Source organism: Chiloscyllium plagiosum, unplaced genomic scaffold (genome assembly GCF_037043375.1).
Source record: "Chiloscyllium plagiosum isolate Xiang-an unplaced genomic scaffold, Cpla_swu_hap1 HiC_scaffold_31, whole genome shotgun sequence".
Lineage (NCBI taxonomy): Eukaryota > Metazoa > Chordata > Chondrichthyes > Orectolobiformes > Hemiscylliidae > Chiloscyllium > Chiloscyllium plagiosum.
The window spans coordinates 53,190,080-53,314,698 of record NW_028270169.1 but is presented as its reverse complement, the minus strand read 5'-3'; the positions used below and the strand labels follow the sequence as shown (position 1 = coordinate 53,314,698).

The window sequence follows — 124,619 nt, the reverse complement described above, 5'->3', positions numbered from 1 at the left end:
CCCATTCAGACTGCTTCTATTGTTCCAACTTTAAAAACAAAACAAGGCCTCTCAAGCTGTTTACTTTCTGGGCTTTGGAGCAGACTACTCAGTACCTCTTAAAGCCATAATATTGTCACACTATCTTAAAAAAATGTCCATTCATCCAGCCTCCAGTGCATTTTTCCTTGGACTCACCTTGCCTCGGAATGCCTTGGAATCACAACCCTCTGAGAAAAAAAATAAAGTTCTCCTCATCTCCATCTTACACATGTGAGTTTTTTATTTTTAAACTATATCCCCTAGTTCTAGACTACCCCATAAGGGGAAACATCCCCTCAGCCCCACTCTGTCAAGTCCCTTCAGGATCCTGTATGTCTCCTTAAGGTCACCTCTCATTCTTCTGCATTCCAATGGATGCACCAGGCAGGAGGTAGCCAACTTGGATGGGTGTGAGTTAATCCATTTGGTTAGAAGAATAAAAAGACAATCTATTATGTAAATGGAGAGAGTCTTTAAAATTCTTTAGAGCAGAGGGATCTGAGTGTTCTTGTGCATGAGTCACAGAAAGCGAGTATTCATGTTTAATAGATAATAAGGAGGGCAAACGGAATATTGGTATTTACTGTTAAAGGAATGGAGTATAGTAGGGAAGTGTGATTATAGAGTCATAGAGATGTACAGCATGGAAACAGGCCCTTCGGTCCAACTCGTCCATGCCGACCAGATATCCCAACCCAATCTAGTCCCACCTGCCAGCACCCGGCCCATATCCCTCCAAACCCTTCCTATTCATCTACCCATCCAAATGCCTTTTAAATGTTGCAATTGTACCAGCCTCCACCACTTTCTCTGGCAGCTCATTCCATACCCGTACCACCCTCTGTGTGAAAAAGTTGCCTCTTAGGTCTCTTTTATATTCTTTCTCCTCTCACCCTAAACCTATGCCCTCTCATTCTGGACTCCCTGACCCCAGGGAAGAGACTTTGTCTATTTATCTTATCTATGCCCCTCATAATTTTGTAAACCCCTATAAGGCCACCCCTCAGCCTTCGACGCTCCAGGGAAAACAGTCCAAACCTGCTCAGCCTCTCCCTGTAGCTCAGATCCTCCAACCCTGGCAACATCCTTGTAAATCTTTTCTGAACCCTTTCAAGTTTCACAACATCTTTCCGATAGGAAGGAGACCAGAATTGCATGCAATATTCCAGCAGTTGTTGAAATTGTACAAGGCATTAGTGAGACTACATGTGGAGTACTGTGTACAGTTTTGGTCCATTTGCTTGAGGAGTGATGTGGTTGTATTGGAGGCAGTTCAGAGAAGTTTCACTTGATTAATTCGAGAGATGAGGGCTTTATCTTTATGAAGAGAGATTGAGCAGTTGAGGCCCATACTGTCTGGAGTTTAGAAGAACGAGAGATGATCTAATTGAGGAACGTAAGATGCTAAAGAGGTTGACAAAGTAGACATAGAGAGGATGTTTCCTCTTGTAGGACAATTAGGAATGAGAGGTCATAGTTTGAGTATAAGGGGTAACAGTTTTTAAAACAGAGATGAAGAGAAATTAAAAACCGATAGAGCTGCGGCTGCTGAAAGTCAGACACAAAATAAAAATTGCTGGAAAAGCTCAGCAGATCTGGCAGCATCTGTGGAGAGAACTCGGAGTTAACATTTCGGGTCCAGTGATCCTTCCTCAGAACAAAGGAGAAATTACTTGTTTCAAATGGTCATGAACTCAAAACCCCAGTGGTTGCTGAGACACTGAGTGAATTTAAAGAGGAGATAGACAGATTTTTAAATAGGAATGGATTAAAGTGTTATGGAGAGAAGGCAGGAAAGTGGAGTTGAGGCTGAGGTGAGATCTTATTAAATGGCAGAGCAGGCTCACAGGATTGAATGGCCTATTCCTAATTTGCTTTCTTATGTGCTTTATTCTCATCAAAATGTTGAGAGTTCGCAACTGTCTATTGTGAGACCATTGAGCTTAAAAATGTAGAAATGCAGTTCTCTTGTTGGTGCAACCATAAAATAGACATGGGTTTGTATCCCATTTGCCAGAAAGTCTTGGTCGAAATTTCTCCCTGACATGGAGGTGTGTCATAACATGTCGGAGTAACTGGTTAAAACACTTTTAACTGGAGAGGAACAAATGGCACTTGTCTAGCTTCCTTCAGCTCCTGCCCACCATTAGGGAGGTTGCCAGTAATTACAGACTCTCTTCAGTTCCATTTGACTTTGAGGAATGGCAGGCACTCACTTTCCTTGCATCCTACCCCTCCTCCCACTTCCCTGCGTCAAAACCGTAATTACAGCTGCCTTCTGACAGATGGGTCGAAACACCCATGACTGTATGCCTCAAATAGAGACGGGAGACGTGAGGGCAGCACGTTGTTGCTACAGATGCTGCAGTGATTGGAGAAAAGGCGACATGATTCCAGACAGTAACTCACATTTGTAACTTACATGTGAAAAACTCTTTTTGCAAAACATGGAACTGAGGGTCGGAAACTACTTTGAATCAAACCAGGAGGGAAAACTCACAAAGCGATTAATCTGCATAAATGATTTAAAAAGTTGGTTATGGATGGATTTCCTGCCACACAGACTTCTTAACTTGCGCCATGAGCTGGCAGCTATTGTATTCACAGAAATCACAGGACTGTTACAGCAGAGGAGGCCATTCTGCCCATTGTGTCTGTGCCAGAGCTGCAAATGAGCATTATGACTTGATACCATTCACCAGCCATTTACCTGCACTCATACTCATTGTTCCTCTGTAAATAACCATCCAATATCCTATTGAATGCCTCCATTTGAATGTGCCTCCATCCCACTTCCAGTTAGTGCCTTCTACACTCCAACCAATCATTGTGTGAAAAAGATTTTTCACACGTCAAATTTGCTACTTTTTCAAATCTCTTTATATCTATCCCTCCCCATTCACAATCCTTGTATGACCATAGGATGTTGAATTAGACCATTCGGCCCATTGAGTGTTTTCTGCCATTCAATGAGTTCGAGGATGATCAGATAATCCTCAACTTCACTTTCCTACCTTTTCCCACATAATCCTGGTTCCTTTACTGATTAAAAGGTCTGTTTATCTCAGCCTTGAATATGCTTAATGACCCAGCCCCAACAGCACACTGAAGTAAAGAATTTCGCAAACTCACTGCCCTTTGAGAGAAGAAATTCTTCCTTATTTTGAGTCTAACCAGGCAATCTCTTACTCTGGTCCAAGACTCCTACAAGGAGAAATAACCATTTCGTATCCACTTTCTCAAGTCCCCTAAGAATCAACATTGTCTCTCATTCTTCAACATTCTAACCTACTCAATCTCTCCTCATAAAAGTCACTCCATACTTGGGATCAGTCAAGTGAATCTTCTCTGGACTTCCCCCAATATAAGTAACTCTTTCCCTAGATAAAGGAACCAAATCTGTTCACAATATTTCAGTTGTGTTTCAACGAGTGTCTTGTCTAATTTTAGCAACTCTTCTCTGTTTTTGTAGTCCATTTATCTTCCCTATTGCCCACTGAACATGGATGGTAGTTTTCTGTAACTTGTGTTTGTGAACGTCCAGATCTCTCTATTGTGTAGCTTTCTGCATTCTTTATCCATTTAATTTATATTTATTTCTTCTATTCTTCCTGTCAAAATACATAACTTTCCATTTTCTTCATTATATTCCATCCACCAAGTCTTTCCCCACTTGCTTAACTTGTCTCTATCCCTCTGTATACTTTTTGTGTCATCTTTGCCACTTGCTTTCCCATCTATTTCTGTGCTATCTCAAACTTGGCAATAGATATACACTTGCCTCTTCTAAGTCATTGATAATATATTGTAAACAATTGTGGGCTCAATATTGATTGCTGTGACACTCCACTAGTTACAGGTTGGGTTGCCATCGGGAAAATGTCCCCTTATCCCAACTCTCTGCCTTCCAAGGAGAGCAGTTCTAATTTCTTTGATCCATCCTCATAACTGAGGTTTCTCATCCCTGGAACCACTCCTGTAAATCTCCTATTCATGAACTTATCCAAATGTCTTTTAAATATTGTAACTGTATCTGCATTCCCCACTTCTGCTGGTAGGTAGGTCATTCAACACACAAATCACTCTTTGGATAAAAAAGTTGCCCCTCATCTACTTTTTAAACTTTTCTCCTCTCACCTTAATAATATGCCCCCGGTTTTGAACACCCACACCCTATGGAGAAGACTATTTCTATTTACCTTCTTTATGCCCCTAATGATTTTATAAACCTCAATAAGATCACCCTCAGCCACTTATGCTCCAGTGAAAAATGTCCCAGCCTATCCATCTTATTTTCATACTTCCAACCTTCCATTCCTGATAACATCTTGGTAAATTGTTTTTGAACTCTCATCCTGTTTAATAACATCCTTCCTATAACAGAGTGACCAAAACCGCACAAAGTACTCCAAAGAGTCCTGTACAACCTCAACATGATGTCCCAACTTCTATACACAAAGGTCTGAGCAATGAAGGCAAGTGTGCTAAACAATTCCTGAAACCGGAATGGGACTATTTGGCGCCACCCTTTTGGCGCCGATCATTTGGCCCTGTTGTTTTGGCGCTCATTACTTTGGCGCTGAAGTGTTTTGGCGCCAATTCAGAATAAAAAAAGTCGACGTTCGCCACCTTTTCCTACAGAAATGTGTAATCTGTACAGTCGAACCATAGCTGGTGAGGACTGAACAAACAATCATGCTGAAGCTGCACATAGAAAAATATATGCAGAACTAGGAATTAACCATCCTGTTATATGGAAATTCATCGATGGTATGAGGAGAATTCAAAAAGGGCGTGATGCGTATTATGAACAGTTGATTGCCGGGAATACTCCAAATCGAAAATGTCTGAAATACATTAGGGCTGATGAACGCATTTTGAATATCGTGCGACAGTTTGATTCACGGGAACCGCTGGAATATTTGCGTGGCTTAGCCGACAACTATGAAATGCATTAAATTATTTATAAGTCATTTTATTTGTTGAATTATTTTAGAAGCATTGTAAGAAATTTGTTTTTATTGCATTGTAAGAAGTAAATCTAATTCTTTTTTATTCATTATTTTTAACCTATTCATTACAATCTTATCAATTTATTCAAGATATGACAAAAGCGTCAAAACAACTTGGCGCCAAAGTAATGAGCACCAAAACAATTTAGAGGCAAAATAGGCGGTGTCAAATACTCACGCACAAAGGACGGCGCCAAAACATACCCGACCCCCTTAAACACCCTGACTCAAATTTCAAAGAATTATGTATCTGAATCCCTGGGTCTCTCTGTTCTATAACACGACACAGGGACCTACCATTAATTCTATAAATCCTGCCCTTTTCTGTTTTACCAAAATGAAATACCTCACAGTTATCCAAATTAAACTCCATCTGCCATTCCTCAATCCATTGATACAATTGATCAAGACTTCTTTGTAATCCTAGACAATCTATCCACTACACCACCAGTTTTGATATCATCTGCAACCATGCCTCCCATATCCTCATTCAAATCATTTATATTAAAAAAAAAGTAGACTCAGTATCAGTCCTTGTGGAACACAGCTGGTCATAGGCCACCAGATGGATAAATAACCCTCCCCACCACACTCTCTCTCCTAACAAACCCAATTCAGGCAAAACATCTTCTATCCTGTAAGCCTTTTCTCTGGTTTAACAGTGCTTAAGCACCAGGAACAACCATTGGGATGAACTGACAAGAGTGACCATGATGTGAAAAAGGATTGTTTGTGGACTCATTATTCAGTTAAGGCTTTTTATAGAACAGGGGGGTGCGGTGGCTGGATAATGTGGACAGCAAGCCCTGAAGTGTTCGAAGTATAATTATAATTAACCTGCAGGATGGAAAAAATTCCTCTGTGAACAACATATGTGAACAATGTATGAACCTGTTTGTAAAGAATCAGGTTTTATGATTTAATTCTGGAGAGTCTTCAGAGAAACTATCCCCTTGGAGAGCGAGAGAAAGAACAAAATTACATGCAATTAGTAGAGACTTAATGGTCCCCTCATAAACACCTTCTCACAATAAACAGAAACTTGTTAATTATTCATCAATATGGATCAGGTTCATGGATAATTCTGCAACTCTTATCGTTCATCTTTGTCGGACTGCCTGAAAAACCAAAGTCCAAAACAAAAGCTGAAGTGTAAATCTCCCATCACTGCACTCACCCCAGAATTAGTCTGAAATCCTTAACCCAGTCTCAGCCATCTCAGATACTTCCTGATCACCAACTCTCACCCACACCCACACAAAGTAACCCCACAATACATCCTCAGCCACATCTTCCCTTGTAGCACTGCCTCCCTTGCTTTGGATGGATATCCTGACTGTCATTTACTCACCATCCCCACCACGTTCTATGGCATACCCCTCTCCCTATCAACGTGATCTCTCTCTCTCTCCTCTAATTCTCTAGACCAATGTTTTCTTATTCATTGCTCATATGATGTAAAAACTAAAATAGGCCATTTGGCCCATCACGTCTGCTCTGCCATTCAATGAGATCATGGCTGATCTAATAAATGTCAACTCCTCTTTCCTGCCTTTTCTCCATAACCCTTGGTTCACTTATCAATTGAAAGTTTATCTCAGCCTTTGATTATACTTTATGATGCAGCCTCACTAGTTCCCTGTGGTAAAGAATTTAATAGATTCACTACCATCTGAGGAACAAATTCTTCCTCATCTTTGTCTTAAATTGCTAACCCCTTCCTCTAAGATTATGCCCTCTAGTCTCACAAGAGGAAAAAGGCATTCCACATCTATTATGTCAAGTCCCCAAAGAATCTTGTATGTGACAGTAAGATCTCATCTCCTTCTTCTACAGTTCAATAAGTACATGACAAACCTACTCAAACTCTCCTCATAAGGCGGAACAGAGATCAACATAAAGAACCATCTCTAGGCTGTCTCCAATGCTTGAATACCTTTCCTTAGACAAGGGACCAAACTATTTACTGTATTCTCACTGTGGTCTGACTCATGCCTTGTGTATTTTTAGCAGAGATGACTGACCTCCAATAACCATCAAATATGGAGTTCAACTAGTAGAGTCCTAACTTCCACTACTCTTCAATCACAGCCCAACAACTAGCACTACTCCTCACCCTACTCCCCTACCCATCCCAGAGCTTCTTGATGCCTTGGTAAAATAAATAATCTCAGTGTTATGAGCAGTCACTCTCACTCGCGCCTCACCTTCCAAGCTCACAGACCTGCAGTTTGACAGAATGTTGTAAACTGAGGTAAATTGCAATTTCAAGTTTTGAGAAAAGACTGATTTATGGTCACAAGTTCAATGCCATGGTTCCATTTTGAACTCTCAAGAAACAAGCTGGCATCAATAATGCAAGAACTTAATGCATGACCATCTACTGCCAACATTAATAGGGAGCAGTGATGGCTTTGCAAAGCTATTACCCTGATCACGCTGCCTCCGTTTTCTCAGATGTTTCATAGTGTCTTATCAAAGCATCATCAATCCACAAACCTCTTGGTTTTCCCAGGTGACGTTCCCATTCTTTGCATGCATTTCAGATGCTTCAGAGCTGACAGTGATGTATTGGATTCCTGCTCAGAAATGGGGTCCATTGGGAATTGTGCTGACAACTCTTTTCTGTACTTACAACTCATTTCTCACTATTTGGACAGTATGAATTGTGTGGTACAATGGATTCAAGTAAAGCAACTGTTCACATCATCCTGACGTCAGGAAGAGAGAAGACCCCAGGTTAGAATGGGCATAAGAATACAGAGTTCTCATACACTACACGAGAGAGCTGCATTTGAGAATCTAAAATGAACAGACATCAGTATTGCAGAATATAAAGATTAGAACAGCTTTCCTTAGGAATATAGAGCAAGCAGCCTCAAGGACAGTGCACACTGTGAATGAAATCCATTTCCTGTATATCCTATTGTACTAGGAAAGCCAGAATTCTCTATAAAACATAGTATTCAGAACACAGTTTACTCCAAAGGTTGCTCAATGGATAATTCAGGACAATTCCAGGAGCTCAAAGGAGACGGCCAGAGAATGTCTATTCAGAGTTTGTTTCAAAAGTGAAGAATTGTAATCCCTTATGAAGATTAGTGGAATTCGATGACTCATGTGTGATTAATCGTTGGGGTCAGTGCATTGAGTATAAAAGTTGGAATGTTATGTTGTGGCTGTACAGGACTTTGGTTAGGCCACTTTTTGAATACTGCTTTCAATCTTGCTGTCCCTGCTATAGGAAATAGTTTTTTGAACTTGAAAGGGTTCAGAAAAGATTTACATGGATGCTGCTGAGGCTGGAGGGTCTGATTTACAGTGACAGGTTGAATAGGCTGGGGCTGTTTTCACTGGAGCATAGGAGGTTGACAGGTGACCTTATAAAATCATGTGGGACATAGATAGGATGAAGAGCCAAGGTCTTTTCTCCAAGATAGGGGAGTCCAAAACTAGAGGGCATAGGTTAAGGGGAAGATTTAAAAAGGGTCTAAGGTGCAACTTTTCACGTAGAGGATGGTGCGTGTATGGAACGAGGTGCCAGCGGAGGTGGGGAAGGCTGGTACAATTGCAACATTTAAAAGGCATCTGGATGGATATTGAATAGGAAGGGTTTAGAGGGCTGTGTGCCAAGTTCTGACAAATGGGACAAGATTAATTCAAGTTATCTGGTCAGCATGGACGAGTTGGACAGAAGGGTCTGCTTCTGTGCTGTACAAACTCTATGACTCTATATGACCCAGACATGATAATAAGTTGTATGTGTAATGTAGATTATATAACTGATCTAACCTGTATGGTATCATAGTTTGTTTAAAACAGTGAAATCTCAAGTCATATTCTCCTGTAAATTTCCTGAATCACAATTTTGGTCTACTTTAAAAGGTTACTGGAACCAAACTGGATCATAACATAAGTTGGTGATCTTGACCAGCATCCTAAAGAAGTTGGCAGGGTGGTCTCAGATCACAGCACTGGGCTGAATCTCATAGTTTCTTGTCTGGGTTGTGTTCGAGGTATTTGGAGGGACTTTTCACCATGAGGCTAAGGGAGTTTACTCGCCCTATCTTACAAACCTCGCTTCATTTATCAGCTAACTCGAGTCTCTCATGTTCTTATAACGGATTGCGGATATCTGCCAAAACGTTAACATTGTCCCTTTTACTGAGACTCGGTCACAGAGTTATAAAGTTTTACAGCATGGAGACAGGCCCTTTGTCCCAGACTGGTCCATGCTGACCAAAATGTCCACCCACACTAACCCCATTTCCCTGCACTTGGCCCATACCCTTCTCAACCTTTCCTATCTGTGCATTTGTTCAAATGCCTTTTAAATGTTGTTAATGTGCCCGCCTCAACCACTTCTGCTGGCGGCTCATTCCATATGCATATTACCTTCTATGTAAAAAATTGTCCCTCAGGTTCTTTCCCCTCCGACCTTAAACTGATCCCTCTAGTCCTCGATTCCCCAACCCGAGGAAAAAGACTGAATGCATTCATGTCTTTCATGATCTAATACACTTCTGTAAGATCCCCTCTCAGTCTCTTGCACTGTAAAGAAAAAGGTCCTAGCTTGTCCAGCCTCTTCCCATAACTCAGACCATTGAGTCCTGGCGACATCCCTGAATACAACATTCCAAGTGCAGCCTCACCAACATCCTGTACAACTGCAACATAACTTCCCAACTTTATACTCAATGCCCTGACTGATGAAGACCAGTATGTTAAAAGCCTTCTTCACTGCCCTGTCTATCTGTGACTCCACTTTCAGAGAACTGTACACCTGAGCTCCAAGGTCCCTCTGTTCCACTACACTCCTTAAGGCCCTACCATTCACCATGAAACTCCTACTTTAATTTGACTTTCCAAAATGCAAGACCTCACACTAATCTATATTAAACTCCATTTGCCATTTCTCGGCCCACTTCCCCAGCTGCAATCTCTGATAACCTTCCTCACTGTCCACAATATCTCCTATTTTAGTGTCATCAGCAAACTTATTCATCATGCCTTGTACATTCTCACGCAAATCATTGATATAGATAACAAGCAGCAATGGGCTCAGCATTGATCTGGAGGCACTCCACTAGTCACAGGCCTCCAGCTTAACAAGCATCCTTCCCACTATTACCCTCTGCTTCCTACCATCAAGCCAACTGTGTATCCAATTTGACAGCTCTCCATGGATTCCATGCAATCTCACCTTCCAGAGCAGCCTACCATGTGGAATCTTATCAAAGGCTTTACTAAAATCCATTTGTACGACGTCTACCACCCTGCCCTTGTCAGGGCAGTTCTGTGGCCTCATTCTCTCCCCTATCCTACCTCACCCTTCCACCTTGGTTCCTGTGGACAGGTGCTCAACCCCTTGAGTGATGTGACCATGCAGCCCGGGGCAAGGCTGATAGCATTCCATTTCCCTGACTGTATTAGCCCTATGCCCTGGAGTTGCCATTAGAGCCAACACTGACTCACTGGACAGGGAAAGGCATGGGCCCCCTGACTGCAAACTCCCAGAGAGGACATCTGAATGTGGCCAATCCCACAGACTGGTATGAGAGGTTACCCTGGACCTACTGTGCCAGGACCCCCTGACTGATGGGTACCTCGATGGACTCCACCAAGACTTTGAGAAATGGATTTCTGTTTTCTACACATCCTGTGTGTCTGCCACATAAATTGCTGGCAAATAGAGCACGGTGTGAGATTGATGCAGCACACTACCACGTAGCAAGCTGTAGACCCCTTAGACTGAGGTTTGCTGGCCAGAAAGGCATGGAGCCTGTTTCTCTGAATAAGCGAGGTAAGGCAGGGATGCTGTGAACATGCAGTAGGTGCTAAGTGAGTGAGAACTAACAGTGCAAGTGAGCAATCCGAGAGATGGTATCTGGTCTAGTCTGCACACTGGGTGTCTATCCCTGCACAGCGTCTCCCTGTTGTAACCTTTCGATGCTAGTTGCTGGTGCACCTTGCAATGTAAGTCTGTGCTTCCAGAGGGCACTGCCAGTACCTTGGAGAAATGCCAACCTGGTCATGCAGTTATAGAGATGTGCAGCATGGAAACAGACCCTTCGGTTCAACTCATCCATGCCGATCAGATATCCTAACCTAATCTAGTCCCATTTGCCAGCATGTGGCCCATATCCCTCTGAACCCTTCCTATTCATATACCCATCCAGATGCCTGTTAACTGCAGTAATTGTACCAGCCTCCACCACTTCCTCTGGCAGCTCATTCCATACACATACCACCCTATGTATGAAAACGTTGCCGCTTAGGTTCCTTTTAAATCGTTCCCCTCTCACTCTAAACCTATGCCCTCTAGTTCTGAACGTTCCCACCCCAGGGAAAAGACCTTGTCTATTTACCCTATCCATGCCCCTCATGATTTTATAAACCTTCTATAAGGTCTCCCCTCAGCCTCCGACACTCCAGGGAGAACAGCCCCAGTCTATTCAGCCTCTCCCTGTAGCTCAAATCCGCCAACCTTGGCAACATCCTAATAAATCTTTTCTGAACCTTTTCAAGTTTCACAACATCCTTCCGATAGGAAGGAGACCAGAATGGAACACAATATTCCAAAAATGGCCTCACCAATGTCCAGTACAGCCACAACATGACCTCCAACTCCTGTACTCAATACTCTGACCAATAAAGGAAAGCATACCAAACGCCTTCTTCACTATCCTATCTACCTCTGACTCTTTTCAAGGAGCTATGGGTATGTGCGGCTGGTACCATGGATCATGCCCTGGGCTATGGTTTGGCTGCAGGCAATGTAGAGGTCATTTAGAGCAAGCGGGTGAGCTGAATCCACCAGGCACCCAAACTGGTTTATTAATGGAGATTTAGCTTCTTTAATGAGTTTAGTAAGATAGGCGCCTGAACATTAATGAGGTGAGTTGTGGCATGGTGCTTTAACAAGCATTAAGTGTCCCTGCCCCCTACCCTCCCATCAATTGTCCACTTTACTGGTGCGAGTGAGAATCTCACCACGGTACTGTGAAAAGCATAAAAGGTGGGCCTCACTGGACCTTCCATCTAATTCTATCATGCTCTCAGCATAGTCTACAGTCCCCTAAAACGTTCCACCCAGTGTATAGATACTCTCAATCCAAGATACACCAGGCTAGTATCTCAATGTGTCAGAGGCAGCATTAGCTTAAATCAAATTAGATACTGAATGATTATTTGGATTGAAATAGTGTACAAGGCCAAAGAACAGTACAGTACAGGAACAGGCCCTATGGCCCACCAAGTCTGCACTGACACTTGATGACTTTCTAAACTAAAAATCTTTTGCCTGCACCGTCCATATCCCTCTATTCCTTGCCTATTCACATGTCCGTCAAGATGCCTCCTAAACAATCATATCTACCGTCACCACTTCCTCTGGTAGCAGTGCATTCCAGGCACTTACCACCCAAACCTTGCCTCTCACATCTCCTTTAAACTTATCTCCTTTTACCTTAAACCTTCCTCTGGAAGTCCATTCCACGTATGAACCAATCTTTGTGTAAAAGTGTTGCCCCTCACCTTGAAAATATGCTTCCTAGTCTTGAAATCCTTCAGCCGAGGAAAAGACACCTATCATTCACCTTATCTATAACCCACATTACTTTATAAACCTCTATAAGATCACCTCTCAACCTACTATTCTGCAAAGAAGATAGTCCCAGCCAATCCAGCATCTCCTTATAACTCAAATTCTCTATTCCTGGGAACATCCTGGTAAATCTCTTCTGAATCCTCTCCAGCGTAATCATATTCTCCCTATAATAGGGTGACCAGAACTGGACACCGTATTGCAACAATCCCGTGATTCTATATTTAATGTATGAGTCCCGTCAGGTAGACGTTACCCTTCATTTCTACTGAACAATGAGAATGTAAGACATTGTGCATCTCTTTCTCTGGGGCACCAGATCACCTATTCCTCGCCCCTTTCCAGGCAGAACACAAGGATTTTTTCGTCTCAACCATCAGGAAGTCTTGGTCAGGGTGTATGTCATGTAAGCCGCTCAATGAATCTGGAACAAGTGACACTTAAATTGATGGAATTCTCTTCACATCCTGATATGTGGAGCATCAGAAAGTTCATTAGGAAAGGCGAGTGTCTCACAATTTGATGAGGATAGAGGGTTGTTAAGAAGATCATTAAAGTATTGAGTGAATGAGAGTGCACTTTTCTTTCTAGAACTTGAGGTAGCTAAGATAAAGAAACTAAGGGATTAAAAAGAAAGAAGCCTTTCATTTTTTAAATTACATTTTGTGACTTCAGTACTGAAGCACTTTAAAGCTGATGGAGGACATCTGAAGTGTTCTGACTTTTATATTGTAGGGAAAACAGCTGCAATGTTATGCCCACAAACATTTATGTGATAATGATCAGTTACCCTATTTTGTGATGTTGTTTGAGCAAGGAACCTAAGGCGCAATCTTTTCACACAGAGGGTGGTGCGTGTATAAAATGAGCTGCCAGAGGAGGTGGTGGAGATGGGTACAATTACATTTAAAAGGCGTCTGGATAGGTACATAACTGGGAAAGGTTTAGAGGGATATGGGCCAAGTGCTTGTAAATGGGGCCCTAGATTAATATAGGTGATCTGGTCGGTGCAGCCCTGTTGGACTGAAGCATCTGTTTCTGTGCTGTGTGACTCTATGACTCAATGACTCTATTGGCCAGGACACTGAAGGAATGTTCCTTCTCCTGCTCATCTTCCAAACAATTTTAAGGAAACATTTTGCCCATCTGCAAGGGACAGCTGCTTTGACGCACCCCCCCCCCCTAAACCTGCATTAAAATATGAACCCGGATTGTGTGCTTAGTCTCTAGAATGGAAATAGATCACACGACTTTCTGACTTAAAGTGGCCACAGGTAACATCTTACAAAAGCTGAAACAGACACAGAAATGCAGCAGGTCTGACAGCATCTGTGGAGAGAGTTAATGTTTTGAGTTTAATGTAATTCTTCTTCAAAACAGAAGACAAGTATTGACACTTCAGTTCTGAAGAGGAGTCATACTGGACTTGGAACGTTAACTCTGTTTCTCTCTCCAAAGATGCTGCCAGACTTGCCGAGTTTATCCCGCACTTTCTCGGTTTATTTCAGATTCCCAGCATCCGTAGAGTTTTGCTATTATCTTACAAAGGATATATATGTTGGCTGACGACCACTCACACAACAAGGTAGGTGCTTTGCAGAGTCTGAATGAACATGCAAGTAAACAGTAATATCGAAAGAGTTTACTCTGAATATTTATTTATTCAGCTTCCTCCAAGATTCACTGGATTTCTGAACCAGCTCTCAGCTGTTGGTACTAAATGATTGTATGAACGATGGATGGTTAAATCTGTCACTTTGGCAGATGAATCCTGGGTAAACAATATAATGATGAATTTTTAACTCCCAACATCAGTGAAAGGATTGGATCTGCTGCCTATCAGGGATCACAGGCTGATAGAAATTCAGGAACTGGTGCAAATTGCTAAAAGAGGTAATCACTCATGGTGTTGCCTTGATGTTTTCCTGCCCTTCACCGTGATGGTAATCAGAAAATAGCCTAGCACAGATATTCTCACAAACGCAAAACATAAAAATAAATATTTCATATTTATTTCATACATCTTTTTCTCCCACAGTCCAAAGATGTGCAGGTCAGGTGAATTGGCCATGCCAAATTGCCCATAATGTTAGGTGCATTAGTCAGTGGGAAATGGGTCTGGGTGGGTTATCCTTCAGAGGGTCAGTGTGGACTTGTTGGTCTGAAAGGTCTGTTTCCACACTGTAGGGAATCTAATCTAAAATATCACTAGGATCAGCAAAGACTACACTTTCTATAGCTCTTCAAAAGTTGGACTGGTAGTTAGATTTGATTTGATTTGATTTATTATTGTCACATGTACCTAAGTACAGTGAAAAGTTTGGTTTTTTGTGCAGTACAGGCAGATCATACCATCCAAAGCCTATTAGGATAATGGAGCAGAACGAGGAATACAATGGTATGTCTGCAGCAAAGGTGCACAGAGAGTGAGATCAACATCAAATTTAAAATCTGACAGGTCCATTCAGAATTCTGATAACAGCGGAGAAAACGCTGTTCTTGAATCTATTCATAGGTGTGTACAAACTTATATATCCTCTGCCTAATGGAAAAGGGTGGAAGAGAGTATAACTGGGGTGGGAGTGGTCTTTGATTATGATAAGATCTGCTGTAGACAGTTCACAAAATGTTTCCACAGTCCGGCGCCATCTTGAACTTGAAGGTAAATGGGTTCATTTGTTTTAACTTCCCTGGGTCAAACTAAAGTGGCCTACTCCATGTTCATAAGGATACAAGACATGGGGGATCCAAGATGGCGGCGACCCAGCAAGACTGAGTCTTTAGTGCTCCTCCCAAGACTTGGGTACAGTGGGTCACCCACCCCGTACCATGCTCACCAAATCATTTATAATAGTTGTATAATTTAATTAGTTGTGTAATATTACATTTAAACAATTTAATCCTAAGTAAAAATGACTAAAGGGAAGGGAGCCCGCAGCTCTCAGCAGGCAGGAACCCCTCCCCCACCCTCTCCAGCTGCAGCAGAAGCGTCCACAGCCGCCCCGGGGGACTTACCAACAGTAACAAGCCTTGCAGAAATGATTTCCAAGCTGGATTCGAAAATCGATGCCTTTATTGCAGAATCCAGAAATTGTTGGGACTCGCTCTCGGCCGCGCTGCAGAAGCACAACCGAGAAATCCAGGAAATTGAACGCCGAGTCGGAGGGGCGGAGTTAAAGGCCGCGACCTCCGAAAATACCGCTCAATCGGCCGTGGATCAGGTCCGGACTCTCGAGCAGCGAGTCCGGACCTTGGAAAATCATATTGACGACCTCGATAATCGAGGTCGTCGAAAAAATATTCGTTTGCTGGGCCTTCCCGAACGGGAAGAGGAAGGCCAGGTTACAGCATTCCTGGAGCAGTGGCTGCCACAGCTTTTAAATCTGCAATCTGGATCAGGCCAGGTAAGGGTGGAATGGGCCTACCGGGTCGCAATATGCGGGCCCGGCTCGAACCAGCGCCCGCACCCGGTCCTGTTCCGGCTGCAGAGCTATAGGGAGAGGCAGATACTCCGAGAAGCGTCTAGATTAGATTAGATTAGATTAGATTAGATTAGATTACTTACAGTGTGGAAACAGGCCCTTCGGCCCAACAAGTCCACACCGACCCGCCGAAGCGTAACCCACCCATACCCCTACATTTACCCCTTTTAACTTAACACTACGGGCAATGTAGCATGGCCAATTCACCTGACCCGCACATCTTTGTGACTGTGGGAGGAAACCGGAGCACCCGGAGGAAACCCACGCAGACACGGGGAGAATGTGCAAACTCCACACAGTCAGTCGCCTGAGTCGGGAATTGAACCCGGGTTTCTGGCACTGTGAGGCAGCAGTGCTAACCACTGTGCCACCGTGCCGCCCACAAGTCTAGAAATCTCGGAAAAGACCCCCAAGCTATGATCTATAAAGGATCCAAGATCATGCTATTTCAGGACTTTTCCCCGGCTCTGGTTTGAAAAAGGAAGGCATTCGACGAGGCGAAGAAGCGTTTAAGGGACTTAAATATTCAGTACTCCTTACACTACCCAGCGACGTTATGCTTTAACCATGAAAGATCCGTATATAACTTTGGATCACCAGAAAAGGCTAAGGAATTCTTGGACTCTCTTAGATAAACTGTAAGACATAATGGATGTTGGTCTGCCTTTCCCCCCCGCTTTGGTTTATATCTCCCCCTTGTTTTTTTTCTCTTACCTTACTGTTTAATATTATCATGGAGGGTGGGGAGAGGGGTTTGATTTTCTCCCCCCCCGAGATCGTTTTCTGTTATTATTTTATGTATATATGAGGGATGCATGTATATATATATATATATAAAAGCTGGGGGGTTTGGTTAATGTTGGTGGGGGGAGGTGGTTACCTTATTCAATCTTACCTCTGTCTCTAGGAGCGGGGTTGTTTTCCCTTGTTATTTTGTATTACTATATTTAATTATTATTTGTTGAGGTGGTAATTTTATAGTTATATGTTTATATATGGTATTAACATTACCAAATATATCCAGGTGTTGGTATGGGTGGGGGTAGGGTGCTCACTGTTATATCTAGTTTTGTATTATATTTGAATTCTCCTCATTTTATTGAGGAGTGCCTGGGTCAAGGGTGGGGCATTGGTTGGGAGAGGATATGATGGACTTTTGGAGAGGAAGTGACACCCCCTGGGAACAAGGGGGAAAGTCTCCACTTAGATACGTTTTATATTTTTTTTATTTAGAAATAGTTTTTTATTGTATTGTTGTGGGTGTATTAAAGAAGTTTTATTTTTGTAAATTTTATATTTTCTACGCTCGGGATGTTCTGGATAGGGTTCCCCCTCCTGAGGGGTCTCGGATTGACCCAGAGGATTATGGTTGATCAGTCGGTTAAGTGGTGCACCTGGAATGTCAAGGGGAGTAATTCGCCAGTTAAAAGGAAGAAAATATTATCAAATCTTAAGAAGGAAAGAGTTGATATAGCTCTCCTACAGGAGACACACCTGTCGGATAAAGAACACTTGAAATTACGACAGGGCGGATTTGATCAGGCCTTTTTTTCTTCTTTTAGCTCAAAAAGCAGGGGAGTTGTTATTCTTGTTCGGAAGAATTTCCCTTTCAAAATCCTAAAGCAGATAAAAGACGAATCTGGACGATATATCTTGATTAAAGCCCTCATAAATGGAGAGGAATATGGGATTTTAAATTTGTACTGCCCCCCGGCACACCCCTTTAAATTTATAACGGAAGCCTTTTCAAAATTAATGGCTTTTGATGCCCATCATATAATTATAGGGGGAGACTTTAATTGTATTATGGATCGGGAAATAGATAGGATTTCCAAGAGTACTGCAGGAGTACCTCCCAGATCTAGACAATTGATGGATCTGAACAAAGAATTAGGATTAGTAGATGTATGGAGATGTCTTCATCCACAGGGCAGAGATTTTTCTTTCTACTCTAATCCACATAAATGTCATACCAGAAGTGATATGTTTTTTGCCCCTCGATTTTTTTAAATTCCATATCATCCTGTAAAATAGGTAGTATAGCAATTTCCGACCACGCTGCTGTATATATGGAAACTAAGGCGAGGAACAATGGGACATCCCCTCGGCATTGGCGTATGGACCCCTTCCTAATGAAAGATAGTAAATTTGTAAAGTACTTCTCTCAAGAATTTAAAACTTTTTTAGAAATTAATTCAGGTACAGTTAGCAACCCATCAATGATGTGGGAGACCATCAAAGCTTACACGCGAGGCTTGATCATCTCCTACTCAGCGACCCAGAAGAAATTAAAGAGAGAACAACAGCGTCTGCTTGAAGCTCGCTTAAAAGCGGCTGAAACAACATACACTGATCGACCTTCTATTATTAAATTGCAAAGGATTACTGCTCTTAGGACAGCTCTAAACACTACGCTTACTCAAACGGCTAAGAGGGAAATATTATTTGCAAAGCAAAGGTTATATGAATATGGCGACAAACCAGGTAGATACTTAGCATTTCTTTCAAAGAAAAAAAGGCCCCTCAGACTATTACATCTATCAAGGAAAGTACGGGTATTTTGACTCATGATCACAAAAAGATTAATGCGATCTTTAGAGAATTTTATTCTGAGTTATATAAATCACAGGATTGTGAAGATAGGATGAAGAGGATGCAGTCATTTTTTAAAAAATTGACTTTTCCAGGCCTAACTCCGGAACATGTATCGGTCCTAAATGCTCCTCTTACACTCCAAGAAATACTTGATGCAATTAGGCAACTTCAGAATGGTAAGGCACAGGGCCCAGATGGTTTTCAAGCTGAATTCTATAAAGAATTCACAGAAATACTGGCTGGTCCACTTATGGACATGTATAACTATGCATATAGTCAGGGCTGTCTCCCGCCTTCGCTGAATGAGGCAAATATCTCTCTTATCCTTAAAAAAGGAAAGGACCCAGAAGATTGTACATCATACAGACCAATATCCTTGCTAAATGTAGATTTTAAAATCCTCTCTAAAACTGAGACTAGAAAGGATACTGCCACATATTATAAAGGAGGATCAGACGGGTTTATTAAGGGCCGTAGATCATCCAATAATGTTAGAAGGGCTCTGAATATGATTCAAGCCTGTCATCAGGGAAAGATACCAGGAGTAGTGGTTTTATTAGACGCCGAAAAGGCATTTGATAGGGTCGAATGGTCATATTTGTTTTACACATTGGAGAGGTTTGGCGTTGGACAGGTATTTACCAAATGGGTCTCAACATTGTATAGTGATCCCAAAGCAGTTGTGGTTACCAATGGATTAGGTTCGGATAGCTTCAGTGTGGGTAGGGGTTGCCATCAGGGATGTCCCCTCTCGCCATTGTTATTTACGCTAATAATTGAACCATTAGCAGAAGCTATACGGGCTGATCCTAATATAACGGCTCCAAGGATTGGTACAGGTAAACATAAAATTACCCTTTATGCAGATGATGTTCTTCTATTCCTCAGTAACCCTCTGATGTCCATACCTTGCCTAATCCTAGTTATCAATACATTTAGCGCATTCTCAGGCTATAAAATAAATTTTTCAAAATCGGAGGCTATGCCAATGGGTGGCCTTGCTATGATACCCCGCTTAGCAGACGGATCCCTTTTTCCCTTTCGCTGGTCCCTGGAGGGCTTCTTATATTTAGGCATTTTTATTACTCCAGTATTTGGTCAGTTGTATAAGGCTAATTTTGTGTATTTATTGGAAAGGATAAGGCAGGACCTCCAGCGATGGGGAGACCTTCCAATTTCCTGGTTGGGTAGAATAGCATTAATCAAAATGAATGTCCTGTCCCGTCTCCTATATCCTATGAGAATGCTTCCGGTGATGCTGCCGAGGACGACTTTATGTAAATTATATGGCTGGCTGGGTTCCTTTATCTGGAATCATAGGTGGTCCCTTATTAAGCTGAAGAAGCTACAGCTTCCACAGGGAAGGGGTGGATTGGACTTCCCAGATTTTAGGAAATATCAGTTAAGTTCCCTATTAAGTTACATAGCTGATTGGGTCTTGTCTGATCCACAATCAATCTGGTTGGACATCGAGGCCTCTCAAGTAAAATACCCACTTATTAACCTTTTATTCTCAGTCAAGAGGAAAATCATTACAGATCACTGTAAAAACCCCATAATACTAAATACAATCAAGGCTTGGAATATAATGCGGCAAAATGAGGGCAATTCTCATAAAACATCCCCCTATGCACCGATAGTGGGAGCATGGGGATTCCAACCGGGGTTAACAGATGCCACTTTTTAACTCTGGAGATCCAGGGGTATCTCATGTCTAGGGGACCTATTTAAAGACGGGGTCCTGATGTCTTTTGAACAGCTGCGTCAGAAATTCGGATTACCCAATGGAGACCTCTTTCGATACTTCCAAATTCGAGTTTATATACAGAAGAAGACTACGTTATTAGATAGTCTTTATAAATCCGATAGAGAATGTAGTGTCCTACGACCAGTGGGGGTATCTTCCGTCAGTACTATTTATCATTTACTACATGATGAAGTATCGGGAGATATGGATAATCTGCTTAAAACATGGGAATCAGGATTTAGGACTAGAAATCTCTACAGAAACGTGGAATGATATTTGGGAAAATGTTAGAAGAATTACTATTTGTAACAGAACCCAGGCTATCCAGCTGAAAATACTTCATAGGGCCCATATAGCGCCGGTTCGATTGGCAAAATTTAAGGCAGGAGCATCTCCAATGTGTCCTAAATGCAAAATAGAGGTGGGCACTCTTGTACATTGCTTATGGACCTGTCATAAGATCCGTAGATATTGGACTAAAGTAGCAAGTACCCTGATAGAAATTTTAGGAACGGAAATTAAAGTGGACCCTGAATCTCTCCTCTTGGGCTTTTCGAACTTTCCCTCCCTGGACACGTACGGGAAGAGACTATTTTCTATTCTTTCTTTCTGTGCAAGGAAAAATACTTTGGTGAACTGGGCGACTGAGGGCCCCCCTGGAATTTCAAATTGGCACAGACTAATTAAGGGAATATATTCCCCTTGACTTCCTTACAAATATGGTGCACCGAAAGACCGAATTATTTTATAAAATATGGCAGCCCTTCTTGAATTACATAAATACAGATATTTTGGTTATCCTAACAAGGGCTTTTATTTAATTGAGATTACAAACCTGGCTGGTCCGGGGCCCCTCGGGGGAGGAATCCCGCACGAATACGGGTTTTATTACATCTGATGCTTACACATTCCGAGCATGTAAGAGACTTAAATATACACTCTGGTTAGTTGTAGGTTAGATTAGTAGATAGTTGAGTTTTGTTTGTTTTTTTTCTTTTTTTCGGTTTTTTTTTTGTTTTGTTTTTTTTTGTTAAATTTTGGCTATTGTATATTTGAGCTAATTGTATACCAATGTTTATATCTGAGAGTTTTGTTTATTTTTGTAAACTTGTAAAAATGTTAAATTTCTAATAAAAATATCTATTAAAAAAAGGATACAAGTCATGCAACTTTAGTTTGACTAGAGGATTAAAACCTCGCAAATTAAACTCCATCTGTCATGCTTCAGCCCATTGACCCAATTGCTCAAGATCAATTTGTAATTAGATAACCTTCCCCACTGTCCACGATACCACCAATTTAGTGTCGTCTTTAAATTAGATATTAGCGTTAGTTCCAGGAAGAAGGATTTAAGGAGTATCTCAGAGGAGGCAAGTGGAAAAGTGGCAGAACTTTAGCAGCAAGTTTAAGCCTACAAGTTGGGAGGTTTTGTTAAAACTATACAATGCACTCGTAAGACCACAACTGGAATACTGGGAACAGTTTTGGACCCCTTATCAATGGAAACATACACTGGCTCTGGAGGCAATCCAGAGAAGGTTAGTATCAGTTACAGAGGGACTGTCTTGCAAGGAGAAGTTGAGTGTTTTGGGTCTGTACTCATTGGAGCTTAGAAGAATGAGAGGTGACTTTATTGAAGCATATAAAATCCTTAGGGCTCTTGATGGAGTAGAGTCAGAAAGGTATTTTTGCCTTGTAGGAGAGTCTAGGACCAGAGGGCATAATCTCAGAATGAGGCCTCACACATTTAGCACAGAGTTGAGGAGGAATTTCTTCTCTGAGTGGGTGGTGAATCTCAGACATTCCAGAAAGCCAGAATTGAGGGAATGTGAATAGTTCCAAGGGTTGTAAGGTTGAAGAGGTTGAGGAGTTAGGGAAGAATGGGTTCAGAAAAGAATTTGAAAGCAAGTATGAGAATTTTAAAAATTTGACATTATGTCACAGGGAGTCAGTGTAGGTCAGTGAGCTCAGGGATGCTGAGTGTAGGGATGAAAGCAGAGGTGGATAACCACAAGCTTATATAGTATGTACAAGGGGAGGGAATATTTGAGTCTATTGTGAACAAAGGAATGGAAAGAGGATTTCAGCAATAGGTGGACTGAACTGGGGGCAAAGGTGAGTGACATTATGGAACAGGAAGACGGTGCATTTGGTGATGGCTTGGGAATGAGGTTGGAATGTCATATAAGGTGCTGCCAATTAGATTCAATTTCAGACAATGGCCAAGGAGAGGGATGGAGTCAAGGTAAATCTTCCCAATAGTCAACTGGAGGGAACCTCCACTCGTCCATGAGTGGATGTCAGACATGCAGTGTGACGAATCAGGAGGAGAAATCCAGAGAGCTGGCAATAAGGTGGAGCTGGGTGCATCAAATGTACATGAGGAACCCGGCAGGTGTTTTGAGGATGTCAGTGAGGGGTGAAGAGAAATGAGGGGGTACTGAGGATAGATCCTTGGGCAATCTGGAGAACAGGATGTAGGAGCAGGAAGGAAAACCATTTCAAGTGATTCTCTGGCATTGGGTGGTTAGATAAGATTGGAGCATATGGAGGGGTACCCACCAGCTGGACAGCTCTTAGAGGAGGCTGATGTTGTCAAAGAATAAGGAATAACTTAACTTTTATTCAAGCCTCAATCCTGCCATTTTTCATACTTAACTTCAGGTTTTATGTTTTGCCTTTGGTGCCAGTAATCAGTCAGCATTTCAATGTCATTTAAATAGAGCTTGTTTTCTGAAGGACGATTTCATAATTTGAAGGGTACTGGTTTATTTATGTAAGTCTTTCTGAATACATGTAGAAAGCTGCACTGTTACAGGGAGTTTCAGCAAATCTGCACAATTAAATGTTATTTTAATCTCTCCCCTTGGAGAGAGTCAGATGGAGGGAATCCAACCCAATGCATCTGCTAAAATAATTCTCTTAGATAATGACTGGTATGCACCTTAATACATTTCACTCGTCTTGTGAGCCACTTCAACAAAGTATCTATGATAAGGACACACTGTTCATTGGGCTAACTAAGTAAGTAAAGGATAGTAGCATTTTTTTTAAAAAAAGCATATAATACCACAATGTTTAATGACAGGTTGAAGATAGGACAGATTTTAGAAACCAGCAAAGTTGCTCAAGAAATTAAAGAGTGAATGAGCATAAGAGAGAAAGCTAGCTAGAAATATAAAAACAGCCAGTAAGAGTTTCTATAAATATTTAAAAATAGTGTGAATATTGGCCTCTTTGAGGCCTGGAAAAGTAATGATGGGAAACAAACAAATGCATCAGAAATAGCATTCTAAGGATACCACTTTCATATTCATGTATCAATACAAATAAAAATAATTTATGTTTATCCATCAAAGAATAATAATTGTTCTAAAGCCACTAAAAGTTTTCCTGTATATCCACGAAGTGCAAAAAATCATAAATAGAGCTAGCAAGAGGATTGCATTTCCACTACAAACAATAGTTCTGCAATAATATCAACTATATCATCTTAATTTAAACAGGAGAACTTAAAGCTTTGCCTTGTACTTCCTACCTTACTGCTCACTTTTCTTCATTTCAATATTTTCATTTAGTTTAGCTTCATATACTATGTACCCTAAATAATGCTCAACTATTTTGTGGTCTTTTAATTGAAAGGCTTATGCTCTAACATCCATTTTCAGTAAACAGTTCAAGACCATGCATTTAAGGCATGGTCCCTGAAACAGATTGAAACCAAGGAAATACTTACAAAGTGTATCTGCTACAGGAGGTTAGTCTCAGAGTAGCTGATGAAATAGTGAATGGCCATGATTTAGGCAGATTCAAGCCTATTGTAGCCTCTTTTAAGGATAGAAGGTACACAATGGATTCAATTATTAGTTGATCAAGCCGGAAGGGGTTCACATGTTTCATTTCCTGTCCCCCCATCCCAAAAGTGCTTGAAATTATGCATTTATGATGAATGGTTAAACATAAGAATATAACAACCGGGAAGAGGAGTAGGCCATCTGGCCCTTGGAGCCCGCTCTGCCATTCACTAAGATCATGGCTGATCTTTTTATGGACTCAGCTCCACTTACCCGCCCACTCACCGTAAACCCTTAATTCCTTTATTGTTCAAAGATCTAGCTTTGCCTTGAAAACATTAAATAATTTAGCTCCTACTGCTTCCCTGGGCAGGAAATCCCACAGATTCACATCCCTTAAAGTGAAGAAGTTCTTCCTCAGCTCAGTCCTGAACCGGCTCCCCCTTATTTTGAGGCTATGCTCCTTAGTTCTGGTTTCACCCCCCAGTGGAGACAAGTTGAAATTTTTTAAAAAATGCTTTATACATGATTTCACTGAGTTTTCCCAATTATCAGGTTTTTTATTCATGTAAAACCTTGTTAAAATAAGTATATCGACGGGCTTAAAATTAGTTAGTCGCATTATTCAGGGTGAAGGGGTTCCGATTCACATCCTGCTCCCATTATGGCAATGCCTGTTATTTACAGGGATCCGAGTAGCGTTTTATTGAAATTCTGTTCTTAAAGGCACTCAGTCCATCTTCAAGGGAAGTTGTACCAAATGACAGGAGGTTGCTGTGGGATACAACTGTTGAATTTTAGATGTGGATAAGTGAATCCTGGGGCTAAGAGAGGGCTCCAGGGTCATAGGTGTAAGAGGTTGGAGTAACATCATGGCTCACACTCTTAAGGGCTCGGGAGCAGGTGACCAGGGAAGTCAATTCCTGACATCTTGACCCAAGCACCTCGCAGCAGTGCCATGTGAAATCTATTGACGTCGCACGGGTGGTCAAGATTGGCGATTGCATTTCCATACAACATCATGTGCCTATTGCTTAAGTAGTCTTTCCCACAGTGTTTAAATGTATCACACTCCCCTCACTCAGCCATTAGCAGCTTCTGATGCCTTGCGTCTGTGGAGAAGGGCATGTAAGATATAGAATGTGGGGAAATGGATGGTGATATCTTGAAATATGTTCATATTACAGAGCATGAGGTGCTGGATGTCTTAAAATGCATAAAAGGTAGATAAGTCACCAGGTCCTGATCAAGTGTACCCTAGAACTCTGTGGGAAGCTAGGGAAGTGATTTTTGCGCCCCTTGTTGAGATATTTGGATCATCGATAGTCACAGGTGAGGTGCTGGAAGTCTGGAGGTTGGCCAACGTGGTGCCACTATTTAAGAAAGGTGGTAAAGACAAGCCAGGGAATTATAGATGAGTGAGCCTGACATCGGTGGTGAGCAAATTATTTGAGGGAATCCTGAGCAACAGTATTTGCCTGTACTTGGAAAGGCAAAGACTAATTAGGCACAGTCAGCATAGCTTTGTGTGTGGGTAATCATGTCTCACAAAATTGATTGAGTTTTTCGAAGAAGTAACAAAGAGGATTGATGAAGGCAGAGCGATGGATGTGATCTGTATAGACTTCAGAAAGGCGTTCTACATGGTCAGCAAGATTAGATCTCATGGAATACAGGGAGAATTAGCCATTTGGATACAGAACTGGCTCAAAGGTAGAAGGCAAAAGATGGTGGTGGAGGCCGGTGACCAGTGGTGTGCCACAAGGATCAGTGCAGGGTCCACTGCTTTTCATCGTTTATATAAATGATTTGGATGTGAACATAGGAGGTATAGTTAGTAAGTTTGCAGATGACACCAAAATTGGAAGTGTAGTGGACTACTTCAGAGTACAATGGGATCTTGATCAGATGGGCCAATGAGTCGAGGAGTGGCAGATGGAGTTTAATTTAGATAAATGTGGGATGCTGCATTTTGGAAAGGCAAATCAGGGCAGCACTTGATGGTAAGGTCCTAGGGAATGTTGCTGTACAAAGCAACCTTGGAGTGTAGGTTCATAATTCCTTGAAAGTGGAGTTGCAGGTAGATAGGATAGTGAAGAAGGCGTTTGGTATGCTTTCCTTTACTGGTCAGAGTATTGAGTACAGGAGTTGGGAGGTCATGTTGTGGTTGTACAGGACATTGGTTAGGCCACTATTGGAATATTGCGTGCAATTCTGATCTCCCTGCTATAGGAAAGATGTTGTAAAGCTTGAAAGGGTTCAGAAAAGATTTACAAGGATGTTGTCAGGGTTGGACGGTTTGAGTTATAGGGAGAGGTTGAATAGGCTGGGGCTGTTTTCCTTGGAGCATCGGAGGCTGAGGGGTGACCTTATAGAGGTTTATAAAATCATGAGGGGCATGGATAAGGTAAATAGGTAATGTCTTTTCCCCGGGGTGGGGGTGTCTAGAACTAGAGGCATAGGTTTAGGGTGAGAGGGGAAATATTTAAAAGGGACTTCAGGGGCAACTTTTTCATGCAAAGGGTGGTCTGTGTATGGAACGAGCTGCCAGAGGAAGTGGTGGAGGCTGGTACAATTACAACATTTAAAACTCAGCTGGATGGGTATATGAATAGGAAGGGTTTAGAGGGAAATGGGCCGGGTGCTGGTAAATGGGACTAGATTAATTTAGGATATATGATTAGTATGGACATTTTGGACTGAAGGGTCTGGTTTTGTGCTCTACATTTCAACTAATGCCTCCAAATTCACACTGTCTCCACATGACTCCATCTATAAGGGAGGTCTTGTAGTGAACCTACTTCTGTGTCAGAAGCTCTGCATTCAAATCCCACCTCAGGGACTTGATGGCCATGAATATGCCAAGCAATTATACTTTTTGATGTTTTTTCAGATTGATTATTGACCCTGTAACCAGGGATACCTCTTTTATCCTTCTTAAATATAACATATTGAGATCTTTTTTATTCAACCCAGTCGGCAAACAGTGCCTATTTTGAACACCTCACTCAAAAGAATACACCTGTGTCAGTGTGGCACTCACTCAGTATGACACTGGTGTGTCAACCTTGATTTTTGTGCTTGGGTCCGAGAAGAGGAATTAAATCCACAAGCTCTGATTGAGAACAGAACTGCTACTAACTCAACCACAATTGATACACATCCCACTAAGCAATGTATTCAGCCATACATTGTTTGAATATAACTGCGAGTCACTTACCTGTATCACTGTCTGCTTCCACCCATCTCTCAATGCTCAGTTGAATAACAACTTCATTCTGCCCATCATATCTCTCATTAACTTTTCTTTCAATGCTCAACTCTAACTAACAATCTTCATCTCTTAACTTGGATTCTTGATTATCAATCAATCATTATCACTCAAGCTTGCTTTAATTTTAGTGCCAAGTATTTGTTTCTTTGGAGAAATTGAGGACTGCAGATGCTGGAGATCAGAGTCGAAGAATGTGGTGCTGGAAAAACACAGCAGGTCAGGCAGCATCTGAGGAGCAGGAGAATCGATGTTTCGGGCATAAACCCTTCATCAAGAATGAGGCTTGTGGGCAGGGCCTGAGAGGGGTAGGGCTGGGGGTAAGGTAGCTGGGAAAGTGACAGGTAGATGAAGGTGGGGCTGAAAGTGATAGGTCAGAGAGGATTGTGGAGCAGATAGATGGGCGGGAAGATGGACAGTTAGGACCGTTCAAGAGGACAGTGCCGAGTTGGAAGGTTAGGACTGGGATAAAATGTGAGGAGGGGAAATGGGGAAACTGTTGAAATCCACATTGATCCTGTATGGTTGGAGGGTCCCAAGGTGGAAGATGAGGCGTTCTTCCTCCAGGCGTCAGGTAGTTAAGGTTTGGTGATGGAGGAAGCCCAGGACCTGCATGTCCTTAGCGGAGTGGGAGAGGGAGTTAAAGTGTTCAGCTATGGGATGGTGGGGTTGATTAGTGTGTGTGTCCCAGAGATGTTCTCTGAAACGATCCACAAGTTGGCATTCTTTGACCAGCATGTCCTCTCAAGTCTAATATAGTCTCTCAGTATTTCTTTTACTTCCTTCTGCATCCAGACCTGGCTAGATGCTGAAATAACTTCACAGATAGCAGTATCCAGTCACCCTTTACTTACATGTGCATAGTAAATGGCACTGACCCAGCCAGCCTAGAGCCAGTTCCTGGAGTGAACAGAATGCCTGACCCTCCTGTTTATATCTGTCAGCCAGGGCTCCCTGATTGGACCAGATTAACAACCTCACATTCTATGAGGTCCACCTGGCTGACCTTGCTTTTCACAATCTTAACAACACTGAAACAATTGATTCCATACTTCTGTTAAAGAGTTATTGGACTTGAAATATTAACTCTGTCTCTCTACTGGATCTGCTGAGTTTCTCCAGAATGTTCAGTTTTTTATTTCTGATTTTCAACATCCGCAGTTCTTTGCTTTAGTCTTTATAATTGATCAGACAAAATGAGTTCTGGAAAGTGGGATTAGAATGGGTGGTATATTCAGAAGCACAGATACGATGGGCTGTATGGCTTCCTACGTGTAACTTCTCAGTGGTTCTACAGTTGGCTCACAATCTGGAAATAAACAGTAAATATCTACCAATTTAAAAAAATTCTTTGATGGGCTTTGACCATAACTGGCAAGATAATTATTTTTGCCTATCCCTAACTGCACTTCACCTGAGTGGTCTGCTGGGTGACAGTGATGGTTAACAGACAAACACATTGCTGTGGGTCTGGAGTCACATGGAGGATTTCCTTGCCTGAAGGGCATGAAGGGAACAGATTTGTTTTTAATCAGCAGTCAGTGATATTCCTCATTTTATTAATGGAAATGAAATCTCATTTTACTTAGGGAATGTAAGTTCCATTAGCTGCCACTGTGTGTTTTGAATCCTTGTGCCCAGACCATTCACCTGGATCTCTAGATTGCTAGGCCAGGGATATTACTGCTATGTCACCTCCTCCCTCTGTGAAAAGCAGTCTTCACTGAGAATTTGCAGATACAAAATAAAATCAAGGCTAATGTTAAACAAGAAACTAAATTAAGTCTAATAGGAGTTTGGTAAGTTCAATGAACGTATTGAAGATGACAACAAGTCATATATCGACAAGTATATTTCACAATCTAGAGTGACTTTGTCCTCTTCCTTACAGGAGCTGGTTTCTCCTGAACAAAGCTTGAGGAGTTGTCTCTCAGTCGATATCAATTAGCATTAACCGTCAGGCAATAAACATTGTAGCATTAGCTGATTAAGTGATTTGTCTAGGTTTGCCACTTCGCTTCTGACTACGTTGGTGAGATTGCCTACAGGATGAACGTGTTTTGAACTGGAGCGGGGAAAGAGATGAGTAGAGAAGACAAATCCATATGAGTGAGCCTCAAGAGTTAACATTGGGTCTAATGGGACAGAAGGCTCTGTGCCTATGTATGTCAAAGAAATGCTTTTCAAAGCAAGTTTGAGGGTCAGGATAGACTCAATGTTTCAAATCTCCGATAAAACCCTTTGGAATCCTACCATTGATCTACCATCATTGGTGAAAGGACCACAGGAGAGATGGGGTGAAACGCTCAGAATAATCTGAAAAATCTAGAAGCAAATTCATTCAGAACTTCGAAAGGGGAATTAGATAAAAGTTAGCAAAGGTAAAAAAATGCAGGGCTGGGGAAGAACAGCAGGAAATGGGGCTAATTGCAAAGTCCCTTCAGACATCTTAGAATTAGGATTAGCTTTTTTGTGACATGCACTCACATGAGTACATTGAAAAGTTTACAAGCTGTTTCTTATGCTGCCAGATCAGATACCAAGTTACCTAGGCACTGCTTCTTAAGCACACATTCTTAGGGAAAAGAGAATTAGGAAGATTACAAAATAAAAAGTCCAGCAATAAATTCAAAAAATAGAGAAATAAAAGTTCAGAAAAACAGTTCTTTCAACCCAGACCACACTGGGCTTCATCTCAAGGCTGGGAATGCCAGGAGTTCGAATCCATGCTGAGGCTGGGAGCTCGGGTCCATACTGAGGCCGGGAATTTGAGTCCACGCTGAGGCCAGGAGCTCATGTTCACATTGAGGCCAAGATTCTGAGTCTGCGTTGGTTTTCACCCCAGACATCGCTGATGCTCCCTGAGAACGGGACGTAAAATGAAAAAGAGAAAACAAAAATGCCGAAAGGGAGAGAGAAAAAAGAAAAGGAACAGGTGGAGCAATCAAGATCCGGCTCAAGAGTCCCACTTTGCCACCATCTTGGAGGCAAAACAAAATGTTGGCCCAGTTGCTGCCTTCTATAGGATTCTATGATAATCTAACATCTAACTCAACGTTAACTACTTTTGGTAGATTTCCAAATGTTGATGAAGTTTGCGCATCCCACATTTTATTGCTTCTCTGTGACCCGATTTCAATGCTTGCAAAATGCTGCAACTGCAGAGGGACAGCGGGCAGGGAGTGGGGGGTGGGGGAAGCAGAGAGAGCTCTAGAGAGGTGAGTGAGGGTGGTTAAGTGGGACGTCGGGAGAGGGTTGTAGTTGAGCAGGTTGAGGGTGGAGTTGTTGAAAATGGAAGGGGAGAGTGGAGAAGAGTTGCTGAGGGAGCTGGGGGTAGAGATGTTGAGCATGGAAGCCAATGGTTTTGTCCAAAACCTGTTGAAGATTCTGAAGAGGCCTCAGGATAATGAATTGTTGACAGGGAGCTGGAACCTGGGTGTCAATCCCAGAATTGCCACTCACCATGGCACATGTTTCAAAGAGCCTTCTCCTTTACATTCAAGAGAACCTTTATATTCCCAGTTACCCAATCAAAAGCACTGAATCAAAATGGCCAACCAAGGCACTGAGAGAATAGCCAATCCGAGCAGCAAAATGTTATCTCATTGACAAACTGTTTGGGAAAGAAGTTGAGTCCAGGCTAGAGGTTACATTTAACAGTCACCACTGCTGCCCACACATCCCCAAATGATTGTCCTAGGTCTCCAATGGGACATGTAGCCCATGATGTGGGGACTCCTGTTGCAAGGAATAGTTTTTATAACAACATCAGTCTAATTCTAACATTGTACTGCGTTAGCATGGTCGTGTCTGAAGTACATGGTTCTGAGTATGTCACACTGCAGATTCTTCACCACAAGATCCAGGCTGATACTGCCGAATGGTATCAGGTGAGTGCTGCATTATTAGAGGTGGCAGAATTCACGAAGGAGGTAAACTGAACTCTTGTGTGCCCTCTTAAGTGGGCATAAATGGCAATAAGACTTAGAGAAATATATCCATTCTAAAAGTCGATTAATAACTGTTGGGGCCTTTTTAAAATCTCCAAAAGGATTGTCCAAGTCAAGAACAAATGGGAAGAGACGTGAAATGTTTTCTGCACAAGTGGCAGATCAGGCCTGCACCTGATCCCTGCTTGCCGTTGGGAAAGTTAATCCACTTCTGTACGAAGCGAGGGCGAGAAGGGTTGTTCCCATTTCACACATCAGGGTATCTCTGTCTCGCAGAGAAAGGCAGGCCAACTAAACTGTCAGCTATTCACAGCCAGGGTCAGCTCAGTCAACAAGGCCTGGCTACTGACACAGTGGGAAGCTGACATTCAGCCAATGTTGGCATTTGCCCAAGATCTGAACAGTAATAAAAGACTGAAAGTGCTGCAGGAATGCAACAGGTCTGGCAGCATCTGTGCAGAGAGTTAACGTTCCAAGTCCAATTTGACTTTTCTTCAGAACTGAAGGGGGCAAGTGATGGGGAGAAGGGGGTGAAACTGGCAATTGGAACAGATTGTGCAACATCAGAGCAAATGGCTAATAGAGGCTAACAGTAATAAAGAAGAAATATAGATGAAGAGGAGATGTTAATAGTAAGTGTTAGTAGCAGAAAAAAGGAGGAATCTTAGAAGGTCAGGAGCAAAGGCAGTATTAGTCCCTGCTTGGCCACACCGCCCCCCCCCCCCCCCACCTTCCTATCTCTGGAACTGTACTGAGCCCTGCAGCTCCATTCCTTCAGCAATGTATAATAAACCTGAATGCCAATGGGTAGCCCTGTATATTAACAATCTACATCTTACCGGGGGAACTGCTTCTGTAGTAGATGGAAAGGTCAAGTTAGGAAATTCATTGCTCCCCCTTAAGAATTTGAGTAACCTGACACCTAATCCCCTGGCCTGTTGTCCACTCTTTCCTTATTTACAGAAGTTTATAAAGTTATGAGGGGCGTAGATAAGGTGAATAGCAAATATCTTTTTCCTCGGGTTGGGGAGTTCAAAAACCAGGGGGAAATAATTTTAAGTTAAGAGGAAATAGATTTAAAAGGGAGCTGAGGGACAACCTTTTCACCCAGAGGGTGGTCCCTATGTGGAATGAACCGCCAGTGGAAGTGGTAGATGCAGGTACAATTACAACATTTAAAAGATATTTTGAAAGGGACATGATTAGGAAAGATTTAGAGGGATATGGGCCAAATGGAGGCAAAGGGGACTAATTCAGTTTGGGAAACTTGTTCAGCATGGACGAGTAGGCCTGAAGGGTCTGTTTCCATGCTGTATGGCTCTATGACTGTATGACTGTCCTGTCCCAGAGCTAAGATCAGAATCCAGGCACATAGTTAAAGAGAAGCATCTGAGCAACTGGCTTGGAGGTGCTGGTGTTGGACTGGGGTGGACAAAGTTAAAAATCACACAACAGCAGGTTGTAGTCCAACAGGTTTATTTGGAAGCACTAGCTTTCTGAGCGCTGCTCCTTCATCAGGTGGTTGTGGAGAATAACCATCTGATGAAGAAGCAGTGCTCCAAAAGCTAGTGCTTCCAAATAAACCTGTTGGACTATAACCTGCGGTTGTGTGATTTTTAACTCCATCTGAGCAAAGTAATGAAAGAGGAGGAAGTGACAATAGGGGCAGGTGGATGGGGAGGATTTGACTTAAACTAAAATCAAACTGAACTCATAGTGAGGTAAATATGAGCTGGTTACAAGCCAATATTGTGGCTCATTGTGCCTCATGTCCATTGCTGGATCTGAAAGTCTAACCTAATCTAGGCTACAATAGGCACAAATTCTCCAAATGAATTCCCCTGTAAATGATATAACATAGTTACTCTGTGATCACACCACCACTAGCTTTAATCAATGTTATTTCAATGCCAGCTTCAGTGTTGTCTCTGTGGAAATCAGGATAGAAATGATGAAAGGACACTATGAACTGTAATTCAATCTCTAGTTTTGTTCTTTGTGTTTATAATGTCATTTTGCATTGTGTTAAATCTGTTCAGTCACATACATTTACAACGGTAATAATACTCACCCACGTCAGCTGTCTTTCCAATGAGGAAATAGAGGGAATGGTGCTGAAATGCATGAGACATTAACTGTCCATCTTCTAGTGGAGGCCACACCTTTTTTTCAAGCATCCATTCAATACTCCATAAAGGCAAAGTCTGCCTAAGGTTTGATGCTGTCCAATTCCTTGGGGGTGGAAGGGGAATGGATGGTGGGAGTGGTTTTGTCTAGTTCCTCTTTAAAGAAGTTAGACAACTCTGACCAGAATTTTATGAATGAATTTGCCCAAGTGTTCCACAATACCGAAGCGGTCAAATCACCACGAATATAAGCCAGTACCAATGCAAAATAGTCCCAACTTTATTAGGAAACAAGTTACAATAATCTTTAATACAAAGCATACTGTCTCAAACCTGACTTGGCCCCTTAAGCTCATTCTTTGGATGGTCTGCTAGTCTCTGCCTCTTGCCATGCTGCTCTCCTTGGAAGTCTTCTGGAAGATTCAAGAAAGAGGTCCGTAGGTGAACCCAGCTTTTATAACTTTTTAGATGGTTTTCTGGAATTTTCTATAGTTCTGGTGAAGCAATTAATAGTTTGAAACAATTTTAATCATTTGAATGGCTTGCTACAGTTTGTTTCATTGTGTAACAGGACCTGGCGCCTTTCTGTCTGGGCCCTCCTTTGTTTGGTGGATAAATTGTTGGGGTTACCTTTGTCCAGGATAACTGCTGCTTTTTATGTTATGCTAATGTCATTAGCACTTGGCTCCTGTGTTTGCACTGTGTCTGGTGTCGAGGTTTTGTCACTTCAGAGTTTTACTTGGACAATGTACCCAGCATCCCTTGCTGTTTGGCCCAGTTAGTGATCTATCCGTGTTTAGCAGCCAAGAGGCTGCTACAGTGGAGATCCCTTCCAGCATCAACCTAACACTCTCCATCAAGATACAAAAAAAATTGGAGTAGGAATTGATGTGCAATGCAGTTACTTTTTACACATAACATCAGCACAAACCAGACTGACTTAGCAGTGGGACAACTTGTAGACAACTTGTAGACAAACCTGGTGTAACAAATGGAGGGGGCCTTAAATCTCTCCTTGAAGGGGCTAGTGCCTCAATAAGGATAAAACCAGTTGTCATCAAAAAGGCAGGATTCTAAGGGATCAAAGGTAAAAATGAGCATTTATTTTCTTTAAATCGAGAATCTGTGCAGTCAGCAAGAACTGGAGCGCTCCCCGGTGGTTAACCCTGATATTAATTGTTCTGAAAAGCTGAACTACCTCTAAGGTTCGACTGGTCCCTGGAGTGGACAATCTGCAACATGTTCTCAAGTGTTGGACAAATCCCTCGTAAGAAATCACAGCCTTAATCTTTGCAGACCTTTTGGATCTGTCCGTTTCAGGAGCATGTTTGTGCTGGGTTTATTTGGTGATGGGTACAATCTTTGCCTAAATATTATCACAAAATCTTAAAGTATTTAATGAACCAACCTACAGGTGCAAAACAACAACAATCTAGGCCAATATAGAACACACCACAGAGTGGGAGTGAGGGAGCAGGAAATGGCATAGATGAAGAGGGGCAAGATGTGAGAGTTTTGCAATGGTCGGACAGGGAAGTGGCTATAGAGGCATGGGGTGGGAAGAACATTGAAATAAAAGGAGGAATTGGATGAAGAGGACATAGATTCGTAGAGATGTACAGCACATAAGCAGACTCTTCTGTCCAACTCATCCATGCCGACCAGATATCCTAAACTAATCTAGCCCCAGTTGCCAGCACTTGGCCCACATCACTATTCCTTCCTATTCATATACCCATCCGGATGCCTTTTAAATGTTGTAATTGTCCCAGCCTCCACCGCTTCCTTTGGCACCTCATTTCATACACATATCACCTTCTGCGTGTAAATTCCGGCCCTTAGGTCCCTTTTAAATCATTCCCCTCTCACCATAAACCCTCTAGTTTTGGACTCCCCCACCCCAAGGAAAAGACCTCGTCTATTTACCCTATTTACCCTATTTACCCTTACAATTTTATAACCCTTTACAAGGTCACCCCTCAACCTCCGACACTCCAGGGAAAACAGCCTTAGCCTATTCAGCCTCTCCCTATAGCTCAAACCCTCCAAACCTGGCAACCCTTTTGTAAATATTTTATGAACTCTTTCAGGTTACACAATTTCCCTCTGATAGGAGAGAGACCAGAATTGCACACAATACTATAAAAGTGGCCTGATCAATGTCCTGCAGCATGACCTCTCAACTCTGATCCTCAATGTTCTAACCAATAAAGGAAAGCATACAAAACACGTTCTTCATTATCCTATACACCTGTGACTCCACTTTCAAAGAATAATGAACGTGCACTCCAAGGTTTCTTTGTTCAGCAACACACCCAGGACCTTACCATTAAATGTATAAGTTCTGCCCTGATTTGCCCTTCCAAAATACAGTGCCTCACATTTATCTAAATTAAACTCCATCTGCCACTCCTCGGCCCATTGGCCCATCTGATCAAGATCCCGTTGTACTCTGAGGTAACCTTCTTCGTTGTGCATTACACCTCCAATTTTGGTGTCATTTGCAAGCTTACTAGCTCTCCCTCCTATGTTCACATCCAAACCATTTAGATAAGTGACATAGGATGAAAGGGACGACATAGGAAGAAGAGGAGGAATGGGATCAGAACTAAATTGAAGGGAAAGAATGAAAGGAATAGCAGGTATGGAATGGGATATGATTGAAAAGGTCCTCTTTGAAATCTGCTGGAGATAAATAATTTGTACCAATGCCTTTCATCTTACATGCACCAGGACTCAGCAAACATGTCAGATCTCAAACACGCACCACAACTTATCCTTTACAACCCAAGGAATGTGTTTAATCCTTGCCCCTTTTTATTGCATTACTCAGCAACTTGGGAGACCACAGTAACCTGTTGCTTTCTCCACGGTAACGTCTGAACCGCTCAGAGCCATGTTGCCAACCAATCAGCACCTTTCTTTTCGCCTGAGTGATTCTGGGATGAGAAGAGTTGTCTTGTTGGGAAAAGGGATGGACTTGTATCCATTGAAGCCTAGATAAATGAGAGGCGATTAAGACGTAACAGTTCATTATGGGCTTGATACGGTGGATACTTGCGAGGATATTTCTTTTTTTGGGAGGGGCTAGAATAAAAGGGACACAATTTAAAGGTAAGGGATTGCCTTTTAAAACAGGGATAAGGAGAGAATTTTAGCTGAGGGGTGTGAGACTCTGGAATTCTCTTATTGAGGGAGCAGTGGAGGCTGAATCATTTGAATATTGTTAAGACGACAGTACAGAAATGGTTGACTAACAAAGGGTCAAATGTTATCTGGGCAGGGTCGGAATGTGGAATCAGATCAGCTCCTGACCTTATTGAAGAGCCTACCTTATTTGGGGCAGGCACACGCTTGAGGTGAAGAATGGCCTTCACATGCTCCTAATGTGTATTTATATGATTTTCTCTTGTAGAATAAATTGCTGTGGTGGTTTGAACTTTGGCATTTTTGTGTTTGCCCTGATGAATGTAAGGTGAAAAACTTTGGCAGAATGCCTCTGTTTTCAGCTAGATTCCAGACATACTGTTGCCATTAAGATACTAATTGCACTGCAAGAACATCAGACGGGGAGCAGGAGGAGGCCATTCAGCCCCTCCAAACTTCTGCGGCATTCAAAAGACTCATAGCTGATCTCATCTGGTCTTATCTCCACCTTCCTGCCGTTCTCCATAAGCCTATATTAATCACTAATTAAAAATCTGTCTATCTCCTCCTTAAATTTATTCAGTGTCTCAGCATCCATTGCAGTCTGGGGTAGTGAATTCACAGATTGACTACCCTTGAGAGAAATAATCCCTCCTTCTCTCTGGTTCAAATCTATGCCCGACATCCCCCCTCCCCTTTTTAAACCTATGATCTCTTGTGCTGATGTTTGGCCCGTTCACCTAATCTATCCATATCCATTTGTAAATTTCTTATTTCTTCATTACAACGTACCTTCCCGCCTATTTGAGTGTCATCTGAAAATTGCCTATAGTGCTTTTTATCACTGCATCCAAATCATAAACGTAGATTGTAAACAGTTGGGGCCTGAGGACTGAATCCTGTGGCACCCCATTAGTTTCGGCTTGCCAATCAGAAGTTATCCTAACTCTCCAAGCTAATATTGTTTGATCTTACCTTGTGTATTAACCATTTGTGTGGCACTGCCTTCTAGAAGTCCAGATATGCTGCACCTTCGAAGAACACTAGCAAATTAGTCAAACATGGTTTACCCTATATAAAACCATGCTGACTCTGATGGAATGCATTTTGACTTCTAAGTGTCCTGTTACTGCTTCCTCAATAATGGATTGCAACAATTTTCCAACTACAGATATTAAATTTATTGGTCTATTGTTTGTTACTCTCTGTCTCCTTTCCTTTTAGAATAAAGGCATTACATTAGCATTTTTCTGATCTGCTGGAATGTTTCCTGAATCCTGGGAATTTTGTAATATTATAACCAAAATATAGATTATTTTGCTGTCACTTCCATTAAGAGCCTAGGATATCGGTCATCCCAACAGATTTACTCAGTACTTTATCCCTAGTGATAATGATTGTTTTAAATTCCTCCCTTTCTATAACTTTGCAGTACCTGTTACTGTTGGGTTGGTTTCAGTGAGCTCTATCGTAAACACCGAGGCAAAATATTGATTTAGTGTCTCTTCCATTTTTATGTCCCTTACTATTAACTCTCCAGTATTATCGTCTAAGGGACCAACTTTCATTTTAGCTACTCTCTTCCTTTTGTTATACTTATAGAAGTTTTTGCTATCCGTTTTTTACATTTTGCACTATTCTTCTCTCATAATCAATTCTTGATCTTTCTGTTACTTTTTTTAGTAAGCCTTTGTTGGTCTTTAGAAGTTTCCCAATCATCCAGCCTGCCACTGACCTTTGCTTTATGGGGCTATGCTAGTACAGTATTAATTCAGAAAATAGATTTGGATATCATATCAGGGCAGCAAATGGCTCAGTGTTTAGATTCATGATGAAGGGCTTTTTCCTGAAACGTCGATTTTCCTGCTCCTTGGATGCTGGCTGACTTGCTGTGCTTTTCCAGCACCACTCTAATCTTGACTCTAATCTCCAGCATTGCTTCCGCTTAATGGTTAGCACTGCTGCCTCCCAGTACCAAGGACGTGGGTTCAATTCCACCCTGGGTTGACTGTCTTTGTGAAGTTTGCACATGCTCCACATGTCTACATGGGTTTCCTCCAGGTGCTCCGGTTTCCTCCTCCAGTCCAAAGATATACAGGTTAGGTGGATTGGCCATGCTAAATTGCCCTGTAGTGTCCAGAGACATGCAGATTAGGTGCGTTAGTTGTGAGAAATGCAGGGCTGGGGTTGGTCTGGGTGGGATGCTGTTTGGAGGGTCGATGTGGTCTTGATGGGTGGAATGGCCTGCTTCCACACTGTAGGGATTCTATGATATAGGCAACGTATTTGTGAGGACCAGGTGACTTTGGACTCATATTCCACTTTGATATTCTTCATGTCATGTCTGGTCCTGGTATGTAATTGAATGCCATAAGTAGTTAACAACTCCATTCACATTTTAATATGTGGCCAGACCAATGATAGAAAACGTGTCAGATAATCTGCGGTCTTTCATTGTCTCCATATTCCCATGAGTTGTCAATTATTTAATCTAATGTTCAATGTCCTTCTGAATCAGGAGACTGTCTGAGCCGCTGTGAATAGTGTGGTGGGAACGCCACTTGGGAATAGCACGAATTTCTTTTTTCTCTTCCTCACTCGCTATTTCTTCTGAATTTCTCTGTCTGGATGTGTTTGTTTCATGTTCAAGCAGGGGAATCAAGAAATCCAGTTGGATACATGGAAAAGGACAAGGAATAGTGCTGGCTGAGCCCAAGAAGGCATATTGATATCTTGTTAAGCCCTATGTACCATTGCGTGACAAGGAGATGTTCACTCAGTCACATGTGGTGCATTGTTCAAATGAAGCAATCTAACTACTGGAGCATGTGCTCATGTTAATGAATTATTTTGGATTCTGCAGCTGCCTTTTGCATCCTTTCAAACCTGAAGGGATTGGCGATACTGAGCCTGAAAATTAACAACGTGGTGCAAGTCTGCATGAGATATCATTAAAGGCCTTTGATTATACGTCTGAAGATTTTCTTTCTTTAGCATGGAGCTTGGCTCCAAAGCTGTCTGTAGTTAACTTGATGATTAAATATTTGTAACTGTACATCATCCTTCATGACTGATCACAACCCAAAACGCAGCTGAGCCAACTGAGTACTTTGCAAAAATACAATCTGTTATGATCCCAGTCCAGACCATCAATTCTATGTTACTCTCCCAGATGAGATCATCAAATTATATCACAATCTGTTGAAAGAGCAATAACTCTTATTTCAGTGTAGATAAAGTATGAAATCCAGGGACCTACGAAGCGAATAAAGCCACAAGATGCCGCAGTTTAGGAAAAAAAAATCATTTCTATATTGGAAGTGGAATATAATCAACAACGTATTTTCAATAACCAAAATTTACACTGGTAACATCAACACTTCACAATGCATGTCAAATGATAAACATGATCAAGATTGATCCCAGATTTCTGAGCAATTACACACACCCCTCCAAATATCAATAACACCACATGTTGGAAAATCATATAAAACTTCACAAAGGAATACAGTTCTTCAGTTTTGCCAAACCAGCCTTGAAAATGCCTCACAAAAGCCTCTCTGTCATGGACTGCCTCAGTGACAGCTCTTGTTCTGATCAATCACATCCTCTCCTGGGTCTACACTTCCCTGGGCTCAATCCTGGGTTTATACTTCCCAAGAGTGATGATTACCAACAATCTCCCCTGGTCCACCCACGTTGATGCGACAGTCAAGAAAGCACAACAATGCCTCTACTTCTTCAGGAAGTTAAGGAAATTTATAGATGCTCCATAGAAAACATTCTATCCGGATGCATCATGACTTGGTACACCAACTGCTCTGTCCAGGGCCAGAGAAAACTACAGAGAGTTGTGAACACAGCCCAGACCATCACGTTAGCCAATCTTCCATTTACTGATTCCATTTACACATCTCGCTGCCTAGGGAAGGCAGCCAACATCATCAAAAACCCTTCCTATCCTGGTTCTAATCTCTTGCAACCTCTTCCATCGGATAGAAGATACAAAAGCTTAAACACACAAACCAACAGATTCAAGATCAGCTTCATCCCCGTTGTTATTAGACTTCATAGAATCCCTACAGTGTGGAAGTAGGCCATTTGGCCCAACAAATTCACTCCGACCCTTTGAAGAGTAACCCACCCAGACCCATTCCTCTACATTTCCCAACTAATGTGCCTAACCTACACATCCCTAAATATTATCGGCAATTTAACATGACCAATTCACCAAACCTGCATAGACATGGGGAGAATGTGCAAACTCCACACAGACAGTTGCCCGAGGCTGGAATTGAACCCGGGACCCTGGCGGTGTGAGGCAGCAGTACTAGCCACTGTGCCACTCTTCTGGACAAACTTTTGAAATTTTAAATTTAACATTGACCTCGCTCTTTGCATACCTTCTCTGCACCCATTACATTGTATTCCTCACTCTGTTCTCTTAGCTTGATGCACTTCTTATGGCATGATCTGCCTGTACTGCACGCAAAACAAACCTTTTACTATACTTAGGTACATGTGACTATAATAAATCAAACCTGTACTCCGGTTCTCATTCACAATTATAACTCCAGCTCTTCAACAATAGCTGGCTTCAGCAAGTCAGTCCTACCCCTGGGTTTTTCCCTGGACACCAATTTGGCACAACTGTATCAAGTAAATGTAGGGTGTGAGATTTTCAACCTTTGCTACCTCAGCACTAATGCTCACATTCTGCTTCCAAGTCTCATCCTGTTTCCTCAGGCACAGAGCCAGCAGCCTTCACATTTTCTCAGACAGAGAGATCAGCTTTTTAGCTCTCCAGGGCATCTCCTGAAGCTGGACTCAAATTCTTAGTTGTTTATCAACTCCTTGAACTCCTGATTTTAGATTAGCTTCCCTACGGTGTGGAAACAGGCCCTTCGGCCCCGCAAGTCCACACCAACCCTCCGAAGAGTAACCAACCCGACTCATTTCCCTGCATTTCCCCCTGACTAATGCACCTAACACTACGGGCAATTTAGCGTGGCCAATTCACTTAACCTGCACATCTTTGGATTGTGGGAGGAAACTCAAGCAGACACAGGGAGAAGGTGTAAACTCCACACAGGCAGTCATCCGAGGCGGGAATCGAACCCGGGTTCCTGGCGCTGTGAGGCAGCAGTGCTGACCAATGAGCCACCATGCCGCCCTATTTTGCTTCAACAGCACAGAGCGATCCAACAGGTAATGGCTCCTCACTGCATCCCCTTCAAAAACTCTTTGTAGCTCACCTGCCTTTGCAGTACATAATAACTGCCAATCTCCTAAAAATGGAATCTACATCTGTCTCCTTCTCATATTAATAACCTGCAGTCCCTGTCTGTCTTGTTTAAACTTGTTTAGTGCCACTTGAACTATTCTGAATGGCTTATTAACATTTTTTCAGTAAGCTCTACCTCTATCACAGGGCAGAATTGAATGTTACCACTTAACAACTCCTGAAGTTAGAACATCAAAGATCTGGAAGTGGGCACTGTTGGTCTGATCAGCAAGTTTGCAGATGACACGAAGATTGGTGGAGTAGCAGAAAGCATTGGGGACTGTCAAGGAATACAGGAGACTGGAGAGTTGGGAAAGAAGTGGCAGATGGAGTTCAATCCAGACAAATGTGAGGTGATGCACTTTGGGAAGTCTAATTGGGAAGAGCGAACTGTACTGTAAACTGAAGAGCCTTGGGAAAGGTTGATGAGCAGAGAGATCTGGGAGTTCAGGTCCATCGTACCCTGAAGGTTGCTGGTATGCTTGTCTTCATCAGACGGGGTATTGAGTATAAGAGCAGGTCATGTTAAAATTGTACAAGATTTTGGTTCTGCCGCATTTAGAATACTGTGTACAGTTCTAGTCACCACATTACCAAAAGGATGTGGTTACTTTGGAGAGGATGCCGAAATGATTTACGAGGATGTTGCCTGGTATGGAAGTGTTAGCTATGAAGAAAGATTGAGTAGGTTAAGATTGTTTTTATTAGGAAACAGGAGATTGAGAGGGGACCTGATTGAGGTCTACAAATTCATGAAGGGTATAAGACAAGGTAGATAGAGATAAGCTTTTTCCAGGGTGAGGGATTCAATAATGAGGGGTCACACATTCAAGGTGGGAGGTGAAAAGTGTAAGGGGGAATATACGCGGCAAGTACTTTACACAGAGGGTAGTAGGTGCCTGGAATGCATTGCCAGCAGAGGTAGTAGAGGCAGGCATGGTAGATTCATTTAGGGTGTGTCAGGATGGATGCATGAGTAGGTGGGGAGAAGAGGGATACAGATGCTTAGGAATTGGGAGATAGGTTTAGACAGTGGATTTGGATTCGCTCAGGCTTGGAGGGCTGAAGGGCCTGTTCCTGAGCTGTAAAGTTTCTTAGTTCTTTGTTCTGAGGTTTAAGATGAGAGGGAAAAGCTTTAAAAGGGACCTAAGGGACAACTTTTTCATGCAGAGGGTGGTGCGAGTAAGGAATGAGCTGCCAGAAGAAGTGGTGGAGGAGGGCAAAATTACAACGTTTAAAAGGTTCTGGATGAATACATGAATAGGAAGAGTTTAAAGGGATATAAGCCAAATGCTGACAAATGGGAGAATATTAATTTAGGATATTTAGTTGGCATGGACTAGTTGGACCAAAGGATCTGTTTCTGTGCTGTACAACCCTATGACTAAGTGACCTTGCAGTGAATGTTATATTTCATAGAGATTGCTGTTTTCCTATACACAGGAAGATTTCAGAACAAGGTACAGTTGCAATGTGGGCACAGTAACATCCGAAAATCCGCAATGAAAGAAATTATCAGGTGATTTATCTTATAATTGTTGAGAGTGAACTATAAATCAGGAGACTGAGAAAACACCCTAACCATTCTTCAGTAATGTTGTGTGATTTTTGTTTTACTCAGAAGCTTGGAGTCATAGGTAACACTTTTTCATTCTACACCAGAAAGCTGGTTGATGAAGCTACAGGAGCCAAACTCTACGCACTGTTACATTTATTTACAGAGTAAAGCATTGGGAGCATATATATCTGAACACAACTACTCCACAGTTAGAGTAAATGCAAAATATGCAAATGCTGGAAATATTCAACAGATCTTTGGAGAGAAAAACAGCATTAATGCATCAGTTTGAACTAATTCTCCCTAAAAAATTTTACATTTGCCTGAAAATTAACTCTGCTTCTCTCCATAGATTCTGCCAGTCCTGAATGTTTACCTTCACTTTGTTTTTGATTCATTTGGAGGATGTGGGCATCATTAGCCGAGTCAGAATTTATTGCCCATTTCTAATTGCCTTTGAGAAAGTGATGGTGAGCAACCTTCTTGAACCACTGTAGTCCATATGCTGTAGGTTAACTCATAATAATCACAGCATCAATATCTGTTTAAAAGGTCATTTTTAATCATTCCATTCGGACATATTGGGTGTGTAGTGATTGTAACAAGGTCAGCACCACACTCTCGACTCTGATCTCCAGCATCTGCAATCCTCCCTTTCTGCTTGTAACAAGGTCAGCCAGGTGGACCTCATAGATTATCTGTTAATCTGTTTGATTCAGGGAGCCCTGGCTCACAGAAGGCAACAGGAATATCAGAATGTTCACTCTGAGACCTGGATCTGAGGAAGCTGGAATAGTGTCAAGAACTCTGTAAATAAAGGGTTCCTTGCTGATGGATTACCGGCCTCTGTGGAGCTATCCAGTGTCAATAAGAGTAAAGCACACTCCTGAAGAAATTCACTCGCAACAGTTATCTTTGAGTTGGGATAAGCATTTCTGGCATCGTGCCATTATTTGGGAAACTTGACTCAATTGATCCTGCCATCAAAGACTGGACCCAAGTATGTAGAAAGAATGCGTTATTTTTTTCTGGAGGCCAGATGGAAAGCAATGAGTAATTCTCCTGACAGTTTGTGGGCCCACAGCTTTTTTGATTATTAGGAGCTTAACTTTCCCTGAGTCACCAGAATGCTTTCACCGATTAGCAGATTTAGTTAAGGAATATTATGACCCCAAGCCCGCTCAGATTCTGAGATGCTATCGGTTTAGTTTGGAACTTCAAGAACTCGGGAAATCTATATTGGGATTTCTGACTAGGTTAAGATGACTGGCAGAGCTATGTGACTTTGGTTGAACCCTTCATGAGATGCTGAGAAGCTGGTTATATGGGATTAATGATGTAAGTGTGCAAAAATGCCTACTAGCAGAAAGCCAACTGGACTTCAAACAGGCACTACAATTGGCTCTATCATTGCAAAATTTGGAGCATTGGAGTTACACTGATGGAAGTGGACACTCTCGCCAGGCTGACTGAGCTTGGAGAACACAACTTGATGCACACAATTGCATAGCTTGACTCAGTTCATATCCTGAACAGAGGGACCAGGTCAGGCCACCACAAAACCCCAAATCAAAGCCAAGTCTCAGCCAAGTGGCTAAAATGTTCTTCAGGATCTGAGCCGGCAATCCACTGTAGCTTTTGCCGGTATGCCGGCTTGAGACAGCAAAAGACCTAAATTGAGTAAGAGAACTCAGAGGTCGGTGCCAAGAGGCTGCACACACTGGAAGGTCCACACACAGCTGTTTTCTGAAGAGTTAAATTGCTTAGCAACCTCCAAATCAGAACTGACCAAAATAAACATCTGGTTAAACAGTTCTAACAGATGTCGATACTGGCACGGCCATTTCAGTGATCATAGAACCGAGTTTTAACAAGATTCCCTCTGGACTCCAACCCTTAAGTTTGTGTAAGATCTCAGCTAGACTGAGAACCTATATTGGGGAGCCATTACTGATTAAAGGTACAACTTCAGTTCTGGTGTCATATGAGAAACAACTGGTTCAGTTCCCACTGATTGTAGTAAAAAGGCTCAGGCCCAAGCTTGATGGGGTGAACTTGGTTGAGAAAGAGTCACCTAGATTGGCTCAACATTTTTCGATTAGAAAATGAATGACTGAGTGAAGTTCTAATTAAATCCCCTGAGGTTCTTCAGGAAACTCTAGGGACTACCAAAGGAGCTAAGGCCACATTGCATGTTGACCAGGAAGCAATTCCATGATTCTGCAAGGCTTGCCCAGTGCCTCATGGGCAAAAGTAGAGGCAGAAATCAGAAGGCCGGAAAGCAAAGGAATCATCAAACCAGTCCAGTTTGTCGAATAGACAGCACCAGTCGTACTGACTGTGAAGCCCAACAGGTTGACTCACCTTTGTGGGGATTTCAAACAAAAGGTAAACCATTTCACACAACTGGATAAATACCAATCCCTCTCATCGAAGATTTATACATAAAACTGGGGGTGCTGTCCCTCACAAAGCTGGACATGAGCCATGCGTACCTGCAAATGCAGTTAGATGAAGATTTCCAGAGACTACCATTTGGGGTATCATTAGCCTGTGCACTTTTTCAATGGATGATCAAGAACATTTTACAAGGTCTCCCCAGGTCACCATTTATCTAGATTACATTCTAATAAAAAGGAAGACCAATAAGGGGCACTTAGAGAAACTGGACAGTCTTTAGATGTTTCTCCCAGGCGGATGTATGTCCCCAAAGGGAAAAGTATGTGTTCCAGGCCCCACAAGTGACTTACTGGAGCTACCGAGTTGGCAAGACCAGGTTACACCCATTGGAAGATAAAGTGACAGCAATGAAAGGTGCCTTGGTTCCTATGTCTGTACCAGAACTTAGGCCTTTCCTTGAGCTGGTGAATTATTACGGAAGGTTCATACATAACCTGGCCTCCATCCTCGCACCTTTGCATCAACTCTTAAAAAAAGGATCAGCCTTGGAAATCGTCACGTAGACAAGCAATAGCTTTCAGGGAAGTGATGAAACAGCTATCAACTTCTCAGCTATTGCGCACAAGGAGATGTGATATTGACATGCAATGCCTCCCTCTAAGTCATCAGGGTAGTGTTAGCTCACAGATGGCCAAATAGCATATGCATCTAAGACTTTAGCTAAGGTAGAGTGTAAATACGCTCAGCTACAGAATGAAGGTTTGATGGTAATATTTGGAGTCAGGAAGTTTCACCAATACCTTTATGGACCTAAATTTGTAATAATAATGAACCACAGACCTCTGTGAGGACTACTTAAAGTGCTGCCCACAGCTTCGAGCTAAATTCAATGATGGCATGTAATTCTAAGTAACCAATGTGGATGCATTGAGCTGTCTTCCACTCACAGATACATCACTGGTGGTAATGCCACTGGAAGTATCCATAATGGTTTGAAATTTTCTGGAAACACTCTCAGTCTCAGCTGACAATATCAGACTTTGGACGCAGAAAGATCCAGTCCTGTCAAAACTGAAACAGCTGGTGGTGATGCAGGAAACCAAAGGACTGTTACAACCAGAATTGAAACCTTTTTAGACCCGGGAAGACCAGATCATTGTAGAAGACGGCGTATTATTATGGGGAGTAAGGGAGATTGTCCTGAGTAAAGATCGCTGCCAGATACTGGCTGAACTCTACCAGGGTCATCCAGGGGTTTCCAAAATGAAGATATTGGTGAGAAGTTATGTCTAGTGACTAGGATTGGATGTTGACATAAATGCATTGGTGGGGCAATGCCCAGATCGACAATAAAGACAGAAATGACAATCAGCAGCTCCCCCACATTCATGGGAATGGCTGGGTAAATCCTGGATTTGTCTGTACGTTGTTCTTAGTCATTGTAGATGCCCAATCAAAGTAGTTGGATCATTGAGTTCATTCGTGAAAACATTGGATGCCAATGTCCAGCGATGTGGGTTGGGTGCGGCTAGGGCGGCACAGTGGTTAGCACTGCCTGAGACCCGGGTTCAATTCCCGCCTCAGGCGACTGACTGTGTGGAGTTTGCACGTTCTCCCCGTGTCTGCGTGGGTTTCCTCCGGGTGCTCCGGCTTCCTCCCACAGTCCAAAGATGTGCAGGTCAGGTGAATTGGCCATGCTAAATTGCCCGTAGTGTTAGGTAAGGGGTAAATGTAGGGGTATGGGTGGGTTGCGCTTCGGCGGGGCAGTGTGGACTTGTTGGGCCGAAGGGCCTGTTTCCACACTGTAATGTAATCTAATCTAATGTAATGTAATCTAATCTAAATAGAAAAAATGTACACATCTTTTGCAGTACATGGACGCCCAGAAGTTTTGGTCACAGGTAATGGGCGTTTGAGAATTTCCTAAAGTTGAATGGTATTTGTCATATAAGGACAGCTCCATACCATCCATCATCCAATGGTCTGGCAGAAAGAGCAGTCCAAACTTTGAAGGCAGACTTGAAGAGCTAGCCTGCTGTCCTGGTTTCTGTTTGATTATTGGACTACCCCACATGATTGGACTACCCCACATGCACCTACTGGGATAGCCCCAGCAGAGTTGCTAATGGTGGGAAGACTCCACATGGGATTAAATCTGACCTTCCTGGACTTGGGGGTGAGGGTGAAACAGCATCAGGAACATCAATGCTGGACACAGATTCTGCTAAGTGAAAGAGAGAGTTTACTTCAAGGGATGATGTTTGGCGTAGGAACCATGGGAATCCTGAAGAAGGGCTAATGCCCGAAACGTCGATTCTCCTGTTCCCTAGATGCTGCCTGACCTGCTGCGCTTTTCCAGCGAACCATGGGAATGGCCCTGCATGGGGAAGAGGCATGGCTGACGTGAAGTCAGGTCCAGTGATGTATAAAGTTTGGGGAGCTGTGACAGTCCTGAACAAACCCGTGGACTGTTTAAAGCTGCAAACTCCTAAATGATGTGGAAGAAAAATGTGGCCAGCTCCTCGAAAGCCTTTCCATCTGTTCTGGAACCCATGGGTTCTCCCGCTTTATGAAGCATTGAAGATATCTCGGAATCTGAGGTGGACGCAGCGGATGTTGCCGCATCGATGCCTTTGCCGCCTGAAGAAGAGAATGAATTTCTTCCGAGATGCTCCGAGCGCAAGAGGTGAGCTACTGTGTGTTACACACTACCCGTATCAGAGGCAGTGGTGGGGGGAACCTGACCAGGTGATAAAATGCCCCAGGAGGAGCTACAATAAAAAGAAGTGGCCTATATCCTCGGACTCAGACAGGAAGGGATGTAGTGAATGAAAAGAGTTTAGGCAGATGGACCACTTAGAATATGAGTTCCCTAACTGGGGCTGTTAATGTGTCCCAATCAGGGAGCCCTGGCTGACATATATAAACAGAAGTGTCAAGCATCCTGTTCACTCTGGCTCTGAGGGAGATGGAAGAGTGTCATGGATTCTCCACGTTGAAATAAAGGGTGACTTGTTGGGTGGGATATAGCTTTCTGGAGTTATTTCAGACAATGCCTACCAAAACCATACGGCTTGTTCCATGTGCACTAGCCGCACCCAACCCACATCGCTGGACATTGGCATCCAATATATGTTAGTCTTTATGAATCCTACTGGCACATACCTGATTCACTTGCAGGACACTTCTGCACTTTGGGTAGCATTGATAATTCTCATTGTAATGCTGCAGAAAGGGTGGTACAATGGTTAGCACTGCTGCCTCACAGAGCCAGGGATCCAGGTTCAGTTCCCACGGCTGTCTTTGATTTGATTTATTTATGGTCACATACACCTAAGTACAGTGAAAAGCTTTGGTGATGAGCAATACAGACAGAGCACAATAAGCAAGGATGTACAGATCATAGGGTGAAAAGAAAAGCTTAGAAAGAGGCACACAGGTTACGTTGCACAGGGGGTGTCTAGGCAGAATTAACAATAACAAGATCAGCATCATTTGAGGTTAGGAAGTCCATTCATCAGTCTAATAACAGCTGGGAAGAAGCTGTTCCTGAACCTGCTGGTGTGTGAGTTCAAGCTTCTGTACTTTTTGCCTGATGGAAGAGGTTGTATGTAACCATTACCTGGGTGTGATGGGTCTTTGATGATGCTAGCAGCCTTTCTGCGCTGATGGGCTGGAGTCCATGGATGGAAGGTTGGCTTCCGTGATGGTCTGGGCTGTGTACGCCACCCTCTGTAGTTTCTTACGACCCTGGACAGAGCAGTTACTGTACCAGGCCGTTATGCACCTGGCCAGTATGTGTCAATGGTACATCTGGAGAAGCTGATGAGGGTCCTTATGGACATGTCAAATTTCCTGAGCAGCCTGAGGGAGGGGATGAGGCATTGTTGTGCCTCTGTGTGGACTTTGCACTTTTTCCTTCCGTCTGTGTGTGTTTTCTCTCAGTACACTGGTTTCCTCCCACAGTCCAAAGATGTCCAATTTAGGTGGGTTAGTCATGGTAAAAGCTCCATGGGGATGGGGGGTGGGGGCTGGGGTGGGGGGTTATGGGAATGGGGTGGAGGGGGCCTGTCTGGTTGGGATAATCGGGAGGGTCAGTGCAGACTTGATGGGCCAAATGGCCTCTTTTTGCAGTGTAGGGATTCAATGCCACTTTATGCTCAGGAACACACACCCAGCTCATGGATTGGATGAGGGTATATTTCCAGGTGTTTGCTCGCTCCGATTATAGGGAAGGGATAATACCTGAGAGATCATGTGCAATAAACATCAGTCATTGTGATGAGGACTTGGTGAGAGTGCAAAGTAGGATCTCAAGGGAGTTAGGCTAGGGCTAAGCCCTCCCACCTGTCTTTATAGTAATGCAGAGTCTGTTCTTCTAACCTGCAAGCAGCTGCAGAGTTACAACAAACTGCATTGTGTTTAGAACATAGAACATAGAACAGTACAGCACAGAACAGGCCCTTCAGCCCACGATGTTGTGCCGACCACTGATCCTCATGTATGCACCCTCAAATTTCTGTGACCATATGCATGTCCAGGAGTCTCTTAAATGTCCCCAATGACCCTGCCTCCACAATTGCTGCTGGCAACACATTCCATGCTCTCACGACTCTCTGTGTAAAGAACTCGCCTCTGACATCCCCTCTATACTTTCCTCCAACCAGCTTAAAACTATGACCCCTCGTGTTAGTCATTTCTGCCCTGGGAAATAGTCTCTGGCTATCGACTCTATCTATGCCTCTCATTATCTTGTATACCTCAATTAGGTCCCCCTTCTCCTCCTTTTCTCCAACGAAAAAAGTCCGAGCTCCGTCAACCTCTCCTCATAAGATAAGCCCTCCAGTCCAGGCAGCATCCTGGTAAACCTCCTCTGAACCCTCTCCAAAGCATCCACATCTTTCTTATAATAGGGTGACCAGAACTGGACGCAGTATTCCAAGTGCGGTCTAACCAAAGTTTTATAGAGCTGCAACAAGATCTCACGACTCTTAAACTCAATCCCCCTGTTAATGAAAGCCAAAACTCCATATGCTTCCTTAACAACCCTGCCCATTTGGGTGGCCATTTTAAGGGATCTATGTTCCTGTACCCCAAGATCCTCTGTTCCTCCATACTGCCAAGAATCCTATCCTTAATCCTGTACTCAGCTTTCAAATTCGACCTTCCAAAATGCATCACCTCGCATTTATCCAGGTTGAACTCAATCTGCCACCTCTCAGCCCATCTCTGCATCCTGTCAATGTCCCACTGCAGTCTACAACAGCCTTCTATACTGTCAACGATACCTCCAATCTTGACAAGACACTTCTCATCAGAGCACGGGATAGCTACCCTCACATCAACTGGACTGTGTAAGTCCCTGAAGAATGAATAGACTTAGAACATTTGGCTGGCAGCTCATGCAATCATTGAGAAGGTAGATTTAATGGATTTTTCTATTTTTGGTTGTGATGAGATGAAATGAATATTTAAAACTGCACAGAAAGGAAATTTTCCCTGGAGTGTTAGAGGCTGATAGCTGACCTTTCAGAGGTTTATAAAGTCATGAGGGGCATGGATAGTGCGAATGGTCAAGATCTTTTTCCCAGTGTGGAGGAAGCCAAAACTGGAGAGTATAAGTTTAAGGTGAGAGGGAAAACATTTAAAAGGGACCAAAAGGGCAATGTTTTCACGCACAGGTTGGTGCATGTATGGAATGAGCTGCTAGAGGAGGTGGTATAATTGCAACATTTAAAAGACATCTGGATGAGTACATGAATAGGAAGGGTTTAGAGGGATTTGGGCCAAAAGATGGCAAGATTAATTTAGGATGTCTGGTCGGCATGGACAAGATGGATCGAAGGGTCTGTTTCCATGCTGTATGACTTTCTGACTCTATAAGACTGGGATATTTATTTTACAATACTGTGTCTTTTAGGAGGATGTTTTTGCATTTAAGAACCTGGTTTGTCCTGTTACAAGACCTCTCTCGGTCAGCATCTCTATGTATTTCCTTCAACCTGATCCAGCCTGTCTTGTCTCTCATGGATGCTTTCATTCTTTACAATAACACAGCAGATTAAAATGTATTAATATGTTACCACAAAAATTTGTTCTGGGACATGTATTCAAAATATTTGGGGAAAGTCCTGGAAAAAGCTCAGTAATCTCTTTTGTTCCAAAGAAGGGTCATATCAGACTCAAAACATTCATTCTGTTTCTCTCTCCACAGATGCTGCTAGACCTGCTGAGTTTCTCCAGCAATTTCTGTGTAGTTTTCAGAACTCTAGCAGCTGAATTATTTTGCTTTTAGTTGCGTTAGGAGGGAAATCCGTCTCATTCCATAGTTTGGCAACAGGGAAGTTTTTCATAAGACTAACACAGAAAGTATTGGAGAAGCTCAGCAGGTCCAGCAGCATCTTTAGAGATGGCTGGGTGGTTAGGTTGGTAGCTCAGTGGTTAGCACTGCAACCTCACTGCACCAGGGTCCCTGATTTGATTCCATCTTCGGCTGACTGTCTGTGTGGAGTTTGTACATTCTTCCCATGTCTTTGTGGGTTTGCTGTGGTTTCATCCCACAGTCCAAAGATGTACAAGTTAGGTGAATCGGCCATGCTAAATTGCATATAGTATCCAGGGATATGCAGGTTGGGTGGGCGAGCCATGGGAAATGCAGAATTACAGCGATGGGGTGGGACTGGATGGGATGCTGTTTGGATTGTTGGAGTGGAATGAATGAGCCAAATGGTCAGCTTCCACACTGTAGGATATGAAGAAACAGAGTTAACATTTTAAGTCTGGTATGATCCTTCTTCAGAACTTTCTAACAAAACTGAGTGTAAAAATTGGGTCTGTCAGATACTCTCAAGCCAAGTGTAAGGACTATTGACTAATTGGTTGCACTGTTCGGGCAGTATTGCCTCAACCACCTTCCATTTGGAATCTCCTCTGGACTGGAGATTTTCCAAAAGATAACGTCTAGATTCCTTGGAGGGTAAGGAAACATTTACTCTATGGATGATATCCGAGTGTATGATAAAGCAAAAAAGGGTCATGACCAATGATCAGGGGCCTGTTAAAGGCACCACAGAACATAAGCTTTACATTAAATGGGAACAGCCAGTTCTTGAAAGTTCTCTGAAACACAATCCAAGAATAAGCCATCATGGTGGATCCAAGGAAGGAAAGAGCAATCAGTGAATTTCTGACACTGAAATGCATAGATGATACATAATGCATCTTGGGCCCAGTGAATAAAGTGGGAAACTTTATCGTCTACTCAGCCAGCCTTACTCAATTCCACAGGGAGCTTTTGAAGAAAGGCCAATATTATTGGAGTCAGGAATAGACTGTAGCTTTTTAAAAGATGAAAGAGAAGTTACTTTCTACTGATGTTCTGGCACATTTTATTCCAGCTTTATTCACTATTGTAACCACAGCTGCCTTGCCCACAGGATTAGGAACAGTCCCTTATTCAAATGCAAACTGACAGAGCATGAAAACCGATCAATTTTGCATTGAGAACTTTGACGGAGCTTCAGCACACTAAATCACTGTAGAGAGGGAGGCATAGCAATCTGGAAGTTTCACAGACTGGGACTGAAATTCCAGGTCAAGGTGGACAACAACTGGCCATTACTGGGTTCAGAAGAAATCTGAAAAATGCCTCAAGGCAGCCAAAGATTCAGGCTGAGACTGACAAGATAATTCAATGGAATACAGTCGGTTCTGATATAATGTGATATTTCTGTTTTCGTGCGATCTCGTGTTATAAGAAAATCGCACAATAGCTGCGCCAATCAAACAAACAGAGCCGGAATCGCGTTATAGCCGATACAGGTAAGGAATGTTCACAATCAACAAATAATGGTCTAAATTCTTCAATCGTGTTAAAGCCCATTCACATTGAGGAAACATGCATAATAGCAGAACCGACTGTAATTTATGTTTCAGGCAAGGCACACGTAATAGTAGATACACTCTTGAGTGCAGCAAACAAAAGCCTAACATTTGTTCTTAGAATCCCAACAGTGTGGAAGCAGGCCATTCAGCCCATCAAATCTACACCGACCCACTGAAGAGCATCCTACCCAGACACACACCTCTACCCTGTCCCTGCATTTCCCATGGCTAATCCACCATATCTACACATTCCTGGACTCTATTGACAATTTAGCATGGCCATTCCTCCTAACTTGCACATCTTTGGACTGTGGGGTAAAGCCGTAGCATCCAGAGGAAACCCACGCAGACACGAGGAGAATGTGCAAACTCCACACAGACATGCCTGAGAGGGGAGTTGAACCTGGTTCCCTGGCACTGGGAGGAAGCAATGCAAACCACTGAACAACCATGCCACCCTAGTTGTAGCCAAAGAAAGGAATGCACAATGCTACAGCCATAGTCAAAACAGTACCTGCAACTGAGGGCAAACACTGACAAATCCATGCAATCCAAAAGGGAGTACACTGATCTGATCTGCCCTCATAATCTGTCATAGGTGCAGTGCATTTGTATCTGATGAGGTACTGATTATATTAGCTCCTGTAACATAAAACTGGACATGGGTAAGGATGGAATTCTGGATGCCAGTTGCATGAGAATTCTGGATGTTTGGGATCCAGATTACAGGCCACTACTGTACTTGAAAGGATAGACAGTGTAAATGCAGGTAAGATGTTTCCCGACAACTATTGTGACGAAGGTGCTCCTTTAACAAGGTTATCCTATCCCTGGCTCTTTTTTCAGCGTGGTCGTAAACGACACAGACTCCAAACATTCTGGGGTTGAAAGGTTTTAAAGCCAATCCGGATACTGCCTCACCTGTACAATGAATGGGTAGTGGCCAATTCTCCCAGCTCAGTTTTCCTCTGGCTTGGTTTGGTTTTTAGCAGTACTGGGGAGAAAGCTGCTGGACCTAATGAAGCAGGTCCAGGCTTGAGGGATATTGCACTCTGTCTCTCAGCTAGTATGTAATATCATTTAGGAGATATGTTTATGATGTCATCACTGTAATATGGCATGTAACCTGAGTGTATAAAGATCTCTGTCTCCATCTTACTGTGGCCACTTGTAGCATGGCACTTGGAGGGAAGCATACAACAACTTTCAACTAAATTACTCAATATTAGCCCAGATATGGTGGTACCTCTGATTGTAACCATTTCTATCACTATTCAGATAGGGAAAATAGGCATGGCTAGCTAGGCCAGCATTTATTATCTGTCCATAGTTGCCCTTGAGAAGGTGGTGGTGAGTGGCCTTCTTGAACCGCAACAGTCAATGTGCTGTAGGTAGACCCACAATGTCCTTAGGATGAGAATTCCAGGAAGTTGGCTGAGCAATACCGAAGGAATGATACAATATTTTCAAGTCAGGATGGTGAGTGGTTTGGAGAGAAACTTCCAGGTGGCGGTGTTCACCTGTATCTGCTGCCCTTGTCCTTCTAGATTAACGTGGTTGTGGGTTTGGAAGGTGCTGTCTCAGGATCTTTGGTGAATTTCTGCAGTGCAGCTTATAGATAATACACACTGCTGCTACTGAGCTTCGGTGATAGAGGGAGTGGATGTTTGTGGATGTGGTGTCAATCAAGTGGGGGCAGCTTTTGGTGTCAAGCTTTCTTGAGTGTTGCTGCAGCTGTACTCATCCAGACCAGTGGGGAGTATTCCATCACATTCCGGATCTGTGCCTTGTAGACTTTGGGGAGTTAGGAAGTGAGTTATTTCATACAGGATTTCTAGCCTCTGACCTGCTCATGTATGTATGTATATGGTTCCTGGCCATTGGTAACCTCCAGAATGTTGATAGTGGGAGATTCAGTGAAGGTAGTGCCATTGACTGTCAATGGGCTGTGGTTAGATTGCACCTTGCTGGACAAGGTTATTTTAACAATTTAAATTTAAAGTTAAATAATCATCAAACACCTTGTTGAATGCTTCAATTGAACTTCCCTCCTTTATTTTCAGGCAATGCATCCCACTCGCCTAATTACTCATGAGAAAAAAAAGCTTTTTCTCACACTGCTTTTGTTTCTTTTGTAAGTTGCCTTTTTTGCATGCCTTAATCCCTTTATGAGAGAAAACATTTTCTGCCTATCTGGACTTCTTATGATTTTAGAAACTTCTATCAATTCTCTTGTCTTAGCCTTTGCTTCTCCAAGGACAACAGTCCCACCTGTTTTCCAATCTATCTCCAGTACTTGAACAAAGAAACCTTGGAGTGCAGGTTCATAGCTCCTTGAAAGTGGAGTCGCAGGTAGATAGGATAGTGAAGAAGGCGTTTGGTATGCTTTCCTTTATTGGTCAGAGTATTGAGTACAGGAGTTGGGAGGTCATGTTGCGGCTGTACAGGACTTTGGTTAGGCCGCTTTTGGAATATTGTGTGCAATTCTGGTCTCCTTCCCATAAGAAGGATGTTGTGAAACTTGAAAGGGTTCAGAAAAGATTTACAAGGATCTTGCCAGGGTTGGAGTGTTTTCCCTGGAGCGTCAGAGGCTGAGGGGTGATTTTATAGAGGTTTATAAAATCATGAGGGGCACGGATATGGTTATTAGACAAGGTCTTTTCCTTGGGGTCAGGGAGTCCAGAAGTAGAGGGCATAGGTTTAGGGTGAGAGGGGAAAGATTTAAAAGGGACCAAAGGGGCAACATTTTCATGCAGAGGGTGGTGCGTGTATGGAATGAGCTGCCAGAGGAAATGGTGGAGGCTGGTACAATTACAACATTTAAAAAGTATCAGGATGGATATATGAATAGGAAAGGTTTAGAGGGATAGGGGCCAAGTGTTGGCAAATGGGATTAGATTAGATGAGGATATCTAGTTGCCATGGATGAGCTGGGTTGAAGGGTCTGTTTTCGTGCTGTATGACTCTATGACCTTTATCATCTCAGTTGAACTGATCCGTATTCTGTCACGTGGTTTCTGTGCCTGAGATTCTGCCATTCACTCTCCCTCTCCCTTTCTCATCCACCTCATTGGAAATTGTGTCTCCCGTGGAGACCTACTGTTCCCATTTTCCATTAAGCACACTGGTTACAGTGCAGAATGGGCAGCACCAATACAGCGGTGTTTGTAGCTTTTAGGATTTCCAACCCTCACAGGTTTAAACCTATACAAGTACCAAACATTCAAGGAAAACTACTCACAACCTACCAGCAGCTAAACTGCTGAGGTCTACCACTGGCTACAGTTCCTATATTTCAAAGCACTCTGGAAAACAAACTCTTCAAAATCAAGTTAGCTTCCTGGTCTTTATCCCAAACACAAGATACATTAATGAATGCAAAAGTTTTATTCTCGACTGTTTGGCTGTTAAAAGAACGTAATAGAGGCTATGAATGTGGTGGATAAGTTTCTGATTCCAAGAGCTGTCTGCTTAGTGTGTTGTAGTGTTCTGGAGTGATGGTATTAGGGATAGATTCAACATCATTGTATTGGGAAACAGGCCCATTTTGGAATGGTAACCTTCTGCCTGTGAATTTCAAGGATTAAATTATAATGAATTTAAACAGCCGAGAGTAAAATGTTTGGAATTTAGAAGATTTAGAGGTGACTTGATTGATGTTTATCATGTTGACAGACACAGATTTTAATAACGTCAAAAGGAAAGTTTACAATCTGATGGAACAAAGGTGGTGGATATATTAACAGAGAGGTTTGAATTGGTTGTATAAATATAGAGAGCTACTAATCAATGGAATTGGGTTTTATGAAGTGTCACATACTGAAATAAAACTCTTACATAGAAGTGTGGACTTGAATTCTGTTTAAAAAATGTTGTAACTCTATGTGCATCCAACACTTCCTCTGGCAGTTCATTCCACACACGAACCACTCTCTGTATAAAAAAGTTGTCCCTTGATGTCCCTTTTTAAAGTTTCTCCTCTCACCTTTAAAGCTTTGAATTCCTCCACTTGCTATTCACCTTATCTATTCCCCTTATGATTTTCAAAACTTTTATGTTTGGTGCGCATTGTACAAATTTGTGTCCTGGAGCTGTGTGATCTAAATTTGAAAACTTGGCATCGTGTGAGCCAATTGTCCTTGAGGTTCCTCTGTAGTCATGAACTGGGGATCTAGGTTCAAATCCCACCACGACAGATGGTGGAACTTGATTTGGCATTAAGAGTCTTATGATGACCTTGAATCCATTGTTGATTGTCAGGAAAACCCCATTTGGTTCACTAATGTCCTTCAGGGAAAGAAACTGTCATCTTTACCTGGGCAATAAATGCTGGCCCAACCAGCGATGCCCTCACCTGAATTAAAAAAAAAAGATTTTCCAGGACCATTACATTTGCCATTAAAACTTTATTTGCTCCTCAAGTATACCAGAATGCAGAATTGTATTGTTTAGGCTATAGTTAAGCATTATGCACAGTTCTCAAATCCACATGATAGGAGGGTGGAGAGGGTGCAGAAGAGATTTACCAGGATGTTGCCTGAGCTGGAGAGTTTCAGTTATAAGACATAGAACACAGAACAGAACAGTATAGGAACAGGCCCTTCAGCCCACAATGTTGTCCCAAACATGACGCCAATTTAAACTAATCCCTTATGCCTGCCCTTGGTCCATATCCTTGCATTCCTTGCATATTCATGTGTTTATCTAAAAATCCCTTAAACACCCCTATTGTTTTTGCCTCCAGCACCACCCTTGACAGCGTGTTCCAGACACCTGCCACTCTCTGTGTAAAAAACTTGCCCCTTACATCTCCTTTGAACTTTTCACTCTCACCTTAAATTCATGCCTCCCAGTGTTAGACATTTCAATTCTGGGAAAATGATTCTGACCGTCAACTCTATCTATGCATTTTATCATTTTATAGACTTCTATCAAGCTTCCACCCAGTCTCCACCACTCCAAAGAAAACAACCCGAGTTTTTCTAGCCTGTCCTTATAACTCATACCCTCAGCGTCCTGGTAAACCTCTTCTGCACCCTCTCCAGAACCTCCACATCCTTCCTCTAACATGGCGACCAGCATTAGATGCAATACTCTAAGTGTGGCCTAACCAAAGTCTCATAAAGCTGCAACATGACATCCTGACTCTTGTACTCAATTCCCCAACCAATAAAGGCAAGCATGCCATACATCTTCTTTACCACCCTCTACTTGCGTGGCCACTTTCAGGGAGCTATGCATGTATACCTCAAGATCCTTCTGTACATCAATGCTGTTCAGAGTCCTGCCATTAACTATGTACTTTTCCATAAAATTTGAACTCCCAAAGTTCTTCGCGTCACACTTACCCGGGTTAAACACTATCTGCCATTTCTCTGCTCACATCTGCAACTGATCTATATCATGCTGTATCCTTTGACAACTTTCTACACTATCCACAACTCCTAACCCACGCATCTACATTTTCATCCAAGTCATTTTTTCTTTTATATATATAATATCACATGAACAGAGATCAGACACACTGGTTTGTTTTCCTTAGAGCAGAGGAGATTGAGAGGGGACATGATTGAGATGTATAGAATTATGAGGGGCATGGATAGGGTAGGCAGGAAGGAACTTATCCCCTTGATGGAGAGATCAGTGACCAAGGGGCATGGATTTAAGGAAAGTGGCAGGTGCTTTTGAGAGGATATGAGGAAACATATTTTCACAAAGTAGGTGAGTGGGTGGTAGAGATAGAAATGTTTAAGAGGTATTTAAATGTACAGTTGTGGTGCTAAGGCATATAAGGCTATGGACCAAATGCTGGAAAATGGGATGAGAACAGGTAGATGGTTGTTTAAGACCAGCACAGACGTGATGGGCTGAAAGATTTTGCTCTGTGCTGTCAACTTCTAAGGTGCTATGACTCTATCTGCTCGTTCAGATGTTTTTCCCATGGGATTAGTTAATAGGTATCCCGGGTTCACACATTACTGTAATTACACTACCCTGGCCATCAACAATAAATTTTATGGACGATCGGGATATCTGTGACAGAGCTTCAGGATAATCAAGTTTAACTCCATATGAGTGGACATCATTCATTAAGATCCCAGGCATCTCCCAGCTCTCACTACACAGTTATCAGATTGTACTTTGAACATGTTTTGCAATGAAAACATGAATTGAAAGCCATAGGAAAATATTTGAAAGATAGTGCACACTATTCCCAGCAGGTTGACTCCATTAAAGTTTTGACTTGTCTCTCAGTGGCCAAGGGGCTATTTTTTGTTTTATTCATTTACGGGATGAGGGTATCGCTGGCTGGGCCAGTATTTGTATTGAATTGAATTGAATTTATTGTCACGTGTACCGAGGCACAGTGAAAAGCTTTGTCTTGCGATCAATACAGGCAGATCACAGAGTTAAGTAGCCTAGATAAGTAAATAATAGGTAAACAGCAGCAAAAGCAAAAACATAGGTACAGGCGAATGTTAAGAGTTTGTGAGTCCATTCAGTATTCTAACAACAGTCGGGTAGAAACTGTTACAAAACCGGCTGGTCTGTGTGTTCAGGCTTCTGTACCTTCTCCCCGATGGTAGAGGTGGTAGAAAAACATTGCCAGGGTGGATGGATCTTTGAGAATGCTGGCAGTCTTTCCTTGACAGCGAGCCTGGTAAATGGATTCTATAGATGGGAGGTTGGCCTTTGTGATTGTCTGGGCCAAGTCCACCACTCTCTGTAACTGTCTCCGATCTTGAATGGTACAGTTGCCATACCAGGTAGTGATACATCCAGACAGAATGCTCTCAATGATTCATCTATAAATGTTGGCAAGGGTATTCGCCGTCATGCCAAATTTGCTCAGCTGCCTGAGGAAGAAGAGACATTATTTGTAACCAGTCCGTCCACATGAAGGGTCCAAGAAAGCTTGTTGTGGATGACCACTCCCAGGAGCTTGATAGTCTCCACTCATTCCCATCTCGTTCCCATTTATTTCCCATCCCTAATTTCCTAGAGGGTAGTTAAGAATTAACCACATTTCTGTGAGAAGAAAGTGAGGACTGCAGATGCTGGAGATCAGAGCTGAAAAATGTGTTGCTGGAAAACACATGAATGCAGATTTCTCCAGCTTCCTCATTTCTCCTCCCCCACATTATCTCAGTCCCAACCCTCGGACTCAGCACCGCCTTCTTGACCTGCAATCTTCTTCCCGACCTCTCTGCCCCCACCCCCTCTCCGGCCTATCACCCTCACCTTAACCTCCTTCCACCTATCGCATTCCCAACACCCCTCCCCCCAAGTCCCTCCTCCCTACCTTTTATCTTAGCCTGCTTGGCACACCTTCCTCATTCCTGAAGAAGGGCTTATGGCCGAAACGTCGATTCTCCTGCTCCTTGGATGCTGCCTGACCTGCTGCGCTTTTCCAGCAACACATTTTTCAGCACATTTCTGTGAGTCTGGAGTTACATGTAGGCCAATCGTGAACCAGATGGGTTTTTCCAACAATTGACAATGGATTCATGGTCATCTTTAGACTCTTCACTCCAGAGTTTTTATTGAATTTAAGTCCCACTGCATGCTGTGATGGCATTTGAAGCTGGGTCCCCTGAACATTAAGAACCAAAAGAATTGCGGATGCTGAGGAAGGGTCACTTGATATAAAAAGTTAAATCTGCTTTCTCTCAAGAGATGTTGCCAAACCTGCTGAGCCTTTCCAGCAATTTTCTTTGGGATCCCCAGAACATTACCTAGATCACTGGATTAACACTCTTGCAACAGTACCATAGGCCATCACCTTCACCAACTCTGCCTCCCATCTGTGATGTGGATAGAAACTAATAGTCCAGGCACTGCCCTGTGGAGCTTTATGTCTAAGCAAGGGCCTAATTCAGAAGAAAGCTGGGGATCCAGGTGATGAAATGCAAGCACAGACAGAAATGTCTCCATCCCTCTCTCATTTCCTTCATGGATTTTGCTGATCCCTGTTGTACAAAGCCTGGGTTTGGTCGCCTCTCCCAAACTCAGGGGCTAGAAAAGCTTAATCAAATTTGGACTGCAGTGTGAGGGGGAGTGGCTGGGCGATTTGGATGGAAGGGATGTGGAATTGATGGTGTAGTTGTGGAGGGATTTGTGCATGTGGTTGCAGTCATTACCAAGTGTGAGGAAAAAGTGGCTATGATCATTCGAGAACATCAGCTCAGTGCTTCCCCGCTGGAGATCACCTCACACCCAGGCAGTGCTGCCATCTTGTAGGCCATGAATCGAAACAGCAATGACCTCTGATAAGGCAACAAGAGCTCCTGACCTGGGGAATTGCCAACACAGTCAACTCAAGTCAAACACAGAAGGGAACGTTACTGGTGTCTACCAATGAAACGGAAAATCACTGGAAGGAATGTTGATTGCAGAAAAGACAATGACTTTTAAATTATGATCCTGCAGTTGAGAAAGATCTGCATTGCAACCCCTTGAAGGAAAGAACCAGTTCAAGTATCTGATCAATTGGAGCTGACCACTTCAACATTGTTGTACAACCTATGCACTTAAGGTTCTTGTGGTACACTGGTAGTGTCCCTCTTTCTGGTCCGGGAATCCAGGCTACATACGGTGGCACAGTGGTTAGCACTGCTGCCGGGATCAATTCCCGCCTCAGGCGACTGACTGTGTGGAGTTTGCACATTCTCCCGTGTCTGCGTGGGTTTCCTCCCACAGTCCAAAGATGTGCAGGTCAGGTGAATTGGCCATGCTAAATTGCCCGTAGTGTTAGGTAAGGGGTAAATGTAAGGGGTGGGTTGTGCTTCGGCGGGTCGGTGTGGACTTGTTGGGCCAAAGGGCCTGTTTCCACACTGTAAGTAATCTAATCTAATCTAGTTGCTCCAGAGGTATAGAGTGATAGAGAAGTACAGCATGTGTGTAACAATATCCCTGAATGAGTTAATTTGAAACAATCAGTAACCTGCCTGCTGGATGGTATACTACACAGATAATTTCTGTCAAGTAATACTCCTCTCCAGTAGCTGCCCCTACCCTGTTTGACTTGAATCAGCTGTGTTGGCAATTGTCCAGGTCAGGAGCTTGTGTTGTCTTATTAGAAGTCTTTGATGTTCAGGTTTATTGCCTACAAGATGGTGGCACGGCCCGGGTGCAGTGATCTCCGGTGGTGGGAGGAGAGCTGAGCTGATGTCCTCAATTGCAGCAATCTTTAAATGAATTAACATAGTCTTGTACTTCCCTGTGAGAAAGGTAAGATGTATTATTTTGTCTGGGCTCTGTTACATTACAACAGGCGATTGGGAAACACAGTACTGCCTATCAGCAGAATTTGACAATGGATCCACAAGACAGACAGTCGAACTTCTCCTGTCCAACTGCCCCACACTCACACCTTCCCAATCTCACACTCTGCCAGTATAAATGAACATCATTGGCCTCTGGTCTTCAGGCATTGATTGGCTTCCTGCACCATATTACAGAAGTCCCATGGGGTTCTGTCTGGACAAGGCTATGGATTTTTACTTAACGGAGATGAAATACAAGAGAATGACTTTCTGAACCATCATCAGATCTTATTTTAAAAAGGTGCAGGCTAAGGGCTGCTCAGTTTCCAGTCTGCCACCACAATCAAATATACTGGCAGCAGTTTGTTGCTTGCATTCATTCTGGACTCTGAATCGGGCCTGGAGGAACAGGATGGAAATCTCTGATGGCCTTGAATTGCTGGGGTCTATAATAGGTCTTGAAGGGGGCATTAAGTTGGCTACTCTGTTTCTAAAAGGAAGAATTTGTGTTCGTATAGCACCGCTCACATCATCAGGATCCTTTGACTGAAGTATTTTGGAGGTTTAGTCACTGTCACAGTGGTTGGAAACACAACCATCAATTTCCACATCAGGCTCCCACAGTCACTAATATTCTTATCAATCCAGTTCCCTGATGTTCAAATGCAACAAGGTCTGGACACTATCCAGGCTTGGGCTGGTAAGTGGCAAATAACATTCAAGCCACACAAATGTTAGGAAATGACCATATCCAGTCAGATACAATCTGACATTCAATGGTGTTACTAACATCCTGGCCAATACCATTTACCAGAAACTCAATTGGACTTGCCATCTAAACACAGTGGCTACAAGAGCAGGACAGAGGCTAGGAATACTGCAGCGAGTAACTCACCTCCTGACTCCCCGAGGACTGTCCACCATCTACAAGGTGCAAGTCAGGAATGTAATGGAATACTCCCCACTTGCCTGGATGGGACAGTTCCATTAACACTCAAGAAGTTTGACACCATCCAGAGAAAAGCAGACCCCCTCATTGGCACGACATCCCCAAGCATCACAAGCCCTCTATCACAAGCACTCAATAACAGCAGTGTGTACTATCTACTGCAGAAATTCACCAAAGATACTTAGACAGCACCTTCAAAACCCAGGACCACTTCCATCTAGAAGGTCAAGGTCAGCAGATACATGGGAATACCACCCCTGCAAGTTTCCCTCCAAGCCACTCGCCATCCTGACTTGAAAGTATATTGCCATTCCTTCACTGTCGCTGGGTCAAAATCCTGGAATTCCCTCCCTAATGGCATTGTGGGTCAACCCACAGCAGATGGACTGCAGCGGTTCAAGAAGGCAGCTCACCATCATGTTCTCAAGGGCAACTAGGGATAGGCAATAAATGCTGGCCCAGCCAGTAATGACCAAGTCACAGACATTGTGAAATTAAGAAACTTCACGCAAAAGGTAGCTCATCTGCCATCTACCTCTGTATACAGTATTCAGCCTTGATCTATTTCTTACTTCTGACTAACCAAAGTCCATCAAAATTGACAGTTGATCGAGCATCAATTGTCATTTGCAGAAACAAGTTCCAAACACCCACCACCTTTTGTGTGAAGTAATATTTCTTTATTGCATTTCTGAAATGTAACTTTGTTTGTTCTAATTTTTAAATTAATGTCTCCTCATCCCTATCAGAATTAATAATTTCTCTGTCGCTATACACTACAAAATAGAATCATAGAGTCATACAGTGTGGAAACAGACCCTTCAGTCCAACCAGTCCATACCAACCATGTTCCCAAACTAAACTAGTTTCACTTGTCTGCATTTGGTCCCTATTCCTCCAAAACTTCTTTGTCATAGGTGTACAAATCTTTATTCAGTTTCCACCACCAGGAAGAAAGGAAACACCCGAGTGGCCAGTGACAACCAATGCCCTTCTCATCAAAGGGCAATACTGTCTGATCAAAAAAGTGAAGGGGAGGGCAAGGATTAAATCAAAATAGAGTTGGAGGGGGAAATAAGACACTCTACTCCCTGCGGTGCCCATCCAAACCTTTTCTATTCATGTACTTAGAAAATGTCTTTTAAATGTTGTAATTATTAAATTAGAGAAGGTTCAGAAGGGATTTACTAGTATGTTGTCATGAATGGAGGGTTTGAGTTATAAAAATAGGCTGGATAAGCTGGCACTTTTTCACTGGAGTGTACAACGTTGTTGGGCAAGATAGGATCTCAACGTGCCTTAATTAAAAGGTACATTGCACAGTTTGCAAAGGAGTAGCTTTCGTGTAACTTTTGCTGAAGTAAAGTTGATTGAAGACTGGGTCCAGTGCGTAGAAGTAATTATTTTGTTGTTGCTGTGGTTTTAGGATACAGCATTCAAGACAGAGTGGACTACCTAACCCAGCACCTCCTAGTCTGCAACATACCAGCAAGTAGAAAGGAGGGCACTGAGAAGTATTGTTCTATGAGAGGGAAGGAAGAGACTGAGGGGGAAGGTAATACTGCGTATCAAAGACATACATCAATGGATGTTTGTGAGGCTCCATTTCCACTTTGATAACTTTTCTTTTAAATTAATGCACAGGATGTGGGCTGCTCTGGCTATGCCAGCATTTATTGTCAAGCCCTAATTGCCCAGAGGGCAGCTAAGAGACAACCACATTGCTGTGGGTCTGGAATCACATGTAGGCCAGACTGCATAAAGATGACAGATTTCCTTTCTGAAAGGTCATTAGTGAACCAGATGAGTTTTTCCAACAATTGACAATGGATTTGTAGTCATCGTGAGACAATCAATTCCAGATTTTTATTGAATTCAAATTGCAGTGACAACATTCAAACCCAAGTCCCCAGAACATTGCCTAAGTAACTGGAATAACAGTCTAGGAATAATACTGTTAAGCCTTCACCTTCCCATTACTGACCATTACAGCACTGAGCCACAGTCTATCGGTATTATTATTAGGGTGGCTCAATGGTTAGCACTGCTGCCTCACAGCTCCAGAGACCTGGATTTAAATCCAACCTCGGGTGACTGTCTGTGTGGAGTTTGCACATTCTCTCCCGTGTTTGTGTGTGGGTTTCCTCCGGGTGCTCTGGTTTCTTCCCACAGTCCAAAGATGTGCAGGTTAGGTGGATTGGCCATGCTAAATTGCTCAGTAGTGTTCAGAGACATACAGACTAGGTGGATTAGTTGTGGTAAATGTGGCATTGTAGAGATAAGGAGATAACGATCTTTGGAGGATCAGAGTAGATCTTTGTGCATTGTAGGGATTCAATGATTCTTCTATATATGGAACATGCATTTTGCACAGCCTGTGACAAGGTCAAGTTGGCCAATATTTAACAATGGAAACTGGCAGCAAAGATCTTTTTCCCACAATAATGTTGAATTATACAAGTATTATATTAACTGTACACACTTGTGCTTTCCTTAGTGCCTGTCTTGTAGGGGCCTTTGTCTGTCTGCAGTACAACTACAGCATGGCTGTTGACATTTTGTTCATTCATTCAGGGGATGCGGGCTTTGCTGCTGGGTCTAATTTCTAATTCCTCAAAAGAGGTTTCATACAACTGAGTGGCTTGCTAGGCTACTTCAGGAAGCAGTTAAGTGTCAATTACATTGCTGCGAGTCTGGAGTCACATGTAGGTCAGATCATGTCAGATTTCCTTCTTAAATGACACCAATAAACCAGATGGATTTTTAAAGAAGGTTTCGTGGCCATCATAAGTCTATTGTTTAGTTCTCGATTTTGAAAAATTCACATGCCACCATGGGAGAGGGATTTGAATCCATTGCCCTTGTGTACCAACCCAGTGACAATACCACTACACCATCATCACTGCCCCTTCCAAGTTGCAGCAGTAAACTGTAATTGATCTTACAGCTCAACCTGGACTTGCTCAATGTCTCGGAGGTCTGGACTGAATGGGTGGCAGCGGTCTGGGTTGCCTGGTTGACTGGCATGAGCAAATGTACTGGTGGAGTGGCAGAGTGTGAAGACAGCAGTTTTGCGTTCTACAATGCCACCCCCACAAGGCAAAGCCTCAGTTATTCACGAAACCTGTTGGAGGTTTGCTGTGAGGCCCGCTGTGAACTGCGAAATGGACCCATGACGACAGCAGTCTGAGCCTTCATGTCAATAAGCTGGAACCTCAAGACTCCAAGTGATTGATGGCAATGTGTGCCCAGCAGTTTCTAACAGCATGAATCTTCTCTGCTCAGTAACTCGCTAATACATCAAGAAGATGGTTATATATTAAATCTCAGAACCTGAGTGGATTGTGATGCACCTACTGACGTCATCTTTAATCTCTTAAATCAGCTCAAGCTAACAAAATCTCAGTGTCATTTCAGCTAAGCGTTGATTAGAATTAAGGTAGGGACCTTCACAGAGATATAATGGCTGACATGGACTGGACATGTCATCAACAGCCTCAAGAATCATCATCATTATTTGGAGCTGCTTAGAGAATGAAACACTCTTCTTGTGCAGTTAACACACATTTCTTTAGTCATGCGCAGATTTGTTTTCTGATGCAGTGAGGTGACATTGCCTCCATTGCCTGAGTAACTTGTAAAATGGATTTTCAAAAATGTCTGATAAAAGAGTTGGGACTGTTGGGATTAATTGGATAGCTCCATCAGAGGGCCAGCATAAATATGATAGGCCAAATGGCCTCCTTGATTGATCCCATGAAGCCTTGCTTAGTCCAACAAATATTTCAGCTTGTGAGAGAGAGAGCTGGGAGATTCCTTCATGAGGATATCAATTCAGATCTTGCGCAAGGTGGGGAAGATCAATGAACTAATTCATTATATTGAATTAACATTTTCATTGGAGCTCACTTATTCCCGCTCAACTACTCCTCCAACACAATGGAGAAAATTGGCCGTTATATAAAATAATTTGAAACTGAATGAAATCAAGACCAAAACAACACTTCAAACAATCCAGGCCAATGGTGGTAAAGTTATAAACTGTAAAATAATATGAAATAGGAGCAGGAGTAGGCCATTCAGCCCATTGAGGCAGAGGTGGGTTCTGCTAGGGATTAGAGCGATGCTGGAAAAGCACAGCAGGTCAGGCAGCATCTGAGAAGCAGGAAAATCAACGTTTCGGGCAAAACCTGATGAAGGGCTTTTGCCCGAAACGTCGATTTTCCTGTTCCTCGGATGCTGCCTGACCTGCTGTGCTTTTCTAGCACCATTCTAATCTTGACTCATTCGGCCCATTGAGCCTGGTCTGCCATTCAATAGGATTGTGGCTGATCTGACATTCCACACGTCCACTTTCCTGTGCTTTCTCTGTAACCCTTGATTCCCCAACTGATCAAGAATATCTATCTCAACCTTAAGTATACAGTAGGACTCTGCCTCAAAGCTTTCTGTGGTAAGAAGTTCCAAAGACTCTTGACATTCAGAGACAAGAAATTCCTCCTTATCTCAGTCTTAAATTGGCATCCTCTTATTCTGAGACCATACCCTCTGGTCGTAAACTCTCCCATGAGGTGGAACATCCTCACAGCACTTACCTTGTCAAACTCCTTAAGAATGCGATATGTTTCAATGAGATCACCTCCCATTCTTAGGTGCAATGAGGATAGTCCCAACCTGTTTAGCCTTTACCCATAAAACAATCCCTCCATACCAGGCAAAAAAACCCAAAAGAACTGCAGATGCTGGAAATCTGAAACAAAAACAGAAATTGCTGGAAACTATCAGCAAGACCAGCACTATCTGTGGAAAGACAATGTTTCGCATCCACACCCTACCCATTGTCAGATACTAATAGTCCCTATGAGCAGTTATTTAATTCCCTAGACTGACCTTTAGTTTGTACTGTTCATGCTGATTGCATTTCCTGTATTATGGTTAACATCTCTGAGCATATGAAACAGTAAGTGTTCTTCATTTTAAACTGGCCTTTATTTTAAACTGACCCGTTCAATCTGCTATTACCTGTTGATTGGTTTCGCTGAAGGACATTGATTCGCATCCATCTGGAATGTTTATGAGACCAGGATGTGTTTCTGATCCATTTTCCAGTCCTTCGTCCAGTTTTAAAATGTAAAGTTCAATGTAGGCCATGGGCATGACATCATGACAACGATAAAGTTGTGAATTATGTCCAATTTATGATGGTATGTGTTTATTTTTCTTTAATTCATTATTGCCCATCCCTAATTGCCCAGAGAGCAGTTAAAAGTCAACAACATTGTTGTGGATTGCGCTGCATTTTGCCAGAGAGTGTTTTTATGGGATGCTGCCTTTATTGGAACAGTGGATGATCAGTGGTTAAATAATACATTGTCTTGTTAGGTAATAGAGATTAAGTTCTGCCAATCCTTTTTCGTATTTTAACTATGTTGGAAGAAAAAGAATAAAGTGTGAAAAAATAATAAAGTGTGTTTTGATTAAAGTTTAATGGTGAGCCAATTGAATCACATCTGGAACAGAGTACTTGTCATTAATTAAACATAATAGTTAGTGTCTAGGCTATCTCCTTACAGTACTTTTGGTGGAAGGGTCTAGTCTGGTCCATAGCATTTCCCAACAATCACTCTGCATTTTCTCTCTCTCTCTCTGTCTCTGCACCGACCAGTCCAACTGAGCACTTCCAGAATGTATCTGTACCCAGCATTTCTGTGGTTTGCTTTTCTGCCCATATCATTTTTAATCACCATCTATTTTTAAATATCTGCAGTTAATAATTTATCGTCAAGCCCTGCTTTGAATGGCAGCGATTAATGCTGGAAACTGCTGAGCGTTATGTGCTGACTGGAGCTCTCTTTGTTGCTATGAAGGTGATACTGCTAACTCTCCTGCTGTTGCTTCTGTGTTCCACGCCCCATCATATGTCAGAATGTTTTCTATTGTTTTTGTAGAAACAGAATTAATCTGACTTGCAGCCTCTTCGAGATCACAAAGGGCACATTTGTTTTCTTTTCATTTCTGATAACATGTTCTGAGAAGTAAATTTTTAAAACATTCTGCTAAGGTCATATTTAATACTCATCTGTTTAGTTGCCGCAGAGTGGAGTTGATCCTCCTCTTTTACACTGCAGTGATATTCAAGGCATTGGTGATAATGAGAAATGAGATATTGCATTGATATAGCGGCTTTCATGAGTGTAAGCACTTTATAGCCAATGAAGTACTTATTTGAAGTGGAGTTGCTGTTCTAATGTAGGAAATGCCATAAACCAATTTGCACCGTGCAAGCTCTCCTTAAAACCAATGCCGTTGTGATGAGATAATTTGTCTTGTTGAGATTGATTGAGGAAAGAATATTGGCTGTGGTTAACTCCCCTCCCCTTCCTCAAAGTAATCCTTTTGATTTAGCAATTTGAAATAACTCCACAAAGGCCGGCACCCTGTCATCATGACACACTTTATGTTTCGAATCCCCACGGTCTGAAAGCCGACCATTCAACCATCAAGTCCATACCAAACCTCCGAAGAGCATCCCACACATCCGTAACCCTCTAAACCTGCATTTCCCATGGCTAATCCACAAAGCCTGCACATTTCTGGACACTATGGGGCAATTTAGCTTGGCCACTCCACCTACCCTGCATATCTTTGGACTGTGAGGGGAAACTGGAGCACCCAGAGGAAACCACTCTGGCACAGGGAAAATGTGCAAACTCCATGCAGATAGTTTCCCACATTGAACCTGGGTCTCTGGCGTTGTGAGGCAGCAGTGCTAAACACTGAGGCATCATGTATTTACATGACACTGACCCAACTGGCTCAGAACTGGCTCCTAGAGTGGGCAGAACCCCTGACACTCTGGTTTATTTTATTTTTTTAAATTTTATTTTTCAGGTGTGATACACAGTGAAAGACACAAAGTGCACGAACCTTTATTCAAATTCCACCACAAGGAAGATAGGAAAACACCCGGGTGGCCAGCGACAAACACTGCCCTTCACTTCAAAGGACAGTGCTGTGTGATCGAAACAGTGAAGGGGAGGGTAGGGACTAAATCAAAATAGAGTTGGAGGGAGAATTGATGCACTCCACTCCCTGCGGCACCCACCTCTCCCTGAACAACTCCAGGGTGTTGGTCGACACCGCGTGCTCCTTCTCCAAGGGCACCCGGGCTCTAACGTAACCGCGGAAGAGGGGCAGGCAGTCGGCCCTAACGACCCCCTCCACGGCCCACAGCCTCGACCTGTTGATGGCCAGTTTGGCCAGGCCCAGGAGCAGACCCACAAGGAGGTCTTCAGACCTGCCCTCCTTCCTCTGTACCGGGTGCCCGAAGATCAGGATCGTGGGACTGAAGTGCAACCAAAAACAGAGGAGGAGGTTTTTAAGAAAATCAAAGAGGGAGTGCAAACGCCCACACCCAAGTCCACGGACTCCAGAGCGCCACAGAACAAGCAGTTGGGCATGGAGTCTGTGAACTACCGCAATCTGCGGTTGCAGGGGACTGCTGCGTGCAGCACCCTCCACCCCAGATCCCCGAGAGAAAGGGGGAGGACTCCCGCGTAGAGAGCCCTCCACTGGGGATCCCCACCGCCCGGTGGCAAATGGGCATGCCAAGGCGTGTCCGGACGGTGGATGAGGGAGAAGAGGTGGACGGTGTGCAGCAGCAGTCTATACAAGGCCCGCCTTTTTACATCTTTGAAAGAGACAAAATTACAATTTCGGAGGCGGCTCAGGTTGTGGGGCACAGGCTCCCGCGGGAAATACGGGACCTTGGGGCCAATGTGAAATTCCATCCGGGCTGGGGTGAGCGCGGACGGGATCCCACCGCACACCTGAGCGTCCTCCAACTGGTGCACTACGTCGGGTCCGAGCACCGCCGTTTTAAGGCGTCGGATGGCGCTGGCCACGTACTGGACGTCTACCGCTGTCCTGCTTGCTATGTCCTGCGGCAGCGTCCAGCCCAGGCCAACGGCACCCAGCACGTCCCCGACACTGGTCACCCTCGCCGCCACGGCCCTCCCCTCCGACAGCCACTTGAACCCGTGAGTACGGAGGTGCGGATTCCTGAGCAACGGCTCCCTGATGACAGCCGCTACTCCAGCCGGAGGGTAGGCACGGCACGAGTCGACCCATGTTCCAGACAGTGATCAGGTCCTGGTAAAAGACAGGCAGCGTCTTGAGGGCGACCTCCAAACCGTCACGGTCGACGAACAGGAGCTGCGTGTCGTAGTTGAGGTTACGCACCTGGCGGAAAAAATACGTCGCCAGGGCGCACCACCTAGGAGGAGGCTCGACGTAAAGGTATCGCCGCAAGGTCTGAAGACGGAACGTCGCGACCTGGGTGCGGACGCACACCAGCGACTGACCGCCCTCCTCAATACGGAAACACTCTGGTTTATTTTTTTTTTTTTCGTTTTGTGATCCCTTGTTTATTAATTTTTTTTCCTTAACCCCCACACTACTGCCTAACTGTGGTAGTGCTTATTTTATCCCCAGCCCCTATGGTGTGTGTGTGCAGGTTTGAGACACAGTGAAAGACACAAAGTGCACGAATCTTTACTCAATTTCCACCACCAGGAAGATAGGAAAACCCCGGTGGCCAGTGACAAACACTGCCCTTCACATCAAAGGGCAGTGCTGTGTGATCAAAAACAGTGAAGGGGAGGGTAGGGACTAAATCAAAATAGAGTTGGAGGGAGAAATGATGCACTCCACTCCCTGCGGCGCACACCTCTCCCTGAACAACTCCAGGGTGTTGGTCGACACCGCATGCTCCTTCTCCAAGGACACCCGGGCCCTAACACTCTGGTTTTTTTTTACAAAGTGGGAATCTCCTGTTTATTTTTTTTTCCTCTTTATTCTTTTCTTTTTTTTTAGTGAGACACAGTGAAAGTCACAAAGTGCACTAATCTTTATTCAAATTCCACTACCAGGAAGACAGGATAACACCCGGGTGGGCAGTGACAAACACTGCCCTTCACATCAAAGGACAGTGCTGTGTGATCAAAACAGTGAGGGGGAGGGTAGGGACTAAATCAAAATAGAGTTGGAGGGAGAAATGATGCACTCCACTCCCTGTGGCGCCCACCTCTCCCTGAACAACGCCAGGGTGTTGGTCGACACCGCGTGCTCCTTCTCCAAGGACACCCGGGCTCTAACACTCTGGTTTATTTCTTTCTTTTTTCTTTTTTTTTTCATTTTTTTTCTCTTTCTTCTTTTTTTACAGTGAAGGGGAGGGAATTCCTTGTTAATTTTTTTTTAAATTTTTTTTATCCCCTTTAACCCCCACACTACCACCTAAGTGCGGTAGTGCTTATTTTTTCCCCAGCACCCATGGTGTGTGTGTGCAGGTGTGAGACACAGTGAAAGACACAAAGTGCATGAATCTTTATTCAATTTCCACCACCAGGAAGATAGGAAAACACCCGGGTGGCCAGTGACAAACACTGCCCTTCACATCAAAGGGCAGTGCTGTGTGATCAAAACAGTGAAGGGGAGGGTAGGGACTAAATCAAAATAGAATTGGAGGGAGAAATGATGCACTCCACTCCCTCGGCGCCCACCTCTCCCTGAACAACTCCAGGGTGTTGGTCGACACCGCGTGCTCCTTCTCCAAGGACACCCGGGCCCTAACGTAGCCGCGGAAGAGGGGCAGGCAGTCGGCCCTAACGACCCCCTCCACGGCCCGCTGCCTGGACCTGTTGATGGCCAGTTTGGACAGGCCCAGGAGCAGACCCATGAGGAGGTCTTCAGATCTGCCCTCCTTCCTCTGTACCGGGTGCCTTAAGTTCAGGAGCGTGGGACTGAAGTGCAGCCAAAAACAGAGGAGAAGGTATTTCAGGAAATCAAAAAGGGAGTGCAAACCCCCACACCCAATATATATGTGGTCCACGGACTCCACAGCGCCACAGAACAAGCAGTTGGGCTGGGAGTCCGTGAACCACCGCGATCTGCGGTTGCAGGGGACTGCTGCATGCAGCACCCTCCACCCCAGATCCCCGAGAGAAAGGGGGAGGACTCCCGCGTAGAGAGCCCTCCACTGGGGATCCCCACCGCCCGGTGGCAAATGGGCACGCCAAGGCGTGTCCGGACGGTGGATGAGGGAGAAGAGGTGGACGGTGTGCAGCAGCAGTCTGTACAGGGTTCTTCTTTTCATATCCCTAAACAAAACAAAGTTAAAATTTCGGAGGCGGCTCAGGTTGTGGGGCACAGGCTCCCGCGGGAAGTACGAGACCTTGGGGCCAATGTGAAATTCCGTCCGGGCTGGGGTGAGCGCGGACGGGATCCCACCGCACACCTGAGCGTCCTCCAACTGGTGCACTACGTCGGGTCCGAGCACATCCGTTTTAAGGCGTCGGATGGCGGTGGCCACGTACTGGACGTCTACCGCTGCCCTGCTTGCTATGTCCTGTGGCAGCGTCCAGCCCAGGCCAACGGCACCCAGCACGTCCCCGACCCTGGTTACCCTCGCCGCCACGGCCCTCCCCTCCGACAGCCACTCGAACCCGCGAGTACGGAGGTGCGGATTCCTGAGCAATGGCTCCCTGATGACAGCCGCTACTCCAGCCGGAGGGTAGGCACGGCATGAGTCGACCCATGTTCCAGACAGTGATCAGGTCCTGGTAAAAGACAGGCAGCGTCTTGAGGGCGACCTCCAAACCGTCACGGTCGACGAACAGGAGCTGCGTGTCGTAGTTGAGGTTACGCACCTGGCGGAAAAAATACGTCGCCAGGGCGCACCACCTAGGAGGAGGCTCGACGTAAAGGTATCGCCGCAAGGTCTGAAGACGGAACGTTGCGACATGGGTGCGGACGCACACCAGCGACTGACCGCCCTCCTCAATACGGAAACACTCTGGTTTATTTTTTTTTTCGCTTTGTGATCCCTTGTTTATTAATTTTTTTTCCTTAACCCCCACACTACTGCCTAACTGTGGTAGTGCTTATTTTATCCCCAGTCCCTATGGTGTGTGTGTGCAGGTGTGAGACACAGTGAAAGACACAAAGTGCACCAATCTTTATTCAATTTCCACCACCAGGAAGATAGGAAAACACCCGGGTGGCCAGTGACAAACAGTGCCCTTCACATCAAAGGACAGTGCTGTGTGATCAAAACAGTGAAGGGGAGGGTAGGGACTAAATCAAAATAGAGTTGGAGGGAGAAATGGTGCACTCCACTCCCTGCGGCGCCCACCTCTCCCTGAACAACTCCAGGGTGTTGGTGGACTCCTTCTCCAAGGACACCCGGGCTCTAACACTCTGGTTTATATCTGTCAGCCTGGACTCGCTGACTGGACCAGATTAACAGCCCCAATCAGGGAACTCCTATTCTATTAGGTCCCCATGGGTAGCCTCATTACAATCACTACAGAAGTCAGCCCTTTTTCTTTGCAGAAACAGGATTATTGAATTCCTTTTTATAAATGATTAGGTTGACTTTAGAAAGGATGGAGAGATCAGAGTATAATTCGGATTGACCAGGATAATAGCAGTTTAAATGGGTAAACGACTAGGACATGCTGCATTGATTTGATTTGGGTCCTCTTGAGTCTGGGGTTGATGAATGACCTAATCACACAATTGAAAATAGCGAATAAATCCGATCGATACAGTGAAATAGAGGGCAAGGGCAAAACATTCAGGAGTGGAATTAAGAAGAACATTTTCACATAAAATGTAGTAAAAATCTGGAGTTCTTCTTACCAAGAGGCTGTGTATGGTAGTGGACATTTGAAGTATTCAGCAATGAATTCAATAGTTATTTATTAGGTAAGGTTCTTAAAAGAGCTAGAACAAAGGTGGGTAAATGAAGGATGCAATATTCAGATCAGCTGTAAACAAATTGAATAATGTGACACACGTTGAGTGCTGAGTGACCAACCAATGTTCCCTTGAACCAGGTTAGTGAGAAACAATGGAATTCTTGTTGCACAGAGTGATTTCTGATGGGTGAGTTTATAATCTTGATTGTGCTGGAGCCAAGGGAGATCATTGTTTTCTGCATAGGAATTAGTGGAAAATTAACAGGACAGGCAACAATTGCCCTAGGACTAGTTCAGTTGAGAACATGGTTGAGGTGGAAGAGTGTGGTGCTGGAAAAGCACAGCCGGTCAGACAGCATCCGAGAAGCAGGAGAATCGACGTTTCGGGGATAAGCCCTTCATTATGTTCGAAATGTCGATTTTCCAGCACAACACTCATCTGCAGTCCTCACTTTCTCCACGTGTTTGGGTGGACTGATTGGACTGAAGGATCTGTTTCTGTGCTGTTCAACTCTATGGCTATGACTCTATTGCTCCTGCTGACAAATCTTTGAGGCGTTTCCCTTGGTTTTAATGTTGTGAGTTAGCTGCTGCTCCATTCACTCTGTCCTGGTCCTCTGCAATGTGTCATTTGCAAGTCCTGTCGAAGTTTCTGTTTAACATCTTCAGGGTTAGGCTAAGCGTTCACTGCTGTTTTGTTAGGAAGCACCAGTGTAATGTGACCTTATTGAACTGGTAAAATATTTGATACTGCAGCAACCAGTCTGCAGTCTATGCTCACTCCATTTCAGTTTGGGCTGAGAATAGTGAAGTGGCTGTTTTTGGTCAGCACAGATGTATCAGGCCAAAGGGCCTTTTTCTGTATGGTAGACCCATATGGCCTGTGATTCTCTCCCTGTAGTCAGAAAGTTAAAGCTTCAAATCCCATTCGGAAGTTTTGAGCACTTAGGAAAAATGTCAAGTGGGAATGCTGTAGTGTTTGAAGTGCTTAGGTTTTGGTGAGACATTAAACAGTACCCCCAACACCACCACCTCCCCTGCTCTCTGTTGGATGTAAAAGAATGGCATTAATTCAATTAAGAGCATGGCGTGTCTCCTCAGTGTTTTTGCCAACATTTAACCTTCACTCAACGTTGCTAGAGCCAGATTATCTGATCAATATTCCACTGCTGTGTATGGAGTATAGGTAAATCCAAATTAGAATCATAGAATCCCTACAGTGTGGAAGCAGGCCATTTGGCCCATGCTGTCCATACTGACCCTCCAATGAGCATCTCACACAGACCCAGCCCCCCACCCTATCCCTGTAAACCCACATTTCCCATGGCCAATCCACCTAACCTGCATGACTTTGGACTGTGGGAAGGAACCGGAGAAAACACACACACAAATGGGGAAAACGTGCAAACTCCACACACACCTGAGGATGGAATCAAACCCAAGCCCCTGGCACTGTGAGGCAGCAGTGCTAACCATTGAGCCACTCCAATATGGTTCTACATTTCCTCAATTACAACTGGGGACACATTTCAATAGTATTTTATCAGTTGTGAAACACTTTGAGGTATGCTAAAATTGTGAAATGAGCTACATGTTGTGATACGTTGTGCCTCTAGCTTTTAAAGAATCTTAAACTGCTGCCAATGATTATATACCTCAACAGAGTGGTAATGTATTAGTCCCATGACTAATGTATAACATGTAGCCTCCCAATGAACAATTGTAGTCTTATCTCCTAGTAAAGGAAGTTAATTATTATTTCACCAATCCTTGTGTGTGATTGGCAGATTCACACCTAAAAGAAGAACATAACACAAAAGAAGTGCATTTTTTTTCTTTTTACTCGGTACAATTTTACAATTGCAAGTAGCTGGGTTTAGTTTTAGATTTGATTTAGATTTAGATTTTAATTTAGATTTTATTGTCACATGTACTCAAGTACAAGAGTATAGTGGAAAGTGTCTAACGTAGTCACACATGGTGCCATCTTAAGTGTAAAGGTACCTAGGTACAAAAACTCAGGTACATTGTAGTAACAGAAACAAGGGTAAAAAGCTCAGCATTACAAACCTTCATAGAATAAGTTGAAAAATAAAGAAATAAGGTGCCGGTTAACATTAAAGTCCTTCATATAAATTAGAAAAATAACAGAATAAAATTAAAAGTTCAACAGTCTTAAAATGCCACAAGTATCTTTACTGGCGATCCCAGAGATTAAAGGTGTTCTTAAATAGAGTCCAGGTATCTACTTTCCCAGTCAGTTTTATTCCAGATCATGCATTACAAACTACAATTACACAGTTTGCTTGTTTCCTACACCAATCCAGTGTTCACTCAGTTATTCCTCGATTAATATGCAACCGTAGGGAAAAGGCAGGAATATGGAGTTGAAAATTATCAAATTGGCAAAGATCTCATCAAATGGCAGAGCAGACTCGATGGGCTGAATGGTCTACTTCTGCATTCATGTCTAATGGTCATCTGCTCCCAAGTGCTACTTGGCCACAGGCATCCATATCCTACCAGACCCTTTCAGTAATAACTTTAGGTGCCAAGGTGCCAACTTGAGGTCCTTAACTGACAGTTTAAAGATTATGTTGTGCCTGTCCCAATATTTCATGAGTAGTGGGCTGAGGCCAGTGATGGTTGGAAACCTGACAGATAACACCGCCTGGCCTCTGAACAGGAAGGGGACATGGGCAGGGGTTGCTGTGTTCGTTATGATCCCATGATTCAATCACGGGTAAGACCTCCCACATTTCCACTCTGCACCACACACCTGCTCCCTAGCCAAAGCACCCCTGCAGGATCTACTCTCATCTGTGGTCACCATTCCCTATGTAGGGCTAGGGCTACAAGTGCTACTTAGAGGTAATGAATGCCCCAATGGAGGGCAGATCGTTGCACAGTCAAGAACAAAGGATACAGCCACTTTTTTTTAACCGAACAAAGAAGCATCAAAAACCAGAACAGAACTAGGCCATTGGGCTCTTAAAGCCTATTCTGCCATTCTATATGATTATGGCTCAATACAAGCAAGCATTATTTGATTATCCACTGGAAAATGTTCTCTTAGAAGTATGTAATGTTCCAAAATAAACAAATTCACATTCCCCTGTTGAGCAGTTTGAAACACATCCAAACTTTCATATTAACATTCCACTGCACAACTGTGAAAACAAACCCTCTTGGATAAAATGGTTTGAGGTTAGCCAAAATCTCATCAATCTTCTAAAGCTTTGCAAAATCATTCACTCATTCATTCAGTCTCAGGCCCATTGCAGGATACAGTGGGACTCACTTCGGATCATTTTGACTCTGTGAGATTAAAATCTGCCAGCTAGGGGGGTGGCATGGTGGCTCAGTGCCAGGGACCTGGGTTCAATTAGCTTCTTGGGTGATTGTGCAAACTCCACACAGACATTCTCCCCGTGTCTGTGTGGGTTCCCTCTGGCTATTCCTGTTTCCTTCCACAGTCCAAAGATGTGCAGGTTTGGCCATGGGTAATGCAGTGATAAAGGGCGTACGAGTGGGATGCTTCTTGGCTGGTCAGTATGGACTCGATGGGCCAAATGGCCCACTTCCACACTTGAGGGATTCTAGTAATTCAGATAATAAGAAATTCAGGAAATCTCCACACTTTGAATTCTCACCTCAAACATGCAAATTTTGCCCAATCTCTCTTCAGAAATGATACTAAGACTGCCTCACTGCAATCTGTCTGTGTTCAGGTCCATAATGGGCCTTGAGATGCAGGCTTTAGATAAATATCAAGGATTAATCTGTGATTGACATCACTGCAGTATGCACTGCTCTTAAGTAAAGAAGTCACCTACTACTGTGATCTTTTGCTGAATAAATAATCGGTCAAGTTCAAACACTGAAATCAGTTTTTATAATAAAGAACACTCTGTGTTTGCAGTGCTCCACTGTAATGACATATGAATAAAGAAAGTCATGGTTTGATGTTTAAATAAATAATTAATAATCACATCTCATTCCTTGACCCTCCATCTTCAAACTCTAAAAGTGAAACACTGCTCATGAGCAAAGCCCTGAGAGATTTCTAGAGCGATGCATTAATATTAGATGACTGAAGAAAAACATTGCTGAGTCTCAGAAGGCCATAAAGCCTCCAGAAAGTTTCTTTGTACAAACCTCTGCTGTTCTCTCCTAGATGTGGTGACTCAGTGGTTAGCACTGCTGCCTCACAGAACCAGGGACCCGGGTTCGATTCCCAACTTTGAGCAGCTGTCTGTGTGGAGATTGTTCATTCTCCCCATGACTGTGTGGGTTTCCTCCCACAGTCCAAAGATATGCGGGTTAGGGGGATTGGCCATGGGAAATATGGCGATAGGGTAGAGGGGTAGATCTGGGTGGGATGCTCTTTGGAAGGTGGTCCGTGTGGATCCAATGGGCTGAATGGCCTGTTTCCATACTATAGAGATTCTAGGATCTGGAGATTGGGTTATGTAATGTGTCTGAGTTTGTATTAACTGGATGGATGAAGTCATGTATCTCTAGAATATACCAGCCTCACTCTGGACCTTATTATGTTAGTGTACAGATTCCAGAGTATACCCGTGTTATGCTGCATGCCACACCGATTGGTGATGAGTTCAAGAGTTTACCAGTGTTACATTTGATGTCATACTGGTGGCATACTGATCCTAGCGTATTCCTGTATATTACATGAGTCAGGAATGGGCCCAGAGTACACTAGTTCTGGTTATGAGTCCAGTGCTGCACTGCATGTCATCTTCTTCATTGATGGGAAAAGCCAGGCTGATAATTTGGTTGTAGCAGCATAATCTGCAAAAGAAGTCTTTCAATTATAAATTTGGCAAAGATTTAGTTTAATTGATTGAGCAAACATTAATTTCTTCCTGCCCTTTAATTAGCAATTAAATGAAATTGAAAGGGAAGTGAATTTGGACACTCCATTGTCTGTTGGAGAGATGAAGGCACGATGAAAAGATTCTGATTCAAAGCCTCAATTCTTTAATCGAGTTCACCCAGTGCTGTGAATGCTGCCTGGATAAATAAAGGAAATGTCAGTGAAGATTGACTGGACTGTAAATGACCACATACCAGGCATTAGCGCTTGGATAATGGGAAGGCTTGAAGTCTGTCTCCATCTGCAAGTTCAGCCTGAACTATGTCAAGAACAATTTTGCAGATGGAGTTAGAATTCCTTTGCTGAAGGTCTGAGAGTGACACTGCATGAGATTGTCCTGTTCAGCCTCTGGATCTTATGCCCCTTTTATTCATGTTCTCAGAAAATTGGTGACTTTTCAGACGGTGAAGAAGCAGTGCTGAAATCTGGGGACATGTTTACGGTGGTAGCTAGTTAGCAGATTAGCAACTGTGTATTTCTGGTAGGTAGCAGGTTACAGCCTGAGCCCCAAGATTGAAATATGAGGACAAATAGAGTCTGTGCAAATGCTGATTCATTTCCGAAGTGCCAGTAGCTTCAGTCTAACTCCTGAAAGCGTTGGTATAATTTGTTGTAAACTTGAGGCCCAAATTCTGGGACCAGAGATGTGACTGTCCATTAGTGCTCCAGTTGTTAAGTATTGTGACCACACATTAAGGCAAGAGTTTAATTGTTTGTCATCATTTGTGAATGCTACTGCTGGCTTATAAGTAACTAATGTGACACCACTTCGTCTGCCTCTCTCTCTTTTCGTTTTGCTATGAGGAGGCTGTCTCTATCTCTGATTCTATCCTTGACTCTGTCTCTGTCTCTTTCTCCATCTCTGTTTCTGCCTCTGTTTTTGATTCTATCTCTGTCTCTACACTGGCTGGCCCTGCACATTTATTTTAATCTTTCCCTTTGTCTTTTTGCTGTTTGTTTCACTCTCACACCACCTATATCTGCTTCCTTTTGCATTCCATTCTTTTTATTACTTTAATACTTTTGCCGCACATCCATTGCCTCCCTCTCTGGTTTTCTGACTTCCTTGTCTCTATCTGGTTTGCTTTATTTCTGTCATTTTCATTCTCTGTTTCCATCTGCCGTCCTCTCTTCCTTTGTCCAAACCCCTTGGCCAGTTTTTCCCTCATTTTCGCTTTCCCGGTCCCTCTTGTCAGAATTCTAATTTCAGAGAGGAGAGTATACAGGGATTTAATAAACCCAAAATGTGGTATTGGGTCAGAGATCCAACAGATTCCTACTTTCCTCCTTCTGGGTTAATGTTTGGAGGGTTTGTAGGTGAGTGTGAACCCCCTATGATGGTCATCAATTTAGGGTGAATGGCAGAAGAACCAAAGGTGACATGACAAAGTTTGTTCCTGCAAAGAAAGTATTTAGGATTTGGAATGCTTTGCCTGGGAGTGCATTTAGGGTAGATTCAACTTGCAAAAGGGAATTGGATAATTACCTGAAGAGAAAAGACATTCAGAGATGTTGAGATTGTACAGGGAATTGGTGAGGCTTCTTTTGGAGTACTGAGTCCAGTTCTGGTTGTCTTGTTATAGGAAGGATATTATTAAACTGCAGAGGGTTTACAAGAGCTTTACCATGACGTTGTTAGAAATGGAAGGTTTGAGTTATAAAGAGGGGCTGTGGAGGCTGGGACTTTTATCAGTGGAACACAAAGGTTGAGAGGTGACCTTATAAAGATTTAGGAAATAATGAGGGGCATAGATAAGGTGAACAAGCATTTGTCTTTTCCCCAGGATTGGGGATTTCAAGATTTGGGGTATGTTTTTAAGGTGAGAGGAGAAAGGTTTACAAAAAGACACAGGGGGCAATGTTTTTACAGAGAGAGTCGTTCGTATGTGGAATGAACTTTCAGAGAAAGTGGTGGATACAGGGATAGTAACAATGTTTAAAAGACATTTAGATAAGTACATGAATAAGAAATGTTTGGAGGAATATGGGACAAGCACAGGCAGATGGGAATAGTCTAGTTTGGGTTTCTGTCATTGTTGCTGTCAGCTGAAAGGTCTTTCTCATTAATAACTGGTCACTAATCCACAGACCATTCAGCTACTTGGTGCTGGCTGAATCTTCATTTGAACACAACCCTTGCCAACCCATGTGCAAATCACCTACAGTTTGAAGCAGCAGCTGTGTAAATAGCACTTGCAATGAGGTAACTTTCTTGTAAAAAAAAATCCCTCAACTACCCTTGGTTTTTAAAATAATCATTTTCCTATTTCAGTTCACAATTGAAAATAAAAAAGATATGACCTTTCATAAAATTGGTGGATTGGGCAGAAATGTGAGGTGATACGCTTTGGTACAAAGGACATGGGAAAATTGTACAAAGAGTGCAGTGATTGGAACAAGGTCAGCAAGGTAGATGTCATTGAGTATTCTCTAATTGGGGGTGTATTTTTTTAATAGATATTTTTATTAGAAATTTAAAATTTTTACAAGTTTACAAAAATAAACAAAACTCTCAAATATAAACATTGATATACAATTAAATCAAATATACAATAGCCAAAATTTAACAAAAGAAAAAAAAATACCGAAAAAAAACAAAACTCAACTATCTACTAATCTAACCTACAACTAACCAGAGTGTATATTTAAGTCTCTTACATGCTCGGGATGTGTTAGCATCAGATATAATAAAACCCGTATTCGTGCGGGATTCCTCCCCCGAGGGGCCCCGGACCAGCCAGGTTTGTAATCTCAATTAAATAAAAGCCCTTGTTAGGATAGCCGAAATATCTGTATTTATGTAATTCAAGAAGGGCTGCCATATTTTATAAATTAATTCGGTCTTTCGGTGCACCATATTTGTAAGGAAGTCAAGGGGAATACATTCCATAATCAATCTGTGCCAATTTGAAAGTCCAGGGGGGCCCTCAGCCACCCAGTTCATCAAAACATTTTTCCTTGCACAGAAAGAAAGAATAGAAAATAGTCTCTTCCCGTACATGTCCAGGGAGGGAAAGTTCGAAAAGCCCAAAAGAGAGATACAGGGTCCACTTTAATTTCCGTTCCTAAAATTTCTGTCAGGGTACTTGCTACTTTAGTCCAATATCTACGGATCTTATGACAGGTCCATAGGCAACGTACAAGAGTGCTCACCTCTATTTTGTATTTGGGACACATTGGAGATGCTCCTGCCTTAAATTTTGCCAGTTGAACCGGCGCTATATGGGCCCTATGAAGTATCTTCAGCTGGATAGCCTGGGTTCTGTTACAGATAGTAATTCTTCTAGCGTTTTCCCAAATATAATTCCACATTTCTATAGAGATTTCTAGTCCCAAATCCTGATCCCATGTTTTAAGCAGATTATCCATATCTCCCGATACTTCATCATGTAGTAAATGATAAATAGTACTGACGGAAGATACCCCCACTGGTCGTAGGACACTACATTCTCTATCGGATTTATAAAGACTATCTAATAACGTAGTCTTCTTCTGTATATAATCTCGAATTTGGAAGTATCGAAAGAGGTCTCCATTGGGTAATCCGAATTTCTGACGCAGCTGTTCAAAAGACATCAGGACCCCATCCTTAAATAGGTCCCCTAAACATGAGATACCCCTGGATCTCCAGAGTTTAAAAGTGGCATCTGTAAACCCCGGTTGGAATCCCCATGCTCCCACTATCAGTGCATAGGGGGATGTTTATGTGAGTTGCCCTCATTTTGCCGCATTATATTCCAAGCCTTAATTGTGTTTAGTATTATAGGGTTTTTACAGTGATCTGTAATGATTTTCCTCTTGTCTGAAAATAAAAGGTTAATAAGTGGGTATTTTACTTGAGAGGCCTCGATGTCCAACCAGATTGATTGTGGATCAGACAAGACCCAATCAGCTATGTAACTTAATAGGGAACTTAACTGATATTTCCTAAAATCTGGGAAGTCCAATCCTCCCCTTGTCTGTGGAAGCTGTAGCTTCTTCAGCTTAATGAGGGGCCGTCTATGATTCCAGATAAAGGAACCCAGCCAGCCATATAATTTATGTAGAGCCGTCCTCGGCAGCATCACCGGAAGCATTCTCATAGGATATAGGAGACGGGGCAGGACATTCATTTTGATTAGCACTATTCTACCCAACCAGGAAATTGGAAGGTCTCCCCATCGCTGGAGGTCCTGCCTTATCCTTTCCAGTAAATGCACAAAATTAGCCTTATACAACTGACCAAATACTGGGGTAATAAAAATGCCTAAATATAAGAAGCCCTCCAGGGACCAGTGAAAGGGAAAAAGGGATCTGTCCACTAAGTGAGGTGTCATAGCAAGGCCACCCATTGGCATAGCCTCCGATTTTGAAAAATTAATTTTATAGCCTGAGAATGCACTAAATGTATTAATAACTTGGATTAGGCGAGGTACGGACATCAGAGGATTACTGAGGAATAGAAGAACATCATCTGCATAAAGGGTAATTTTATGTTTACCTGTACCAATCCTCGGGGCCGTTATATTAGGATCAGCTCGTATAGCTTCTGCTAGTGGTTCAATTATTAGCGTAAATAACAATGGCGAGAGAGGACATCCCTGATGGCAGCCCCTACCCACACTGAAGCTATCCGAACCTAATCCATTGGTAACCACAACTGCTTTGGGATCATTATACAATGTTGAGACCCATTTGGTAAACAGCTTTCCAACACCAAACCTTTCCAATGTGTAAAACTAATATGACCATTCAACCCTATCAAATGCCTTTTCCGCGTCTAATGAAACTACTACTCCTGGTATCTTTCCCTGATGACAGGCTTGAATCATATTCAAAACCCTTCTAATATTATTGGATGATCTACGGCCCTTAATAAACCCCGTCTGATCCTCCTTTATGATATGTGGCAATACCCTTTCTAGTCTCAGTGCTAACGTTTTCGAAAGGATTTTAAAATCTGCATTTAGCAAGGATATTGGTCTATATGACGCACAATCTTCTGGGTCCTTTCCTTTTTTAAGGATAAGAGAGATATTTGCCTCTTTCAGCGAAGGCGGGAGACAGCCCTGACTATATGCATAGTTATACATGTCCATAAGTGGACCAGCCAATATTTCTGTAAATTCTTTATTGAATTCAGCTTGAAAATCATCTGGGTCCGGTGCCTTACCGCTCTGAAGTTGCCTGATTGCATCAAGTATTTCTTGGACTGTTAGAGGAGTATTTAGGACGGATACCTGTTCCGGAGTTAGGCCTGGAAAGGTCAAATTTTTAAAAAATGACTGCATCCTCCTCGTCCTATCTTCACAATCCTGCGATTTATTAGATTAGATTAGATTACTTAGTGTGGAAACAGGCCCTTCAGCCCAACAAGTCCACACCGACCCGCCGAAGCGCAACCCACCCATACCCCTACATTTACCCCTTACCTAACACTACGGGCAATTTAGCATGGCCAATTCACCTGACCTGCACATCTTTGGACTGTGGGAGGAAACCGGAGCACCCGGACGAAACCCACACAGACACGGGGAGAATGTGCAAACTCCACACAGACAGTTGCCTGAGGCGGGAATTGAACCTGGGTCTCTGGCGCTGTGAGGCAGCAGTGCTAACCACTGTGCCACCATGCCGTTATATAACTCAGAATAAAATTCTCTAAAGATCGCATTAATCTTTTTATGATCATAAGTCAAAATACCCGTACTTTCCTTGATAGACGTAATAGTCTGAGGGGCCTTTTTTTTTCTTTGTAAGAAATGCTAAGTATCTACCCGGTTTGTCGCCATATTCATATAACCTTTGTTTTGCAAATAATATTTCCCTCTTAGCCGTTTGAGTAAGCGTAGTGTTTAGAGCTGTCCTAAGAGCAGTAATCCTTTGCAATTTAATAATAGAAGGTCTATCAGTGTATGTTGTTTCAGCCGCTTTTAAGCGAGCTTCAAGCAGACGCTGTTGTTCTCTCTTCAATTTCTTCTGGGTCGCTGAGTAGGAGATGATCAAACCTCGCATGTAAGCTTTGATGGTCTCCCACATCATTGATGGGTTGCTAACTGTACCTGAATTAATTTCTAAAAAAGTTTTAAATTCTTGAGAGAAGTACTTTACAAATTTACTATCTTTCATTAGGAAGGGGTCCATACGCCAAAACCGAGGGGATGTCCCATTGTTCCTCTCCTTGGTTTCCATATATACAGCAGCGTGGTCGGAAATTGCTATACTACCTATTTTACAGGATGATATGGAATTTAAAAAAAATCGAGGGGGCAAAAAACATATCAATTCTGGTATGACATTTATGTGGATTGGAGTAGAAAGAAAACTCTCTGCCCTGTGGATGAAGACATCTCCATACATCTACTAATCCTAATTCTTTGTTCACATCCACCAGTTGTCTAGATCTGGGAGATACTCCTGCAGTACTCTTGGGAATCCTATCTATTTCCGGATCCATAATACAATTAAAGTCTCCCCCTATAATTGTATGACGGGCACCAAAAGCCATCGATTTTGAAAAGGCTTCTGTTATAAATTTAAAGGGGTGTGTCGGGGGGCAGTACAAATTTAAAATTCCATATTCCTCTCCATTTATGAGGGCTTTAATCAAGATATATCGTCCAGATTCGTCTTTTATCTGATTTAGGATTTTGAAAGGGAAATTCTTCCGAACAAGAATAACAACTCCCCTGCTTTTTGAGCTAAAAGAAGAAAAAAAGGCCTGATCAAATCCACCCTGTCGTAATTTCAAGACCCTCCCCAACAGGCCTGCCCCCCACTGCTGCAACCAAGGACTTGCCTAGGACTTGCCAGAGGCCTGCCTCCACTGCTGCTGTTGTCTGAGACCTGCCTCCACCACTGCTGCCTGGGACTCGCCTTGGGGCCCCTCCCCACAACCTCCACCACTACTGCTGCCTGGGACTCAATTTTGGGGCTGCTTGGGACTTGCCTTGGGGACCCTCCCCAACAGGTCTGCCCCCCACCGCTGTGACCGAGGGCCTGCCTAGGACTTGCCTGAGGCCTGCCTCCACCGCCGCTGCCTGGGACTCGCCTTGTCCCCTCCCCAAGACGTCCACCACTGCCACTGCTGGAGGCCAACCTCCACTGCTGCTGCTGCCTGGGACTCAATGTTGAGGCTGCCTGGGACTTGCCTTGGGGACCCTCCCCACAGGTCTGCCCCCACTGCTGCGACCGAGGGCCTACCTGGGACTCGCCCAAGGCCTGCCTCCACTGCTGCTGTTGCCTGAGGCCTGCCTCCACCACCACTGCCTGGGACTCGCCCTGGGGCCCTCCCCACAACTCCCACCACCACTGCTGCCTGGGACTTGCCTTGGGGCCCCTCCCCACAACCTCCACCACTATTGCTGCCTGGGACTTGCCTTGGGGACCCTCCCCAACAGGTCTGCCCCCACCGCTGTGACCAAGGGCCTACCTGGGACTCGCCCGAGGCCTGCTTCCACTGCTGCTGTTGCCTGAGGCCGGTCTCCACCATCGCTGCCTGGGACTCGCCTTGGGCCCCTCCCCACAACCACCACCACTGCTGCTGCCAGAGGCCCACCTCCACCGCTGCTGCCTGGGGCCTGCCAATATCCAGCAGCAGAGTATGGTGAGCCCGAAGGTCGCGGGGCCCAGCCGCACCTACGCCGGGGTAGCCGCTACCTTAGGCTCGGCTGTCCCAACCCCGGCCGCAACCGCAACCCCCTTCAGGCACCTGACTAAATGCCTGGGGGTAGAGGCCTATCCCCACCCCAACATTTCCATCGAGGCCGGCAGCAAGGCCATGGCTAGTGTGGTCGGCCCACTGGCCATCGTCGCTGCGGCCCGGATGTACGGGAAGGCAGTCTTCTTCCTTAAGACCGAGCAGGCGGTCCACCTGGCCGTGGAGAGGGGGATCACTGTGGGCGGGACACATCTGCCCGTCGACCCTCTGGAGGTTACGGCCCAGAGGGTCCTGATCTCCAACGTCCCGCCCTTCATTGCCAGCGAGCTCCTTCTCCCCCACCTCAACACCTTGGGGGAGATCCGGTCAGGGGTCCAACCGCTCCTGCTCAGTCTTAAGGACCCCGCCCTCCGACACATCTATTCCTTCCGACGCCAGGTGTTCATTTGCCTGGCCTGGGAGGAGGTCACCGAGGGCTCATTCACGTCCTCCACGAGGGAGCGGCCTACCGCGCTTTCTGGATGGCAGACGGCATGTGGTGCCACCTGTGCCACAAGGTGGGGCAAATTAGAAAAACTGCCCCACCCAGAAAGCCACCCAGTCCATGCCAACGGCTGATGGTGGTGCCTCCGCATCCACTCCCCCTCCCCCGAAGTCAACACCACAAGCCCCGGCACCGGAGGCTAAGCTGGAGGCTTCCGATGCTCCAGCCTCTGGCAGGGAGGGGGGTGAGCGTCCGGCCGGCCAGAAGGCGCAGAAGAAGACGCGACGCGTCAGGCCCGCCCACGGGGAGACCACCCTATCCCCTTCCCCGACATCTAGCCCACGACCTGCCCCGCCCCAGCACGACAATGCCCCTGCGGCCGTGCCAGCATCACCCCGGCGCGGGAACCCTGACCCCCAAACCCGTACCTGATCCTGGTCCCACTGACCCCACATCCACACCCCACCCCGATAGAGAAACCCCTAGAGCTTCAACACCTGGCCCGGGGGCCCCTGAGCTCGAGCCCTGCCCCACCCAGCCACACCCTGGCACTAACCTGGGGGGAACCACTGCTGCCCCACTTCCTGCAGCAACCGTGTCTCTGGGCTCCGGAGAGGGAACCGGGCCCTTGCCCTGCCTGCCCTCCCTCACCTGATAAACCAGGGGTGGGGCAGGAAGTGACACAGCTGACCCTCCCCACTCTGGCCACACCCCCTGTCTTCCCCTAGCCAATCGTATTTCGGGAAAGGCTGGGGGGACCTCAGGCCGCATGACCACCAAGGCGGGCGGGGAGGGGAGGAGAGGGGAAGGCCCATAAATTCCCCCCTGTCCACCTGGGAAAGAGGCACTGGCCCTTGGAGGAGAGAGACACTCCAGTAGCGCACCGGTGGCGCTGCCCTGCTCCAGGGGATGAGCCAACGGTGCCTCATGACTGTCCCGCACCGCGGCCGGACCTACCCAAACCCCCAGGGGCTACAGCAGGGCCTTCTGCTGCCTCAACTCCTCTGGCCCCTGTGGAGGTCTTTAACAACCACACGGGCCTAGGTGTGGGTGATGACGGAGGACCCTTTGCTGGGTCGTCGAGCGGTGGAGGGGAGGAAGGTATTATCCTCACTCCTCCCTCCCAGACTTTTTCCGGGGGCCTTGGCCCTGGTGGATGTCCTTTTCCTGGGGTTTGACCTTTTCCCCGAGGAGCCAGGCGTCCCGGTGTCGGGAGAGGAGCGGGGCCCCAAGCCTCTGCTGCCCAACGACCTGAACTCGGAGGGGTTCCGGGAAGGGGTGCGCTGAGGAAGGTACCGCCGGTGACTTTGGGGGTGGGGTCGCTGGGGGTTTGAGGCCGGTTGGTGGCGCCGGACCAGCCCCCATCCCCTCAGTGGGGGAGGGGTCGGTGACCGAGGGCGACCTCTCGGAGGAGGGTTCGGGATCGGTGGCGGACACCGGGTACGACGTGGACTCCGTCTGCAGTGACTTTTGAGTCCCAGGTGCCCCCCACCGATCTCCCCCTCCTCCCCCTCTGGGAACTCCGGGAATTTGTCAAGGAAACTCGGAGTCGCCGGGGTAGAGCCCAACTGGAGCTCCTTCGAAAAAGTTTACTGGTCAGCTCACGCTGCTTGCCACGTGCCTGGGCTCGACATTAATGAGCGAAAGCGAGTCAGGAACTTCCTGGGGGCACTCCTGGTGAGGGACTTCAGTGCCCCTCCCTCGTCCTCCCTGTAAATATGTAGATAGGTTTGTTATCTGTACTGGTGGTGGTTGCACAACGCTTCTGACATGGAGACAACTATAGCCAGCCTCAACATCAACGGCAGCAGGGAGTCACAGCGCAGATTCCAGACCCTCTCGGTCCTTCGGGACGGGAGGTATGCGGTGTGCTTCCTGCAAGAAACCCACACTATCCCGGGAGACGAAGCCACCTGGCTCCTGGAGTGGCGAGGGGGGGGGTCTACATGAGTCACCTCGCCCACAGATCTGGCGGGGTGGCTATCTTGTTGGCCCTGCATTTTCAGCTGGAGATCTTGGGGGTCAGGGAGCCAGTGCCAGGCCGTTTGCTTCACCTGACGGTTCGGCTGGGGGGTGCGGTGCTTCATTTGGTGAACGTCTACGCTCCCCTGGCCGGGCCGAGGCAAGCGAGCTTCTTCGAAGAAGTGTCCGCTCATCTCGCTTCCATCGACGAGAACCAGTGCGTCGTCCTCGGGGGAAATTTTAACTGCGTCCTCGAGGGCAGGGACCATGGCGGTGCCCGCACTGGCTGGGCGTCGGGGAAGAGGTTGGGGGACTTGGTCAAGTCCTTCGACCTGGTGGACGTCTGGCGAAATCATCATCCCGACTCCATCGCCTTCACCTTCGTGAGGCCTGGGGTCGGAGCGTCCAGAATCGACCGCCTGTACGTTTCGCGGGCGTACGCCTCCTGTTTTCCGAAGGCCTCCACGCGGCAGATGTCGTGCACGGACCATCACCTGGTGTGGGCGGAACTCCTTCCGTTCGGCGCCAGGCTCGGCTCCGCGTACTGGCACTTTAACAACCTGCTGCTGGAGGACGAGCGGTTCCGGGACTCGTTTCGTCGTTTCTGGGCCGGCTGGAGAAGGAAGCGGGGAAGCTTCCCCTCCCTGAGGCTATGGTGGGATGTGGGCAAGGCTCACGTCTGCGTCTTCTGTCAGGAGTACGTGAAGGGGTCGACGAAGAGGCGGAAATCCAGGATCGGGGAGTTGGAGAGGGAGTTGCTCGACCTGGAGTCACGCCTCGGTCAGCCCGACGTGGACCCGGCCCTGCGCGGGGCGTACGAAGAGAAGAAGGCCGCGCTCCGGGACCTGCAGCTCGTCGGGGCTCAGGGCGCGTACGTGAGGTCGCGGATCCAGCTCCTCCAGGACCTGGACCGCGGCTCCCCCTTCTTCTACTCGCTGGAAAAAAGGCATGGCACCCGTCAGCAGCTCCTTGTGCTGCTGGCCGACGACGGGTCCCTCGTCTCGGATCCGGAGGGCATCAGGGCCCACGTCCGGAACTATTACACGGCTCTGTTCTCTCCCGATCCGTCCAGCGAGGATGCTCGCAGAGGTCTGTGGGAGGACCTGCCACAGCTCAGCCCGGAGGACGCCGGAAGGCTCGACGCTCCCATCACTTTAGAGGAGCTGACCGGGGCCCTCGACCGGCTCTCGAGGGGCAAAACCCCGGGGCTGGATGGGCTGACTGTGGAGTTCTTCAGGGCGTTCTGGGACGTCCTGGGGAGCAACTACGCACAGGTCCTGGGGGAGTGTGTAAATGCCGGACAGCTGCCCCTTTCTTGGCGCAGGGCGGTCATCGTCCTGCTGCCAAAGAAGGGGGACCTTCGTTCCCTAAAGAACTGGCGTCCGGTCTCCCTCCTCAGCACGGATTACAAAATCTTCGCCAGGGTGTTGTCTTCTCGCCTGGCCTCCGTGCTGGCCCACGTGATTCACCCGGACCAGTCCTACACGGTCCCGGGCCGGAGGATACACAATAACGTCCACCTGGTCCGGGACCTGATCCATTTCTGTCGATGGGCTGGTCTGCCGAGCGCCTTCCTGTCTCTCGACCACGAGAAGGCGTTCGACAGGGTCGATCACCAGTACCTGCTCGGGACTCTGCGGGCATTCGGGTTCGGGACGCAGTTCGTCGCCTGGATCCGACTTTTGTACGCCGCCGCAGAGTGTCTGGTTAAAGTTAACGGGTCCCTGACGGCGCCCCTTCGCTTCGGGAGAGGAGTGAGTCAAGGCTGCCCCCTGTCCGGCCAGCTGTATTCCCTGTGCCTGGAGCCTTTCCTGCGCCTCTTGCGGAGGAGGTTGTCGGGGCTGGTTCTGCGCAGCACGGGCACGGGGATGGTCCTCTCGGCCTACGCCGATGACGTGCTCCTCACTTTCACCGACCCGGCTGACCTGGGAAGGATGTGCGAGTGCCAGGCCGTGTACTCGGCGGCGTCTTCCGCCAGGATCAACTGGGCCAAATGTTCCGGACTACTGGTCGGCCCGTGGCTGGTGGACTCTCTGCCGGAGGAGTTACCGGGGTTCAGCTGGAGTACCACCCATCTCCTCTACCTGGAGGTCTACCTCAGCCCGGCTGAGGAATCCTGGCCGGCCAACTGGCAGGATCTGGAGGCCAAAGTCTTGGCTCGTCTCGGCCGCTGGACAGGACTGCTCCGAGTGCTATCTTACAGGAGTCGAGTGCTGGTCATAATCCAGCTGGTGGCCGCCATGATGTGGTACCGGCTAGTCACTTTGGTCCCTCCTCCTGGCTTTGTCGCTGACATCCAGAGAACGTTGGTCGATTTCTTCTGGGACAAAAAGATCCCTGGGTTGCCGCGCAGGTTCTGAGTCTCCCTATTGAGGGCGGTCAGTCGCTGGTGTGCGTCCGCACCCAGGTCGCGACGTTCCGTCTTCAGACCTTGCGGCGATACCTTTACGTCGCGCCTCCTCCTAGGTGGTGCGCCCTGGTGACGTATTTTTTCCGCCAGGTGCGTAACCTCAACTATGACACGCAGCTCCTGTTCGTCGACCGTGACGGGTTTGGAGGTCGCCCTCAAGACGCTGCCAGTCTTTTACCAGGACCTGATCACTGTCTGGAACATGGTCGAATCGCGCCGCACCTACCCTCCGGCTGGAGTAGCGGCTGTCGTCAGGGAGCCGTTGCTCAGGAATCCGCACCTCCCTACTCGCGGGTTCGAGTGGCTGTCGGAGGGGAGGGCCGTGGCGGCGAGGGTGACCAGGGTCGGGGACGTGCTGGGTGCCGGGGGCCTGGGCTGGACGCTGCCGCAGGACATAGCGAGCCGGGCAGCGGTAGACGTCTGGTACGTGGCCACCGCCATCCGACGCCTTAAAACAGCGGTGCTCGGACCCGACGTAGTGCACCAGTTGGAGGACGCTCAGGTGTGCGGTGGGATCCCGTCCGCGCTCACCCCAGTCCGGACGGAATTTCACATTGGCCCCAAGGTCCCGTACTTCCCGCAGGAGCCTGTGCCCCACAACCTGAGCCGCCTCCGGAATTTTAATTTTGTCTCATTTAGGGACGTGAAAAGAAGGGCCCTGTACAGACTGCTGCTGCACACCATCCACCTCTTCTCCCTCATCCACCGTCCAGACACGCCTTGGCGTGCCCATTTGCCACCGGGCGGTGGGGATCCCCAGTGGAGGGCTCTCTACGTGGGAGTCCTCCCCCTTTCTCTCGGGGATCTGGGGTGGAGGGTGCTGCATGCAGCAGTCCCCTGCAACCGCAGATTGCGGTGGTTCACGGACTCCCAGCCCAACTGCTTGTTCTGTGGCGCTGTGGAGTCCGTGGACCATGTATATATTGGGTGTGGGCATTTGCACTCCCTTTTTGATTTTCTGAAATCCTCCTCCTCTGCTTTTGGTTGCACTTCAGTCCAACGCTCCTGATCTTCGGGCATCCGGTACGGAGGAGGGAGGGCAGGTCTGATGACCTCCTCGTGGGTCTGATCCTGGGCCTGGCCAAACTGGCCATCAACAGGACGAGGCAGTGGGCCGTGGAGGGGGTTGTTAGGGCCGACTGCCTGCCCCTCTTCCGCGGTTACGTTAGGGCCCGGGTGTCCTTGGAGAAGGAGCACGCGGTGTCCACCAACATCCTGGAATTGTTCGGAGATAGGTGGGCGCCGCAGGGAGTGGAGTGCATTATTTCTCCCTCCAACTCTATTTTGATTTAGTCCCTACCCTCCCCTTCACTGTTTTGATCACACAGCACTGCTCTTTGATGTGAAGGGCAGTGTTTGTCACTGGCCACCCGGGTGTTTTTCTATCTTCCTGGTGGTGGAAACTGAAGAATTCGTGCACCTTGTGTCTTTCACTGCGTCTCACACCTGCACACACACACCATGGGTGCTGGGGGAAAAAAAATAAGCACTACCACAGTTAGGTGGTAGTGTAGGGGGGGAAAAAAACAAGAGGGAAAAAAGTAGGCGTGTCAGACATCCTGTTCACTCTGACAGCTGGATCTGAGGGAGCTGGACCAGTGTGCGTGTACTGCAAGGACTCTCCTCCTAGAAAGGGGACTGTCCCTGGACCAGCTGCCCCACATCCAGTGAGCTCTGAGAGGACGGAAGGGAAAAAAAAATAAACAGGAGTCTCTGCTGTCTCACAGCGCCAGGGACCCGGGTTCAATTCCCGCCACGGGCAGCTGTCTGTGTGGAGTTTGCACATTCTCCCCGTGTCTGCGTGGGTTTCCTCCAGGTGCTCCGGTTTCCTCCCACAATCCAAAGATGTGCAGGTCTGGTGAATTGACCATGCTAAATTGCCCGTAGTGTTAGGTGCTGTGGTAAATGTAAGGGAATGGGTCTGGGTGGGTGTTCTTCGGTCTGGACTTGGGCTGAAGCGCTTGTTTCCACACTGTAGGGAATCTAAGTATGTTAAACAGGAGTCTCTTATATTGAAATCCTCTATGTTTTGTATTGTTATGCTGTATTTTAAAACGTGTATCCTTAGAGGAAGCTATTTTGTGTTGGTTATAAAGGCTGAATTTGGAAAATGGTCCCAAAACCAAACGTTTTAAAAGTGTAAAAACAAGAACTGTAAATAAAACTTGTACAGTTAGAAAAAAATAAACAGGAGTCTCGGGGATTCTCCTCCGCCTAGGGACTGGCTTTGAGCTAACTGCTCAGAGTCCATGCACTGTGCACATGTAAATGAAGGGTGACTTGGTTATTCCAAAGAGCACTAAGCTAAAGAGTTTTGTCGAGGTACAGCGACTTGGGTGTACATGTAGATAATTTTCTACAAGTGACAAGACAGGTAAAGAGAGCTGTTAATAATAAGCATGCAGTATTCCAACTTTCATTATTAAGGGCAGACCGTACAAGATCGGAAAGATTATAATAAACTGGAATGAGATGTTTCAGTTATGAAGAAAGATTGGAGAAGTTTGGATTAATTTCCTTGCAGAGCAGATTTGATGGAAGTTTTCAAAATCATGAAGGATTTGGATGGATGGGTTAAAGGAAATTGTCCCCACTTGTAGAGGGATCGAGAAGAAGAGGGCACAGTTTTAAAGGATTTTTGCAAAAGAAGCAAATCTGAGATGAGAAAAGGAAGACTTTTTCATATTTTGAGTGGGTTTGGTTCTGAAGTGCACTGTATGGAAATATGTTGGAGACTGGTTCAATTGAGGCATTCATTGGATGATTAGTTTTCATTTAAGTAAGTGCATAGTTATGAGAATATGGCAAGTGATTGGCTCTAAGTCAAAATGCTCAGTGACAGTACTGACAAAATGGGCCAAAAAGCTGTCTACTGCCCCCAAACAATTCTGTGATCTGAAACCTGCAACAAGGAATAAAAGATGCTCTACTCAAAGAAGGAAAGAAATTTAAATGTATGCAAATACAGATAATGTAATAATATTGTGCTTTAGCTTGTTTAGCTAATTAGGCTAATCTGACAGTAAGGAATCTCTTCACCACTCTCCTTCACCTCGGCAGGGCTCATCCCACCTCAATCCTGGGACTGCTGGTGAAAAGGAGGACACAAACTCTCTCTCTCTCTCTCTCTCTCTCTCTCTCTCCAACTCGGTAGGAATCATGATAGGACTGCTAGATAAGCTGCTTTCATAGTGGGCCAACAGTGACACGATGGATTGAATGGCCTCCCCCTGGCCAGTAATCATTCTCTAATTCTCCGATTCTATCATACTTTTACAAACACCTCCAGATCCTGTGGACATCTAGTGACTTCTCAACATCTTGTTTACAGCCCCAAGCTGTACAGCTGTGTGGATCCAAATCATTGCTGCTGTCAGGTGAAAGGTCTTTCTCACCAATAACTGGCCACTAATCCACAGACCATTCAGCTACTTGGTGCTGGCTGAATCTCCAATTGAACACATTTGGCTCTGGCTCATGTTCAAACCATCTACGGCTTGAAACAGCAGCTGTGTAAACAGTACTTACAATGAGTGGAGGCAATGAAATTGCTGGAGGCACTTAGCAAAGGGAAACAATGGTCGAGTGGTATTATTGCTAGACTATTAATCCAGTGACCCAGGTAGGGTTCTGGGAGCCCAGGTTTGAATCCCACCATGGCAGATGGTGGAGTTAGAATTCAATAAATAACCTGGAATTGAGACTATAATGGTGACCATGAATCCATTGTCAATTCCCAGGGAAAAAGCCATCTAATATCCTTTAGCGAAGGAAAATGCCTGATCTGGTCTATATGTGACAACAATATGGTTGACTCTCACCTAACTAAAGATGGGCAATAAGTGCTGGCCTAGACAGGCATGCCCTCGTCCCATGAATGAATTAAACATGAAAGGTCTGGTGCCATCTGCAGAGACAAAGTCCAGTGATCCCTCCACTGAGTTTCTCCAGCAGTTTCTGATTTCCAATACTTGCATTTTTTCCCCAGAGCTTTGTTGCTGCTGCGGTAGTAATTTTTGCTTGTAGTGCGTCCAATGCATTCTCCAGCATCCCCTTTGACTTGCATTCTCCAGCCTTCCCTTTACGCGTTGGTTTTTCTCTCTCTCACACACACATATAGATATGCTCAGAGACAGACAGATACACACACTGAGACACACAGACAAACATGTACCTTGCTGCCATTAATTTTAGCGGGCTGCAATAAAGCTCGAAGACCCCAAGGGTGATTGAGTTGAAAGCAGCTTCTGTATTATTAAGAATAACTGCTGTCTGGGAGTGTGTAATGGGAACAATATGATCCTCAGGTTTTAATGGCTGCGCAAACAACCATCCCTGAACTGTCAAGCTCCATGGACCCTTCAGAGTGATTCACTTATGAAGAGGCAGCAAAACGTAAAATCCTCTCTTGCTTTAGTCAGTTGTAGCTGGTCATTTCTCTGTCTGACCCACGAGAGTCCTGACACTGCTGCATTACAGTGCTAACTTGCCTTATTGAAAGTGTGCAGACTGTAGAAAAATCCAAGTGTTACAGTGTATATTGAAACTAGAAGTGTCCCACCTGAAATCCAGGAAGATCCTTCATGATTTTGGGTTTGTGGACGACAGATTTTGCATGTTTAATAACACAAGGAAACAATCCATTGCTCTAAGGAGAAAAGTGTGGCTGACGTTTTTCATCTTGCCAAATTTGAAATACTTTTATTTGTTCCATTCAACTGATACTTCGAGGAAAAGGGTGTTGACTAATTAGCAAACCGACTGATTGCTGGAGGTATTGCCATGGAGAAAGCAATGGGGAATATAGGCTCCGCAAATGCCTCAATAACTCAATAACAACACAAGGCTTGATCATACTAAGGCAGCACGGTGGCTCAGTGGTTAGCACTGTTGCCTCACAACACCAAGGATCCAAGTTCAACTCCAGCCTTGGATGACTGTGTGAAGTTTGCACGCTCTCCCTGTGCCTGTGGGCTTCCTCTAGGCGCTCTGGTTTCTTCCAATGGTTGGGTGGATTAGCCATGGGAAATGCAGGGCTGCAAGGGTGGGGTGAGACTGGGTGGGATGCTGATTGGCATGGGCTGACTTGCCTGCTGCTACACTCTAGGAATTCTATATGTCTTTTGTGGCAGAGACTGGATTCCTGTATATGAATGTATGTCACATCTGACCACTGTAAATAAACCAGGTTATGAGATGTACACTAGGGGGCAGCAGGCTCTCTCCCCCATCTCTGGCTGCAAAAGGCTTGCCCTCTGTTCAGAGGGACCTGCTACTCAACTCTTCTCAAAATAAAATTGAATTACTTTTCACTCTTCTGCTGTCATTTCCTCTTTTTGAGGCATCCTCATGTCCTCAGCTCCACCTCCCTCAGGGGTCTGTCAAGATTAAATTTATAAAATCGGTTTTCCACCCTGACCTTAAATTTACCTGGACCATCTCTGACACCTCCCTCCCCTTCCTGGACCTCTCCATCTCCATTAGTGACAACCGACTTGACACTGACATTTTTTTCAAACCCACCGATTCCCACAGCTACCTGGATTACACCTCTTCCCACCCCATCTCTTGCAAAAATGCCATCCCGTATTCCCAATTCTTCCGCCTCCGCCGTATCTGCTCCCAGGAGGACCAGTTCCACCAGAGAACACACCAGATGGCCTCCTTCTTTAGAGACCGCAATTTCCCTTCCCACGTGGTTAAAGATGCCCTCCAATGCATCTCATCCACATCCCACACCTCTGCCCTCAGACCCCACCCCTCCAACCGTAACAAGGACAGAACGCCCCTGGTGCTCACCTTCCACCCTACCAACCTTCGCATAAACCAAATCATCCGCCGACATTTCCACCACCTCCAAAAAGTCCCCACCACCAGGGATATATCTCCCTACCCACCCCTTTCCGCCTTCTGCAAAGACCGTTCCCTCCGTGACTACTTGGTCAGGTCCACACCGCCCTACCACCCACCCTCCCATCCTGGCACTTTCCCCTGCCACCGCAGGAACTGTAAAACCTGTGCCCACACCTCCTCCCTCACCTCTATCCAAGGCCCTAAAGGAGCCTTCCACATCCATCAAAGTTTTACTTGCACATCCACTAATATCATTTATTGTATCCGTTGCTCCCGATGCGGTCTCCTCTACATTGGGGAGACTGGGCGCCTCCTATCAGAGCGCTTTAGGGAACATCTCCGGGACACCCACACCAATCAACCACACCGCCCCGTGGCCCAACATTTCAACTCCCCCTCCCACTCTGCCGAGGACATGGAGATCCTGGGCCTCCTTCACCGCCGCTCCCTCACCACCAGACGCCTGGAGGAAGAACGCCTCATTTTCCGCCTCGGAACACTTAATCACAGGGCATCAATGTGGACTTCAATAGTTTCCTCATTTCCCCTTCCACCACCTCACCCTAGTTCCAAACTTCCAGCTCAGCACTGTCCCCTTGACTTGTCCGGACTTGTCCTACCTGCCTATCTCCTTTTCCACCTCTCCTCCCTGATCTATCACCTTCATCCCCTCCCCCACTCACCCATTGTACTCTATGCTACTTTCTCCCCACCCCCACCCTCCTTTAGCTTATCTCTCCATGCTTCAGGCTCACTGCCTTTATTCCTGATGATGAAGGGCTTTTGCCCGAAATGTCAATTTCGCTGCTCGTTGGATGCTGCCTGAACTGCTGTGCTCTTCCAGCACCATTGATCCAGAATCTGGTTTCCAGCATCTGCAGTCATTGTTTTTACTTCCCTGGTTACTGCTTCTACTGTCAGTGCAAAGAGTTTTGTCTTGCTTCAGTTTTCTTCTTTTTTTTAAGATCAATCTGTTCAGTGATATTGTTACATGATTTTAGTAGAGGTGGGTCTAGAACCAAGACCAGAGGTTGGAACATTACCACTGTTTGGGTGCATGCTGCCCCTTTAAGAGAGCGGGTCAGATGATCTGTTACAGGAAGTTTGGGGGACATTTTGGTCGACGTAAAATCGTATATTAAACTGCTCCTGGTCTTTTTATAACTTATAATTTGATCCAAACATAACTACTGCATCACAAGAGCCCTCTCCAGCTTAGTGCTGGCTGCCCAGTAATTGAGCTTAATTGAAGACCACCTTAGTGGAATAGCTCCTCCAGGGTCCGGCTCCTAGTTACTGCAGCCAGGAGAGCCCTGCTAGTGTCCTGAAACCCTGCCCAAGATGAGAGGATAAAACAAATTGATTGCCACATTTATATTTCAGATGATTTTTAATTCCATTAACATCAGCAGAATTAAAATAGGGGGCAACATAAACTTGGTTGTGTTGAGCTTTTAAAGGAACTTTAGATCATTTAGGTTGATTCAGTTTGGCTGAGCAGGGCTCATTAGAAGTTTCAATTAATACCTTTCAAACTGCATGGTTCGGGTGCGACTGTTCAATTGCTCTCAGGCAAGGCTAGGACACTGAGTCATGAATTATAACAAAAGGTATCGAGCGTAATCAAAGAAAAGAAAATATGCTAATTTCAGAACTGAACATGACACAACTAACTAACAAAGTAATACAAATATGATATTTCTCAAGACTTCAAAATGAACTTTAAATGTCCATCCCGAACCCAACTTGAAGACAGGGCGTTTCTTCCTCTATTGAGAATACGTCATTTGTTTTCATTTTGATAGAAAAATCCTTGACCAACTCCCTGAAAATAATAGACAATAGACAATAGACAATAGGTGCAGGAGTAGGCCATTCAGCCCTTCGAGCCTGCACCGCCATTCAATATAATCATGGCTGATCATTCCTAATCAGTATCCTGTTCCTGCCTTATCTCCATAACCCTTGATTCCACTATCTTTGAGAGCTCTATCCAACTCTTCCTTAAATGAATCCAGAGACTGAGCCTCCACTGCCCTCTGGGGCAGAGCATTCCACATAGCCACCACTCTCTGGGTGAAGACGTTTCTCCTCATCTCTGTCCTAAATGGTCTACCCCGTATTTTTAAGCTGTGTCCTCTGGTTTGGCACTCACCCATCAGCGGAAACATGTTTCCTGCTGCCAGAGTGTTCAATCCTTTCGTAATCTTATATGTCTCAATCAGATCCCCTCTCAGTCTTCTAAACTCAAGGATATACAAGCCCAGTTGCTTCAGTCTTTCAGTGTAAGGTAATCCTGCCATTCCAGGAATTGACCTCATGAACCTACGCTGCACTCCCTCAATAGCCAGAATGTCTTTCCTCAAAGTTGGAGACCAGAACTACACACAGTACTCCAGGTGTGGTCTCACCAGGGCCCTGTACAGCTGCAGAAGCACCTCTTTGCTTCTATACTCAATTCCTCTTGTTATGAAGGCCAGCATGCTATTAGCCTTCTTCACTACCTGCTGTACCTGCATGCTTACCTTCATTGACTGGTGTACAAGAACACCCAGATCTCTCTGTCCTGCCTCTTTACCTAAATTGGTTCCATTGAGGTAGTAATCTGCCTTCCTGCTCTTGCCACCAAAGTGTATAACCGTACATTTATCCACATTAAACTGTATCTGCCATGCATCTGACCACTCACCTAACTTGTCCAGGTCACCCTGTGATCTCCTAACATCCTCATCACATTTCACCCTGCCACCCAGCTTTGTATGATCAGCAAATTTGCTAATGTTATTGCTGATACCATCTTCTATATCGTTAACATATATTGTAAAAAGCTGCGGTCCCAGCACGGATCCCTGCAGTACCTCACTGGTCACTGCCTGCCATTCCGAAATGGAGCTGTTTATCACTACCCTTTGTTTCCTATCAGCCAACCAATTTTCAATCCAATCTAGTACTTTGCCCCCAATACCATGCGCCCTAATTTTACTCACTAACCTCCTGTGTGGGACTTTATCAAAAGCTTTCTGAAAATCCAGGTACACTACATCTACTGGATCTCCCTCGTCCATCTTCAGAGTTACATCCTCAAAAAATTTCAGAAGATTAGTCAAGCATGATTTCCCCTTCATAAATCCATGCTGACTCTGTCCTATCCTGTTACTACTATCCAGATGTGCCGTAGTTTCATCCTTTATAATAGACTCCAGCATCTTTCCCACTACTGAGGTCAGGCTAACTGGACTATAATTTCCTGCTTTCTCTCTCCCACCTTTCTTAAAAAGAGGTATAACATTAGCCACTCTCCAATCCTCAGGAACCGACCCCGACTCTATCGAACTCTGGAAAATAATCACCAACGCATCCACGATTTCCCGAGCCACCTCCTTCAGTACCCTGGGATGTAGATCATCAGGCCCCGGAGACTTGTCAACCTTCAGACCTAAAAGTCTCTCCAACACCAATCCGGGCAAATATAAATTCCCTTAAGTTCAGGTCCTTCAGCCACTGTTACCTCAGGGAGATTGCTTGTGTCTTCCCCAGTGAACACAGATCTGAAGTACCCATTTAATTCTTCTGCCATTTCTTTGTTCCCTGTAATATATTCCCCTGTTTCTGTCTTCAAGGGCCCAATTTTAATCCTAACCATTTTTTTGCCTTGCACATACCTAAAAAAGCTTTTACTATCCTCCTTTATATTATTGGCCAGTTTACCTTCGTACCTCATTTTTCCTCTGCGTATTTCCTTCTTAGTAATCCTCTGTTGCTCTTTAAAGGCTTCCCAGTCCTCAGTTTTCTCACTTATCTTTGCTATGTTATACTTTTTCTCTTTTAACTTTATATGTTTCTTAACTTCCCTCGTCAGCCACGGCCGCCCATGCCTCCTCCTGGGATCTTTCTTCCTTTTAGGAATGAACTGATCCTGCAACTTCTGCATTATACACAGAAATATCCACCATTGTTCCTCCACGGTCATCCCTGCTAAGGTATTGCACCATTGAACTTTGGCCAGCTCCTCCCTCATAGCTCCATAGTTCCCTTTATTCAACAGAAGTACTGTCACTTCCGACTGTACCCTCTCCCTCTCAAATTGCAGATTGAAGCTTAATGTATTATGGTCACTACTTCCCAATGGCTCCTTCACTTCGAGGTCTCTGACCAATTCTGGTTCGTTACACAATACCAGATCCAGAATTGCCTTCTCCCTGGTCGGCTCCAGCACCAGCTGCTCTAAGAATCCATCTCTGAGGCACTCCACAAAGTCTCTTTCTTGAGGTCCAATACCATCCTGATTCTCCCAGTCTACCTGCATGTTAAAATCCCCCATAACAACTGTAGTAACATCTTTGCGACAGGCCAATTTCAGCTCCTGATTCAATTTACATCCGACATCCAGACTACTGTTTGAGGGCCTGCAGATGACTCCCAAGAGGGTCTTTTTACCCTTAGTATTTCGCAGCTCTATCCACACTGACTCTACATCCCCTGACTCTAGGTCTCCCCACGCAAGGGACTGAATATCGTCCCTTACCAACAAGGCCACCCCACCCCCTCTGCCCGTCAGTCTGTCCTTACGATAGCATGTGTAGCCTTGAATATTCATTTCCCAGGCCCTGTCCACTTCAAACCACGTCTCAGTTATCCCCACAATATCGTATCTGCCAATTTCCAAAAGAGCCTCAAGCTCATCCATCTTATGTCTAATGCTTCGTGCATTCATGTATAGTATTTTTAATTTGTTACTGCTCTCACCCTTCCCATCAACCCCTGTTTCACTCAACCTTACAGCATGATCCCTTTCCGAGTTTTCTGCCTCATTGATACAGTTGTCTTTCTTGACTTCTCTTGTTCTAACTTTCCCTTCAATTTCAGTTTGTCCCCTCCCCCCCCGCTACTTAGTTTAAATGTAGCGGTGCCGCAGTAGAAAACCTGCCTGCCAGAATGCTGGTCCGTAACCTATTAAGGTGTAAACCGTCTCTCTTGTAGAATTTATGCTTACCACAAAATATACCCCAGTGATCCAAGAACTTAAATCCTTGCTTCCTGCACCAGTTCCCCAACCACAAGTTCAGGTCCATTATCTCCCTGTTTCTGGCCACACCAGCCCGAGGAACTGGAAGCAAACCGGAGATAACCACCTTGGACGTCCTGCTTTTCAGCCTTCTTCCTAGTTCTCCGAAGTCCCGCTGTAGTATGTTCCTCCTCTTCTTCCCGACATCATTTGTGCCGACATGTACCACCACCTCTGGCTCTTCACCCTCGTCCTTGAGGATTTCCTGCACTCTGTCCGTGATGTCTTTCACCCTGGCACCAGGAAGGCAACACACTATCCTTAAATCCCGTCTGCTGCCACAAAAACCCCGGTCAGTTCCTCTCATGATGGAGTCCCCTATTACCGACTCTTCCGCTCTGCCTCTGCGCCAACTTTTGATTGACAGACCTGGCCACCTTGCGAACTGGCAGTGTCATCAGTCTCTACTGTTTCCAAAAGTTCAACTAGTTCCTGACAGGTACTTCTCCCGGGGTCTCTTGCACCTGTCTCCTCTCTGCCTTCCTCATCATCTGCTCTCTTCTGCTCTCTTCTGGCATGACTGGAATCAGTCTAAGACTTGGCCTGAGGCAGGCAACACTTTCACTGCCCTCAGGATATTTGGGAAAACTCCAATATGCTGCTGGGAACCCTCTTTTAATATCCACTTAACTCATCTCTCCCTTTATTAAACATTGTGGATGAAATCTACACTACTACCAAGGTAGCATTAGAAGGGCTTGTAATGTTCAGCCTGCCTTATAAAGAATGAAATTTAATTCACAAAAATGTCTCCAGCTTTAGTGCTGAGGACAGTATTGCTGATAAGATATTGGAAGTGCTTCACTCAATCCTTTCCCACATTGTTTTAATATTATTTTTATACATATAAGTGTTTAATAATTTGATTTGCAGAAATTAACACAAAGTTTTAAACATTCATGGGATGAAGGTATAGCTGTTTGGGCCAACATTTAGTGCCCATCCCTAGTTGCCCTTGAGAAGATGGTAGTGAACTGCCTTCTGCCTTCTTGAATCGCTGCACTCCATGTGTTCTGGGTTGACCAACAACGCTGTTGGGGAGGTAGGGGTGGGGGCTGGGATATTGACCCAGCCATAGTGAAGGAACGGTGATATATTTTCCAAGTCAGGATGGCGAGTGGCTTGGAGGGGAACTTGCAGCTGGTGGTGTTCCCATGTTTCTCCTTCCCTTGTCCTTCTAGATGGAAGTGGTCATGATTTAGAAAGTGCCATCTTAGGAGCTTTGGTGAATTTCCACAGTGCATCTTGTCAACAGTACACACTGCTGCTACTGAGTGTTGGTGGTGCAGGGAGTGGGTGTTTGTGGATGTGGTGTCAATCAAGCAGTTGCTTTGTCCCAGACAATATCAAGCTTCTTGAGTGTTGTTGAGCTGTAGCCATCCAGGCAAGTGGGGAGTATTCCATCACACTCCTGACTTGTGCTTTGTAGTTGGCTTTGGGGAGTCAGAAGGTGAGTTACTTGCCGCAGTAGCCTCTGACCTAATCTCGTAGCCACTGTATTCATATAGTGAGTCAAGTTCAGTTTCTGGTCAATGGTACACCCCAGGATGTTGATGGTGGGGGATTCAGTGATGGTAACACCAGTTAATGTCAAGGGATGGTGGTTAGATTGTCTCTTACTGGTGACGGTCATAGCCTGGCATTTGTGTGGCATGAATGTTACTTGCCACCTGTCTGCCCAAGCCTTGGTATTATCCAGACCTGTTGCATTTGAATCTGGACTGTATCTGAGGAGTTGCGAATGGTGCTGAGCATTGTGAAATAATTGGCAAACGTCCCCACTTCTGACCTTATGATGGAGGGAAGGTCATTGATGAAGCAGCTGAATATGGTAGGGCCTAGGACATTAGAAACAAAGGAAGTAGGAACAGGAGTAGACCATTCGACCCTTCAAGCCTGCTCTGCCATTCAGGTTTCATTGGACCTCCCTTTTTCCCAATCTATTGCCCTTCAGATAATAATTTGTCTTCTTGCTTTTGCTACTGAAGTGAATAAACTCATGTGTATCCTCATTGTGTTTCATCTGTCGTGCATTGGCCCACTCACTCAACTTGTCCAGATCGCGCTCTGCATCCTCCCCACATTTCACCCTCCCACACAGCTTTGTACCGGCTGCAACCTCGTGGATAATAACTCATCATGCCAAGACCATCACTGTACTGATGCAGTCCCATTTCTATGGATATGGGAACACCACCACCTTCAGGTTCCCCTCCAAGCCACACGCCATCCTGAGTCGGAAATATATCACCGTTCCTTGACTGTCGCTGGGTCAAAATCTTGGAATCCCCTCCCTAATGGACTTAAGAGTCAACCCCCAGCCCCAGCAGCGGTTCAAGAAGGCAGCTCATCACCACTTTCTCCAGGGGCAACTAGGGACGGGCTATAAATGCTGGCCCAGTCGGCCACACCCATATCCCACGAATGAATAAAAAAAATATTTCACACCACACATGGGAAAAACAAACAATGAACACGAGGAGCATTTATACAGTGCTTGTTACATAAATACTTGGTCATCTGAAGAAACTGTGTGATGGATTAGCGTTAAACATGAAAACAGAAGCCGTTCTGCTCAGCTTTGCACAACGACAGCTGGAATGTCTCAAGAGATACCTGGGTCCAATTATGAGGCAGTGATCCAATTGAAAGCCAAAAATGAAAGGCTCGCAGTCTCTTTGTTATGATGGCTGTACTAACATTTTTTTTGCTGATATTTCCTAACATAAAATGAATTCAAAGGATCACATCCATTGGAGATCAGACAGCATAACCATGCAGCTGGTGTGCAGAGGGAGAGGGATGGGAGAAACAGAGTTTTGAGAAGTTCCTAACTACTTTACTAACTGACCTACAGCATGGTCACAGACGTTGAGTTTAGATTGCACTCCATTAATTAAATTTCAAAGGAACTTGTGCAGCCACTCCAGAAGTGCTTCTGTTAATAATATAGCCAAATCTGAAACAAATGCAAAATATTGCTGGTGTTCTGACTAAAAGACCAGAAAATGCTGGAGAATTTCAGCAGGTCTGGCAGCATTTTGGAGAGAGAAATGGAGTTAACCTTTTGAGCCTGTTATGACTTTGTTTCAGAAGTTTAAATGTCTTATGCTGTCAGTATGGAGTCCAGTGAACTGTGTCTGATTACTTGTCAGTGTACTTGTCATGCTGAAAGGAACAAAAATTACTTTAAAAAAAGCACCACTTAGAAATGTAAAGAACAGGCCATTTGGCACAAACAATCTATGTCAATGTTTACACAGCCTGCACATAAGCAAATGGTTCTAATTCTATGACAGTGATTGCGTGGTGGCTGTGATTAGCACTGCTGCCTCACAGCACCAGGGACCCAGGTTCAATTCAGCATCAGGTGACTGTGTGGTGATTGTATATTCTCCCTGTGTCTGTGTGGGTTTCCTCCCACAGAATATGGTTCTGTGGAACTGGACCTGAAACACTAACTCCGAGTTCTCTCCACAGATGCTGCCAGACCGGTTCCAGCAATTCCCGTTTTTGTTTCTGGTTTACAGCAACTGCAGTTCTTTTGATTTGTATAGCAAATTTCATAGCCTCACACTTTGTGCAACCCTGATCCAAATCTCTTACGTTGAGTCTTGTATCAGTGAGCCCTTTATTAAAGATGTCTCACAGGAGACTCAGGACACTGTCAGCTTCCATCCATGCTGTCTGATCTTTTCGAATGCTTGTACTCTTCCTTCATATCAGTCAGTCGTTCTAATGAAATATGACCCAGTATTTCAGTCCTTTCACTCAGAAACGTCTCAAAATATCTCAGAGAGCTGGGCATTGCTGCCATTATATTTTGAAGAATCCACAAAATGCAATAAGCTGAATGAGCAGTTAATTTCTTTCTTTTGTCCCCAATGACACTTGTCATGCAACAGGGGAATGTCCTGGTTTTCATCATATAGAATAGATAGAATGGACGTGGATTAAAAATCTTTGTTGAAGGCCAATACCTTACTGTGTTTGCAACATAGCTGTCAGGCTGGGTCCTTAAAGATTGACAGTATCAAATTAAACCATTGGCAATGACAACACCAAACCCCAGATTCACGATTAACAATTTGCAGCTAATTACCCGAAATGTAGAAACATAGAAAATAGAAGTAGGAGTAGGCCATTCAGCCCTTTGTGCCTGCACCACCATTCAATGTGATCTTGGCTGATCTTCCAACTCTATACCCAGTCCCTGCTTTCTCCCCACATCCTGATTTCTTTAGCCTAAGAACTTATCTAATGCCTTCTTGAAAACATTCAATATTTTGGCTTCAACTGCTTTCTATGGGAGAGAATTCCATGGGCTCACCACTCTCTGGGTGAAGACATTTCTCCTCATCTCAGTTCTAAATGGCGTATCCTGTACCCTTAGACAATGACACCGGGTTCTGGACTCCCCAGTCATTGGAACATCCTTCCTGCGTTTATCCTGTCTAGTCCTTTAGGAGGTAGAGCCAGTAGAAGATTTAGCATCAGAGTTTGATTCACAATTTAAAAACTTTACTGATAAATTTTTATGATATGACTTATAAAAAGGGATTAGTGGCCACAAACAATGTCAAACAATGACCAGATCTCTCCATCAGGATCAGAAACATTATTTAGGATTCTGAATGGACACTTAACTTGAGAGGAATTGTCTGTGTGACCATCTGAGCCAGGAACCTTATACGCTGAAGCAGACCAGCATAATCCAATTAGGGATGAGCAATAAATGCTGACCTACCCAGCAATGCCCTCATCCCATGAATAAAGGAAAAACATGCCACTCTACACTACTGTGACCCCCAATATCTCATCAGAGGATCTTTATGGCTTTGGTAAAACAGACACAAAATATTAAGATTGTCCTTAATTACCAAATAACAATCTTTCAAGCAACTCATGTAAACACTTCTGATGTGAAGTTTCAATGATCTAATAAACATGTGGGTGATATAATTCAATGTTGAACCTCTGGAGCTGGGGAGAAGATCTTTGAGAGTACAAGGACAGCTAATCCTAGTTATCGAAATTGAATTCTGGATCCTGCTGAGATCTACCTGCAGGACTACCTGAGGTTTTCACTGGAAACTGCTTCAAATGATGCCTGCAATTTGTGAATTGAATGTTTTCTCCAATTCTATAAGTCTTTGCATTTAACGCTGAATTGGCTCCATTCAGTCCTGTGCACCAGGGATTCTCTTACAGAGACATAGTTCAGGTGACAATCACAATAGCCAGATGCTAGCAGGTTTGAATCTCATTGAGGACATGTTGGCCAAGGAAAGACCGTTCATGACACAGTTTACCAAGTTGATAATCAAACTGCTAATCCTTCCAAAACAGGAGCAAAAGTGTGCACAAAGCTATTAAGCAAACAATTTGCAGCCACAGAACAAAGACAGATCATAAGACATCCCAAGGTGTTTGACAGTGAATTCTGTAGTTCAGGCTAGAATCACCAATGTTCTCTCTCATTTCTTTCGGATGGTGCTGGTGATTTGTTTAAGTACACAGTCCCGTTAAATTCTTTTATATAGTCGTCAGTGTGCAGTAGTTTAAGGAGACTGACCTATGCCCAACCTGTGCAGAGACTTACAGATTGTTGTGTGGTCTCTACAACTTAATGGGAACATTGATGGTCTCTTTTGTAGTGTTGGGAATACAGCAACCAAATTTCACACAGCAAGCTCCCACAAACAAGAAAGGGATGATAAACAATTGATTGTCTTTTTAGTGGTTTCATAGAATTCTTATTGTGCTGAAAGAGGCCATTTGGCTCATCCAAAGAGCATCCCACCCAAATCCATTCCCCTACTCTATTCTATCCCTCTAATCTGTATTTCCTATGGCTAATCCAACTAACCTGCACATTCATGGACAAATTAGCACGGCTCATCCACTTAACCAGCATTACTTGGAGTGTGGGAGGAAACTAGAGTACCCAGAGGGAACCACAGATTTGCAAATTCCAGACAGTCACCTGAGGGTGGAATTAAACCCAAGTTGCTGGTGCTGTGAGGCACTGAGCCACCATGCCATCCCATTTCACTTTGCCTTTCATTGTCAGGTGGTGTGTCTTACTGCATGCTTGGCAAGGGCTGGCATTTTATGTCCACCCCTGGTTGCTCTGCGAAGCTGATAGTATGTGGTTTAATGAAATTGAGGGGAATGCAATACCTCTTTAGAAGGTACTTCACCATATTAGTTGGGATATGGAGCTGCCAATGTTGGACTGGGTGGTCAGAGGCAGAAGGTGACCTGACAAAAACGGAGTGCTCCGAAAGCTTGTGATTTCAAATAAACCTGTTGGACTATAACCTGGTGTCATGTGACTTCTGATGTTAGTTGGGGATTGACTTATGTAGAAGTCAAACTGCGCTTCTCACCCTATCGGAACTTCATGATCAAGTTGGACTTTTATGACAATCAGATTGTTTCACAGTGACTTCTACTCATTCTCAAATTACATTCCCTAGGTAAGATGCACCACAGACTTAGCTGAAAAACTGACATGCCTTAACATCAATATTGTGGACAAAAAGGAAAGGTGATTTGAAATATTTTGCGTTTCTTCTTTTCTGTTCATAGGTAAAACGTTTTCAAAATTTTTCTTACTTCTCTCCTCTTTTAAAATAAGCTGTTCTATTTTTATCCCCAATTCCACTGTTTGCGACGTCCATTTATTTTTGAATGACCTACAACAATCTCTCTTTCAGGTGAAAGTTTTATTTATTCACGTATTCAGACCCAAGAGATGATTGTTACAACACACACACACAAGCATAGAAGGAAGACAGAAAAATAGAAAATGGAAGGAAAGAGTTTGCAATTAAGAATGATTTAAAAATCAAGGATAGGGGTTTATAGTTCATGTCCCTAAGGGACATTTGTTACAGTTGATATCTGGCTCCAGGTGGATGCGCCTGTTGTCCACGGCAAATACAAGATTCCTTCCAGAAACCAAATTTTGTTGAGGATTGAGTCTGGAGGCAGGCTTTACAAAGCCTGGAGTCTGGCTGCAATCAGTTAGATTCTTTTTTGGGCTGACTCAGTGTTAAATGTAAACTATTTCTTACCCTCTGGTGTAATGAGTTCCAGAGACTTTATTTACCCTCCCCAGAGGTGGAGGCAGTGGTGAGGAGAAGTGTTTGGTCATGTGACAGGCCAATAAGGAGTATCCATTTCCATTACCAGGCGTCTAGTATTCACCGTGTAAGAAAAGTTGAACTATTTGCACTTGTCAAGTACAACAAAATTAAGTTTCTTTGTCCTGGTCAACTCATCGTTCATTGTATGAGATAAATGGTGAACCATTAGACCCACTTCAGGCATGATCAGTTTCAGTATCATTCCTTTATTCTTCAACTCTATTGGGAAAATGCAGAGTCTTCCATTCTTTTGTATTCATTTGACTGGAAGGTCTATGCAATGCACTTTCTGAAATTCCAGGAGATTGGTCTAAACACTTTATCCTTTAAAAAAATTGTGTCAATTTAGATTATGTGCTAGTAGAGATGTTTTAGTCCAAGCAAAATTGACTTTAATAGTTCAATAAAATGTGCTTTTTTCCAGAATCGTGAAGAAACAATGGAAATGTTTATGAAATATTCCTGTAACTTGTGGACATTAGATCAATAAAAGTGTTTAATCTAAAATATTTCAGTCTTGTTCTCACTTTCATAACCTGAAGAGTTAAAAACACCACCCTTAACATTGTTTGTTGGTGTCTATGACCTAATATATGCCAAGAGACTTAGTGAGTCCTGTTCAGAATTGAATGCATCAGAATAAGTGGTAACAGAATACAATCTGGTCCAGGATGTTCACTCATCACATGAATCTACCTCTGTAATGTCACACAGTGTTAAAAATGTCAAGATTGCTGAAGAAGTTACTGAACCATGGTATAGGAAGATTGAGAAATTTCCTCAGAGCACCTCTATTATTTTCTCCTGACCTTGTCTGTTATAGGATTATTTCTGAATCCAGAAGACTAGGCAGGTTTAAAGCATTTTAACAGAGGGGTAGGTTGGAAGGTTTGTCTGTATTGAAGCTAATTGCAAATGATAAATTCAAAAAAATTGCTGTCATAGAAGAAGAATGATATTTCAGTAGAAAGGAACGGGTAAAAATTTGGTTCTGAGGCTTCAGATAAGGGCAGTGTAATCTTTTAAAAATGTGTAATTCTCAGAATCCAGACATCACAGGGAAATAAAGCATTTATCCCTTGGCCCCTGTTCCATTGAGCTTTGATGAAACTAAATGGATTGCTGGGCCAATTCAGATATTGTTACAAAAAGTCAGCTCGCTCAGTGGGGGTTGCACATGATAATGTTTCTAAAAGTGTTAATCTTGAGCTGTATTGAGCTCCATCCAATATGATGCTGTTGAGGGAGTCCAGCAGAAGGTTCCTCAGACTGATTCCTGGGATGGCAGGACTGACATGTGAGGAAAGGCTGGATCGACTGGGCTTGTATTCGCTGGAATTTAGAAGAATGGAGGGTGGGGAGAATCTCACAGAAACATGTAAAATCCTGATGCAGGAAGAATGATTCCAATGTTGGGGAAGTCCAGAACTAGGCACTCACAGAATAAGAGGTAAGCCATTCAGAAATGAGATGAGGAAGAATTTCTTCACTCAAGAGAGCTGAGAACCTGCGGAACTCTCTCCCACAGAAAGCTGTTGGGGCCAGTTAGATTCCCTACAGTGTGGAAACAGGCCCTTTGGCCCAACCAGTCCACACCGACCCTCCGCAGAATACCCATGCAGACCCAATTCCCTCTGACTAATGCACCTAACACTATGGGTAATTTACCATGGCCAATTCACCTGACCTGCACATCTTTGGACTGTGGGAGGAAACCGGAGCACCCAGAGGAAACCCACACAGACACGGGGAGAATGTGCAAACTCCACACAGACAGACGTCTGTGGCTGGAATCGAACCTGAGCTCCTGGTGCTGTGAGGCAGCAGTGCTAACCACTGAGCCACCGTGCCACCCGTGGATATATTTAAGAAGGAGCTGGACATGGCTCTCGCCGCTAGAGTGATTATGGGTTCTGAGGAGAAAGCGGGAGTGGGATACTGAGATTGAATGATCAGCCATGATCATACTGAATGGTGGTGCAGTCTCATAGGGCTGAATGGCCTTCTCCTGCACCTATTTTCTATATTTTTTTTATGCTGTTACACAGTCTTTGGTTGCAGAAACATTAGTCCTGCACAAAGTTGCAATGGAGTTTGACACGATATACCTACTTCTGATAACTGAAATTAAGCCTAACTAATTAATATTAAGTTAAAAATCACACAACACCAGGTTATAGTCCAACAGGTTTAATTGGAAGCACACTTTTGGAGCGACGCTCCTTCATCAGGTGATTGTGGAGGGCTCGATCGTAACACAGAATTTATAGCAAAAATTTGCAGTGTGATGTAACTGAAATTATACATTGAAAAATTGATTGTCTGTTAAGCCTTTCATCTGTTAGAATACAGTGATAGTTTCACTTCTTTCATGTGTAAATCACAAAACCCTTTTTTTTAAAGTTGCATTCTCGGGTTAGCTGTTAACAATGGTGATAGCTAGACAATATGTTGAAGGTGTTAGCCCCCTGTGTTCTCTGGCTATGACCTGATGTTTAGATTGATTCTAATCTAAAAAGTGAGATAACAGAGCTTTACATAAATTCATGCAATTTTTGAGCTCAGAGTTCTACACGAATGTATGCAGTTTTGAGCAAAGTGCAATGTAACTCTGCAAGTACAAATTCACCCCACAAAATATATGTGTGCATGTGGATCTTTGTCTGTGTGTGTGTCTGTCTGGGGTGGGGGTTGTGAGTGTGAGAAAGTGTGTGTGTGTAGTGAGTGCAGAGTGTCTTAAGTCTGTGAGGGGGTGCATGTGTGGGAGTGTGTGTGTCTATAAGGGTGTGTGTGGGTGTCTGTGTGCACGTCTGTGTGTACCTGTGTCCGTGTGTATGTGAGAATGTGTGTGTGTAGGAATATCTGTGTGTGTGTGTGTGTGTAGTGCAATGGTGATCACCTGTAATGTGACATGAACCCAAGGTCCCGGTTGAGGCCCTCCCTATGGGTACTGAACTTAGCTATCAGCCTCTGCTCAGCCACTTTCCTCTGCTGCCTGTCCCGAAGTCCATCTTGGAGGATGGTCACCCGAAGGTCTGAGGCTGAATGTCCTGGACCACTGAAGTGTTTCCCAACTGGGAGGGAACCCTCCTGTCTGTTGATTGTTGTGCGGTGCCCATTCATCCATTGTCGTAGCCTTTGCTCAGTTTCCCCAATGTACCATGCCTCCGGGCATCCTTGCCTGCAACGTATAAGATAGACAACGTTGGCTGAGTCACATGAGTATCTGCCATGTACAAGGTGGGAGGTGTTCCCACGCGTAATAGTGGTATCTATGTCCACAATCTGACACGTCTTGCAGCGTCCACCGTGACAGGGTTGTATGGAGTTGTCCTGAGAGCCGGGCAGTTTGCTACGAACAATGATCTGTTTGAGGTTTGGCGGTTGTTTAAAGGCAAGTAGTGGAGGTGTGGGGAAGGTCTTGGTGAGGTGCTCATCCTTATTGATAATGTGTTGCAGGTCACGAAGGACATGGCGTAATTTTTCAGCCCCTGGGAAGTACTGAACAACGAAAGGTATCCTGTCAGTTGCAGCACGTGTCTGTCTCCTGAGGAGGTCATTACGGTTCCTTGCTGTGGCACGTCGGAACTGGCAGTCGATGAGTTGAGCATCGTACCCCGTTCTTTGTCCAGTATATCCCAGGAGCCGAAAAACTACACCATGTTCTTCGCAGCCTGCAACACATTATCAATGAGGATGAGCACCTCGCCAAGATTGTCTATCTCATACGCTGCAGGTAAGGATGCCCCGAGGCATGGGACATTGGGGAGACCAAACAGATGCTACAATAATGGTTGAATGGACACCACACAACAATAGCCAGGCAGGGGTGATCCCCCCAGTCGGGGAACACTTCAGTGGTCAGGGACATTCGGCCACGGATCTTCGAGTGACCATGCTCCAAGGCGGACTTCGGGATACGCAACAATGCAGAGTGGCCAAGCAGAGGCTGATAGCCAAGTTCGGTACCTCTGAGGATGGCCTCAACTGGGACCTTGGGTTCATGTCACACTACAGGTGACCCCATTGCACTGTACACACACACAGACAGACGGACACGCATGCATACACACCACACACACATACTCTTACATACTCACACAAACCCTCTCTCATACACATATACATACACACCACACTCTCACACCCTCTCACAGGCATATACTCCATCACACTCATACACACACTTTACCAAGCGTAAACGCACACTCTGTCATGTGCACTCACACTCACACGCATACATTCACGTACACTCTCTCTCTCTCTCACACACACACACGTGGATGTACACACACACAGATAAGTCTAGGGGGGTGAATTTGCATTTGCAGAACTGGATTTGCAGCTACGTTCTATTTTGCTCAAAAAACGCACAAGCTGCAGGCAGTCAATGCAGGCAGTCAATCCATGTAATATTTTACAAATTCCTACTTTGGAAATAGAGCCAGTCTGACTCAAGATTGGGATACAGACAGACTCTAACCTCACACCTTTAATGCATTGTCTGAGTTGAGATGTCACCTTTTTTTTATAAAACCTTAAATTATCACAAGAATGTGACTTAAAAGAAGTTCTGGGATTTACATATTAATGAACCGAAAGCTGCAACCCATTCTAAAAGATGAAAGACTTACCAGCAGTCTAGGTTTGTTCAATATATGATAACAATTGCATGCCACTGTAATCTTTTGCTACAAATTATGTGTCAAATTATGTCTCTTCCAAACTACCTGACGAAGGAGCAGTGCTCTGAAGAAAAGCGCTTCCAAATAAACCTGTTGGACTAAAACCTGGTGTTGTGTGATTTTTAGCTTCATCCACCCCAGCCCAACACTGGCTCCTCCACTTCAAGGTTGAACAGGACCCCATTGCACTGTACACACACACAGACCTCTTCTGGAACATTGTGTGCAGTCCTAGTCACGCTATTATTGGAATGATATTAATAAACTGGAGAGGATTCAGTAAAATTTTCCAGGATATTGCTGTGCATGGAGGGTTTGGGAAATAAAATAGACTGGAAAAACTGGGACTTTTTCACTGGAGTGTTAGAGGTTGAAGGGTGACCTTATTGAGGTACATAAAATCATGAGTGGCTCAAATAAGGGGAATGACAAGGGTCTTTTCCCTAGGGTAGGGTGAGTTCAAAACTAGGGGGCATATTTATAAGGTGAGAGGAGAATAATTTTAAAAAGGACATGGGGTGCAACTTTTTTGACACAGAGAGTTATTCGTGTGTGGAATGAACTGCCAGGGACAGTGGTGGATGCAGGTACAATTAAAACATTTAAAAGGCATTTGGATAAGTTCATGAATAGGAATGGTTTAGAGGGATATGGGCCAAGTGCAGAGAGGTGGAACTACTTTAGTTTGGGATTATGTTTGATATGGACTGGTTGGACCAAAGGGTCTGTTTCTGTGCTGTATGGCTCTAAGTGGATTCATGGTACATATCAGAGAGGGGCGATCAGACATCCTTCCCCACTATCCCCTCATCTCAGGGTGCACTTCTACAATAATCCATGCAAATTCCATGTAAATTAATATTTCCCAAAGTTGATTAGTAGATGAGCTGATGATCTTTTCCTTATCTTTGATAATTCTTCTTTTTTGTAGTTATGTCTCTGGAGTGGTAGGGGTCTTCGTTCTGTGTTAAAGATACAGGACTGCAGCTCTATAAAACTTTGGTTAGACCACACTTGGAATACTGCATCCAGTTCTGGTCGCCCTATTATAAGAAAGATGTGGATGCTTTGGAGAGGGTTCAGAGGAGGTTTACCAGGATGCTGCCTGGACTGGAGGGATTATCTTATGAGGAGAGGTTGACTGAGCTCGGACTTTTGTCGTTGGAGAAAAGGAGGAGAAGAGGGGACCTAATTGAGGTATACAAGATAATGAGAGGCATAGATAAAGTCGAAAGCCAGAGACTATTTCCCAGGGCAGAAATGACTAACACGAGGGGTCATAATTTTAAGCTGGTTGGAGGAAAGTATAGAGGGGATGTCAGAGGCGGGTTCTTTACACAGAGAGTTGTGAGAGCATGGAATTCTCCAGCAGCAATTGTGGAGGCAGGGTCATTGGGGACATTTAAGAGACTCCTGGACATGCATATGGTCACAGAAATTTGAGGGTGCATACATGAGGATCAGTGGTTGGCACAACATCGTGGGCTGAAGGGCCTGTTCTGTGCTGTACTGTTCTATGTTCTATCAAGAAGGAATGTTGTTGGGTTAAGAGATCAATAAGGGAGTTAAGAATATTGCTGCGACATTTTTTGAAGGGTTAAGAGATGCCTCGTGAAAAATGCAGAACTTGCTGTTATGGTTATGGATGGTTATCCCGGACACATACTGGCCTGGGTGTTTGTAAAGTTATGGCGACTCCACTGTCCTATAAAAATGGTGGATGAGAATTATTTCCCGGATAGTGTGCCACATTCCCAGTGCCCCCTATCTCTTTTGCTGGGGTGGGGAGAGTGTGGCCTGAGTTCCCAACCTGGCAAGCTCTATAACAGGATTAAATGTCTCCTCACCTGCCCTGCAATTTTGGTAAGGCAAGAGGGGCATGCACAAGGTCTTTTCCTTGGGGTGGGGGAGTCCAGAACTAGAGGGCATAGGTTCAGGGTGAGAGGGGAAGGATATAAAAGACACCTTAGGGGCAACTTTTTCACTCAGAGGGTGGTGCGTGTATGGAATGAATTGCCAGAGGAAGTGGCAGAAGCTGGTACAATTACATTTAAAAGGCACCTGGATGGGTATATGAATAGGTAGGATTTAGAGGGATATGGGCCAAATGCTGGCAAATGGGATGAGATTTATTTAGGATTTCTGGTTGACATAGATGAGTTGGACCAAAGGGTCTGTTTCCGTGCTGTATGTCTCTATGACTCTATGACCCCTTGACGAATCATTGTTCATGATTCATCAGAGAAGCCAAAAATTATACTGGATGCAGAAATCATTTGATGATAATTTCACAAGGCCCCCAGCCTGCTCGTGTGCCCCATTCCCAAAGGCTCCTCAAACTCTCAATGCCAATTTATAGCAATATCATACTCACTCAGAATACACTATGCAGAGAACCAATGAACGCTACATGAACAATGGCATGTGTGGAAATGCTCAAAAATGCTATTCATAACGAGCGTTAAAACTATCAATACCAGAACCCTCTAAAAGCACCAATCAACCAAACTATAAGCACTTAGCCTTTATTCATTTTGTGTTGATAAAAATTGAGCCAGTGACAAAATAGATTACAGAAAAACCGGTTATAAATCAATTATCCAAGCAATATTTTCCCTTGTTTCCAAAATAAAAACTGAAAGTCTGGATTGTCAATGCAGTATATATAATGGGTCTATTCCTCTGAGACTAGAACTTCATTCGTTCATTGAAACTGGTGAATATAAGGGAAAATGTTGCTTGATTGAAAGAAATACAAACTCTTTCTCTGTGATTTGTTTCACCACTGGATTAAAGTTTATTTACGTAAGTTCAAGAATTGTCAAGTTTCTATTATTGATGACTTTAAAGACCTGGTTGATCTTTGTTTCTTGGATCGACTTTGCTATTACGGTGACAGTTTTTGCAGACTAATACATTTGAAAGTCCAGGGCTACATGCTGAGTAGGGGCATTGAAGCTAAACTTCTGTTGAATGGTCATGACGTGAAATTTCAGCTCAGTTTCTTTGAGTATATATATATATATTGTCAATCCTGATGAGTATTTCTCGCACATGCTGTCTTTATTAAAGCAATTCCACTCTCTCCTCTTTTAATTTGAGAAAACAATGAAGGTACTCTATTGTCAAAGCTCCGAGGGGCTAATTGAGATCCAGGAGCTGCAGTCGGTTGGCATAATTGCCAACCAAATTAAAATTAACGTGTATGAGGAAATAGAGTCGTCAGCTGCCAGGGAGAATATTTTAGTCACTGACTGCCCAACGTCACTCTTCATGGGGAAGTGAAAGAGGTGGATATTCCTCGCCGGACCTCCTAAGTAAACCATCAAACACACCCAGTCATGGTCACAGTCATAATCCTTCAAGTTTCCCTCATGATTCTTGAGCCCTGGTGTGCTATGTAACCTCTCCCTCCCAACTGACTCTCAGGTACCTCCTCTCTGTCCCTGATTTACTGTTCCTGCCTACTGGGCAAAGGCAAGAACTATTCAGATGAGTTCATGTGTTAAAATCAATACAGTGGTGTTGAAATAGTGTTGGAATACTGTTGAAATGGCACTGGGATATTGGAACATTATTGGAATAACATTCAAATAGTGTTGGAATATTGGAACATTGTTGGAATAATATTGAAATGGCACTGGGGTATTGGAACATTATTGGAATAACATTCAAATAGCGTTGGAATATTGGAATATTGTTGGAATAGTGATGCTGGCCTGCCTAGTGACGACCTCAACCAGTGAAAGCAGATAGTGTTAGAATATTGGAATAATGTTGGAATATGGAAATATTGTTGGAATAATGTTGAAACAGTGCTGGAAATCCTGGGGTGAGGCAAACGTGCTGTGCCATATTTGTGATGGTGAGACACACATTGAGCAGAGGAATTCTTAATCCTTGGTTATGGGCTCAGGAAAAAAAAAAGAAGCTAAGCTAAAAAAGCTTAAGCATTGAGAAGCACAAATCTTATTACCACCTGAGGTTGCTTCAGCATTACACATTAAAATGCTGTTTTGCAATGTGAGATTTTGCCAGCATGGAGAGAGAACCCAAAACAGAATAATTGAAATTATAAGATGCCTGGTGCGAGACAAAGAGAAGCCTGTAACATTAGTCTAACATTATTGAATTTCCCTGACAGCAGGTCTGCCTTGTTCAGTCCACCAGAACCAATTTTGTTGGGTCTGTCAATTTTGCTGCCAACAGCTGACATTTGCTCACTGATATATCCAGCAAACTGCATCCTATTACTCCCCTCTTATCACTGAACATCACACCCATATGCAGTTCAACACAAATTTGACGATGTTCCTTTGCTCCTGTGTGGAATAATATTTTGTTTATGTGATATTAAATCATCTGATCTAGCATTGATATTGCTTCAGGAGTTTTGCTCTCAGATTTCAGTCTGTACCTGAACAACACCAAACAAATTAGTGCAGAACCTTACAGCATTGTACCAATTGTGCCAATGCTATCTCTTTGAGCTAGAATGCTCTACTGAAATAGTGTGAAAATAATGTTGAATCTTAATCTTTCTCCATGGCTGTATAAAACTGCACAAAATAATTATTCATTTGATGGCTATGTTTTGATTTTCAGGGGCTTAATTTTTAATTCTCAGGGGCTACCTTTTGTAATTTGATGGGCTACACTCTCACTAACTCTTTTATTGATTTGTACATTCACATAGTATCGTTGCTTCCTGGACTTGCGTTGATCCATAGAGTTTTGTACAGAAGCAGAATTATAAGAAATCATCAATATCTTCAATAATTATCAATTTTTTATTCATTCAAGGGATGAGTCCATCATTGGCTAGGCCAGAATTAATTACCCAGAGGGCAGTTAAGAATCAACCACATTGCTGTGGGTCTGGAGTCACAGGGCAACCAGACTAGGTAAAGATGACAGCTTCCTTCCTTAGGAGAAAGTGAGGTCTGCAGATGCTGGAGATCAGAGCTGAAAATGTGTTGCTGGAACAGTGCAGCAGGTCAGACAGCATCCAGGGAACAGGAGAATCGACGTTTCGGGCATGAGTTTCCTGCAGCCTCCTCCCTCATAGCTTGAGACACTTTCCCTCCGCTTTCCGGATGTGTTGTGGCCATTTCTCTTCACAATGCATTCTTTCAATTTCCAGCCTTATATCTAGTGATAGTGAGTGCTGCTCTGGTCTCCACCACAACCTCTCTGCCAGAGTCAGCACCAGCCCAGCATTTCCCCAGCCCCATTTCCAGGCACATGAGGTGAGTGTGCCCATTGTGTTCATACAGTCTCTCTCTCTCTTGAAGCTGGGAACCCCTGACCTTGGATGCTTCCCCTCCCTTTGGCATGACTTCCTTCCCATTCGGGTGTTACTGTATCCCACCCCTGCCTTTACAATCATCATTCCTCCTTCCTCCCAGCCTAAAGGCCCCAATCCCCACAAATACCTTCCTGAATCTCCTTCCTGCAACAGCAGTCCCCTTCAATCCAGCTTTTCTTCCTGTCCCCCAGGCCCTCCCTTTCCCCTTGGCCTCTCTTGACGGGTTTGACTGACTAACATTGGCCGACCCCATGACCCAACCGACAGCCCTAGGCATACACCCCTGCCTAATGCCTGCTCATCTCCCTAACTGTATTAGCCCTATCGTCCCAGACATGCCACACTGGAGCCACAGGACTGAGCAGGAGCAATTCCTTGGGGTTTTTTACAGTGGACCTCTGATCAAGACCCACCCAACAATGGCCAAACCCCTGGACTGGTATGGGAGACTGCCCTTGACTTCAATTGCCAGGAACCCCAGACTATGGGTACCTCTATGGGCTTCAGTGGGGTTTCCTCCCCTAAGGCTTTGACCTTGGCTGCCTGCTTGCTGCATACACAGTGTGTTTACTGTGTACGCTGTTGGCACATGGAGCACAGTGCGAGATTGACACAACACACAGCAAGCTGTACACTCCCTAGACTAGGGACCACTGGCCTGCAGGTGTTAGTGACTGCACTAACTGACACAACAAGGCATGGCATGGATGCTACAGCTAGCAGGTAGGCATTAAATGAACGAGCGTTGAGGGAGCAAATGAGTAGATCCAACTCGGTCCAATCATTGGGCTGGTCACCTGCCCGTGCACACAAAGTGTCATTCCAGTGGCCTTGCAATGCAATGCAAGTCTGCAGTTTCTAAATGAACTGCCAATGGCTTGGTAAGGGGGCCATGATTGTCCCGGGAGGTTGGTGGATGTCAGATGCCAGGCTCCATGGACAAGGTGCCCATGGAGCATGCCCTGAGGTGCTGGCAACCAGCATGGAGGTCCTTTCACAGCCAGTAGTAAGCCAGAGTCGCCAGCTACCCACTCGTTCTTCTACATCAGGTGTTCTTGATCTATTCTATTTGATAAATTTAGTAAAGTATTAATATTAATGAGGTGTGTCACAGTACTAATGAGACATTAACAAGCTATTCTCCCCATTGATTGGCACGTCCGCTGAAATTCTCACCTCATTGCGAGACAAACACGTAAATTTAGGCGCGAGATGCTCCCAATGTCTCGATAGGTCTGCACGTGCGATTCTGACACTAGTCTCAGCATAGCTCATGTTCGTCAGACCCTTCCAAGATCCCACCTGCTCTATCAGCTTAACTGGGTGTGCTAAGGTGAGCTGCTGTAAGCTTTGAGTGAGAATACATGTTTGATGAGAGCACAAGAAATCTGTACGGGATAGAGACAGATTGAGAGTGGTCAAAAACTTGGCAGATGTATTTTAATTCAGAAAAGTGTGAGGTCATGCACTTTGGTAGGAATAATCAAAGGGAAGATTATTATTTAAATGTAGAGTGGCTCCAAAAATATATAGTGTAGAGGGACGTGTGTGTTCTTGTACATGAAACACAAAAAGTTAGCATGCAGGTGCAGCAAGTAATTACGAAAGCAAAAGCCTTTCTGGATAAGGGTTTGGAATTTTAAAATAGGGAAGTCTTGTCATAACTGTACAGGATAGTGGTGAAGCTGTGCCTGGAGTACTGTGTACAGGTTGGTCCCTGAATTTGAGAAAGAATGTATTGGTATTGGAGGCAATTCAAAAGAGATCTGGGCTACTGATTCCTGGAATAAAGCAACAGACTTATCAAGAATGGCTAAGCACTTATTCATTCGGCTTAGAACAGTAAGGGGTGATTGTATTGAAACAAACAAGATTCCAAGGTGACTTGAAGGTTAGCTGGGGAGAAAATGTTTCCACTAGTGAGGGAATCTTGAACTAAGGGCATAGCTACAGAATAAGGGAAACACTCATTTAAAATTGAGATGCAGATGTCTTCTCTCAGAGAACAGTGAATATCTGGAATTCTCTACCTTGGAGAGTTGTGAAGGCTAGATCACTGAAAGTGTTTAAAGAGGAGCTAGATAGAAATTTGAAATATCAGGGTGAAGAATGCAGCGTCAAGCTTGAGGAACTGAATGGTCTAATTCTGATCCCACATATTCTTAGATGTCAGATGTTTTTATATAGACAGTAGGAATACATGGATATGGAATATAGTGATAAGTGGAATCCTGCAGGAATCAGTGCTCAGGCCTCAACCATTCAGAATGTTTATCAATGATGAGAGCCTGGCATACCAATTATGGGTGTAAAAAATGATGTTTTGGCAATATTGCCTTCACCCTGATGCATTGCTCTCCACACCTTGACAGTATTGGTGAGTACTGGGCAATGGCGATATTCCTTAAATGTTCTCATTTTGTCCAAGAACAGCAGGCTAATAAACGGGCATCTTGCCTGAGATGCTTCGATGTCCAACCAAAGTGAGTGAGGGTCCCCCTGGGCCCAAGATAGCAACGAGCTTAACTGATAGTTTTTGATATCTAGGAGGCCCACTCCTCCCAGTCTGTAAGGTAACTGCAATTTAATCAATTTAATTAGGGGCCGCTTGAGATACCAGATAAAAGAACAGAAACAGCCGTTCAGTCTTCTCAATATTTGCTTAGTAAAAAGCAGAGGGAGCATTATGATACTACAGATGGGGCAGAATGTTCATTTTAATGAGGATTATCCAACCTAACCAAGAGATTGGAAGCGCCTCCTATCCATGAAGGTCCTGCTTGATTCTGTTGAATAAATCAGCAAACTTGGCTTTGAACAGCCCATCCAAAATGGGAGTAATAAATATACCGAAGTAGAGAAAGCCCTCCTTCAATCATTTAAAGCGGAACCGAGATCCGCCCTCAGGATCAGGCACTCTCGGGAGACCACCACATGGGCATGGCCTCTGATTTGGCAAAGTTGATCTGATAACCCGAGAAGCCCCTAAACAGATTGATGCATTGTATCAGGTGTGGCACTGAGACTGTTGGGTTTGATAAGCAGACAAGAACGTTATCTGCATACAGTGCGATCTTATGTGAGTTTGTCCCTACTTCTGGAGCGGTTATTTTGGGTTCCCTACATATTGCCTCCGCCAGCGGTGCGAGCATCAACGTGAAAAGCAGTGGTGACCAAGGGATGGCCCTGTCAACTGCCCCTACAAATATTAAAATTGCTTGGCCATACACTATTGGTGAGGACCGCGGCAAGAGGATCACTGTACAAAACCTCCACCCACCTGATGAAGGTCTCTCCCAGGACAAACTGCT

At 44.4% G+C, this 124,619-nt stretch overlaps 1 long non-coding RNA gene across 1 annotated transcript; it reads left to right on the top strand.

Annotated features, from left to right (window-relative positions):
• The first annotated feature begins 63,031 nt into the window (after positions 1–63,031).
• Positions 63,032–111,821, top strand: LOC148141924 (uncharacterized). Its single transcript, XR_015752304.1, has 3 exons — positions 63,032–63,108; positions 65,519–65,647; positions 111,740–111,821. It is a non-coding gene; the product is annotated as an uncharacterized LOC148141924 (long non-coding RNA).
• Positions 111,822–124,619: the final 12,798 nt, after the last annotated feature.